We start from the raw sequence: 144,179 nt of genomic DNA on the forward strand, positions 1-144,179 counted from the left end.
TTGGGCACCTGTTAATTTTTAAGATTTTGACACATTCAGCTCAAATGTACAATCATGCGCTACAAACGCATTTAAAGCAATAAAAAGGTGATTATGGCTGTCAAACCTAAACCAAACGTTGTGCACTCAAATCTTTTGCTATATTTAGTTTATTTTGGCATCCGGATGATGATTCTAGCATGAAATTGCTTGGGCACCTGTTAATTTTTAAGATTTTGACACATTCAGCTCAAATGTACACAATTGCTGATTATGGCTGTCAAACCTAAACCAAACGTTGTGCACTCAAATCTTTTGCTATATTTAGTTTATTTTGGCATCCGGATGATGATTCTAGCATGAAATTGCTTGGGCACCTGTTAATTTTTAAGATTTTGACACATTCAGCTCAAATGTACACAATTGCTGATTATGGCTGTCAAACCTAAACCAAACGTTGTGCACTCAAATCTTTTGCTATATTTAGTTTATTTTGGCATCCGGATGATGATTCTAGCATGAAATTGCTTGGGCACCTGTTAATTTTTAAGATTTTGACACATTCAGCTCAAATGTACAATCATGCGCTAAAAACGCATTTAAAGCAATAAAAAGGTGATTATGGCTGTCAAACCTAAACCAAACGTTGTGCACTCAAATCTTTTGCTGTATTTAGTTTATTTTGGCATCCGGATGATGATTCTAGCATGAAATTGCTTGGGCACCTGTTAATTTTTAAGATTTTGACACATTCAGCTCAAATGTACACAATTGCTGATTATGGCTGTCAAATCTAAACCAAACGTTGTGCACTCAAATCTTTTGCTGTATTTAGTTTATTTTGGCATCCGGATGATGATTCTAGCATGAAATTGCTTGGGCACCTGTTAATTTTTAAGATTTTGACACATTCAGCTCAAATGTACAATCATGCGCTAAAAACGCATTTAAAGCAATAAAAAGGTGATTATGGCTGTCAAACCTAAACCAAACGTTGTGCACTCAAATCTTTTGCTGTATTTAGTTTATTTTGGCATCCGGATGATGATTCTAGCATGAAATTGCTTGGGCACCTGTTAATTTTTAAGATTTTGACACATTCAGCTCAAATGTACACAATTGCTGATTATGGCTGTCAAATCTAAACCAAACGTTGTGCACTCAAATCTTTTGCTGTATTTAGTTTATTTTGGCGTCCGGATGATGATTCTAGCATGAAATTGCTTGGGCACCTGTTAATTTTTAAGATTTTGACACATTCAGCTCAAATGTACAATCATGCGCTACAAACGCATTTAAAGCAATAAAAAGGTGATTATGGCTGTCAAACCTAAACCAAACGTTGTGCACTCAAATCTTTTGCTATATTTAGTTTATTTTGGCATCCGGATGATGATTCTAGCATGAAATTGCTTGGGCACCTGTTAATTTTTAAGATTTTGACACATTCAGCTCAAATGTACACAATTGCTGATTATGGCTGTCAAACCTAAACCAAACGTTGTGCACTCAAATCTTTTGCTGTATTTAGTTTATTTTGGCATCCGGATGATGATTCTAGCATGAAATTGCTTGGGCACCTGTTAATTTTTAAGATTTTGACACATTCAGCTCAAATGTACACAATTGCTGATTATGGCTGTCAAATCTAAACCAAACGTTGTGCACTCAAATCTTTTGCTGTATTTAGTTTATTTTGGCATCCGGATGATGATTCTAGCATGAAATTGCTTGGGCACCTGTTAATTTTTAAGATTTTGACACATTCAGCTCAAATGTACACAATTGCTGATTATGGCTGTCAAATCTAAACCAAACGTTGTGCACTCAAATCTTTTGCTGTATTTAGTTTATTTTGGCATCCGGATGATGATTCTAGCATGAAATTGCTTGGGCACCTGTTAATTTTTAAGATTTTGACACATTCAGCTCAAATGTACAATCATGCGCTACAAACGCATTTAAAGCAATAAAAAGGTGATTATGGCTGTCAAACCTAAACCAAACGTTGTGCACTCAAATCTTTTGCTATATTTAGTTTATTTTGGCATCCGGATGATGATTCTAGCATGAAATTGCTTGGGCACCTGTTAATTTTTAAGATTTTGACACATTCAGCTCAAATGTACAATCATGCGCTAAAAACGCATTTAAAGCAATAAAAAGGTGATTATGGCTGTCAAACCTAAACCAAACGTTGTGCACTCAAATCTTTTGCTGTATTTAGTTTATTTTGGCATCCGGATGATGATTCTAGCATGAAATTGCTTGGGCACCTGTTCATTTTTAAGATTTTGACACATTCAGCTCAAATGTACAATCATGCGCTAAAAACGCATTTAAAGCAATAAAAAGGTGATTATGGCTGTCAAACCTAAACCAAACGTTGTGCACTCAAATCTTTTGCTGTATTTAGTTTATTTTGGCATCCGGATGATGATTCTAGCATGAAATTACTTGGGCACCTGTTAATTTTTAAGATTTTGACACATTCAGCTCAAATGTACACAATTGCTGATTATGGCTGTCAAATCTAAACCAAACGTTGTGCACTCAAATCTTTTGCTGTATTTAGTTTATTTTGGCATCCGGATGATGATTCTAGCATGAAATTGCTTGGGCACCTGTTAATTTTTAAGATTTTGACACATTCAGCTCAAATGTACAATCATGCGCTACAAACACATTTAAAGCAATAAAAAGGTGATTATGGCTGTCAAACCTAAACCAAACGTTGTGCACTCAAATCTTTTGCTATATTTAGTTTATTTTGGCATCCGGATGATGATTCTAGCATGAAATTGCTTGGGCACCTGTTAATTTTTAAGATTTTGACACATTCAGCTCAAATGTACACAATTGCTGATTATGGCTGTCAAACCTAAACCAAACGTTGTGCACTCAAATCTTTTGCTATATTTAGTTTATTTTGGCATCCGGATGATGATTCTAGCATGAAATTGCTTGGGCACCTGTTAATTTTTAAGATTTTGACACATTCAGCTCAAATGTACACAATTGCTGATTATGGCTGTCAAACCTAAACCAAACGTTGTGCACTCAAATCTTTTGCTATATTTAGTTTATTTTGGCATCCGGATGATGATTCTAGCATGAAATTGCTTGGGCACCTGTTAATTTTTAAGATTTTGACACATTCAGCTCAAATGTACAATCATGCGCTACAAACGCATTTAAAGCAATAAAAAGGTGATTATGGCTGTCAAACCTAAACCAAACGTTGTGCACTCAAATCTTTTGCTATATTTAGTTTATTTTGGCATCCGGATGATGATTCTAGCATGAAATTGCTTGGGCACCTGTTAATTTTTAAGATTTTGACACATTCAGCTCAAATGTACACAATTGCTGATTATGGCTGTCAAACCTAAACCAAACGTTGTGCACTCAAATCTTTTGCTATATTTAGTTTATTTTGGCATCCGGATGATGATTCTAGCATGAAATTGCTTGGGCACCTGTTAATTTTTAAGATTTTGACACATTCAGCTCAAATGTACAATCATGCGCTAAAAACGCATTTAAAGCAATAAAAAGGTGATTATGGCTGTCAAACCTAAACCAAACGTTGTGCACTCAAATCCTTTGCTGTATTTAGTTTATTTTGGCATCCGGATGATGATTCTAGCATGAAATTGCTTGGGCACCTGTTAATTTTTAAGATTTTGACACATTCAGCTCAAATGTACACAATTGCTGATTATGGCTGTCAAATCTAAACCAAACGTTGTGCACTCAAATCTTTTGCTGTATTTAGTTTATTTTGGCATCCGGATGATGATTCTAGCATGAAATTGCTTGGGCACCTGTTAATTTTTAAGATTTTGACACATTCAGCTCAAATGTACAATCATGCGCTAAAAACGCATTTAAAGCAATAAAAAGGTGATTATGGCTGTCAAACCTAAACCAAACGTTGTGCACTCAAATCTTTTGCTGTATTTAGTTTATTTTGGCATCCGGATGATGATTCTAGCATGAAATTGCTTGGGCACCTGTTAATTTTTAAGATTTTGACACATTCAGCTCAAATGTACACAATTGCTGATTATGGCTGTCAAATCTAAACCAAACGTTGTGCACTCAAATCTTTTGCTGTATTTAGTTTATTTTGGCGTCCGGATGATGATTCTAGCATGAAATTGCTTGGGCACCTGTTAATTTTTAAGATTTTGACACATTCAGCTCAAATGTACAATCATGCGCTACAAACGCATTTAAAGCAATAAAAAGGTGATTATGGCTGTCAAACCTAAACCAAACGTTGTGCACTCAAATCTTTTGCTATATTTAGTTTATTTTGGCATCCGGATGATGATTCTAGCATGAAATTGCTTGGGCACCTGTTAATTTTTAAGATTTTGACACATTCAGCTCAAATGTACACAATTGCTGATTATGGCTGTCAAACCTAAACCAAACGTTGTGCACTCAAATCTTTTGCTGTATTTAGTTTATTTTGGCATCCGGATGATGATTCTAGCATGAAATTGCTTGGGCACCTGTTAATTTTTAAGATTTTGACACATTCAGCTCAAATGTACACAATTGCTGATTATGGCTGTCAAATCTAAACCAAACGTTGTGCACTCAAATCTTTTGCTGTATTTAGTTTATTTTGGCATCCGGATGATGATTCTAGCATGAAATTGCTTGGGCACCTGTTAATTTTTAAGATTTTGACACATTCAGCTCAAATGTACACAATTGCTGATTATGGCTGTCAAATCTAAACCAAACGTTGTGCACTCAAATCTTTTGCTGTATTTAGTTTATTTTGGCATCCGGATGATGATTCTAGCATGAAATTGCTTGGGCACCTGTTAATTTTTAAGATTTTGACACATTCAGCTCAAATGTACAATCATGCGCTACAAACGCATTTAAAGCAATAAAAAGGTGATTATGGCTGTCAAACCTAAACCAAACGTTGTGCACTCAAATCTTTTGCTATATTTAGTTTATTTTGGCATCCGGATGATGATTCTAGCATGAAATTGCTTGGGCACCTGTTAATTTTTAAGATTTTGACACATTCAGCTCAAATGTACAATCATGCGCTAAAAACGCATTTAAAGCAATAAAAAGGTGATTATGGCTGTCAAACCTAAACCAAACGTTGTGCACTCAAATCTTTTGCTGTATTTAGTTTATTTTGGCATCCGGATGATGATTCTAGCATGAAATTGCTTGGGCACCTGTTCATTTTTAAGATTTTGACACATTCAGCTCAAATGTACAATCATGCGCTAAAAACGCATTTAAAGCAATAAAAAGGTGATTATGGCTGTCAAACCTAAACCAAACGTTGTGCACTCAAATCTTTTGCTGTATTTAGTTTATTTTGGCATCCGGATGATGATTCTAGCATGAAATTACTTGGGCACCTGTTAATTTTTAAGATTTTGACACATTCAGCTCAAATGTACACAATTGCTGATTATGGCTGTCAAATCTAAACCAAACGTTGTGCACTCAAATCTTTTGCTGTATTTAGTTTATTTTGGCATCCGGATGATGATTCTAGCATGAAATTGCTTGGGCACCTGTTAATTTTTAAGATTTTGACACATTCAGCTCAAATGTACAATCATGCGCTACAAACGCATTTAAAGCAATAAAAAGGTGATTATGGCTGTCAAACCTAAACCAAACGTTGTGCACTCAAATCTTTTGCTATATTTAGTTTATTTTGGCATCCGGATGATGATTCTAGCATGAAATTGCTTGGGCACCTGTTAATTTTTAAGATTTTGACACATTCAGCTCAAATGTACACAATTGCTGATTATGGCTGTCAAACCTAAACCAAACGTTGTGCACTCAAATCTTTTGCTATATTTAGTTTATTTTGGCATCCGGATGATGATTCTAGCATGAAATTGCTTGGGCACCTGTTAATTTTTAAGATTTTGACACATTCAGCTCAAATGTACAATCATGCGCTAAAAACGCATTTAAAGCAATAAAAAGGTGATTATGGCTGTCAAACCTAAACCAAACGTTGTGCACTCAAATCTTTTGCTGTATTTAGTTTATTTTGGCATCCGGATGATGATTCTAGCATGAAATTGCTTGGGCACCTGTTAATTTTTAAGATTTTGACACATTCAGCTCAAATGTACACAATTGCTGATTATGGCTGTCAAATCTAAACCAAACGTTGTGCACTCAAATCTTTTGCTGTATTTAGTTTATTTTGGCATCCGGATGATGATTCTAGCATGAAATTGCTTGGGCACCTGTTAATTTTTAAGATTTTGACACATTCAGCTCAAATGTACAATCATGCGCTAAAAACGCATTTAAAGCAATAAAAAGGTGATTATGGCTGTCAAACCTAAACCAAACGTTGTGCACTCAAATCTTTTGCTGTATTTAGTTTATTTTGGCATCCGGATGATGATTCTAGCATGAAATTGCTTGGGCACCTGTTAATTTTTAAGATTTTGACACATTCAGCTCAAATGTACACAATTGCTGATTATGGCTGTCAAATCTAAACCAAACGTTGTGCACTCAAATCTTTTGCTGTATTTAGTTTATTTTGGCGTCCGGATGATGATTCTAGCATGAAATTGCTTGGGCACCTGTTAATTTTTAAGATTTTGACACATTCAGCTCAAATGTACAATCATGCGCTACAAACGCATTTAAAGCAATAAAAAGGTGATTATGGCTGTCAAACCTAAACCAAACGTTGTGCACTCAAATCTTTTGCTATATTTAGTTTATTTTGGCATCCGGATGATGATTCTAGCATGAAATTGCTTGGGCACCTGTTAATTTTTAAGATTTTGACACATTCAGCTCAAATGTACACAATTGCTGATTATGGCTGTCAAACCTAAACCAAACGTTGTGCACTCAAATCTTTTGCTGTATTTAGTTTATTTTGGCATCCGGATGATGATTCTAGCATGAAATTGCTTGGGCACCTGTTAATTTTTAAGATTTTGACACATTCAGCTCAAATGTACACAATTGCTGATTATGGCTGTCAAATCTAAACCAAACGTTGTGCACTCAAATCTTTTGCTGTATTTAGTTTATTTTGGCATCCGGATGATGATTCTAGCATGAAATTGCTTGGGCACCTGTTAATTTTTAAGATTTTGACACATTCAGCTCAAATGTACAATCATGCGCTAAAAACGCATTTAAAGCAATAAAAAGGTGATTATGGCTGTCAAACCTAAACCAAACGTTGTGCACTCAAATCTTTTGCTGTATTTAGTTTATTTTGGCATCCGGATGATGATTCTAGCATGAAATTGCTTGGGCACCTGTTATTTTTTAAGATTTTGACACATTCAGCTCAAATGTACACAATTGCTGATTATGGCTGTCAAATCTAAACCAAACGTTGTGCACTCAAATCTTTTGCTGTATTTAGTTTATTTTGGCGTCCGGATGATGATTCTAGCATGAAATTGCTTGGGCACCTGTTAATTTTTAAGATTTTGACACATTCAGCTCAAATGTACAATCATGCGCTACAAACGCATTTAAAGCAATAAAAAGGTGATTATGGCTGTCAAACCTAAACCAAACGTTGTGCACTCAAATCTTTTGCTATATTTAGTTTATTTTGGCATCCGGATGATGATTCTAGCATGAAATTGCTTGGGCACCTGTTAATTTTTAAGATTTTGACACATTCAGCTCAAATGTACACAATTGCTGATTATGGCTGTCAAACCTAAACCAAACGTTGTGCACTCAAATCTTTTGCTGTATTTAGTTTATTTTGGCATCCGGATGATGATTCTAGCATGAAATTGCTTGGGCACCTGTTAATTTTTAAGATTTTGACACATTCAGCTCAAATGTACACAATTGCTGATTATGGCTGTCAAATCTAAACCAAACGTTGTGCACTCAAATCTTTTGCTGTATTTAGTTTATTTTGGCATCCGGATGATGATTCTAGCATGAAATTGCTTGGGCACCTGTCAATTTTTAAGATTTTGACACATTCAGCTCAAATGTACAATCATGCGCTAAAAACGCATTTAAAGCAATAAAAAGGTGATTATGGCTGTCAAACCTAAACCAAACGTTGTGCACTCAAATCTTTTGCTGTATTTAGTTTATTTTGGCATCCGGATGATGATTCTAGCATGAAATTGCTTGGGCACTTGTTAATTTTTAAGATTTTGACACATTCAGCTCAAATGTACACAATTGCTGATTATGGCTGTCAAATCTAAACCAAACGTTGTGCACTCAAATCTTTTGCTGTATTTAGTTTATTTTGGCACCCGGATGATGATTCTAGCATGAAATTGCTTGGGCACCTGTTAATTTTTAAGATTTTGACACATTCAGCTCAAATGTACAATCATGCGCTAAAAACGCATTTAAAGCAATAAAAAGGTGATTATGGCTGTCAAACCTAAACCAAACGTTGTGCACTCAAATCTTTTGCTATATTTAGTTTATTTTGGCATCCGGATGATGATTCTAGCATGAAATTGCTTGGGCACCTGTTAATTTTTAAGATTTTGACACATTCAGCTCAAATGTACACAATTGCTGATTATGGCTGTCAAACCTAAACCAAACGTTGTGCACTCAAATCTTTTGCTGTATTTAGTTTATTTTGGCATCCGGATGATGATTCTAGCATGAAATTGCTTGGGCACCTGTTAATTTTTAAGATTTTGACACATTCAGCTCAAATGTACACAATTGCTGATTATGGCTGTCAAATCTAAACCAAACGTTGTGCACTCAAATCTTTTGCTGTATTTAGTTTATTTTGGCATCCGGATGATGATTCTAGCATGAAATTGCTTGGGCACCTGTTAATTTTTAAGATTTTGACACATTCAGCTCAAATGTACAATCATGCGCTAAAAACGCATTTAAAGCAATAAAAAGGTGATTATGGCTGTCAAACCTAAACCAAACGTTGTGCACTCAAATCTTTTGCTGTATTTAGTTTATTTTGGCATCCGGATGATGATTCTAGCATGAAATTGCTTGGGCACCTGTTAATTTTTAAGATTTTGACACATTCAGCTCAAATGTACACAATTGCTGATTATGGCTGTCAAATCTAAACCAAACGTTGTGCACTCAAATCTTTTGCTGTATTTAGTTTATTTTGGCATCCGGATGATGATTCTAGCATGAAATTGCTTGGGCACCTGTTAATTTTTAAGATTTTGACACATTCAGCTCAAATGTACAATCATGCGCTACAAACGCATTTAAAGCAATAAAAAGGTGATTATGGCTGTCAAACCTAAACCAAACGTTGTGCACTCAAATCTTTTGCTATATTTAGTTTATTTTGGCATCCGGATGATGATTCTAGCATGAAATTGCTTGGGCACCTGTTAATTTTTAAGATTTTGACACATTCAGCTCAAATGTACACAATTGCTGATTATGGCTGTCAAACCTAAACCAAACGTTGTGCACTCAAATCTTTTGCTATATTTAGTTTATTTTGGCATCCGGATGATGATTCTAACATGAAATTGCTTGGGCACCTGTTAATTTTTAAGATTTTGACACATTCAGCTCAAATGTACAATCATGCGCTAAAAACGCATTTAAAGCAATAAAAAGGTGATTATGGCTGTCAAACCTAAACCAAACGTTGTGCACTCAAATCTTTTGCTGTATTTAGTTTATTTTGGCATCCGGATGATGATTCTAGCATGAAATTGCTTGGGCACCTGTTAATTTTTAAGATTTTGACACATTCAGCTCAAATGTACACAATTGCTGATTATGGCTGTCAAATCTAAACCAAACGTTGTGCACTCAAATCTTTTGCTGTATTTAGTTTATTTTGGCATCCGGATGATGATTCTAGCATGAAATTGCTTGGGCACCTGTTAATTTTTAAGATTTTGACACATTCAGCTCAAATGTACAATCATGCGCTAAAAACGCATTTAAAGCAATAAAAAGGTGATTATGGCTGTCAAACCTAAACCAAACGTTGTGCACTCAAATCTTTTGCTGTATTTAGTTTATTTTGGCATCCGGATGATGATTCTAGCATGAAATTGCTTGGGCACTTGTTAATTTTTAAGATTTTGACACATTCAGCTCAAATGTACACAATTGCTGATTATGGCTGTCAAATCTAAACCAAACGTTGTGCACTCAAATCTTTTGCTGTATTTAGTTTATTTTGGCATCCGGATGATGATTCTAGCATGAAATTGCTTGGGCACCTGTTAATTTTTAAGATTTTGACACATTCAGCTCAAATGTACAATCATGCGCTACAAACGCATTTAAAGCAATAAAAAGGTGATTATGGCTGTCAAACCTAAACCAAACGTTGTGCACTCAAATCTTTTGCTATATTTAGTTTATTTTGGCATCCGGATGATGATTCTAGCATGAAATTGCTTGGGCACCTGTTAATTTTTAAGATTTTGACACATTCAGCTCAAATGTACACAATTGCTGATTATGGCTGTCAAACCTAAACCAAACGTTGTGCACTCAAATCTTTTGCTGTATTTAGTTTATTTTGGCATCCGGATGATGATTCTAGCATGAAATTGCTTGGGCACCTGTTAATTTTTAAGATTTTGACACATTCAGCTCAAATGTACACAATTGCTGATTATGGCTGTCAAATCTAAACCAAACGTTGTGCACTCAAATCTTTTGCTGTATTTAGTTTATTTTGGCATCCGGATGATGATTCTAGCATGAAATTGCTTGGGCACCTGTTAATTTTTAAGATTTTGACACATTCAGCTCAAATGTACAATCATGCGCTAAAAACGCATTTAAAGCAATAAAAAGGTGATTATGGCTGTCAAACCTAAACCAAACGTTGTGCACTCAAATCTTTTGCTGTATTTAGTTTATTTTGGCATCCGGATGATGATTCTAGCATGAAATTGCTTGGGCACCTGTTAATTTTTAAGATTTTGACACATTCAGCTCAAATGTACACAATTGCTGATTATGGCTGTCAAACCTAAACCAAACGTTGTGCACTCAAATCTTTTGCTGTATTTAGTTTATTTTGGCATCCGGATGATGATTCTAGCATGAAATTGCTTGGGCACCTGTTAATTTTTAAGATTTTGACACATTCAGCTCAAATGTACACAATTGCTGATTATGGCTGTCAAATCTAAACCAAACGTTGTGCACTCAAATCTTTTGCTGTATTTAGTTTATTTTGGCATCCGGATGATGATTCTAGCATGAAATTGCTTGGGCACCTGTTAATTTTTAAGATTTTGACACATTCAGCTCAAATGTACAATCATGCGCTACAAACGCATTTAAAGCAATAAAAAGGTGATTATGGCTGTCAAACCTAAACCAAACGTTGTGCACTCAAATCTTTTGCTATATTTAGTTTATTTTGGCATCCGGATGATGATTCTAGCATGAAATTGCTTGGGCACCTGTTAATTTTTAAGATTTTGACACATTCAGCTCAAATGTACAATCATGCGCTACAAACGCATTTAAAGCAATAAAAAGGTGATTATGGCTGTCAAACCTAAACCAAACGTTGTGCACTCAAATCTTTTGCTATATTTAGTTTATTTTGGCATCCGGATGATGATTCTAGCATGAAATTGCTTGGGCACCTGTTAATTTTTAAGATTTTGACACATTCAGCTCAAATGTACACAATTGCTGATTATGGCTGTCAAACCTAAACCAAACGTTGTGCACTCAAATCTTTTGCTGTATTTAGTTTATTTTGGCATCCGGATGATGATTCTAGCATGAAATTGCTTGGGCACCTGTTAATTTTTAAGATTTTGACACATTCAGCTCAAATGTACACAATTGCTGATTATGGCTGTCAAATCTAAACCAAACGTTGTGCACTCAAATCTTTTGCTGTATTTAGTTTATTTTGGCATCCGGATGATGATTCTAGCATGAAATTGCTTGGGCACCTGTTAATTTTTAAGATTTTGACACATTCAGCTCAATGTACAATCATGCGCTAAAAACGCATTTAAAGCAATAAAAAGGTGATTATGGCTGTCAAACCTAAACCAAACGTTGTGCACTCAAATCTTTTGCTGTATTTAGTTTATTTTGGCATCCGGATGATGATTCTAGCATGAAATTGCTTGGGCACCTGTTAATTTTTAAGATTTTGACACATTCAGCTCAAATGTACACAATTGCTGATTATGGCTGTCAAACCTAAACCAAACGTTGTGCACTCAAATCTTTTGCTGTATTTAGTTTATTTTGGCATCCGGATGATGATTCTAGCATGAAATTGCTTGGGCACCTGTTAATTTTTAAGATTTTGACACATTCAGCTCAAATGTACACAATTGCTGATTATGGCTGTCAAATCTAAACCAAACGTTGTGCACTCAAATCTTTTGCTGTATTTTGTTTATTTTGGCATCCGGATGATGATTCTAGCATGAAATTGCTTGGGCACCTGTTAATTTTTAAGATTTTGACACATTCAGCTCAATGTACAATCATGCGCTACAAACGCATTTAAAGCAATAAAAGGTGATTATGGCTGTCAAACCTAAACCAAACGTTGTGCACTCAAATCTTTTGCTATATTTAGTTTATTTTGGCATCCGGATGATGATTCTAGCATGAAATTGCTTGGGCACCTGTTAATTTTTAAGATTTTGACACATTCAGCTCAAATGTACACAATTGCTGATTATGGCTGTCAAACCTAAACCAAACGTTGTGCACTCAAATCTTTTGCTATATTTAGTTTATTTTGGCATCCGGATGATGATTCTAACATGAAATTGCTTGGGCACCTGTTAATTTTTAAGATTTTGACACATTCAGCTCAAATGTACAATCATGCGCTAAAAACGCATTTAAAGCAATAAAAAGGTGATTATGGCTGTCAAACCTAAACCAAACGTTGTGCACTCAAATCTTTTGCTGTATTTAGTTTATTTTGGCATCCGGATGATGATTCTAGCATGAAATTGCTTGGGCACTTGTTAATTTTTAAGATTTTGACACATTCAGCTCAAATGTACACAATTGCTGATTATGGCTGTCAAATCTAAACCAAACGTTGTGCACTCAAATCTTTTGCTGTATTTAGTTTATTTTGGCATCCGGATGATGATTCTAGCATGAAATTGCTTGGGCACCTGTTAATTTTTAAGATTTTGACACATTCAGCTCAAATGTACAATCATGCGCTAAAAACGCATTTAAAGCAATAAAAAGGTGATTATGGCTGTCAAACCTAAACCAAACGTTGTGCACTCAAATCTTTTGCTGTATTTAGTTTATTTTGGCATCCGGATGATGATTCTAGCATGAAATTACTTGGGCACCTGTTAATTTTTAAGATTTTGACACATTCAGCTCAAATGTACACAATTGCTGATTATGGCTGTCAAATCTAAACCAAACGTTGTGCACTCAAATCTTTTGCTGTATTTAGTTTATTTTGGCATCCGGATGATGATTCTAGCATGAAATTGCTTGGGCACCTGTTAATTTTTAAGATTTTGACACATTCAGCTCAAATGTACAATCATGCGCTACAAACGCATTTAAAGCAATAAAAAGGTGATTATGGCTGTCAAACCTAAACCAAACGTTGTGCACTCAAATCTTTTGCTATATTTAGTTTATTTTGGCATCCGGATGATGATTCTAGCATGAAATTGCTTGGGCACCTGTTAATTTTTAAGATTTTGACACATTCAGCTCAAATGTACACAATTGCTGATTATGGCTGTCAAACCTAAACCAAACGTTGTGCACTCAAATCTTTTGCTGTATTTAGTTTATTTTGGCATCCGGATGATGATTCTAGCATGAAATTGCTTGGGCACCTGTTAATTTTTAAGATTTTGACACATTCAGCTCAAATGTACACAATTGCTGATTATGGCTGTCAAATCTAAACCAAACGTTGTGCACTCAAATCTTTTGCTGTATTTAGTTTATTTTGGCATCCGGATGATGATTCTAGCATGAAATTGCTTGGGCACCTGTTAATTTTTAAGATTTTGACACATTCAGCTCAAATGTACAATCATGCGCTAAAAACGCATTTAAAGCAATAAAAAGGTGATTATGGCTGTCAAACCTAAACCAAACGTTGTGCACTCAAATCTTTTGCTGTATTTAGTTTATTTTGGCATCCGGATGATGATTCTAGCATGAAATTGCTTGGGCACCTGTTAATTTTTAAGATTTTGACACATTCAGCTCAAATGTACACAATTGCTGATTATGGCTGTCAAACCTAAACCAAACGTTGTGCACTCAAATCTTTTGCTGTATTTAGTTTATTTTGGCATCCGGATGATGATTCTAGCATGAAATTGCTTGGGCACCTGTTAATTTTTAAGATTTTGACACATTCAGCTCAAATGTACACAATTGCTGATTATGGCTGTCAAATCTAAACCAAACGTTGTGCACTCAAATCTTTTGCTGTATTTAGTTTATTTTGGCATCCGGATGATGATTCTAGCATGAAATTGCTTGGGCACCTGTTAATTTTTAAGATTTTGACACATTCAGCTCAAATGTACAATCATGCGCTACAAACGCATTTAAAGCAATAAAAAGGTGATTATGGCTGTCAAACCTAAACCAAACGTTGTGCACTCAAATCTTTTGCTATATTTAGTTTATTTTGGCATCCGGATGATGATTCTAGCATGAAATTGCTTGGGCACCTGTTAATTTTTAAGATTTTGACACATTCAGCTCAAATGTACACAATTGCTGATTATGGCTGTCAAACCTAAACCAAACGTTGTGCACTCAAATCTTTTGCTATATTTAGTTTATTTTGGCATCCGGATGATGATTCTAACATGAAATTGCTTGGGCACCTGTTAATTTTTAAGATTTTGACACATTCAGCTCAAATGTACAATCATGCGCTAAAAACGCATTTAAAGCAATAAAAAGGTGATTATGGCTGTCAAACCTAAACCAAACGTTGTGCACTCAAATCTTTTGCTGTATTTAGTTTATTTTGGCATCCGGATGATGATTCTAGCATGAAATTGCTTGGGCACTTGTTAATTTTTAAGATTTTGACACATTCAGCTCAAATGTACACAATTGCTGATTATGGCTGTCAAATCTAAACCAAACGTTGTGCACTCAAATCTTTTGCTGTATTTAGTTTATTTTGGCATCCGGATGATGATTCTAGCATGAAATTGCTTGGGCACCTGTTAATTTTTAAGATTTTGACACATTCAGCTCAAATGTACAATCATGCGCTAAAAACGCATTTAAAGCAATAAAAAGGTGATTATGGCTGTCAAACCTAAACCAAACGTTGTGCACTCAAATCTTTTGCTGTATTTAGTTTATTTTGGCATCCGGATGATGATTCTAGCATGAAATTACTTGGGCACCTGTTAATTTTTAAGATTTTGACACATTCAGCTCAAATGTACACAATTGCTGATTATGGCTGTCAAATCTAAACCAAACGTTGTGCACTCAAATCTTTTGCTGTATTTAGTTTATTTTGGCATCCGGATGATGATTCTAGCATGAAATTGCTTGGGCACCTGTTAATTTTTAAGATTTTGACACATTCAGCTCAAATGTACAATCATGCGCTACAAACGCATTTAAAGCAATAAAAAGGTGATTATGGCTGTCAAACCTAAACCAAACGTTGTGCACTCAAATCTTTTGCTATATTTAGTTTATTTTGGCATCCGGATGATGATTCTAGCATGAAATTGCTTGGGCACCTGTTAATTTTTAAGATTTTGACACATTCAGCTCAAATGTACACAATTGCTGATTATGGCTGTCAAACCTAAACCAAACGTTGTGCACTCAAATCTTTTGCTGTATTTAGTTTATTTTGGCATCCGGATGATGATTCTAGCATGAAATTGCTTGGGCACCTGTTAATTTTTAAGATTTTGACACATTCAGCTCAAATGTACACAATTGCTGATTATGGCTGTCAAATCTAAACCAAACGTTGTGCACTCAAATCTTTTGCTGTATTTAGTTTATTTTGGCATCCGGATGATGATTCTAGCATGAAATTGCTTGGGCACCTGTTAATTTTTAAGATTTTGACACATTCAGCTCAAATGTACAATCATGCGCTAAAAACGCATTTAAAGCAATAAAAAGGTGATTATGGCTGTCAAACCTAAACCAAACGTTGTGCACTCAAATCTTTTGCTGTATTTAGTTTATTTTGGCATCCGGATGATGATTCTAGCATGAAATTGCTTGGGCACCTGTTAATTTTTAAGATTTTGACACATTCAGCTCAAATGTACACAATTGCTGATTATGGCTGTCAAATCTAAACCAAACGTTGTGCACTCAAATCTTTTGCTGTATTTAGTTTATTTTGGCATCCGGATGATGATTCTAGCATGAAATTGCTTGGGCACCTGTTAATTTTTAAGATTTTGACACATTCAGCTCAAATGTACAATCATGCGCTACAAACGCATTTAAAGCAATAAAAAGGTGATTATGGCTGTCAAACCTAAACCAAACGTTGTGCACTCAAATCTTTTGCTATATTTAGTTTATTTTGGCATCCGGATGATGATTCTAGCATGAAATTGCTTGGGCACCTGTTAATTTTTAAGATTTTGACACATTCAGCTCAAATGTACACAATTGCTGATTATGGCTGTCAAACCTAAACCAAACGTTGTGCACTCAAATCTTTTGCTATATTTAGTTTATTTTGGCATCCGGATGATGATTCTAACATGAAATTGCTTGGGCACCTGTTAATTTTTAAGATTTTGACACATTCAGCTCAAATGTACAATCATGCGCTAAAAACGCATTTAAAGCAATAAAAAGGTGATTATGGCTGTCAAACCTAAACCAAACGTTGTGCACTCAAATCTTTTGCTGTATTTAGTTTATTTTGGCATCCGGATGATGATTCTAGCATGAAATTGCTTGGGCACCTGTTAATTTTTAAGATTTTGACACATTCAGCTCAAATGTACACAATTGCTGATTATGGCTGTCAAATCTAAACCAAACGTTGTGCACTCAAATCTTTTGCTGTATTTAGTTTATTTTGGCATCCGGATGATGATTCTAGCATGAAATTGCTTGGGCACCTGTTAATTTTTAAGATTTTGACACATTCAGCTCAAATGTACAATCATGCGCTAAAAACGCATTTAAAGCAATAAAAAGGTGATTATGGCTGTCAAACCTAAACCAAACGTTGTGCACTCAAATCTTTTGCTGTATTTAGTTTATTTTGGCATCCGGATGATGATTCTAGCATGAAATTGCTTGGGCACCTCTTAATTTTTAAGATTTTGGCACATTCAGCTCAAATGTACACAATTGCTGATTATGGCTGTCAAATCTAAACCAAACGTTGTGCACTCAAATCTTTTGCTGTATTTAGTTTATTTTGGCGTCCGGATGATGATTCTAGCATGAAATTGCTTGGGCACCTGTTAATTTTTAAGATTTTGACACATTCAGCTCAAATGTACAATCATGCGCTACAAACGCATTTAAAGCAATAAAAAGGTGATTATGGCTGTCAAACCTAAACCAAACGTTGTGCACTCAAATCTTTTGCTATATTTAGTTTATTTTGGCATCCGGATGATGATTCTAGCATGAAATTGCTTGGGCACCTGTTAATTTGTAAGATTTTGACACATTCAGCTCAAATGTACACAATTGCTGATTATGGCTGTCAAATCTAAACCAAACGTTGTGCACTCAAATCTTTTGCTGTATTTAGTTTATTTTGGCATCCGGATGATGATTCTAGCATGAAATTGCTTGGGCACCTGTTAATTTTTAAGATTTTGACACATTCAGCTCAAATGTACACAATTGCTGATTATGGCTGTCAAATCTAAACCAAACGTTGTGCACTCAAATCTTTTGCTGTATTTAGTTTATTTTGGCCTCCGGATGATGATTCTAGCATGAAATTGCTTGGGCACCTGTTAATTTTTAAGATTTTGACACATTCAGCTCAAATGTACAATCATGCGCTAAAAACGCATTTAAAGCAATAAAAAGGTGATTATGGCTGTCAAACCTAAACCAAACGTTGTGCACTCAAATCTTTTGCTGTATTTAGTTTATTTTGGCATCCGGATGATGATTCTAGCATGAAATTGCTTGGGCACCTGTTAATTTTTAAGATTTTGACACATTCAGCTCAAATGTACACAATTGCTGATTATGGCTGTCAAACCTAAACCAAACGTTGTGCACTCAAATCTTTTGCTGTATTTAGTTTATTTTGGCATCCGGATGATGATTCTAGCATGAAATTGCTTGGGCACCTGTTAATTTTTAAGATTTTGACACATTCAGCTCAAATGTACACAATTGCTGATTATGGCTGTCAAATCTAAACCAAACGTTGTGCACTCAAATCTTTTGCTGTATTTAGTTTATTTTGGCATCCGGATGATGATTCTAGCATGAAATTGCTTGGGCACCTGTTAATTTTTAAGATTTTGACACATTCAGCTCAAATGTACAATCATGCGCTAAAAACGCATTTAAAGCAATAAAAAGGTGATTATGGCTGTCAAACCTAAACCAAACGTTGTGCACTCAAATCTTTTGCTGTATTTAGTTTATTTTGGCATCCGGATGATGATTCTAGCATGAAATTGCTTGGGCACCTGTTAATTTTTAAGATTTTGACACATTCAGCTCAAATGTACACAATTGCTGATTATGGCTGTCAAATCTAAACCAAACGTTGTGCACTCAAATCTTTTGCTGTATTTAGTTTATTTTGGCATCCGGATGATGATTCTAGCATGAAATTGCTTGGGCACCTGTTAATTTTTAAGATTTTGACACATTCAGCTCAAATGTACAATCATGCGCTACAAACGCATTTAAAGCAATAAAAAGGTGATTATGGCTGTCAAACCTAAACCAAACGTTGTGCACTCAAATCTTTTGCTGTATTTAGTTTATTTTGGCATCCGGATGATGATTCTAGCATGAAATTGCTTGGGCACCTGTTAATTTTTAAGATTTTGACACATTCAGCTCAAATGTACACAATTGCTGATTATGGCTGTCAAACCTAAACCAAACGTTGTGCACTCAAATCTTTTGCTGTATTTAGTTTATTTTGGCATCCGGATGATGATTCTAGCATGAAATTGCTTGGGCACCTGTTAATTTTTAAGATTTTGACACATTCAGCTCAAATGTACACAATTGCTGATTATGGCTGTCAAATCTAAACCAAACGTTGTGCACTCAAATCTTTTGCTGTATTTAGTTTATTTTGGCATCCGGATGATGATTCTAGCATGAAATTGCTTGGGCACCTGTTAATTTTTAAGATTTTGACACATTCAGCTCAAATGTACAATCATGCGCTACAAACGCATTTAAAGCAATAAAAAGGTGATTATGGCTGTCAAACCTAAACCAAACGTTGTGCACTCAAATCTTTTGCTATATTTAGTTTATTTTGGCATCCGGATGATGATTCTAGCATGAAATTGCTTGGGCACCTGTTAATTTTTAAGATTTTGACACATTCAGCTCAAATGTACAATCATGCGCTACAAACGCATTTAAAGCAATAAAAAGGTGATTATGGCTGTCAAACCTAAACCAAACGTTGTGCACTCAAATCTTTTGCTATATTTAGTTTATTTTGGCATCCGGATGATGATTCTAGCATGAAATTGCTTGGGCACCTGTTAATTTTTAAGATTTTGACACATTCAGCTCAAATGTACACAATTGCTGATTATGGCTGTCAAACCTAAACCAAACGTTGTGCACTCAAATCTTTTGCTGTATTTAGTTTATTTTGGCATCCGGATGATGATTCTAGCATGAAATTGCTTGGGCACCTGTTAATTTTTAAGATTTTGACACATTCAGCTCAAATGTACACAATTGCTGATTATGGCTGTCAAATCTAAACCAAACGTTGTGCACTCAAATCTTTTGCTGTATTTAGTTTATTTTGGCATCCGGATGATGATTCTAGCATGAAATTGCTTGGGCACCTGTTAATTTTTAAGATTTTGACACATTCAGCTCAAATGTACAATCATGCGCTAAAAACGCATTTAAAGCAATAAAAAGGTGATTATGGCTGTCAAACCTAAACCAAACGTTGTGCACTCAAATCTTTTGCTGTATTTAGTTTATTTTGGCATCCGGATGATGATTCTAGCATGAAATTGCTTGGGCACCTGTTAATTTTTAAGATTTTGACACATTCAGCTCAAATGTACACAATTGCTGATTATGGCTGTCAAACCTAAACCAAACGTTGTGCACTCAAATCTTTTGCTGTATTTAGTTTATTTTGGCATCCGGATGATGATTCTAGCATGAAATTGCTTGGGCACCTGTTAATTTTTAAGATTTTGACACATTCAGCTCAAATGTACACAATTGCTGATTATGGCTGTCAAATCTAAACCAAACGTTGTGCACTCAAATCTTTTGCTGTATTTTGTTTATTTTGGCATCCGGATGATGATTCTAGCATGAAATTGCTTGGGCACCTGTTAATTTTTAAGATTTTGACACATTCAGCTCAAATGTACAATCATGCGCTACAAACGCATTTAAAGCAATAAAAAGGTGATTATGGCTGTCAAACCTAAACCAAACGTTGTGCACTCAAATCTTTTGCTATATTTAGTTTATTTTGGCATCCGGATGATGATTCTAGCATGAAATTGCTTGGGCACCTGTTAATTTTTAAGATTTTGACACATTCAGCTCAAATGTACACAATTGCTGATTATGGCTGTCAAACCTAAACCAAACGTTGTGCACTCAAATCTTTTGCTATATTTAGTTTATTTTGGCATCCGGATGATGATTCTAACATGAAATTGCTTGGGCACCTGTTAATTTTTAAGATTTTGACACATTCAGCTCAAATGTACAATCATGCGCTAAAAACGCATTTAAAGCAATAAAAAGGTGATTATGGCTGTCAAACCTAAACCAAACGTTGTGCACTCAAATCTTTTGCTGTATTTAGTTTATTTTGGCATCCGGATGATGATTCTAGCATGAAATTGCTTGGGCACTTGTTAATTTTTAAGATTTTGACACATTCAGCTCAAATGTACACAATTGCTGATTATGGCTGTCAAATCTAAACCAAACGTTGTGCACTCAAATCTTTTGCTGTATTTAGTTTATTTTGGCATCCGGATGATGATTCTAGCATGAAATTGCTTGGGCACCTGTTAATTTTTAAGATTTTGACACATTCAGCTCAAATGTACAATCATGCGCTAAAAACGCATTTAAAGCAATAAAAAGGTGATTATGGCTGTCAAACCTAAACCAAACGTTGTGCACTCAAATCTTTTGCTGTATTTAGTTTATTTTGGCATCCGGATGATGATTCTAGCATGAAATTACTTGGGCACCTGTTAATTTTTAAGATTTTGACACATTCAGCTCAAATGTACACAATTGCTGATTATGGCTGTCAAATCTAAACCAAACGTTGTGCACTCAAATCTTTTGCTGTATTTAGTTTATTTTGGCATCCGGATGATGATTCTAGCATGAAATTGCTTGGGCACCTGTTAATTTTTAAGATTTTGACACATTCAGCTCAAATGTACAATCATGCGCTACAAACGCATTTAAAGCAATAAAAAGGTGATTATGGCTGTCAAACCTAAACCAAACGTTGTGCACTCAAATCTTTTGCTATATTTAGTTTATTTTGGCATCCGGATGATGATTCTAGCATGAAATTGCTTGGGCACCTGTTAATTTTTAAGATTTTGACACATTCAGCTCAAATGTACACAATTGCTGATTATGGCTGTCAAACCTAAACCAAACGTTGTGCACTCAAATCTTTTGCTGTATTTAGTTTATTTTGGCATCCGGATGATGATTCTAGCATGAAATTGCTTGGGCACCTGTTAATTTTTAAGATTTTGACACATTCAGCTCAAATGTACACAATTGCTGATTATGGCTGTCAAATCTAAACCAAACGTTGTGCACTCAAATCTTTTGCTGTATTTAGTTTATTTTGGCATCCGGATGATGATTCTAGCATGAAATTGCTTGGGCACCTGTTAATTTTTAAGATTTTGACACATTCAGCTCAAATGTACAATCATGCGCTAAAAACGCATTTAAAGCAATAAAAAGGTGATTATGGCTGTCAAACCTAAACCAAACGTTGTGCACTCAAATCTTTTGCTGTATTTAGTTTATTTTGGCATCCGGATGATGATTCTAGCATGAAATTGCTTGGGCACCTGTTAATTTTTAAGATTTTGACACATTCAGCTCAAATGTACACAATTGCTGATTATGGCTGTCAAACCTAAACCAAACGTTGTGCACTCAAATCTTTTGCTGTATTTAGTTTATTTTGGCATCCGGATGATGATTCTAGCATGAAATTGCTTGGGCACCTGTTAATTTTTAAGATTTTGACACATTCAGCTCAAATGTACACAATTGCTGATTATGGCTGTCAAATCTAAACCAAACGTTGTGCACTCAAATCTTTTGCTGTATTTAGTTTATTTTGGCATCCGGATGATGATTCTAGCATGAAATTGCTTGGGCACCTGTTAATTTTTAAGATTTTGACACATTCAGCTCAAATGTACAATCATGCGCTACAAACGCATTTAAAGCAATAAAAAGGTGATTATGGCTGTCAAACCTAAACCAAACGTTGTGCACTCAAATCTTTTGCTATATTTAGTTTATTTTGGCATCCGGATGATGATTCTAGCATGAAATTGCTTGGGCACCTGTTAATTTTTAAGATTTTGACACATTCAGCTCAAATGTACACAATTGCTGATTATGGCTGTCAAACCTAAACCAAACGTTGTGCACTCAAATCTTTTGCTATATTTAGTTTATTTTGGCATCCGGATGATGATTCTAACATGAAATTGCTTGGGCACCTGTTAATTTTTAAGATTTTGACACATTCAGCTCAAATGTACAATCATGCGCTAAAAACGCATTTAAAGCAATAAAAAGGTGATTATGGCTGTCAAACCTAAACCAAACGTTGTGCACTCAAATCTTTTGCTGTATTTAGTTTATTTTGGCATCCGGATGATGATTCTAGCATGAAATTGCTTGGGCACTTGTTAATTTTTAAGATTTTGACACATTCAGCTCAAATGTACACAATTGCTGATTATGGCTGTCAAATCTAAACCAAACGTTGTGCACTCAAATCTTTTGCTGTATTTAGTTTATTTTGGCATCCGGATGATGATTCTAGCATGAAATTGCTTGGGCACCTGTTAATTTTTAAGATTTTGACACATTCAGCTCAAATGTACAATCATGCGCTAAAAACGCATTTAAAGCAATAAAAAGGTGATTATGGCTGTCAAACCTAAACCAAACGTTGTGCACTCAAATCTTTTGCTGTATTTAGTTTATTTTGGCATCCGGATGATGATTCTAGCATGAAATTACTTGGGCACCTGTTAATTTTTAAGATTTTGACACATTCAGCTCAAATGTACACAATTGCTGATTATGGCTGTCAAATCTAAACCAAACGTTGTGCACTCAAATCTTTTGCTGTATTTAGTTTATTTTGGCATCCGGATGATGATTCTAGCATGAAATTGCTTGGGCACCTGTTAATTTTTAAGATTTTGACACATTCAGCTCAAATGTACAATCATGCGCTACAAACGCATTTAAAGCAATAAAAAGGTGATTATGGCTGTCAAACCTAAACCAAACGTTGTGCACTCAAATCTTTTGCTATATTTAGTTTATTTTGGCATCCGGATGATGATTCTAGCATGAAATTGCTTGGGCACCTGTTAATTTTTAAGATTTTGACACATTCAGCTCAAATGTACACAATTGCTGATTATGGCTGTCAAACCTAAACCAAACGTTGTGCACTCAAATCTTTTGCTGTATTTAGTTTATTTTGGCATCCGGATGATGATTCTAGCATGAAATTGCTTGGGCACCTGTTAATTTTTAAGATTTTGACACATTCAGCTCAAATGTACACAATTGCTGATTATGGCTGTCAAATCTAAACCAAACGTTGTGCACTCAAATCTTTTGCTGTATTTAGTTTATTTTGGCATCCGGATGATGATTCTAGCATGAAATTGCTTGGGCACCTGTTAATTTTTAAGATTTTGACACATTCAGCTCAAATGTACAATCATGCGCTAAAAACGCATTTAAAGCAATAAAAAGGTGATTATGGCTGTCAAACCTAAACCAAACGTTGTGCACTCAAATCTTTTGCTGTATTTAGTTTATTTTGGCATCCGGATGATGATTCTAGCATGAAATTGCTTGGGCACCTGTTAATTTTTAAGATTTTGACACATTCAGCTCAAATGTACACAATTGCTGATTATGGCTGTCAAATCTAAACCAAACGTTGTGCACTCAAATCTTTTGCTGTATTTAGTTTATTTTGGCATCCGGATGATGATTCTAGCATGAAATTGCTTGGGCACCTGTTAATTTTTAAGATTTTGACACATTCAGCTCAAATGTACAATCATGCGCTACAAACGCATTTAAAGCAATAAAAAGGTGATTATGGCTGTCAAACCTAAACCAAACGTTGTGCACTCAAATCTTTTGCTATATTTAGTTTATTTTGGCATCCGGATGATGATTCTAGCATGAAATTGCTTGGGCACCTGTTAATTTTTAAGATTTTGACACATTCAGCTCAAATGTACACAATTGCTGATTATGGCTGTCAAACCTAAACCAAACGTTGTGCACTCAAATCTTTTGCTATATTTAGTTTATTTTGGCATCCGGATGATGATTCTAACATGAAATTGCTTGGGCACCTATTAATTTTTAAGATTTTGACACATTCAGCTCAAATGTACAATCATGCGCTAAAAACGCATTTAAAGCAATAAAAAGGTGATTATGGCTGTCAAACCTAAACCAAACGTTGTGCACTCAAATCTTTTGCTGTATTTAGTTTATTTTGGCATCCGGATGATGATTCTAGCATGAAATTGCTTGGGCACCTGTTAATTTTTAAGATTTTGACACATTCAGCTCAAATGTACACAATTGCTGATTATGGCTGTCAAATCTAAACCAAACGTTGTGCACTCAAATCTTTTGCTGTATTTAGTTTATTTTGGCATCCGGATGATGATTCTAGCATGAAATTGCTTGGGCACCTGTTAATTTTTAAGATTTTGACACATTCAGCTCAAATGTACAATCATGCGCTAAAAACGCATTTAAAGCAATAAAAAGGTGATTATGGCTGTCAAACCTAAACCAAACGTTGTGCACTCAAATCTTTTGCTGTATTTAGTTTATTTTGGCATCCGGATGATGATTCTAGCATGAAATTGCTTGGGCACCTCTTAATTTTTAAGATTTTGGCACATTCAGCTCAAATGTACACAATTGCTGATTATGGCTGTCAAATCTAAACCAAACGTTGTGCACTCAAATCTTTTGCTGTATTTAGTTTATTTTGGCGTCCGGATGATGATTCTAGCATGAAATTGCTTGGGCACCTGTTAATTTTTAAGATTTTGACACATTCAGCTCAAATGTACAATCATGCGCTACAAACGCATTTAAAGCAATAAAAAGGTGATTATGGCTGTCAAACCTAAACCAAACGTTGTGCACTCAAATCTTTTGCTATATTTAGTTTATTTTGGCATCCGGATGATGATTCTAGCATGAAATTGCTTGGGCACCTGTTAATTTGTAAGATTTTGACACATTCAGCTCAAATGTACACAATTGCTGATTATGGCTGTCAAATCTAAACCAAACGTTGTGCACTCAAATCTTTTGCTGTATTTAGTTTATTTTGGCATCCGGATGATGATTCTAGCATGAAATTGCTTGGGCACCTGTTAATTTTTAAGATTTTGACACATTCAGCTCAAATGTACACAATTGCTGATTATGGCTGTCAAATCTAAACCAAACGTTGTGCACTCAAATCTTTTGCTGTATTTAGTTTATTTTGGCCTCCGGATGATGATTCTAGCATGAAATTGCTTGGGCACCTGTTAATTTTTAAGATTTTGACACATTCAGCTCAAATGTACAATCATGCGCTAAAAACGCATTTAAAGCAATAAAAAGGTGATTATGGCTGTCAAACCTAAACCAAACGTTGTGCACTCAAATCTTTTGCTGTATTTAGTTTATTTTGGCATCCGGATGATGATTCTAGCATGAAATTGCTTGGGCACCTGTTAATTTTTAAGATTTTGACACATTCAGCTCAAATGTACACAATTGCTGATTATGGCTGTCAAACCTAAACCAAACGTTGTGCACTCAAATCTTTTGCTGTATTTAGTTTATTTTGGCATCCGGATGATGATTCTAGCATGAAATTGCTTGGGCACCTGTTAATTTTTAAGATTTTGACACATTCAGCTCAAATGTACACAATTGCTGATTATGGCTGTCAAATCTAAACCAAACGTTGTGCACTCAAATCTTTTGCTGTATTTAGTTTATTTTGGCATCCGGATGATGATTCTAGCATGAAATTGCTTGGGCACCTGTTAATTTTTAAGATTTTGACACATTCAGCTCAAATGTACAATCATGCGCTAAAAACGCATTTAAAGCAATAAAAAGGTGATTATGGCTGTCAAACCTAAACCAAACGTTGTGCACTCAAATCTTTTGCTGTATTTAGTTTATTTTGGCATCCGGATGATGATTCTAGCATGAAATTGCTTGGGCACCTGTTAATTTTTAAGATTTTGACACATTCAGCTCAAATGTACACAATTGCTGATTATGGCTGTCAAATCTAAACCAAACGTTGTGCACTCAAATCTTTTGCTGTATTTAGTTTATTTTGGCATCCGGATGATGATTCTAGCATGAAATTGCTTGGGCACCTGTTAATTTTTAAGATTTTGACACATTCAGCTCAAATGTACAATCATGCGCTACAAACGCATTTAAAGCAATAAAAAGGTGATTATGGCTGTCAAACCTAAACCAAACGTTGTGCACTCAAATCTTTTGCTGTATTTAGTTTATTTTGGCATCCGGATGATGATTCTAGCATGAAATTGCTTGGGCACCTGTTAATTTTTAAGATTTTGACACATTCAGCTCAAATGTACACAATTGCTGATTATGGCTGTCAAACCTAAACCAAACGTTGTGCACTCAAATCTTTTGCTGTATTTAGTTTATTTTGGCATCCGGATGATGATTCTAGCATGAAATTGCTTGGGCACCTGTTAATTTTTAAGATTTTGACACATTCAGCTCAAATGTACACAATTGCTGATTATGGCTGTCAAATCTAAACCAAACGTTGTGCACTCAAATCTTTTGCTGTATTTAGTTTATTTTGGCCTCCGGATGATGATTCTAGCATGAAATTGCTTGGGCACCTGTTAATTTTTAAGATTTTGACACATTCAGCTCAAATGTACAATCATGCGCTAAAAACGCATTTAAAGCAATAAAAAGGTGATTATGGCTGTCAAACCTAAACCAAACGTTGTGCACTCAAATCTTTTGCTGTATTTAGTTTATTTTGGCATCCGGATGATGATTCTAGCATGAAATTGCTTGGGCACCTGTTAATTTTTAAGATTTTGACACATTCAGCTCAAATGTACACAATTGCTGATTATGGCTGTCAAACCTAAACCAAACGTTGTGCACTCAAATCTTTTGCTGTATTTAGTTTATTTTGGCATCCGGATGATGATTCTAGCATGAAATTGCTTGGGCACCTGTTAATTTTTAAGATTTTGACACATTCAGCTCAAATGTACACAATTGCTGATTATGGCTGTCAAATCTAAACCAAACGTTGTGCACTCAAATCTTTTGCTGTATTTAGTTTATTTTGGCATCCGGATGATGATTCTAGCATGAAATTGCTTGGGCACCTGTTAATTTTTAAGATTTTGACACATTCAGCTCAAATGTACAATCATGCGCTAAAAACGCATTTAAAGCAATAAAAAGGTGATTATGGCTGTCAAACCTAAACCAAACGTTGTGCACTCAAATCTTTTGCTGTATTTAGTTTATTTTGGCATCCGGATGATGATTCTAGCATGAAATTGCTTGGGCACCTGTTAATTTTTAAGATTTTGACACATTCAGCTCAAATGTACACAATTGCTGATTATGGCTGTCAAATCTAAACCAAACGTTGTGCACTCAAATCTTTTGCTGTATTTAGTTTATTTTGGCATCCGGATGATGATTCTAGCATGAAATTGCTTGGGCACCTGTTAATTTTTAAGATTTTGACACATTCAGCTCAAATGTACAATCATGCGCTACAAACGCATTTAAAGCAATAAAAAGGTGATTATGGCTGTCAAACCTAAACCAAACGTTGTGCACTCAAATCTTTTGCTGTATTTAGTTTATTTTGGCATCCGGATGATGATTCTAGCATGAAATTGCTTGGGCACCTGTTAATTTTTAAGATTTTGACACATTCAGCTCAAATGTACACAATTGCTGATTATGGCTGTCAAACCTAAACCAAACGTTGTGCACTCAAATCTTTTGCTGTATTTAGTTTATTTTGGCATCCGGATGATGATTCTAGCATGAAATTGCTTGGGCACCTGTTAATTTTTAAGATTTTGACACATTCAGCTCAAATGTACACAATTGCTGATTATGGCTGTCAAATCTAAACCAAACGTTGTGCACTCAAATCTTTTGCTGTATTTAGTTTATTTTGGCATCCGGATGATGATTCTAGCATGAAATTGCTTGGGCACCTGTTAATTTTTAAGATTTTGACACATTCAGCTCAAATGTACAATCATGCGCTAAAAACGCATTTAAAGCAATAAAAAGGTGATTATGGCTGTCAAACCTAAACCAAACGTTGTGCACTCAAATCTTTTGCTGTATTTAGTTTATTTTGGCATCCGGATGATGATTCTAGCATGAAATTGCTTGGGCACTTGTTAATTTTTAAGATTTTGACACATTCAGCTCAAATGTACACAATTGCTGATTATGGCTGTCAAATCTAAACCAAACGTTGTGCACTCAAATCTTTTGCTGTATTTAGTTTATTTTGGCATCCGGATGATGATTCTAGCATGAAATTGCTTGGGCACTTGTTAATTTTTAAGATTTTGACACATTCAGCTCAAATGTACACAATTGCTGATTATGGCTGTCAAATCTAAACCAAACGTTGTGCACTCAAATCTTTTGCTGTATTTAGTTTATTTTGGCATCCGGATGATGATTCTAGCATGAAATTGCTTGGGCACCTGTTAATTTTTAAGATTTTGACACATTCAGCTCAAATGTACAATCATGCGCTAAAAACGCATTTAAAGCAATAAAAAGGTGATTATGGCTGTCAAACCTAAACCAAACGTTGTGCACTCAAATCTTTTGCTGTATTTAGTTTATTTTGGCATCCGGATGATGATTCTAGCATGAAATTGCTTGGGCACCTGTTAATTTTTAAGATTTTGACACATTCAGCTCAAATGTACACAATTGCTGATTATGGCTGTCAAATCTAAACCAAACGTTGTGCACTCAAATCTTTTGCTGTATTTAGTTTATTTTGGCATCCGGATGATGATTCTAGCATGAAATTGCTTGGGCACCTGTTAATTTTTAAGATTTTGACACATTCAGCTCAAATGTACAATCATGCGCTACAAACGCATTTAAAGCAATAAAAAGGTGATTATGGCTGTCAAACCTAAACCAAACGTTGTGCACTCAAATCTTTTGCTATATTTAGTTTATTTTGGCATCCGGATGATGATTCTAGCATGAAATTGCTTGGGCACCTGTTAATTTTTAAGATTTTGACACATTCAGCTCAAATGTACACAATTGCTGATTATGGCTGTCAAACCTAAACCAAACGTTGTGCACTCAAATCTTTTGCTATATTTAGTTTATTTTGGCATCCGGATGATGATTCTAACATGAAATTGCTTGGGCACCTGTTAATTTTTAAGATTTTGACACATTCAGCTCAAATGTACAATCATGCGCTAAAAACGCATTTAAAGCAATAAAAAGGTGATTATGGCTGTCAAACCTAAACCAAACGTTGTGCACTCAAATCTTTTGCTGTATTTAGTTTATTTTGGCATCCGGATGATGATTCTAGCATGAAATTGCTTGGGCACCTGTTAATTTTTAAGATTTTGACACATTCAGCTCAAATGTACACAATTGCTGATTATGGCTGTCAAATCTAAACCAAACGTTGTGCACTCAAATCTTTTGCTGTATTTAGTTTATTTTGGCATCCGGATGATGATTCTAGCATGAAATTGCTTGGGCACCTGTTAATTTTTAAGATTTTGACACATTCAGCTCAAATGTACAATCATGCGCTAAAAACGCATTTAAAGCAATAAAAAGGTGATTATGGCTGTCAAACCTAAACCAAACGTTGTGCACTCAAATCTTTTGCTGTATTTAGTTTATTTTGGCATCCGGATGATGATTCTAGCATGAAATTACTTGGGCACCTGTTAATTTTTAAGATTTTGACACATTCAGCTCAAATGTACACAATTGCTGATTATGGCTGTCAAATCTAAACCAAACGTTGTGCACTCAAATCTTTTGCTGTATTTAGTTTATTTTGGCATCCGGATGATGATTCTAGCATGAAATTGCTTGGGCACCTGTTAATTTTTAAGATTTTGACACATTCAGCTCAAATGTACAATCATGCGCTAAAAACGCATTTAAAGCAATAAAAAGGTGATTATGGCTGTCAAACCTAAACCAAACGTTGTGCACTCAAATCTTTTGCTGTATTTAGTTTATTTTGGCATCCGGATGATGATTCTAGCATGAAATTGCTTGGGCACTTGTTAATTTTTAAGATTTTGACACATTCAGCTCAAATGTACACAATTGCTGATTATGGCTGTCAAATCTAAACCAAACGTTGTGCACTCAAATCTTTTGCTGTATTTAGTTTATTTTGGCATCCGGATGATGATTCTAGCATGAAATTGCTTGGGCACCTGTTAATTTTTAAGATTTTGACACATTCAGCTCAAATGTACAATCATGCGCTAAAAACGCATTTAAAGCAATAAAAAGGTGATTATGGCTGTCAAACCTAAACCAAACGTTGTGCACTCAAATCTTTTGCTGTATTTAGTTTATTTTGGCATCCGGATGATGATTCTAGCATGAAATTACTTGGGCACCTGTTAATTTTTAAGATTTTGACACATTCAGCTCAAATGTACACAATTGCTGATTATGGCTGTCAAATCTAAACCAAACGTTGTGCACTCAAATCTTTTGCTGTATTTAGTTTATTTTGGCATCCGGATGATGATTCTAGCATGAAATTGCTTGGGCACCTGTTAATTTTTAAGATTTTGACACATTCAGCTCAAATGTACAATCATGCGCTACAAACGCATTTAAAGCAATAAAAAGGTGATTATGGCTGTCAAACCTAAACCAAACGTTGTGCACTCAAATCTTTTGCTATATTTAGTTTATTTTGGCATCCGGATGATGATTCTAGCATGAAATTACTTGGGCACCTGTTAATTTTTAAGATTTTGACACATTCAGCTCAAATGTACACAATTGCTGATTATGGCTGTCAAACCTAAACCAAACGTTGTGCACTCAAATCTTTTGCTGTATTTAGTTTATTTTGGCATCCGGATGATGATTCTAGCATGAAATTGCTTGGGCACCTGTTAATTTTTAAGATTTTGACACATTCAGCTCAAATGTACACAATTGCTGATTATGGCTGTCAAATCTAAACCAAACGTTGTGCACTCAAATCTTTTGCTGTATTTAGTTTATTTTGGCATCCGGATGATGATTCTAGCATGAAATTGCTTGGGCACCTGTTAATTTTTAAGATTTTGACACATTCAGCTCAAATGTACAATCATGCGCTAAAAACGCATTTAAAGCAATAAAAAGGTGATTATGGCTGTCAAACCTAAACCAAACGTTGTGCACTCAAATCTTTTGCTGTATTTAGTTTATTTTGGCATCCGGATGATGATTCTAGCATGAAATTGCTTGGGCACCTGTTAATTTTTAAGATTTTGACACATTCAGCTCAAATGTACACAATTGCTGATTATGGCTGTCAAATCTAAACCAAACGTTGTGCACTCAAATCTTTTGCTGTATTTAGTTTATTTTGGCATCCGGATGATGATTCTAGCATGAAATTGCTTGGGCACCTGTTAATTTTTAAGATTTTGACACATTCAGCTCAAATGTACAATCATGCGCTACAAACGCATTTAAAGCAATAAAAAGGTGATTATGGCTGTCAAACCTAAACCAAACGTTGTGCACTCAAATCTTTTGCTATATTTAGTTTATTTTGGCATCCGGATGATGATTCTAGCATGAAATTGCTTGGGCACCTGTTAATTTTTAAGATTTTGACACATTCAGCTCAAATGTACACAATTGCTGATTATGGCTGTCAAACCTAAACCAAACGTTGTGCACTCAAATCTTTTGCTATATTTAGTTTATTTTGGCATCCGGATGATGATTCTAACATGAAATTGCTTGGGCACCTGTTAATTTTTAAGATTTTGACACATTCAGCTCAAATGTACAATCATGCGCTAAAAACGCATTTAAAGCAATAAAAAGGTGATTATGGCTGTCAAACCTAAACCAAACGTTGTGCACTCAAATCTTTTGCTGTATTTAGTTTATTTTGGCATCCGGATGATGATTCTAGCATGAAATTGCTTGGGCACCTGTTAATTTTTAAGATTTTGACACATTCAGCTCAAATGTACACAATTGCTGATTATGGCTGTCAAATCTAAACCAAACGTTGTGCACTCAAATCTTTTGCTGTATTTAGTTTATTTTGGCATCCGGATGATGATTCTAGCATGAAATTGCTTGGGCACCTGTTAATTTTTAAGATTTTGACACATTCAGCTCAAATGTACAATCATGCGCTAAAAACGCATTTAAAGCAATAAAAAGGTGATTATGGCTGTCAAACCTAAACCAAACGTTGTGCACTCAAATCTTTTGCTGTATTTAGTTTATTTTGGCATCCGGATGATGATTCTAGCATGAAATTGCTTGGGCACCTGTTAATTTTTAAGATTTTGACACATTCAGCTCAAATGTACACAATTGCTGATTATGGCTGTCAAACCTAAACCAAACGTTGTGCACTCAAATCTTTTGCTGTATTTAGTTTATTTTGGCATCCGGATGATGATTCTAGCATGAAATTGCTTGGGCACCTGTTAATTTTTAAGATTTTGACACATTCAGCTCAAATGTACACAATTGCTGATTATGGCTGTCAAATCTAAACCAAACGTTGTGCACTCAAATCTTTTGCTGTATTTAGTTTATTTTGGCATCCGGATGATGATTCTAGCATGAAATTGCTTGGGCACCTGTTAATTTTTAAGATTTTGACACATTCAGCTCAAATGTACAATCATGCGCTAAAAACGCATTTAAAGCAATAAAAAGGTGATTATGGCTGTCAAACCTAAACCAAACGTTGTGCACTCAAATCTTTTGCTGTATTTAGTTTATTTTGGCATCCGGATGATGATTCTAGCATGAAATTGCTTGGGCACCTGTTAATTTTTAAGATTTTGACACATTCAGCTCAAATGTACACAATTGCTGATTATGGCTGTCAAATCTAAACCAAACGTTGTGCACTCAAATCTTTTGCTGTATTTAGTTTATTTTGGCATCCGGATGATGATTCTAGCATGAAATTGCTTGGGCACCTGTTAATTTTTAAGATTTTGACACATTCAGCTCAAATGTACAATCATGCGCTACAAACGCATTTAAAGCAATAAAAAGGTGATTATGGCTGTCAAACCTAAACCAAACGTTGTGCACTCAAATCTTTTGCTATATTTAGTTTATTTTGGCATCCGGATGATGATTCTAGCATGAAATTGCTTGGGCACCTGTTAATTTTTAAGATTTTGACACATTCAGCTCAAATGTACACAATTGCTGATTATGGCTGTCAAACCTAAACCAAACGTTGTGCACTCAAATCTTTTGCTATATTTAGTTTATTTTGGCATCCGGATGATGATTCTAACATGAAATTGCTTGGGCACCTGTTAATTTTTAAGATTTTGACACATTCAGCTCAAATGTACAATCATGCGCTAAAAACGCATTTAAAGCAATAAAAAGGTGATTATGGCTGTCAAACCTAAACCAAACGTTGTGCACTCAAATCTTTTGCTGTATTTAGTTTATTTTGGCATCCGGATGATGATTCTAGCATGAAATTGCTTGGGCACTTGTTAATTTTTAAGATTTTGACACATTCAGCTCAAATGTACACAATTGCTGATTATGGCTGTCAAATCTAAACCAAACGTTGTGCACTCAAATCTTTTGCTGTATTTAGTTTATTTTGGCATCCGGATGATGATTCTAGCATGAAATTGCTTGGGCACCTGTTAATTTTTAAGATTTTGACACATTCAGCTCAAATGTACAATCATGCGCTAAAAACGCATTTAAAGCAATAAAAAGGTGATTATGGCTGTCAAACCTAAACCAAACGTTGTGCACTCAAATCTTTTGCTGTATTTAGTTTATTTTGGCATCCGGATGATGATTCTAGCATGAAATTACTTGGGCACCTGTTAATTTTTAAGATTTTGACACATTCAGCTCAAATGTACACAATTGCTGATTATGGCTGTCAAATCTAAACCAAACGTTGTGCACTCAAATCTTTTGCTGTATTTAGTTTATTTTGGCATCCGGATGATGATTCTAGCATGAAATTGCTTGGGCACCTGTTAATTTTTAAGATTTTGACACATTCAGCTCAAATGTACAATCATGCGCTACAAACGCATTTAAAGCAATAAAAAGGTGATTATGGCTGTCAAACCTAAACCAAACGTTGTGCACTCAAATCTTTTGCTATATTTAGTTTATTTTGGCATCCGGATGATGATTCTAGCATGAAATTGCTTGGGCACCTGTTAATTTTTAAGATTTTGACACATTCAGCTCAAATGTACACAATTGCTGATTATGGCTGTCAAACCTAAACCAAACGTTGTGCACTCAAATCTTTTGCTGTATTTAGTTTATTTTGGCATCCGGATGATGATTCTAGCATGAAATTGCTTGGGCACCTGTTAATTTTTAAGATTTTGACACATTCAGCTCAAATGTACACAATTGCTGATTATGGCTGTCAAATCTAAACCAAACGTTGTGCACTCAAATCTTTTGCTGTATTTAGTTTATTTTGGCATCCGGATGATGATTCTAGCATGAAATTGCTTGGGCACCTGTTAATTTTTAAGATTTTGACACATTCAGCTCAAATGTACAATCATGCGCTAAAAACGCATTTAAAGCAATAAAAAGGTGATTATGGCTGTCAAACCTAAACCAAACGTTGTGCACTCAAATCTTTTGCTGTATTTAGTTTATTTTGGCATCCGGATGATGATTCTAGCATGAAATTGCTTGGGCACCTGTTAATTTTTAAGATTTTGACACATTCAGCTCAAATGTACACAATTGCTGATTATGGCGGTCAAATCTAAACCAAACGTTGTGCACTCAAATCTTTTGCTGTATTTAGTTTATTTTGGCATCCGGATGATGATTCTAGCATGAAATTGCTTGGGCACCTGTTAATTTTTAAGATTTTGACACATTCAGCTCAAATGTACAATCATGCGCTACAAACGCATTTAAAGCAATAAAAAGGTGATTATGGCTGTCAAACCTAAACCAAACGTTGTGCACTCAAATCTTTTGCTATATTTAGTTTATTTTGGCATCCGGATGATGATTCTAGCATGAAATTGCTTGGGCACCTGTTAATTTTTAAGATTTTGACACATTCAGCTCAAATGTACACAATTGCTGATTATGGCTGTCAAACCTAAACCAAACGTTGTGCACTCAAATCTTTTGCTATATTTAGTTTATTTTGGCATCCGGATGATGATTCTAACATGAAATTGCTTGGGCACCTGTTAATTTTTAAGATTTTGACACATTCAGCTCAAATGTACAATCATGCGCTAAAAACGCATTTAAAGCAATAAAAAGGTGATTATGGCTGTCAAACCTAAACCAAACGTTGTGCACTCAAATCTTTTGCTGTATTTAGTTTATTTTGGCATCCGGATGATGATTCTAGCATGAAATTGCTTGGGCACCTGTTAATTTTTAAGATTTTGACACATTCAGCTCAAATGTACACAATTGCTGATTATGGCTGTCAAATCTAAACCAAACGTTGTGCACTCAAATCTTTTGCTGTATTTAGTTTATTTTGGCATCCGGATGATGATTCTAGCATGAAATTGCTTGGGCACCTGTTAATTTTTAAGATTTTGACACATTCAGCTCAAATGTACAATCATGCGCTAAAAACGCATTTAAAGCAATAAAAAGGTGATTATGGCTGTCAAACCTAAACCAAACGTTGTGCACTCAAATCTTTTGCTGTATTTAGTTTATTTTGGCATCCGGATGATGATTCTAGCATGAAATTGCTTGGGCACTTGTTAATTTTTAAGATTTTGACACATTCAGCTCAAATGTACACAATTGCTGATTATGGCTGTCAAATCTAAACCAAACGTTGTGCACTCAAATCTTTTGCTGTATTTAGTTTATTTTGGCATCCGGATGATGATTCTAGCATGAAATTGCTTGGGCACCTGTTAATTTTTAAGATTTTGACACATTCAGCTCAAATGTACAATCATGCGCTAAAAACGCATTTAAAGCAATAAAAAGGTGATTATGGCTGTCAAACCTAAACCAAACGTTGTGCACTCAAATCTTTTGCTGTATTTAGTTTATTTTGGCATCCGGATGATGATTCTAGCATGAAATTACTTGGGCACCTGTTAATTTTTAAGATTTTGACACATTCAGCTCAAATGTACACAATTGCTGATTATGGCTGTCAAATCTAAACCAAACGTTGTGCACTCAAATCTTTTGCTGTATTTAGTTTATTTTGGCATCCGGATGATGATTCTAGCATGAAATTGCTTGGGCACCTGTTAATTTTTAAGATTTTGACACATTCAGCTCCAATGTACAATCATGCGCTACAAACGCATTTAAAGCAATAAAAAGGTGATTATGGCTGTCAAACCTAAACCAAACGTTGTGCACTCAAATCTTTTGCTATATTTAGTTTATTTTGGCATCCGGATGATGATTCTAGCATGAAATTGCTTGGGCACCTGTTAATTTTTAAGATTTTGACACATTCAGCTCAAATGTACACAATTGCTGATTATGGCTGTCAAACCTAAACCAAACGTTGTGCACTCAAATCTTTTGCTATATTTAGTTTATTTTGGCATCCGGATGATGATTCTAGCATGAAATTGCTTGGGCACCTGTTAATTTTTAAGATTTTGACACATTCAGCTCAAATGTACAATCATGCGCTAAAAACGCATTTAAAGCAATAAAAAGGTGATTATGGCTGTCAAACCTAAACCAAACGTTGTGCACTCAAATCTTTTGCTGTATTTAGTTTATTTTGGCATCCGGATGATGATTCTAGCATGAAATTGCTTGGGCACCTGTTAATTTTTAAGATTTTGACACATTCAGCTCAAATGTACACAATTGCTGATTATGGCTGTCAAATCTAAACCAAACGTTGTGCACTCAAATCTTTTGCTGTATTTAGTTTATTTTGGCATCCGGATGATGATTCTAGCATGAAATTGCTTGGGCACCTGTTAATTTTTAAGATTTTGACACATTCAGCTCAAATGTACAATCATGCGCTAAAAACGCATTTAAAGCAATAAAAAGGTGATTATGGCTGTCAAACCTAAACCAAACGTTGTGCACTCAAATCTTTTGCTGTATTTAGTTTATTTTGGCATCCGGATGATGATTCTAGCATGAAATTGCTTGGGCACCTGTTAATTTTTAAGATTTTGGCACATTCAGCTCAAATGTACACAATTGCTGATTATGGCTGTCAAATCTAAACCAAACGTTGTGCACTCAAATCTTTTGCTGTATTTAGTTTATTTTGGCGTCCGGATGATGATTCTAGCATGAAATTGCTTGGGCACCTGTTAATTTTTAAGATTTTGACACATTCAGCTCAAATGTACAATCATGCGCTACAAACGCATTTAAAGCAATAAAAAGGTGATTATGGCTGTCAAACCTAAACCAAACGTTGTGCACTCAAATCTTTTGCTATATTTAGTTTATTTTGGCATCCGGATGATGATTCTAGCATGAAATTGCTTGGGCACCTGTTAATTTTTAAGATTTTGACACATTCAGCTCAAATGTACACAATTGCTGATTATGGCTGTCAAACCTAAACCAAACGTTGTGCACTCAAATCTTTTGCTGTATTTAGTTTATTTTGGCATCCGGATGATGATTCTAGCATGAAATTGCTTGGGCACCTGTTAATTTTTAAGATTTTGACACATTCAGCTCAAATGTACACAATTGCTGATTATGGCTGTCAAATCTAAACCAAACGTTGTGCACTCAAATCTTTTGCTGTATTTAGTTTATTTTGGCATCCGGATGATGATTCTAGCATGAAATTGCTTGGGCACCTGTTAATTTTTAAGATTTTGACACATTCAGCTCAAATGTACAATCATGCGCTAAAAACGCATTTAAAGCAATAAAAAGGTGATTATGGCTGTCAAACCTAAACCAAACGTTGTGCACTCAAATCTTTTGCTGTATTTAGTTTATTTTGGCATCCGGATGATGATTCTAGCATGAAATTGCTTGGGCACCTGTTAATTTTTAAGATTTTGACACATTCAGCTCAAATGTACACAATTGCTGATTATGGCCTATCAAATCTAAACCAAACGTTGTGCACTCAAATCTTTTGCTGTATTTAGTTTATTTTGGCATCCGGATGATGATTCTAGCATGAAATTGCTTGGGCACCTGTTAATTTTTAAGATTTTGACACATTCAGCTCAAATGTACAATCATGCTACAAACGCATTTAAAGCAATAAAAAGGTGATTATGGCTGTCAAACCTAAACCAAACGTTGTGCACTCAAATCTTTTGCTATATTTAGTTTATTTTGGCATCCGGATGATGATTCTAGCATGAAATTGCTTGGGCACCTGTTAATTTTTAAGATTTTGACACATTCAGCTCAAATGTACACAATTGCTGATTATGGCTGTCAAACCTAAACCAAACGTTGTGCACTCAAATCTTTTGCTATATTTAGTTTATTTTGGCATCCGGATGATGATTCTAACATGAAATTGCTTGGGCACCTGTTAATTTTTAAGATTTTGACACATTCAGCTCAAATGTACAATCATGCGCTAAAAACGCATTTAAAGCAATAAAAAGGTGATTATGGCTGTCAAACCTAAACCAAACGTTGTGCACTCAAATCTTTTGCTGTATTTAGTTTATTTTGGCATCCGGATGATGATTCTAGCATGAAATTGCTTGGGCACCTGTTAATTTTTAAGATTTTGACACATTCAGCTCAAATGTACACAATTGCTGATTATGGCTGTCAAATCTAAACCAAACGTTGTGCACTCAAATCTTTTGCTGTATTTAGTTTATTTTGGCATCCGGATGATGATTCTAGCATGAAATTGCTTGGGCACCTGTTAATTTTTAAGATTTTGACACATTCAGCTCAAATGTACAATCATGCGCTAAAAACGCATTTAAAGCAATAAAAAGGTGATTATGGCTGTCAAACCTAAACCAAACGTTGTGCACTCAAATCTTTTGCTGTATTTAGTTTATTTTGGCATCCGGATGATGATTCTAGCATGAAATTGCTTGGGCACCTGTTAATTTTTAAGATTTTGACACATTCAGCTCAAATGTACAATCATGCGCTAAAAACGCATTTAAAGCAATAAAAAGGTGATTATGGCTGTCAAACCTAAACCAAACGTTGTGCACTCAAATCTTTTGCTGTATTTAGTTTATTTTGGCATCCGGATGATGATTCTAGCATGAAATTACTTGGGCACCTGTTAATTTTTAAGATTTTGACACATTCAGCTCAAATGTACACAATTGCTGATTATGGCTGTCAAATCTAAACCAAACGTTGTGCACTCAAATCTTTTGCTGTATTTAGTTTATTTTGGCATCCGGATGATGATTCTAGCATGAAATTGCTTGGGCACCTGTTAATTTTTAAGATTTTGACACATTCAGCTCAAATGTACAATCATGCGCTACAAACGCATTTAAAGCAATAAAAAGGTGATTATGGCTGTCAAACCTAAACCAAACGTTGTGCACTCAAATCTTTTGCTATATTTAGTTTATTTTGGCATCCGGATGATGATTCTAGCATGAAATTGCTTGGGCACCTGTTAATTTTTAAGATTTTGACACATTCAGCTCAAATGTACACAATTGCTGATTATGGCTGTCAAACCTAAACCAAACGTTGTGCACTCAAATCTTTTGCTGTATTTAGTTTATTTTGGCATCCGGATGATGATTCTAGCATGAAATTGCTTGGGCACCTGTTAATTTTTAAGATTTTGACACATTCAGCTCAAATGTACACAATTGCTGATTATGGCTGTCAAATCTAAACCAAACGTTGTGCACTCAAATCTTTTGCTGTATTTAGTTTATTTTGGCATCCGGATGATGATTCTAGCATGAAATTGCTTGGGCACCTGTTAATTTTTAAGATTTTGACACATTCAGCTCAAATGTACAATCATGCGCTAAAAACGCATTTAAAGCAATAAAAAGGTGATTATGGCTGTCAAACCTAAACCAAACGTTGTGCACTCAAATCTTTTGCTGTATTTAGTTTATTTTGGCATCCGGATGATGATTCTAGCATGAAATTGCTTGGGCACCTGTTAATTTTTAAGATTTTGACACATTCAGCTCAAATGTACACAATTGCTGATTATGGCTGTCAAATCTAAACCAAACGTTGTGCACTCAAATCTTTTGCTGTATTTAGTTTATTTTGGCATCCGGATGATGATTCTAGCATGAAATTGCTTGGGCACCTGTTAATTTTTAAGATTTTGACACATTCAGCTCAAATGTACAATCATGCGCTACAAACGCATTTAAAGCAATAAAAAGGTGATTATGGCTGTCAAACCTAAACCAAACGTTGTGCACTCAAATCTTTTGCTGTATTTAGTTTATTTTGGCATCCGGATGATGATTCTAGCATGAAATTGCTTGGGCACTTGTTAATTTTTAAGATTTTGACACATTCAGCTCAAATGTACACAATTGCTGATTATGGCTGTCAAATCTAAACCAAACGTTGTGCACTCAAATCTTTTGCTGTATTTAGTTTATTTTGGCATCCGGATGATGATTCTAGCATGAAATTGCTTGGGCACCTGTTAATTTTTAAGATTTTGACACATTCAGCTCAAATGTACAATCATGCGCTACAAACGCATTTAAAGCAATAAAAAGGTGATTATGGCTGTCAAACCTAAACCAAACGTTGTGCACTCAAATCTTTTGCTATATTTAGTTTATTTTGGCATCCGGATGATGATTCTAGCATGAAATTGCTTGGGCACCTGTTAATTTTTAAGATTTTGACACATTCAGCTCAAATGTACACAATTGCTGATTATGGCTGTCAAATCTAAACCAAACGTTGTGCACTCAAATCTTTTGCTGTATTTAGTTTATTTTGGCATCCGGATGATGATTCTAGCATGAAATTGCTTGGGCACCTGTTAATTTTTAAGATTTTGACACATTCAGCTCAAATGTACAATCATGCGCTACAAACGCATTTAAAGCAATAAAAAGGTGATTATGGCTGTCAAACCTAAACCAAACGTTGTGCACTCAAATCTTTTGCTATATTTAGTTTATTTTGGCATCCGGATGATGATTCTAGCATGAAATTGCTTGGGCACCTGTTAATTTTTAAGATTTTGACACATTCAGCTCAAATGTACAATCATGCGCTAAAAACGCATTTAAAGCAATAAAAAGGTGATTATGGCTGTCAAACCTAAACCAAACGTTGTGCACTCAAATCTTTTGCTGTATTTAGTTTATTTTGGCATCCGGATGATGATTCTAGCATGAAATTGCTTGGGCACCTGTTAATTTTTAAGATTTTGACACATTCAGCTCAAATGTACACAATTGCTGATTATGGCTGTCAAACCTAAACCAAACGTTGTGCACTCAAATCTTTTGCTGTATTTAGTTTATTTTGGCATCCGGATGATGATTCTAGCATGAAATTGCTTGGGCACCTGTTAATTTTTAAGATTTTGACACATTCAGCTCAAATGTACACAATTGCTGATTATGGCTGTCAAATCTAAACCAAACGTTGTGCACTCAAATCTTTTGCTATATTTAGTTTATTTTGGCATCCGGATGATGATTCTAGCATGAAATTGCTTGGGCACCTGTTAATTTTTAAGATTTTGACACATTCAGCTCAAATGTACAATCATGCGCTAAAAACGCATTTAAAGCAATAAAAAGGTGATTATGGCTGTCAAACCTAAACCAAACGTTGTGCACTCAAATCTTTTGCTGTATTTAGTTTATTTTGGCATCCGGATGATGATTCTAGCATGAAATTGCTTGGGCACCTGTTAATTTTTAAGATTTTGACACATTCAGCTCAAATGTACACAATTGCTGATTATGGCTGTCAAATCTAAACCAAACGTTGTGCACTCAAATCTTTTGCTGTATTTAGTTTATTTTGGCATCCGGATGATGATTCTAGCATGAAATTGCTTGGGCACCTGTTAATTTTTAAGATTTTGACACATTCAGCTCAAATGTACAATCATGCGCTACAAACGCATTTAAAGCAATAAAAAGGTGATTATGGCTGTCAAACCTAAACCAAACGTTGTGCACTCAAATCTTTTGCTATATTTAGTTTATTTTGGCATCCGGATGATGATTCTAGCATGAAATTGCTTGGGCACTTGTTAATTTTTAAGATTTTGACACATTCAGCTCAAATGTACACAATTGCTGATTATGGCTGTCAAATCTAAACCAAACGTTGTGCACTCAAATCTTTTGCTGTATTTAGTTTATTTTGGCATCCGGATGATGATTCTAGCATGAAATTGCTTGGGCACCTGTTAATTTTTAAGATTTTGACACATTCAGCTCAAATGTACAATCATGCGCTACAAACGCATTTAAAGCAATAAAAAGGTGATTATGGCTGTCAAACCTAAACCAAACGTTGTGCACTCAAATCTTTTGCTATATTTAGTTTATTTTGGCATCCGGATGATGATTCTAGCATGAAATTGCTTGGGCACCTGTTAATTTTTAAGATTTTGACACATTCAGCTCAAATGTACACAATTGCTGATTATGGCTGTCAAACCTAAACCAAACGTTGTGCACTCAAATCTTTTGCTGTATTTAGTTTATTTTGGCATCCGGATGATGATTCTAGCATGAAATTGCTTGGGCACCTGTTAATTTTTAAGATTTTGACACATTCAGCTCAAATGTACACAATTGCTGATTATGGCTGTCAAATCTAAACCAAACGTTGTGCACTCAAATCTTTTGCTGTATTTAGTTTATTTTGGCATCCGGATGATGATTCTAGCATGAAATTGCTTGGGCACCTGTTAATTTTTAAGATTTTGACACATTCAGCTCAAATGTACAATCATGCGCTAAAAACGCATTTAAAGCAATAAAAAGGTGATTATGGCTGTCAAACCTAAACCAAACGTTGTGCACTCAAATCTTTTGCTGTATTTAGTTTATTTTGGCATCCGGATGATGATTCTAGCATGAAATTGCTTGGGCACCTGTTAATTTTTAAGATTTTGACACATTCAGCTCAAATGTACACAATTGCTGATTATGGCTGTCAAATCTAAACCAAACGTTGTGCACTCAAATCTTTTGCTGTATTTAGTTTATTTTGGCATCCGGATGATGATTCTAGCATGAAATTGCTTGGGCACCTGTTAATTTTTAAGATTTTGACACATTCAGCTCAAATGTACAATCATGCGCTACAAACGCATTTAAAGCAATAAAAAGGTGATTATGGCTGTCAAACCTAAACCAAACGTTGTGCACTCAAATCTTTTGCTATATTTAGTTTATTTTGGCATCCGGATGATGATTCTAGCATGAAATTGCTTGGGCACCTGTTAATTTTTAAGATTTTGACACATTCAGCTCAAATGTACACAATTGCTGATTATGGCTGTCAAACCTAAACCAAACGTTGTGCACTCAAATCTTTTGCTATATTTAGTTTATTTTGGCATCCGGATGATGATTCTAACATGAAATTGCTTGGGCACCTGTTAATTTTTAAGATTTTGACACATTCAGCTCAAATGTACAATCATGCGCTAAAAACGCATTTAAAGCAATAAAAAGGTGATTATGGCTGTCAAACCTAAACCAAACGTTGTGCACTCAAATCTTTTGCTGTATTTAGTTTATTTTGGCATCCGGATGATGATTCTAGCATGAAATTGCTTGGGCACCTGTTAATTTTTAAGATTTTGACACATTCAGCTCAAATGTACACAATTGCTGATTATGGCTGTCAAATCTAAACCAAACGTTGTGCACTCAAATCTTTTGCTGTATTTAGTTTATTTTGGCATCCGGATGATGATTCTAGCATGAAATTGCTTGGGCACCTGTTAATTTTTAAGATTTTGACACATTCAGCTCAAATGTACAATCATGCGCTAAAAACGCATTTAAAGCAATAAAAAGGTGATTATGGCTGTCAAACCTAAACCAAACGTTGTGCACTCAAATCTTTTGCTGTATTTAGTTTATTTTGGCATCCGGATGATGATTCTAGCATGAAATTGCTTGGGCACTTGTTAATTTTTAAGATTTTGACACATTCAGCTCAAATGTACACAATTGCTGATTATGGCTGTCAAATCTAAACCAAACGTTGTGCACTCAAATCTTTTGCTGTATTTAGTTTATTTTGGCATCCGGATGATGATTCTAGCATGAAATTGCTTGGGCACCCTGTTAATTTTTAAGATTTTGACACATTCAGCTCAAATGTACAATCATGCGCTAAAAACGCATTTAAAGCAATAAAAAGGTGATTATGGCTGTCAAACCTAAACCAAACGTTGTGCACTCAAATCTTTTGCTGTATTTAGTTTATTTTGGCATCCGGATGATGATTCTAGCATGAAATTACTTGGGCACCTGTTAATTTTTAAGATTTTGACACATTCAGCTCAAATGTACACAATTGCTGATTATGGCTTCAAATCTAAACCAAACGTTGTGCACTCAAATCTTTTGCTGTATTTAGTTTATTTTGGCATCCGGATGATGATTCTAGCATGAAATTGCTTGGGCACCTGTTAATTTTTAAGATTTTGACACATTCAGCTCAAATGTACAATCATGCGCTACAAACGCATTTAAAGCAATAAAAAGGTGATTATGGCTGTCAAACCTAAACCAAACGTTGTGCACTCAAATCTTTTGCTATATTTAGTTTATTTTGGCATCCGGATGATGATTCTAGCATGAAATTGCTTGGGCACCTGTTAATTTTTAAGATTTTGACACATTCAGCTCAAATGTACACAATTGCTGATTATGGCTGTCAAACCTAAACCAAACGATGTGCACTCAAATCTTTTGCTGTATTTAGTTTATTTTGGCATCCGGATGATGATTCTAGCATGAAATTGCTTGGGCACCTGTTAATTTTTAAGATTTTGACACATTCAGCTCAAATGTACACAATTGCTGATTATGGCTGTCAAATCTAAACCAAACGTTGTGCACTCAAATCTTTTGCTGTATTTAGTTTATTTTGGCATCCGGATGATGATTCTAGCATGAAATTGCTTGGGCACCTGTTAATTTTTAAGATTTTGACACATTCAGCTCAAATGTACAATCATGCGCTAAAAACGCATTTAAAGCAATAAAAAGGTGATTATGGCTGTCAAACCTAAACCAAACGTTGTGCACTCAAATCTTTTGCTGTATTTAGTTTATTTTGGCATCCGGATGATGATTCTAGCATGAAATTGCTTGGGCACCTGTTAATTTTTAAGATTTTGACACATTCAGCTCAAATGTACACAATTGCTGATTATGGCTGTCAAATCTAAACCAAACGTTGTGCACTCAAATCTTTTGCTGTATTTAGTTTATTTTGGCATCCGGATGATGATTCTAGCATGAAATTGCTTGGGCACCTGTTAATTTTTAAGATTTTGACACATTCAGCTCAAATGTACAATCATGCGCTACAAACGCATTTAAAGCAATAAAAAGGTGATTATGGCTGTCAAACCTAAACCAAACGTTGTGCACTCAAATCTTTTGCTGTATTTAGTTTATTTTGGCATCCGGATGATGATTCTAGCATGAAATTGCTTGGGCACCTTGTTAATTTTTAAGATTTTGACACATTCAGCTCAAATGTACACAATTGCTGATTATGGCTGTCAAATCTAAACCAAACGTTGTGCACTCAAATCTTTTGCTGTATTTAGTTTATTTTGGCATCCGGATGATGATTCTAGCATGAAATTGCTTGGGCACCTGTTAATTTTTAAGATTTTGACACATTCAGCTCAAATGTACAATCATGCGCTACAAACGCATTTAAAGCAATAAAAAGGTGATTATGGCTGTCAAACCTAAACCAAACGTTGTGCACTCAAATCTTTTGCTATATTTAGTTTATTTTGGCATCCGGATGATGATTCTAGCATGAAATTGCTTGGGCACCTGTTAATTTTTAAGATTTTGACACATTCAGCTCAAATGTACACAATTGCTGATTATGGCTGTCAAACCTAAACCAAACGTTGTGCACTCAAATCTTTTGCTGTATTTAGTTTATTTTGGCATCCGGATGATGATTCTAGCATGAAATTGCTTGGGCACCTGTTAATTTTTAAGATTTTGACACATTCAGCTCAAATGTACACAATTGCTGATTATGGCTGTCAAATCTAAACCAAACGTTGTGCACTCAAATCTTTTGCTGTATTTAGTTTATTTTGGCATCCGGATGATGATTCTAGCATGAAATTGCTTGGGCACCTGTTAATTTTTAAGATTTTGACACATTCAGCTCAAATGTACAATCATGCGCTAAAAACGCATTTAAAGCAATAAAAAGGTGATTATGGCTGTCAAACCTAAACCAAACGTTGTGCACTCAAATCTTTTGCTGTATTTAGTTTATTTTGGCATCCGGATGATGATTCTAGCATGAAATTGCTTGGGCACCTGTTAATTTTTAAGATTTTGACACATTCAGCTCAAATGTACACAATTGCTGATTATGGCTGTCAAACCTAAACCAAACGTTGTGCACTCAAATCTTTTGCTGTATTTAGTTTATTTTGGCATCCGGATGATGATTCTAGCATGAAATTGCTTGGGCACCTGTTAATTTTTAAGATTTTGACACATTCAGCTCAAATGTACACAATTGCTGATTATGGCTGTCAAATCTAAACCAAACGTTGTGCACTCAAATCTTTTGCTGTATTTAGTTTATTTTGGCATCCGGATGATGATTCTAGCATGAAATTGCTTGGGCACCTGTTAATTTTTAAGATTTTGACACATTCAGCTCAAATGTACAATCATGCGCTAAAAACGCATTTAAAGCAATAAAAAGGTGATTATGGCTGTCAAACCTAAACCAAACGTTGTGCACTCAAATCTTTTGCTGTATTTAGTTTATTTTGGCATCCGGATGATGATTCTAGCATGAAATTGCTTGGGCACCTGTTAATTTTTAAGATTTTGACACATTCAGCTCAAATGTACACAATTGCTGATTATGGCTGTCAAATCTAAACCAAACGTTGTGCACTCAAATCTTTTGCTGTATTTAGTTTATTTTGGCATCCGGATGATGATTCTAGCATGAAATTTCTTGGGCACCTGTTAATTTTTAAGATTTTGACACATTCAGCTCAAATGTACAATCATGCGCTACAAACGCATTTAAAGCAATAAAAAGGTGATTATGGCTGTCAAACCTAAACCAAACGTTGTGCACTCAAATCTTTTGCTATATTTAGTTTATTTTGGCATCCGGATGATGATTCTAGCATGAAATTGCTTGGGCACCTGTTAATTTTTAAGATTTTGACACATTCAGCTCAAATGTACACAATTGCTGATTATGGCTGTCAAACCTAAACCAAACGTTGTGCACTCAAATCTTTTGCTATATTTAGTTTATTTTGGCATCCGGATGATGATTCTAACATGAAATTGCTTGGGCACCTGTTAATTTTTAAGATTTTGACACATTCAGCTCAAATGTACAATCATGCGCTAAAAACGCATTTAAAGCAATAAAAAGGTGATTATGGCTGTCAAACCTAAACCAAACGTTGTGCACTCAAATCTTTTGCTGTATTTAGTTTATTTTGGCATCCGGATGATGATTCTAGCATGAAATTGCTTGGGCACCTGTTAATTTTTAAGATTTTGACACATTCAGCTCAAATGTACACAATTGCTGATTATGGCTGTCAAATCTAAACCAAACGTTGTGCACTCAAATCTTTTGCTGTATTTAGTTTATTTTGGCATCCGGATGATGATTCTAGCATGAAATTGCTTGGGCACCTGTTAATTTTTAAGATTTTGACACATTCAGCTCAAATGTACAATCATGCGCTAAAAACGCATTTAAAGCAATAAAAAGGTGATTATGGCTGTCAAACCTAAACCAAACGTTGTGCACTCAAATCTTTTGCTGTATTTAGTTTATTTTGGCATCCGGATGATGATTCTAGCATGAAATTGCTTGGGCACTTGTTAATTTTTAAGATTTTGACACATTCAGCTCAAATGTACACAATTGCTGATTATGGCTGTCAAATCTAAACCAAACGTTGTGCACTCAAATCTTTTGCTGTATTTAGTTTATTTTGCATCCGGATGATGATTCTAGCATGAAATTGCTTGGGCACCTGTTAATTTTTAAGATTTTGACACATTCAGCTCAAATGTACAATCATGCGCTAAAAACGCATTTAAAGCAATAAAAAGGTGATTATGGCTGTCAAACCTAAACCAAACGTTGTGCACTCAAATCTTTTGCTGTATTTAGTTTATTTTGGCATCCGGATGATGATTCTAGCATGAAATTACTTGGGCACCTGTTAATTTTTAAGATTTTGACACATTCAGCTCAAATGTACACAATTGCTGATTATGGCTGTCAAATCTAAACCAAACGTTGTGCACTCAAATCTTTTGCTGTATTTAGTTTATTTTGGCATCCGGATGATGATTCTAGCATGAAATTGCTTGGGCACCTGTTAATTTTTAAGATTTTGACACATTCAGCTCAAATGTACAATCATGCGCTACAAACGCATTTAAAGCAATAAAAAGGTGATTATGGCTGTCAAACCTAAACCAAACGTTGTGCACTCAAATCTTTTGCTATATTTAGTTTATTTTGGCATCCGGATGATGATTCTAGCATGAAATTGCTTGGGCACCTGTTAATTTTTAAGATTTTGACACATTCAGCTCAAATGTACACAATTGCTGATTATGGCTGTCAAACCTAAACCAAACGTTGTGCACTCAAATCTTTTGCTGTATTTAGTTTATTTTGGCATCCGGATGATGATTCTAGCATGAAATTGCTTGGGCACCTGTTAATTTTTAAGATTTTGACACATTCAGCTCAAATGTACACAATTGCTGATTATGGCTGTCAAATCTAAACCAAACGTTGTGCACTCAAATCTTTTGCTGTATTTAGTTTATTTTGGCATCCGGATGATGATTCTAGCATGAAATTGCTTGGGCACCTGTTAATTTTTAAGATTTTGACACATTCAGCTCAAATGTACAATCATGCGCTAAAAACGCATTTAAAGCAATAAAAAGGTGATTATGGCTGTCAAACCTAAACCAAACGTTGTGCACTCAAATCTTTTGCTGTATTTAGTTTATTTTGGCATCCGGATGATGATTCTAGCATGAAATTGCTTGGGCACCTGTTAATTTTTAAGATTTTGACACATTCAGCTCAAATGTACACAATTGCTGATTATGGCTGTCAAATCTAAACCAAACGTTGTGCACTCAAATCTTTTGCTGTATTTAGTTTATTTTGGCATCCGGATGATGATTCTAGCATGAAATTGCTTGGGCACCTGTTAATTTTTAAGATTTTGACACATTCAGCTCAAATGTACAATCATGCGCTACAAACGCATTTAAAGCAATAAAAAGGTGATTATGGCTGTCAAACCTAAACCAAACGTTGTGCACTCAAATCTTTTGCTGTATTTAGTTTATTTTGGCATCCGGATGATGATTCTAGCATGAAATTGCTTGGGCACTTGTTAATTTTTAAGATTTTGACACATTCAGCTCAAATGTACACAATTGCTGATTATGGCTGTCAAATCTAAACCAAACGTTGTGCACTCAAATCTTTTGCTGTATTTAGTTTATTTTGGCATCCGGATGATGATTCTAGCATGAAATTGCTTGGGCACCTGTTAATTTTTAAGATTTTGACACATTCAGCTCAAATGTACAATCATGCGCTACAAACGCATTTAAAGCAATAAAAAGGTGATTATGGCTGTCAAACCTAAACCAAACGTTGTGCACTCAAATCTTTTGCTATATTTAGTTTATTTTGGCATCCGGATGATGATTCTAGCATGAAATTGCTTGGGCACCTGTTAATTTTTAAGATTTTGACACATTCAGCTCAAATGTACACAATTGCTGATTATGGCTGTCAAACCTAAACCAAACGTTGTGCACTCAAATCTTTTGCTGTATTTAGTTTATTTTGGCATCCGGATGATGATTCTAGCATGAAATTGCTTGGGCACCTGTTAATTTTTAAGATTTTGACACATTCAGCTCAAATGTACACAATTGCTGATTATGGCTGTCAAATCTAAACCAAACGTTGTGCACTCAAATCTTTTGCTGTATTTAGTTTATTTTGGCATCCGGATGATGATTCTAGCATGAAATTGCTTGGGCACCTGTTAATTTTTAAGATTTTGACACATTCAGCTCAAATGTACAATCATGCGCTAAAAACCCATTTAAAGCAATAAAAAGGTGATTATGGCTGTCAAACCTAAACCAAACGTTGTGCACTCAAATCTTTTGCTGTATTTAGTTTATTTTGGCATCCGGATGATGATTCTAGCATGAAATTGCTTGGGCACCTGTTAATTTTTAAGATTTTGACACATTCAGCTCAAATGTACACAATTGCTGATTATGGCTGTCAAACCTAAACCAAACGTTGTGCACTCAAATCTTTTGCTGTATTTAGTTTATTTTGGCATCCGGATGATGATTCTAGCATGAAATTGCTTGGGCACCTGTTAATTTTTAAGATTTTGACACATTCAGCTCAAATGTACACAATTGCTGATTATGGCTGTCAAATCTAAACCAAACGTTGTGCACTCAAATCTTTTGCTGTATTTAGTTTATTTTGGCATCCGGATGATGATTCTAGCATGAAATTGCTTGGGCACCTGTTAATTTTTAAGATTTTGACACATTCAGCTCAAATGTACAATCATGCGCTAAAAACGCATTTAAAGCAATAAAAAGGTGATTATGGCTGTCAAACCTAAACCAAACGTTGTGCACTCAAATCTTTTGCTGTATTTAGTTTATTTTGGCATCCGGATGATGATTCTAGCATGAAATTGCTTGGGCACCTGTTAATTTTTAAGATTTTGACACATTCAGCTCAAATGTACACAATTGCTGATTATGGCTGTCAAATCTAAACCAAACGTTGTGCACTCAAATCTTTTGCTGTATTTAGTTTATTTTGGCATCCGGATGATGATTCTAGCATGAAATTGCTTGGGCACCTGTTAATTTTTAAGATTTTGACACATTCAGCTCAAATGTACAATCATGCGCTAAAAACGCATTTAAAGCAATAAAAAGGTGATTATGGCTGTCAAACCTAAACCAAACGTTGTGCACTCAAATCTTTTGCTATATTTAGTTTATTTTGGCATCCGGATGATGATTCTAGCATGAAATTGCTTGGGCACCTGTTAATTTTTAAGATTTTGACACATTCAGCTCAAATGTACACAATTGCTGATTATGGCTGTCAAACCTAAACCAAACGTTGTGCACTCAAATCTTTTGCTATATTTAGTTTATTTTGGCATCCGGATGATGATTCTAACATGAAATTGCTTGGGCACCTGTTAATTTTTAAGATTTTGACACATTCAGCTCAAATGTACAATCATGCGCTAAAAACGCATTTAAAGCAATAAAAAGGTGATTATGGCTGTCAAACCTAAACCAAACGTTGTGCACTCAAATCTTTTGCTGTATTTAGTTTATTTTGGCATCCGGATGATGATTCTAGCATGAAATTGCTTGGGCACCTGTTAATTTTTAAGATTTTGACACATTCAGCTCAAATGTACACAATTGCTGATTATGGCTGTCAAATCTAAACCAAACGTTGTGCACTCAAATCTTTTGCTGTATTTAGTTTATTTTGGCATCCGGATGATGATTCTAGCATGAAATTGCTTGGGCACCTGTTAATTTTTAAGATTTTGACACATTCAGCTCAAATGTACAATCATGCGCTAAAAACGCATTTAAAGCAATAAAAAGGTGATTATGGCTGTCAAACCTAAACCAAACGTTGTGCACTCAAATCTTTTGCTGTATTTAGTTTATTTTGGCATCCGGATGATGATTCTAGCATGAAATTGCTTGGGCACTTGTTAATTTTTAAGATTTTGACACATTCAGCTCAAATGTACACAATTGCTGATTATGGCTGTCAAATCTAAACCAAACGTTGTGCACTCAAATCTTTTGCTGTATTTAGTTTATTTTGGCATCCGGATGATGATTCTAGCATGAAATTGCTTGGGCACCTGTTAATTTTTAAGATTTTGACACATTCAGCTCAAATGTACAATCATGCGCTAAAAACGCATTTAAAGCAATAAAAAGGTGATTATGGCTGTCAAACCTAAACCAAACGTTGTGCACTCAAATCTTTTGCTGTATTTAGTTTATTTTGGCATCCGGATGATGATTCTAGCATGAAATTACTTGGGCACCTGTTAATTTTTAAGATTTTGACACATTCAGCTCAAATGTACACAATTGCTGATTATGGCTGTCAAATCTAAACCAAACGTTGTGCACTCAAATCTTTTGCTGTATTTAGTTTATTTTGGCATCCGGATGATGATTCTAGCATGAAATTGCTTGGGCACCTGTTAATTTTTAAGATTTTGACACATTCAGCTCAAATGTACAATCATGCGCTACAAACGCATTTAAAGCAATAAAAAGGTGATTATGGCTGTCAAACCTAAACCAAACGTTGTGCACTCAAATCTTTTGCTATATTTAGTTTATTTTGGCATCCGGATGATGATTCTAGCATGAAATTGCTTGGGCACCTGTTAATTTTTAAGATTTTGACACATTCAGCTCAAATGTACACAATTGCTGATTATGGCTGTCAAACCTAAACCAAACGTTGTGCACTCAAATCTTTTGCTGTATTTAGTTTATTTTGGCATCCGGATGATGATTCTAGCATGAAATTGCTTGGGCACCTGTTAATTTTTAAGATTTTGACACATTCAGCTCAAATGTACACAATTGCTGATTATGGCTGTCAAATCTAAACCAAACGTTGTGCACTCAAATCTTTTGCTGTATTTAGTTTATTTTGGCATCCGGATGATGATTCTAGCATGAAATTGCTTGGGCACCTGTTAATTTTTAAGATTTTGACACATTCAGCTCAAATGTACAATCATGCGCTAAAAACGCATTTAAAGCAATAAAAAGGTGATTATGGCTGTCAAACCTAAACCAAACGTTGTGCACTCAAATCTTTTGCTGTATTTAGTTTATTTTGGCATCCGGATGATGATTCTAGCATGAAATTGCTTGGGCACCTGTTAATTTTTAAGATTTTGACACATTCAGCTCAAATGTACACAATTGCTGATTATGGCTGTCAAATCTAAACCAAACGTTGTGCACTCAAATCTTTTGCTGTATTTAGTTTATTTTGGCATCCGGATGATGATTCTAGCATGAAATTGCTTGGGCACCTGTTAATTTTTAAGATTTTGACACATTCAGCTCAAATGTACAATCATGCGCTAAAAACGCATTTAAAGCAATAAAAAGGTGATTATGGCTGTCAAACCTAAACCAAACGTTGTGCACTCAAATCTTTTGCTGTATTTAGTTTATTTTGGCATCCGGATGATGATTCTAGCATGAAATTGCTTGGGCACCTGTTAATTTTTAAGATTTTGACACATTCAGCTCAAATGTACACAATTGCTGATTATGGCTGTCAAATCTAAACCAAACGTTGTGCACTCAAATCTTTTGCTGTATTTAGTTTATTTTGGCATCCGGATGATGATTCTAGCATGAAATTGCTTGGGCACCTGTTAATTTTTAAGATTTTGACACATTCAGCTCAAATGTACAATCATGCGCTACAAACGCATTTAAAGCAATAAAAAGGTGATTATGGCTGTCAAACCTAAACCAAACGTTGTGCACTCAAATCTTTTGCTATATTTAGTTTATTTTGGCATCCGGATGATGATTCTAGCATGAAATTGCTTGGGCACCTGTTAATTTTTAAGATTTTGACACATTCAGCTCAAATGTACACAATTGCTGATTATGGCTGTCAAACCTAAACCAAACGTTGTGCACTCAAATCTTTTGCTATATTTAGTTTATTTTGGCATCCGGATGATGATTCTAACATGAAATTGCTTGGGCACCTGTTAATTTTTAAGATTTTGACACATTCAGCTCAAATGTACAATCATGCGCTAAAAACGCATTTAAAGCAATAAAAAGGTGATTATGGCTGTCAAACCTAAACCAAACGTTGTGCACTCAAATCTTTTGCTGTATTTAGTTTATTTTGGCATCCGGATGATGATTCTAGCATGAAATTGCTTGGGCACCTGTTAATTTTTAAGATTTTGACACATTCAGCTCAAATGTACACAATTGCTGATTATGGCTGTCAAATCTAAACCAAACGTTGTGCACTCAAATCTTTTGCTGTATTTAGTTTATTTTGGCATCCGGATGATGATTCTAGCATGAAATTGCTTGGGCACCTGTTAATTTTTAAGATTTTGACACATTCAGCTCAAATGTACAATCATGCGCTAAAAACGCATTTAAAGCAATAAAAAGGTGATTATGGCTGTCAAACCTAAACCAAACGTTGTGCACTCAAATCTTTTGCTGTATTTAGTTTATTTTGGCATCCGGATGATGATTCTAGCATGAAATTGCTTGGGCACTTGTTAATTTTTAAGATTTTGACACATTCAGCTCAAATGTACACAATTGCTGATTATGGCTGTCAAATCTAAACCAAACGTTGTGCACTCAAATCTTTTGCTGTATTTAGTTTATTTTGGCATCCGGATGATGATTCTAGCATGAAATTGCTTGGGCACCTGTTAATTTTTAAGATTTTGACACATTCAGCTCAAATGTACAATCATGCGCTAAAAACGCATTTAAAGCAATAAAAAGGTGATTATGGCTGTCAAACCTAAACCAAACGTTGTGCACTCAAATCTTTTGCTGTATTTAGTTTATTTTGGCATCCGGATGATGATTCTAGCATGAAATTACTTGGGCACCTGTTAATTTTTAAGATTTTGACACATTCAGCTCAAATGTACACAATTGCTGATTATGGCTGTCAAATCTAAACCAAACGTTGTGCACTCAAATCTTTTGCTGTATTTAGTTTATTTTGGCATCCGGATGATGATTCTAGCATGAAATTGCTTGGGCACCTGTTAATTTTTAAGATTTTGACACATTCAGCTCAAATGTACAATCATGCGCTACAAACGCATTTAAAGCAATAAAAAGGTGATTATGGCTGTCAAACCTAAACCAAACGTTGTGCACTCAAATCTTTTGCTATATTTAGTTTATTTTGGCATCCGGATGATGATTCTAGCATGAAATTGCTTGGGCACCTGTTAATTTTTAAGATTTTGACACATTCAGCTCAAATGTACACAATTGCTGATTATGGCTGTCAAACCTAAACCAAACGTTGTGCACTCAAATCTTTTGCTGTATTTAGTTTATTTTGGCATCCGGATGATGATTCTAGCATGAAATTGCTTGGGCACCTGTTAATTTTTAAGATTTTGACACATTCAGCTCAAATGTACACAATTGCTGATTATGGCTGTCAAATCTAAACCAAACGTTGTGCACTCAAATCTTTTGCTGTATTTAGTTTATTTTGGCATCCGGATGATGATTCTAGCATGAAATTGCTTGGGCACCTGTTAATTTTTAAGATTTTGACACATTCAGCTCAAATGTACAATCATGCGCTAAAAACGCATTTAAAGCAATAAAAAGGTGATTATGGCTGTCAAACCTAAACCAAACGTTGTGCACTCAAATCTTTTGCTGTATTTAGTTTATTTTGGCATCCGGATGATGATTCTAGCATGAAATTGCTTGGGCACCTGTTAATTTTTAAGATTTTGACACATTCAGCTCAAATGTACACAATTGCTGATTATGGCTGTCAAATCTAAACCAAACGTTGTGCACTCAAATCTTTTGCTGTATTTAGTTTATTTTGGCATCCGGATGATGATTCTAGCATGAAATTGCTTGGGCACCTGTTAATTTTTAAGATTTTGACACATTCAGCTCAAATGTACAATCATGCGCTACAAACGCATTTAAAGCAATAAAAAGGTGATTATGGCTGTCAAACCTAAACCAAACGTTGTGCACTCAAATCTTTTGCTGTATTTAGTTTATTTTGGCATCCGGATGATGATTCTAGCATGAAATTGCTTGGGCACTTGTTAATTTTTAAGATTTTGACACATTCAGCTCAAATGTACACAATTGCTGATTATGGCTGTCAAATCTAAACCAAACGTTGTGCACTCAAATCTTTTGCTGTATTTAGTTTATTTTGGCATCCGGATGATGATTCTAGCATGAAATTGCTTGGGCACCTGTTAATTTTTAAGATTTTGACACATTCAGCTCAAATGTACAATCATGCGCTACAAACGCATTTAAAGCAATAAAAAGGTGATTATGGCTGTCAAACCTAAACCAAACGTTGTGCACTCAAATCTTTTGCTATATTTAGTTTATTTTGGCATCCGGATGATGATTCTAGCATGAAATTGCTTGGGCACCTGTTAATTTTTAAGATTTTGACACATTCAGCTCAAATGTACACAATTGCTGATTATGGCTGTCAAACCTAAACCAAACGTTGTGCACTCAAATCTTTTGCTGTATTTAGTTTATTTTGGCATCCGGATGATGATTCTAGCATGAAATTGCTTGGGCACCTGTTAATTTTTAAGATTTTGACACATTCAGCTCAAATGTGCACAATTGCTGATTATGGCTGTCAAATCTAAACCAAACGTTGTGCACTCAAATCTTTTGCTGTATTTAGTTTATTTTGGCATCCGGATGATGATTCTAGCATGAAATTGCTTGGGCACCTGTTAATTTTTAAGATTTTGACACATTCAGCTCAAATGTACAATCATGCGCTAAAAACGCATTTAAAGCAATAAAAAGGTGATTATGGCTGTCAAACCTAAACCAAACGTTGTGCACTCAAATCTTTTGCTGTATTTAGTTTATTTTGGCATCCGGATGATGATTCTAGCATGAAATTGCTTGGGCACCTGTTAATTTTTAAGATTTTGACACATTCAGCTCAAATGTACACAATTGCTTATTATGGCTGTCAAACCTAAACCAAACGTTGTGCACTCAAATCTTTTGCTGTATTTAGTTTATTTTGGCATCCGGATGATGATTCTAGCATGAAATTGCTTGGGCACCTGTTAATTTTTAAGATTTTGACACATTCAGCTCAAATGTACACAATTGCTGATTATGGCTGTCAAATCTAAACCAAACGTTGTGCACTCAAATCTTTTGCTGTATTTAGTTTATTTTGGCATCCGGATGATGATTCTAGCATGAAATTGCTTGGGCACCTGTTAATTTTTAAGATTTTGACACATTCAGCTCAAATGTACAATCATGCGCTAAAAACGCATTTAAAGCAATAAAAAGGTGATTATGGCTGTCAAACCTAAACCAAACGTTGTGCGCTCAAATCTTTTGCTGTATTTAGTTTATTTTGGCATCCGGATGATGATTCTAGCATGAAATTGCTTGGGCACCTGTTAATTTTTAAGATTTTGACACATTCAGCTCAAATGTACACAATTGCTGATTATGGCTGTCAAATCTAAACCAAACGTTGTGCACTCAAATCTTTTGCTGTATTTAGTTTATTTTGGCATCCGGATGATGATTCTAGCATGAAATTTCTTGGGCACCTGTTAATTTTTAAGATTTTGACACATTCAGCTCAAATGTACAATCATGCGCTACAAACGCATTTAAAGCAATAAAAAGGTGATTATGGCTGTCAAACCTAAACCAAACGTTGTGCACTCAAATCTTTTGCTATATTTAGTTTATTTTGGCATCCGGATGATGATTCTAGCATGAAATTGCTTGGGCACCTGTTAATTTTTAAGATTTTGACACATTCAGCTCAAATGTACACAATTGCTGATTATGGCTGTCAAACCTAAACCAAACGTTGTGCACTCAAATCTTTTGCTATATTTAGTTTATTTTGGCATCCGGATGATGATTCTAACATGAAATTGCTTGGGCACCTGTTAATTTTTAAGATTTTGACACATTCAGCTCAAATGTACAATCATGCGCTAAAAACGCATTTAAAGCAATAAAAAGGTGATTATGGCTGTCAAACCTAAACCAAACGTTGTGCACTCAAATCTTTTGCTGTATTTAGTTTATTTTGGCATCCGGATGATGATTCTAGCATGAAATTGCTTGGGCACCTGTTAATTTTTAAGATTTTGACACATTCAGCTCAAATGTACACAATTGCTGATTATGGCTGTCAAATCTAAACCAAACGTTGTGCACTCAAATCTTTTGCTGTATTTAGTTTATTTTGGCATCCGGATGATGATTCTAGCATGAAATTGCTTGGGCACCTGTTAATTTTTAAGATTTTGACACATTCAGCTCAAATGTACAATCATGCGCTAAAAACGCATTTAAAGCAATAAAAAGGTGATTATGGCTGTCAAACCTAAACCAAACGTTGTGCACTCAAATCTTTTGCTGTATTTAGTTTATTTTGGCATCCGGATGATGATTCTAGCATGAAATTGCTTGGGCACTTGTTAATTTTTAAGATTTTGACACATTCAGCTCAAATGTACACAATTGCTGATTATGGCTGTCAAATCTAAACCAAACGTTGTGCACTCAAATCTTTTGCTGTATTTAGTTTATTTTGGCATCCGGATGATGATTCTAGCATGAAATTGCTTGGGCACCTGTTAATTTTTAAGATTTTGACACATTCAGCTCAAATGTACAATCATGCGCTAAAAACGCATTTAAAGCAATAAAAAGGTGATTATGGCTGTCAAACCTAAACCAAACGTTGTGCACTCAAATCTTTTGCTGTATTTAGTTTATTTTGGCATCCGGATGATGATTCTAGCATGAAATTACTTGGGCACCTGTTAATTTTTAAGATTTTGACACATTCAGCTCAAATGTACACAATTGCTGATTATGGCTGTCAAATCTAAACCAAACGTTGTGCACTCAAATCTTTTGCTGTATTTAGTTTATTTTGGCATCCGGATGATGATTCTAGCATGAAATTGCTTGGGCACCTGTTAATTTTTAAGATTTTGACACATTCAGCTCAAATGTACAATCATGCGCTACAAACGCATTTAAAGCAATAAAAAGGTGATTATGGCTGTCAAACCTAAACCAAACGTTGTGCACTCAAATCTTTTGCTATATTTAGTTTATTTTGGCATCCGGATGATGATTCTAGCATGAAATTGCTTGGGCACCTGTTAATTTTTAAGATTTTGACACATTCAGCTCAAATGTACACAATTGCTGATTATGGCTGTCAAACCTAAACCAAACGTTGTGCACTCAAATCTTTTGCTGTATTTAGTTTATTTTGGCATCCGGATGATGATTCTAGCATGAAATTGCTTGGGCACCTGTTAATTTTTAAGATTTTGACACATTCAGCTCAAATGTACACAATTGCTGATTATGGCTGTCAAATCTAAACCAAACGTTGTGCACTCAAATCTTTTGCTGTATTTAGTTTATTTTGGCATCCGGATGATGATTCTAGCATGAAATTGCTTGGGCACCTGTTAATTTTTAAGATTTTGACACATTCAGCTCAAATGTACAATCATGCGCTAAAAACGCATTTAAAGCAATAAAAAGGTGATTATGGCTGTCAAACCTAAACCAAACGTTGTGCACTCAAATCTTTTGCTGTATTTAGTTTATTTTGGCATCCGGATGATGATTCTAGCATGAAATTGCTTGGGCACCTGTTAATTTTTAAGATTTTGACACATTCAGCTCAAATGTACACAATTGCTGATTATGGCTGTCAAATCTAAACCAAACGTTGTGCACTCAAATCTTTTGCTGTATTTAGTTTATTTTGGCATCCGGATGATGATTCTAGCATGAAATTGCTTGGGCACCTGTTAATTTTTAAGATTTTGACACATTCAGCTCAAATGTACAATCATGCGCTACAAACGCATTTAAAGCAATAAAAAGGTGATTATGGCTGTCAAACCTAAACCAAACGTTGTGCACTCAAATCTTTTGCTGTATTTAGTTTATTTTGGCATCCGGATGATGATTCTAGCATGAAATTGCTTGGGCACTTGTTAATTTTTAAGATTTTGACACATTCAGCTCAAATGTACACAATTGCTGATTATGGCTGTCAAATCTAAACCAAACGTTGTGCACTCAAATCTTTTGCTGTATTTAGTTTATTTTGGCATCCGGATGATGATTCTAGCATGAAATTGCTTGGGCACCTGTTAATTTTTAAGATTTTGACACATTCAGCTCAAATGTACAATCATGCGCTACAAACGCATTTAAAGCAATAAAAAGGTGATTATGGCTGTCAAACCTAAACCAAACGTTGTGCACTCAAATCTTTTGCTATATTTAGTTTATTTTGGCATCCGGATGATGATTCTAGCATGAAATTGCTTGGGCACCTGTTAATTTTTAAGATTTTGACACATTCAGCTCAAATGTACACAATTGCTGATTATGGCTGTCAAACCTAAACCAAACGTTGTGCACTCAAATCTTTTGCTGTATTTAGTTTATTTTGGCATCCGGATGATGATTCTAGCATGAAATTGCTTGGGCACCTGTTAATTTTTAAGATTTTGACACATTCAGCTCAAATGTACACAATTGCTGATTATGGCTGTCAAATCTAAACCAAACGTTGTGCACTCAAATCTTTTGCTGTATTTAGTTTATTTTGGCATCCGGATGATGATTCTAGCATGAAATTGCTTGGGCACCTGTTAATTTTTAAGATTTTGACACATTCAGCTCAAATGTACAATCATGCGCTAAAAACGCATTTAAAGCAATAAAAAGGTGATTATGGCTGTCAAACCTAAACCAAACGTTGTGCACTCAAATCTTTTGCTGTATTTAGTTTATTTTGGCATCCGGATGATGATTCTAGCATGAAATTGCTTGGGCACCTGTTAATTTTTAAGATTTTGACACATTCAGCTCAAATGTACACAATTGCTGATTATGGCTGTCAAACCTAAACCAAACGTTGTGCACTCAAATCTTTTGCTGTATTTAGTTTATTTTGGCATCCGGATGATGATTCTAGCATGAAATTGCTTGGGCACCTGTTAATTTTTAAGATTTTGACACATTCAGCTCAAATGTACACAATTGCTGATTATGGCTGTCAAATCTAAACCAAACGTTGTGCACTCAAATCTTTTGCTGTATTTAGTTTATTTTGGCATCCGGATGATGATTCTAGCATGAAATTGCTTGGGCACCTGTTAATTTTTAAGATTTTGACACATTCAGCTCAAATGTACAATCATGCGCTAAAAACGCATTTAAAGCAATAAAAAGGTGATTATGGCTGTCAAACCTAAACCAAACGTTGTGCACTCAAATCTTTTGCTGTATTTAGTTTATTTTGGCATCCGGATGATGATTCTAGCATGAAATTGCTTGGGCACCTGTTAATTTTTAAGATTTTGACACATTCAGCTCAAATGTACACAATTGCTGATTATGGCTGTCAAATCTAAACCAAACGTTGTGCACTCAAATCTTTTGCTGTATTTAGTTTATTTTGGCATCCGGATGATGATTCTAGCATGAAATTTCTTGGGCACCTGTTAATTTTTAAGATTTTGACACATTCAGCTCAAATGTACAATCATGCGCTACAAACGCATTTAAAGCAATAAAAAGGTGATTATGGCTGTCAAACCTAAACCAAACGTTGTGCACTCAAATCTTTTGCTATATTTAGTTTATTTTGGCATCCGGATGATGATTCTAGCATGAAATTGCTTGGGCACCTGTTAATTTTTAAGATTTTGACACATTCAGCTCAAATGTACACAATTGCTGATTATGGCTGTCAAACCTAAACCAAACGTTGTGCACTCAAATCTTTTGCTATATTTAGTTTATTTTGGCATCCGGATGATGATTCTAACATGAAATTGCTTGGGCACCTGTTAATTTTTAAGATTTTGACACATTCAGCTCAAATGTACAATCATGCGCTAAAAACGCATTTAAAGCAATAAAAAGGTGATTATGGCTGTCAAACCTAAACCAAACGTTGTGCACTCAAATCTTTTGCTGTATTTAGTTTATTTTGGCATCCGGATGATGATTCTAGCATGAAATTGCTTGGGCACCTGTTAATTTTTAAGATTTTGACACATTCAGCTCAAATGTACACAATTGCTGATTATGGCTGTCAAATCTAAACCAAACGTTGTGCACTCAAATCTTTTGCTGTATTTAGTTTATTTTGGCATCCGGATGATGATTCTAGCATGAAATTGCTTGGGCACCTGTTAATTTTTAAGATTTTGACACATTCAGCTCAAATGTACAATCATGCGCTAAAAACGCATTTAAAGCAATAAAAAGGTGATTATGGCTGTCAAACCTAAACCAAACGTTGTGCACTCAAATCTTTTGCTGTATTTAGTTTATTTTGGCATCCGGATGATGATTCTAGCATGAAATTGCTTGGGCACTTGTTAATTTTTAAGATTTTGACACATTCAGCTCAAATGTACACAATTGCTGATTATGGCTGTCAAATCTAAACCAAACGTTGTGCACTCAAATCTTTTGCTGTATTTAGTTTATTTTGGCATCCGGATGATGATTCTAGCATGAAATTGCTTGGGCACCTGTTAATTTTTAAGATTTTGACACATTCAGCTCAAATGTACAATCATGCGCTAAAAACGCATTTAAAGCAATAAAAAGGTGATTATGGCTGTCAAACCTAAACCAAACGTTGTGCACTCAAATCTTTTGCTGTATTTAGTTTATTTTGGCATCCGGATGATGATTCTAGCATGAAATAACTTGGGCACCTGTTAATTTTTAAGATTTTGACACATTCAGCTCAAATGTACACAATTGCTGATTATGGCTGTCAAATCTAAACCAAACGTTGTGCACTCAAATCTTTTGCTGTATTTAGTTTATTTTGGCATCCGGATGATGATTCTAGCATGAAATTGCTTGGGCACCTGTTAATTTTTAAGATTTTGACACATTCAGCTCAAATGTACAATCATGCGCTACAAACGCATTTAAAGCAATAAAAAGGTGATTATGGCTGTCAAACCTAAACCAAACGTTGTGCACTCAAATCTTTTGCTATATTTAGTTTATTTTGGCATCCGGATGATGATTCTAGCATGAAATTGCTTGGGCACCTGTTAATTTTTAAGATTTTGACACATTCAGCTCAAATGTACACAATTGCTGATTATGGCTGTCAAACCTAAACCAAACGTTGTGCACTCAAATCTTTTGCTGTATTTAGTTTATTTTGGCATCCGGATGATGATTCTAGCATGAAATTGCTTGGGCACCTGTTAATTTTTAAGATTTTGACACATTCAGCTCAAATGTACACAATTGCTGATTATGGCTGTCAAATCTAAACCAAACGTTGTGCACTCAAATCTTTTGCTGTATTTAGTTTATTTTGGCATCCGGATGATGATTCTAGCATGAAATTGCTTGGGCACCTGTTAATTTTTAAGATTTTGACACATTCAGCTCAAATGTACAATCATGCGCTAAAAACGCATTTAAAGCAATAAAAAGGTGATTATGGCTGTCAAACCTAAACCAAACGTTGTGCACTCAAATCTTTTGCTGTATTTAGTTTATTTTGGCATCCGGATGATGATTCTAGCATGAAATTGCTTGGGCACCTGTTAATTTTTAAGATTTTGACACATTCAGCTCAAATGTACACAATTGCTGATTATGGCTGTCAAATCTAAACCAAACGTTGTGCACTCAAATCTTTTGCTGTATTTAGTTTATTTTGGCATCCGGATGATGATTCTAGCATGAAATTGCTTGGGCACCTGTTAATTTTTAAGATTTTGACACATTCAGCTCAAATGTACAATCATGCGCTAAAAACGCATTTAAAGCAATAAAAAGGTGATTATGGCTGTCAAACCTAAACCAAACGTTGTGCACTCAAATCTTTTGCTGTATTTAGTTTATTTTGGCATCCGGATGATGATTCTAGCATGAAATTGCTTGGGCACTTGTTAATTTTTAAGATTTTGACACATTCAGCTCAAATGTACACAATTGCTGATTATGGCTGTCAAATCTAAACCAAACGTTGTGCACTCAAATCTTTTGCTGTATTTAGTTTATTTTGGCATCCGGATGATGATTCTAGCATGAAATTGCTTGGGCACCTGTTAATTTTTAAGATTTTGACACATTCAGCTCAAATGTACAATCATGCGCTAAAAACGCATTTAAAGCAATAAAAAGGTGATTATGGCTGTCAAACCTAAACCAAACGTTGTGCACTCAAATCTTTTGCTGTATTTAGTTTATTTTGGCATCCGGATGATGATTCTAGCATGTAATTACTTGGGCACCTGTTAATTTTTAAGATTTTGACACATTCAGCTCAAATGTACACAATTGCTGATTATGGCTGTCAAATCTAAACCAAACGTTGTGCACTCAAATCTTTTGCTGTATTTAGTTTATTTTGGCATCCGGATGATGATTCTAGCATGAAATTGCTTGGGCACCTGTTAATTTTTAAGATTTTGACACATTCAGCTCAAATGTACAATCATGCGCTACAAACGCATTTAAAGCAATAAAAAGGTGATTATGGCTGTCAAACCTAAACCAAACGTTGTGCACTCAAATCTTTTGCTGTATTTAGTTTATTTTGGCATCCGGATGATGATTCTAGCATGAAATTGCTTGGGCACTTGTTAATTTTTAAGATTTTGACACATTCAGCTCAAATGTACACAATTGCTGATTATGGCTGTCAAATCTAAACCAAACGTTGTGCACTCAAATCTTTTGCTGTATTTAGTTTATTTTGGCATCCGGATGATGATTCTAGCATGAAATTGCTTGGGCACCTGTTAATTTTTAAGATTTTGACACATTCAGCTCAAATGTACAATCATGCGCTAAAAACGCATTTAAAGCAATAAAAAGGTGATTATGGCTGTCAAACCTAAACCAAACGTTGTGCACTCAAATCTTTTGCTGTATTTAGTTTATTTTGGCATCCGGATGATGATTCTAGCATGAAATAACTTGGGCACCTGTTAATTTTTAAGATTTTGACACATTCAGCTCAAATGTACACAATTGCTGATTATGGCTGTCAAATCTAAACCAAACGTTGTGCACTCAAATCTTTTGCTGTATTTAGTTTATTTTGGCATCCGGATGATGATTCTAGCATGAAATTGCTTGGGCACCTGTTAATTTTTAAGATTTTGACACATTCAGCTCAAATGTACAATCATGCGCTACAAACGCATTTAAAGCAATAAAAAGGTGATTATGGCTGTCAAACCTAAACCAAACGTTGTGCACTCAAATCTTTTGCTATATTTAGTTTATTTTGGCATCCGGATGATGATTCTAGCATGAAATTGCTTGGGCACCTGTTAATTTTTAAGATTTTGACACATTCAGCTCAAATGTACACAATTGCTGATTATGGCTGTCAAACCTAAACCAAACGTTGTGCACTCAAATCTTTTGCTGTATTTAGTTTATTTTGGCATCCGGATGATGATTCTAGCATGAAATTGCTTGGGCACCTGTTAATTTTTAAGATTTTGACACATTCAGCTCAAATGTACACAATTGCTGATTATGGCTGTCAAATCTAAACCAAACGTTGTGCACTCAAATCTTTTGCTGTATTTAGTTTATTTTGGCATCCGGATGATGATTCTAGCATGAAATTGCTTGGGCACCTGTTAATTTTTAAGATTTTGACACATTCAGCTCAAATGTACAATCATGCGCTAAAAACGCATTTAAAGCAATAAAAAGGTGATTATGGCTGTCAAACCTAAACCAAACGTTGTGCACTCAAATCTTTTGCTGTATTTAGTTTATTTTGGCATCCGGATGATGATTCTAGCATGAAATTGCTTGGGCACCTGTTAATTTTTAAGATTTTGACACATTCAGCTCAAATGTACACAATTGCTGATTATGGCTGTCAAATCTAAACCAAACGTTGTGCACTCAAATCTTTTGCTGTATTTAGTTTATTTTGGCATCCGGATGATGATTCTAGCATGAAATTGCTTGGGCACCTGTTAATTTTTAAGATTTTGACACATTCAGCTCAAATGTACAATCATGCGCTACAAACGCATTTAAAGCAATAAAAAGGTGATTATGGCTGTCAAACCTAAACCAAACGTTGTGCACTCAAATCTTTTGCTATATTTAGTTTATTTTGGCATCCGGATGATGATTCTAGCATGAAATTGCTTGGGCACCTGTTAATTTTTAAGATTTTGACACATTCAGCTCAAATGTACACAATTGCTGATTATGGCTGTCAAACCTAAACCAAACGTTGTGCACTCAAATCTTTTGCTATATTTAGTTTATTTTGGCATCCGGATGATGATTCTAACATGAAATTGCTTGGGCACCTGTTAATTTTTAAGATTTTGACACATTCAGCTCAAATGTACAATCATGCGCTAAAAACGCATTTAAAGCAATAAAAAGGTGATTATGGCTGTCAAACCTAAACCAAACGTTGTGCACTCAAATCTTTTGCTGTATTTAGTTTATTTTGGCATCCGGATGATGATTCTAGCATGAAATTGCTTGGGCACCTGTTAATTTTTAAGATTTTGACACATTCAGCTCAAATGTACACAATTGCTGATTATGGCTGTCAAATCTAAACCAAACGTTGTGCACTCAAATCTTTTGCTGTATTTAGTTTATTTTGGCATCCGGATGATGATTCTAGCATGAAATTGCTTGGGCACCTGTTAATTTTTAAGATTTTGACACATTCAGCTCAAATGTACAATCATGCGCTAAAAACGCATTTAAAGCAATAAAAAGGTGATTATGGCTGTCAAACCTAAACCAAACGTTGTGCACTCAAATCTTTTGCTGTATTTAGTTTATTTTGGCATCCGGATGATGATTCTAGCATGAAATTGCTTGGGCACTTGTTAATTTTTAAGATTTTGACACATTCAGCTCAAATGTACACAATTGCTGATTATGGCTGTCAAATCTAAACCAAACGTTGTGCACTCAAATCTTTTGCTGTATTTAGTTTATTTTGGCATCCGGATGATGATTCTAGCATGAAATTGCTTGGGCACCTGTTAATTTTTAAGATTTTGACACATTCAGCTCAAATGTACAATCATGCGCTAAAAACGCATTTAAAGCAATAAAAAGGTGATTATGGCTGTCAAACCTAAACCAAACGTTGTGCACTCAAATCTTTTGCTGTATTTAGTTTATTTTGGCATCCGGATGATGATTCTAGCATGAAATTACTTGGGCACCTGTTAATTTTTAAGATTTTGACACATTCAGCTCAAATGTACACAATTGCTGATTATGGCTGTCAAATCTAAACCAAACGTTGTGCACTCAAATCTTTTGCTGTATTTAGTTTATTTTGGCATCCGGATGATGATTCTAGCATGAAATTGCTTGGGCACCTGTTAATTTTTAAGATTTTGACACATTCAGCTCAAATGTACAATCATGCGCTACAAACGCATTTAAAGCAATAAAAAGGTGATTATGGCTGTCAAACCTAAACCAAACGTTGTGCACTCAAATCTTTTGCTATATTTAGTTTATTTTGGCATCCGGATGATGATTCTAGCATGAAATTGCTTGGGCACCTGTTAATTTTTAAGATTTTGACACATTCAGCTCAAATGTACACAATTGCTGATTATGGCTGTCAAACCTAAACCAAACGTTGTGCACTCAAATCTTTTGCTATATTTAGTTTATTTTGGCATCCGGATGATGATTCTAGCATGAAATTGCTTGGGCACCTGTTAATTTTTAAGATTTTGACACATTCAGCTCAAATGTACAATCATGCGCTAAAAACGCATTTAAAGCAATAAAAAGGTGATTATGGCTGTCAAACCTAAACCAAACGTTGTGCACTCAAATCTTTTGCTGTATTTAGTTTATTTTGGCATCCGGATGATGATTCTAGCATGAAATTGCTTGGGCACCTGTTAATTTTTAAGATTTTGACACATTCAGCTCAAATGTACACAATTGCTGATTATGGCTGTCAAATCTAAACCAAACGTTGTGCACTCAAATCTTTTGCTGTATTTAGTTTATTTTGGCATCCGGATGATGATTCTAGCATGAAATTGCTTGGGCACCTGTTAATTTTTAAGATTTTGACACATTCAGCTCAAATGTACAATCATGCGCTAAAAACGCATTTAAAGCAATAAAAAGGTGATTATGGCTGTCAAACCTAAACCAAACGTTGTGCACTCAAATCTTTTGCTGTATTTAGTTTATTTTGGCATCCGGATGATGATTCTAGCATGAAATTGCTTGGGCACCTGTTAATTTTTAAGATTTTGACACATTCAGCTCAAATGTACACAATTGCTGATTATGGCTGTCAAATCTAAACCAAACGTTGTGCACTCAAATCTTTTGCTGTATTTAGTTTATTTTGGCGTCCGGATGATGATTCTAGCATGAAATTGCTTGGGCACCTGTTAATTTTTAAGATTTTGACACATTCAGCTCAAATGTACAATCATGCGCTACAAACGCATTTAAAGCAATAAAAAGGTGATTATGGCTGTCAAACCTAAACCAAACGTTGTGCACTCAAATCTTTTGCTATATTTAGTTTATTTTGGCATCCGGATGATGATTCTAGCATGAAATTGCTTGGGCACCTGTTAATTTTTAAGATTTTGACACATTCAGCTCAAATGTACACAATTGCTGATTATGGCTGTCAAACCTAAACCAAACGTTGTGCACTCAAATCTTTTGCTGTATTTAGTTTATTTTGGCATCCGGATGATGATTCTAGCATGAAATTGCTTGGGCACCTGTTAATTTTTAAGATTTTGACACATTCAGCTCAAATGTACACAATTGCTGATTATGGCTGTCAAATCTAAACCAAACGTTGTGCACTCAAATCTTTTGCTGTATTTAGTTTATTTTGGCATCCGGATGATGATTCTAGCATGAAATTGCTTGGGCACCTGTTAATTTTTAAGATTTTGACACATTCAGCTCAAATGTACACAATTGCTGATTATGGCTGTCAAATCTAAACCAAACGTTGTGCACTCAAATCTTTTGCTGTATTTAGTTTATTTTGGCATCCGGATGATGATTCTAGCATGAAATTGCTTGGGCACCTGTTAATTTTTAAGATTTTGACACATTCAGCTCAAATGTACAATCATGCGCTACAAACGCATTTAAAGCAATAAAAAGGTGATTATGGCTGTCAAACCTAAACCAAACGTTGTGCACTCAAATCTTTTGCTATATTTAGTTTATTTTGGCATCCGGATGATGATTCTAGCATGAAATTGCTTGGGCACCTGTTAATTTTTAAGATTTTGACACATTCAGCTCAAATGTACAATCATGCGCTAAAAACGCATTTAAAGCAATAAAAAGGTGATTATGGCTGTCAAACCTAAACCAAACGTTGTGCACTCAAATCTTTTGCTGTATTTAGTTTATTTTGGCATCCGGATGATGATTCTAGCATGAAATTGCTTGGGCACCTGTTAATTTTTAAGATTTTGACACATTCAGCTCAAATGTACACAATTGCTGATTATGGCTGTCAAATCTAAACCAAACGTTGTGCACTCAAATCTTTTGCTGTATTTAGTTTATTTTGGCATCCGGATGATGATTCTAGCATGAAATTGCTTGGGCACCTGTTAATTTTTAAGATTTTGACACATTCAGCTCAAATGTACAATCATGCGCTAAAAACGCATTTAAAGCAATAAAAAGGTGATTATGGCTGTCAAACCTAAACCAAACGTTGTGCACTCAAATCTTTTGCTGTATTTAGTTTATTTTGGCATCCGGATGATGATTCTAGCATGAAATTGCTTGGGCACCTGTTAATTTTTAAGATTTTGACACATTCAGCTCAAATGTACACAATTGCTGATTATGGCTGTCAAATCTAAACCAAACGTTGTGCACTCAAATCTTTTGCTGTATTTAGTTTATTTTGGCATCCGGATGATGATTCTAGCATGAAATTGCTTGGGCACCTGTTAATTTTTAAGATTTTGACACATTCAGCTCAAATGTACAATCATGCGCTAAAAACGCATTTAAAGCAATAAAAAGGTGATTATGGCTGTCAAACCTAAACCAAACGTTGTGCACTCAAATCTTTTGCTGTATTTAGTTTATTTTGGCATCCGGATGATGATTCTAGCATGAAATTGCTTGGGCACCTGTTAATTTTTAAGATTTTGACACATTCAGCTCAAATGTACACAATTGCTGATTATGGCTGTCAAATCTAAACCAAACGTTGTGCACTCAAATCTTTTGCTGTATTTAGTTTATTTTGGCATCCGGATGATGATTCTAGCATGAAATTGCTTGGGCACCTGTTAATTTTTAAGATTTTGACACATTCAGCTCAAATGTACAATCATGCGCTACAAACGCATTTAAAGCAATAAAAAGGTGATTATGGCTGTCAAACCTAAACCAAACGTTGTGCACTCAAATCTTTTGCTATATTTAGTTTATTTTGGCATCCGGATGATGATTCTAGCATGAAATTGCTTGGGCACCTGTTAATTTTTAAGATTTTGACACATTCAGCTCAAATGTACACAATTGCTGATTATGGCTGTCAAACCTAAACCAAACGTTGTGCACTCAAATCTTTTGCTATATTTAGTTTATTTTGGCATCCGGATGATGATTCTAACATGAAATTGCTTGGGCACCTGTTAATTTTTAAGATTTTGACACATTCAGCTCAAATGTACAATCATGCGCTAAAAACGCATTTAAAGCAATAAAAAGGTGATTATGGCTGTCAAACCTAAACCAAACGTTGTGCACTCAAATCTTTTGCTGTATTTAGTTTATTTTGGCATCCGGATGATGATTCTAGCATGAAATTGCTTGGGCACCTGTTAATTTTTAAGATTTTGACACATTCAGCTCAAATGTACACAATTGCTGATTATGGCTGTCAAATCTAAACCAAACGTTGTGCACTCAAATCTTTTGCTGTATTTAGTTTATTTTGGCATCCGGATGATGATTCTAGCATGAAATTGCTTGGGCACCTGTTAATTTTTAAGATTTTGACACATTCAGCTCAAATGTACAATCATGCGCTAAAAACGCATTTAAAGCAATAAAAAGGTGATTATGGCTGTCAAACCTAAACCAAACGTTGTGCACTCAAATCTTTTGCTGTATTTAGTTTATTTTGGCATCCGGATGATGATTCTAGCATGAAATTGCTTGGGCACTTGTTAATTTTTAAGATTTTGACACATTCAGCTCAAATGTACACAATTGCTGATTATGGCTGTCAAATCTAAACCAAACGTTGTGCACTCAAATCTTTTGCTGTATTTAGTTTATTTTGGCATCCGGATGATGATTCTAGCATGAAATTGCTTGGGCACCTGTTAATTTTTAAGATTTTGACACATTCAGCTCAAATGTACAATCATGCGCTAAAAACGCATTTAAAGCAATAAAAAGGTGATTATGGCTGTCAAACCTAAACCAAACGTTGTGCACTCAAATCTTTTGCTGTATTTAGTTTATTTTGGCATCCGGATGATGATTCTAGCATGAAATTACTTGGGCACCTGTTAATTTTTAAGATTTTGACACATTCAGCTCAAATGTACACAATTGCTGATTATGGCTGTCAAATCTAAACCAAACGTTGTGCACTCAAATCTTTTGCTGTATTTAGTTTATTTTGGCATCCGGATGATGATTCTAGCATGAAATTGCTTGGGCACCTGTTAATTTTTAAGATTTTGACACATTCAGCTCAAATGTACAATCATGCGCTACAAACGCATTTAAAGCAATAAAAAGGTGATTATGGCTGTCAAACCTAAACCAAACGTTGTGCACTCAAATCTTTTGCTGTATTTAGTTTATTTTGGCATCCGGATGATGATTCTAGCATGAAATTGCTTGGGCACTTGTTAATTTTTAAGATTTTGACACATTCAGCTCAAATGTACACAATTGCTGATTATGGCTGTCAAATCTAAACCAAACGTTGTGCACTCAAATCTTTTGCTGTATTTAGTTTATTTTGGCATCCGGATGATGATTCTAGCATGAAATTGCTTGGGCACCTGTTAATTTTTAAGATTTTGACACATTCAGCTCAAATGTACAATCATGCGCTAAAAACGCATTTAAAGCAATAAAAAGGTGATTATGGCTGTCAAACCTAAACCAAACGTTGTGCACTCAAATCTTTTGCTGTATTTAGTTTATTTTGGCATCCGGATGATGATTCTAGCATGAAATTGCTTGGGCACCTGTTAATTTTTAAGATTTTGACACATTCAGCTCAAATGTACACAATTGCTGATTATGGCTGTCAAATCTAAACCAAACGTTGTGCACTCAAATCTTTTGCTGTATTTAGTTTATTTTGGCATCCGGATGATGATTCTAGCATGAAATTGCTTGGGCACCTGTTAATTTTTAAGATTTTGACACATTCAGCTCAAATGTACAATCATGCGCTACAAACGCATTTAAAGCAATAAAAAGGTGATTATGGCTGTCAAACCTAAACCAAACGTTGTGCACTCAAATCTTTTGCTATATTTAGTTTATTTTGGCATCCGGATGATGATTCTAGCATGAAATTGCTTGGGCACCTGTTAATTTTTAAGATTTTGACACATTCAGCTCAAATGTACACAATTGCTGATTATGGCTGTCAAACCTAAACCAAACGTTGTGCACTCAAATCTTTTGCTATATTTAGTTTATTTTGGCATCCGGATGATGATTCTAACATGAAATTGCTTGGGCACCTGTTAATTTTTAAGATTTTGACACATTCAGCTCAAATGTACAATCATGCGCTAAAAACGCATTTAAAGCAATAAAAAGGTGATTATGGCTGTCAAACCTAAACCAAACGTTGTGCACTCAAATCTTTTGCTGTATTTAGTTTATTTTGGCATCCGGATGATGATTCTAGCATGAAATTGCTTGGGCACCTGTTAATTTTTAAGATTTTGACACATTCAGCTCAAATGTACACAATTGCTGATTATGGCTGTCAAATCTAAACCAAACGTTGTGCACTCAAATCTTTTGCTGTATTTAGTTTATTTTGGCATCCGGATGATGATTCTAGCATGAAATTGCTTGGGCACCTGTTAATTTTTAAGATTTTGACACATTCAGCTCAAATGTACAATCATGCGCTAAAAACGCATTTAAAGCAATAAAAAGGTGATTATGGCTGTCAAACCTAAACCAAACGTTGTGCACTCAAATCTTTTGCTGTATTTAGTTTATTTTGGCATCCGGATGATGATTCTAGCATGAAATTGCTTGGGCACTTGTTAATTTTTAAGATTTTGACACATTCAGCTCAAATGTACACAATTGCTGATTATGGCTGTCAAATCTAAACCAAACGTTGTGCACTCAAATCTTTTGCTGTATTTAGTTTATTTTGGCATCCGGATGATGATTCTAGCATGAAATTGCTTGGGCACCTGTTAATTTTTAAGATTTTGACACATTCAGCTCAAATGTACAATCATGCGCTAAAAACGCATTTAAAGCAATAAAAAGGTGATTATGGCTGTCAAACCTAAACCAAACGTTGTGCACTCAAATCTTTTGCTGTATTTAGTTTATTTTGGCATCCGGATGATGATTCTAGCATGAAATTACTTGGGCACCTGTTAATTTTTAAGATTTTGACACATTCAGCTCAAATGTACACAATTGCTGATTATGGCTGTCAAATCTAAACCAAACGTTGTGCACTCAAATCTTTTGCTGTATTTAGTTTATTTTGGCATCCGGATGATGATTCTAGCATGAAATTGCTTGGGCACCTGTTAATTTTTAAGATTTTGACACATTCAGCTCAAATGTACAATCATGCGCTACAAACGCATTTAAAGCAATAAAAAGGTGATTATGGCTGTCAAACCTAAACCAAACGTTGTGCACTCAAATCTTTTGCTGTATTTAGTTTATTTTGGCATCCGGATGATGATTCTAGCATGAAATTGCTTGGGCACTTGTTAATTTTTAAGATTTTGACACATTCAGCTCAAATGTACACAATTGCTGATTATGGCTGTCAAATCTAAACCAAACGTTGTGCACTCAAATCTTTTGCTGTATTTAGTTTATTTTGGCATCCGGATGATGATTCTAGCATGAAATTGCTTGGGCACCTGTTAATTTTTAAGATTTTGACACATTCAGCTCAAATGTACAATCATGCGCTAAAAACGCATTTAAAGCAATAAAAAGGTGATTATGGCTGTCAAACCTAAACCAAACGTTGTGCACTCAAATCTTTTGCTGTATTTAGTTTATTTTGGCATCCGGATGATGATTCTAGCATGAAATTGCTTGGGCACCTGTTAATTTTTAAGATTTTGACACATTCAGCTCAAATGTACACAATTGCTGATTATGGCTGTCAAATCTAAACCAAACGTTGTGCACTCAAATCTTTTGCTGTATTTAGTTTATTTTGGCATCCGGATGATGATTCTAGCATGAAATTGCTTGGGCACCTGTTAATTTTTAAGATTTTGACACATTCAGCTCAAATGTACAATCATGCGCTAAAAACGCATTTAAAGCAATAAAAAGGTGATTATGGCTGTCAAACCTAAACCAAACGTTGTGCACTCAAATCTTTTGCTGTATTTAGTTTATTTTGGCATCCGGATGATGATTCTAGCATGAAATTGCTTGGGCACTTGTTAATTTTTAAGATTTTGACACATTCAGCTCAAATGTACACAATTGCTGATTATGGCTGTCAAATCTAAACCAAACGTTGTGCACTCAAATCTTTTGCTGTATTTAGTTTATTTTGGCATCCGGATGATGATTCTAGCATGAAATTGCTTGGGCACCTGTTAATTTTTAAGATTTTGACACATTCAGCTCAAATGTACAATCATGCGCTAAAAACGCATTTAAAGCAATAAAAAGGTGATTATGGCTGTCAAACCTAAACCAAACGTTGTGCACTCAAATCTTTTGCTGTATTTAGTTTATTTTGGCATCCGGATGATGATTCTAGCATGAAATTACTTGGGCACCTGTTAATTTTTAAGATTTTGACACATTCAGCTCAAATGTACACAATTGCTGATTATGGCTGTCAAATCTAAACCAAACGTTGTGCACTCAAATCTTTTGCTGTATTTAGTTTATTTTGGCATCCGGATGATGATTCTAGCATGAAATTGCTTGGGCACCTGTTAATTTTTAAGATTTTGACACATTCAGCTCAAATGTACAATCATGCGCTACAAACGCATTTAAAGCAATAAAAAGGTGATTATGGCTGTCAAACCTAAACCAAACGTTGTGCACTCAAATCTTTTGCTGTATTTAGTTTATTTTGGCATCCGGATGATGATTCTAGCATGAAATTGCTTGGGCACTTGTTAATTTTTAAGATTTTGACACATTCAGCTCAAATGTACACAATTGCTGATTATGGCTGTCAAATCTAAACCAAACGTTGCGCACTCAAATCTTTTGCTGTATTTAGTTTATTTTGGCATCCGGATGATGATTCTAGCATGAAATTGCTTGGGCACCTGTTAATTTTTAAGATTTTGACACATTCAGCTCAAATGTACAATCATGCGCTAAAAACGCATTTAAAGCAATAAAAAGGTGATTATGGCTGTCAAACCTAAACCAAACGTTGTGCACTCAAATCTTTTGCTGTATTTAGTTTATTTTGGCATCCGGATGATGATTCTAGCATGAAATTGCTTGGGCACCTGTTAATTTTTAAGATTTTGACACATTCAGCTCAAATGTACACAATTGCTGATTATGGCTGTCAAATCTAAACCAAACGTTGTGCACTCAAATCTTTTGCTGTATTTAGTTTATTTTGGCATCCGGATGATGATTCTAGCATGAAATTGCTTGGGCACCTGTTAATTTTTAAGATTTTGACACATTCAGCTCAAATGTACAATCATGCGCTACAAACGCATTTAAAGCAATAAAAAGGTGATTATGGCTGTCAAACCTAAACCAAACGTTGTGCACTCAAATCTTTTGCTATATTTAGTTTATTTTGGCATCCGGATGATGATTCTAGCATGAAATTGCTTGGGCACCTGTTAATTTTTAAGATTTTGACACATTCAGCTCAAATGTACACAATTGCTGATTATGGCTGTCAAACCTAAACCAAACGTTGTGCACTCAAATCTTTTGCTGTATTTAGTTTATTTTGGCATCCGGATGATGATTCTAGCATGAAATTGCTTGGGCACCTGTTAATTTTTAAGATTTTGACACATTCAGCTCAAATGTACACAATTGCTGATTATGGCTGTCAAACCTAAACCAAACGTTGTGCACTCAAATCTTTTGCTATATTTAGTTTATTTTGGCATCCGGATGATGATTCTAACATGAAATTGCTTGGGCACCTGTTAATTTTTAAGATTTTGACACATTCAGCTCAAATGTACAATCATGCGCTAAAAACGCATTTAAAGCAATAAAAAGGTGATTATGGCTGTCAAACCTAAACCAAACGTTGTGCACTCAAATCTTTTGCTGTATTTAGTTTATTTTGGCATCCGGATGATGATTCTAGCATGAAATTGCTTGGGCACCTGTTAATTTTTAAGATTTTGACACATTCAGCTCAAATGTACACAATTGCTGATTATGGCTGTCAAATCTAAACCAAACGTTGTGCACTCAAATCTTTTGCTGTATTTAGTTTATTTTGGCATCCGGATGATGATTCTAGCATGAAATTGCTTGGGCACCTGTTAATTTTTAAGATTTTGACACATTCAGCTCAAATGTACAATCATGCGCTAAAAACGCATTTAAAGCAATAAAAAGGTGATTATGGCTGTCAAACCTAAACCAAACGTTGTGCACTCAAATCTTTTGCTGTATTTAGTTTATTTTGGCATCCGGATGATGATTCTAGCATGAAATTGCTTGGGCACTTGTTAATTTTTAAGATTTTGACACATTCAGCTCAAATGTACACAATTGCTGATTATGGCTGTCAAATCTAAACCAAACGTTGTGCACTCAAATCTTTTGCTGTATTTAGTTTATTTTGGCATCCGGATGATGATTCTAGCATGAAATTGCTTGGGCACCTGTTAATTTTTAAGATTTTGACACATTCAGCTCAAATGTACAATCATGCGCTAAAAACGCATTTAAAGCAATAAAAAGGTGATTATGGCTGTCAAACCTAAACCAAACGTTGTGCACTCAAATCTTTTGCTGTATTTAGTTTATTTTGGCATCCGGATGATGATTCTAGCATGAAATTACTTGGGCACCTGTTAATTTTTAAGATTTTGACACATTCAGCTCAAATGTACACAATTGCTGATTATGGCTGTCAAATCTAAACCAAACGTTGTGCACTCAAATCTTTTGCTGTATTTAGTTTATTTTGGCATCCGGATGATGATTCTAGCATGAAATTGCTTGGGCACCTGTTAATTTTTAAGATTTTGACACATTCAGCTCAAATGTACAATCATGCGCTACAAACGCATTTAAAGCAATAAAAAGGTGATTATGGCTGTCAAACCTAAACCAAACGTTGTGCACTCAAATCTTTTGCTGTATTTAGTTTATTTTGGCATCCGGATGATGATTCTAGCATGAAATTGCTTGGGCACTTGTTAATTTTTAAGATTTTGACACATTCAGCTCAAATGTACACAATTGCTGATTATGGCTGTCAAATCTAAACCAAACGTTGTGCACTCAAATCTTTTGCTGTATTTAGTTTATTTTGGCATCCGGATGATGATTCTAGCATGAAATTGCTTGGGCACCTGTTAATTTTTAAGATTTTGACACATTCAGCTCAAATGTACAATCATGCGCTAAAAACGCATTTAAAGCAATAAAAAGGTGATTATGGCTGTCAAACCTAAACCAAACGTTGTGCACTCAAATCTTTTGCTGTATTTAGTTTATTTTGGCATCCGGATGATGATTCTAACATGAAATTGCTTGGGCACCTGTTAATTTTTAAGATTTTGACACATTCAGCTCAAATGTACAATCATGCGCTAAAAACGCATTTAAAGCAATAAAAAGGTGATTATGGCTGTCAAACCTAAACCAAACGTTGTGCACTCAAATCTTTTGCTGTATTTAGTTTATTTTGGCATCCGGATGATGATTCTAGCATGAAATTGCTTGGGCACCTGTTAATTTTTAAGATTTTGACACATTCAGCTCAAATGTACAATCATGCGCTAAAAACGCATTTAAAGCAATAAAAAGGTGATTATGGCTGTCAAACCTAAACCAAACGTTGTGCACTCAAATCTTTTGCTGTATTTAGTTTATTTTGGCATCCGGATGATGATTCTAGCATGAAATTGCTTGGGCACCTGTTAATTTTTAAGATTTTGACACATTCAGCTCAAATGTACACAATTGCTGATTATGGCTGTCAAATCTAAACCAAACGTTGTGCACTCAAATCTTTTGCTGTATTTAGTTTATTTTGGCATCCGGATGATGATTCTAGCATGAAATTGCTTGGGCACCTGTTAATTTTTAAGATTTTGACACATTCAGCTCAAATGTACAATCATGCGCTAAAAACGCATTTAAAGCAATAAAAAGGTGATTATGGCTGTCAAACCTAAACCAAACGTTGTGCACTCAAATCTTTTGCTGTATTTAGTTTATTTTGGCATCCGGATGATGATTCTAGCATGAAATTGCTTGGGCACTTGTTAATTTTTAAGATTTTGACACATTCAGCTCAAATGTACACAATTGCTGATTATGGCTGTCAAATCTAAACCAAACGTTGTGCACTCAAATCTTTTGCTGTATTTAGTTTATTTTGGCATCCGGATGATGATTCTAGCATGAAATTGCTTGGGCACCTGTTAATTTTTAAGATTTTGACACATTCAGCTCAAATGTACAATCATGCGCTAAAAACGCATTTAAAGCAATAAAAAGGTGATTATGGCTGTCAAACCTAAACCAAACGTTGTGCACTCAAATCTTTTGCTGTATTTAGTTTATTTTGGCATCCGGATGATGATTCTAGCATGAAATTACTTGGGCACCTGTTAATTTTTAAGATTTTGACACATTCAGCTCAAATGTACACAATTGCTGATTATGGCTGTCAAATCTAAACCAAACGTTGTGCACTCAAATCTTTTGCTGTATTTAGTTTATTTTGGCATCCGGATGATGATTCTAGCATGAAATTGCTTGGGCACCTGTTAATTTTTAAGATTTTGACACATTCAGCTCAAATGTACAATCATGCGCTACAAACGCATTTAAAGCAATAAAAAGGTGATTATGGCTGTCAAACCTAAACCAAACGTTGTGCACTCAAATCTTTTGCTGTATTTAGTTTATTTTGGCATCCGGATGATGATTCTAGCATGAAATTGCTTGGGCACTTGTTAATTTTTAAGATTTTGACACATTCAGCTCAAATGTACACAATTGCTGATTATGGCTGTCAAATCTAAACCAAACGTTGTGCACTCAAATCTTTTGCTGTATTTAGTTTATTTTGGCATCCGGATGATGATTCTAGCATGAAATTGCTTGGGCACCTGTTAATTTTTAAGATTTTGACACATTCAGCTCAAATGTACAATCATGCGCTAAAAACGCATTTAAAGCAATAAAAAGGTGATTATGGCTGTCAAACCTAAACCAAACGTTGTGCACTCAAATCTTTTGCTGTATTTAGTTTATTTTGGCATCCGGATGATGATTCTAGCATGAAATTGCTTGGGCACCTGTTAATTTTTAAGATTTTGACACATTCAGCTCAAATGTACACAATTGCTGATTATGGCTGTCAAATCTAAACCAAACGTTGTGCACTCAAATCTTTTGCTGTATTTAGTTTATTTTGGCATCCGGATGATGATTCTAGCATGAAATTGCTTGGGCACCTGTTAATTTTTAAGATTTTGACACATTCAGCTCAAATGTACAATCATGCGCTACAAACGCATTTAAAGCAATAAAAAGGTGATTATGGCTGTCAAACCTAAACCAAACGTTGTGCACTCAAATCTTTTGCTATATTTAGTTTATTTTGGCATCCGGATGATGATTCTAGCATGAAATTGCTTGGGCACCTGTTAATTTTTAAGATTTTGACACATTCAGCTCAAATGTACACAATTGCTGATTATGGCTGTCAAACCTAAACCAAACGTTGTGCACTCAAATCTTTTGCTATATTTAGTTTATTTTGGCATCCGGATGATGATTCTAACATGAAATTGCTTGGGCACCTGTTAATTTTTAAGATTTTGACACATTCAGCTCAAATGTACAATCATGCGCTAAAAACGCATTTAAAGCAATAAAAAGGTGATTATGGCTGTCAAACCTAAACCAAACGTTGTGCACTCAAATCTTTTGCTGTATTTAGTTTATTTTGGCATCCGGATGATGATTCTAGCATGAAATTGCTTGGGCACCTGTTAATTTTTAAGATTTTGACACATTCAGCTCAAATGTACACAATTGCTGATTATGGCTGTCAAATCTAAACCAAACGTTGTGCACTCAAATCTTTTGCTGTATTTAGTTTATTTTGGCATCCGGATGATGGTTCTAGCATGAAATTGCTTGGGCACCTGTTAATTTTTAAGATTTTGACACATTCAGCTCAAATGTACAATCATGCGCTAAAAACGCATTTAAAGCAATAAAAAGGTGATTATGGCTGTCAAACCTAAACCAAACGTTGTGCACTCAAATCTTTTGCTGTATTTAGTTTATTTTGGCATCCGGATGATGATTCTAGCATGAAATTGCTTGGGCACTTGTTAATTTTTAAGATTTTGACACATTCAGCTCAAATGTACACAATTGCTGATTATGGCTGTCAAATCTAAACCAAACGTTGTGCACTCAAATCTTTTGCTGTATTTAGTTTATTTTGGCATCCGGATGATGATTCTAGCATGAAATTGCTTGGGCACCTGTTAATTTTTAAGATTTTGACACATTCAGCTCAAATGTACAATCATGCGCTAAAAACGCATTTAAAGCAATAAAAAGGTGATTATGGCTGTCAAACCTAAACCAAACGTTGTGCACTCAAATCTTTTGCTGTATTTAGTTTATTTTGGCATCCGGATGATGATTCTAGCATGAAATTACTTGGGCACCTGTTAATTTTTAAGATTTTGACACATTCAGCTCAAATGTACACAATTGCTGATTATGGCTGTCAAATCTAAACCAAACGTTGTGCACTCAAATCTTTTGCTGTATTTAGTTTATTTTGGCATCCGGATGATGATTCTAGCATGAAATTGCTTGGGCACCTGTTAATTTTTAAGATTTTGACACATTCAGCTCAAATGTACAATCATGCGCTACAAACGCATTTAAAGCAATAAAAAGGTGATTATGGCTGTCAAACCTAAACCAAACGTTGTGCACTCAAATCTTTTGCTGTATTTAGTTTATTTTGGCATCCGGATGATGATTCTAGCATGAAATTGCTTGGGCACTTGTTAATTTTTAAGATTTTGACACATTCAGCTCAAATGTACACAATTGCTGATTATGGCTGTCAAATCTAAACCAAACGTTGTGCACTCAAATCTTTTGCTGTATTTAGTTTATTTTGGCATCCGGATGATGATTCTAGCATGAAATTGCTTGGGCACCTGTTAATTTTTAAGATTTTGACACATTCAGCTCAAATGTACAATCATGCGCTAAAAACGCATTTAAAGCAATAAAAAGGTGATTATGGCTGTCAAACCTAAACCAAACGTTGTGCACTCAAATCTTTTGCTGTATTTAGTTTATTTTGGCATCCGGATGATGATTCTAGCATGAAATAACTTGGGCACCTGTTAATTTTTAAGATTTTGACACATTCAGCTCAAATGTACACAATTGCTGATTATGGCTTGACAGCCAAACGTTGTGCACTCAAATCTTTTGCTGTATTTAGTTTATTTTGGCATCCGGATGATGATTCTAGCATGAAATTGCTTGGGCACCTGTTAATTTTTAAGATTTTGACACATTCAGCTCAAATGTACAATCATGCGCTACAAACGCATTTAAAGCAATAAAAAGGTGATTATGGCTGTCAAACCTAAACCAAACGTTGTGCACTCAAATCTTTTGCTATATTTAGTTTATTTTGGCATCCGGATGATGATTCTAGCATGAAATTGCTTGGGCACCTGTTAATTTTTAAGATTTTGACAGATTCAGCTCAAATGTACACAATTGCTGATTATGGCTGTCAAACCTAAACCAAACGTTGTGCACTCAAATCTTTTGCTGTATTTAGTTTATTTTGGCATCCGGATGATGATTCTAGCATGAAATTGCTTGGGCACCTGTTAATTTTTAAGATTTTGACACATTCAGCTCAAATGTACACAATTGCTGATTATGGCTGTCAAATCTAAACCAAACGTTGTGCACTCAAATCTTTTGCTGTATTTAGTTTATTTTGGCATCCGGATGATGATTCTAGCATGAAATTGCTTGGGCACCTGTTAATTTTTAAGATTTTGACACATTCAGCTCAAATGTACAATCATGCGCTAAAAACGCATTTAAAGCAATAAAAAGGTGATTATGGCTGTCAAACCTAAACCAAACGTTGTGCACTCAAATCTTTTGCTGTATTTAGTTTATTTTGGCATCCGGATGATGATTCTAGCATGAAATTGCTTGGGCACCTGTTAATTTTTAAGATTTTGACACATTCAGCTCAAATGTACACAATTGCTGATTATGGCTGTCAAATCTAAACCAAACGTTGTGCACTCAAATCTTTTGCTGTATTTAGTTTATTTTGGCATCCGGATGATGATTCTAGCATGAAATTGCTTGGGCACCTGTTAATTTTTAAGATTTTGACACATTCAGCTCAAATGTACAATCATGCGCTACAAACGCATTTAAAGCAATAAAAAGGTGATTATGGCTGTCAAACCTAAACCAAACGTTGTGCACTCAAATCTTTTGCTATATTTAGTTTATTTTGGCATCCGGATGATGATTCTAGCATGAAATTGCTTGGGCACCTGTTAATTTTTAAGATTTTGACACATTCAGCTCAAATGTACACAATTGCTGATTATGGCTGTCAAACCTAAACCAAACGTTGTGCACTCAAATCTTTTGCTATATTTAGTTTATTTTGGCATCCGGATGATGATTCTAACATGAAATTGCTTGGGCACCTGTTAATTTTTAAGATTTTGACACATTCAGCTCAAATGTACAATCATGCGCTAAAAACGCATTTAAAGCAATAAAAAGGTGATTATGGCTGTCAAACCTAAACCAAACGTTGTGCACTCAAATCTTTTGCTGTATTTAGTTTATTTTGGCATCCGGATGATGATTCTAGCATGAAATTGCTTGGGCACCTGTTAATTTTTAAGATTTTGACACATTCAGCTCAAATGTACACAATTGCTGATTATGGCTGTCAAATCTAAACCAAACGTTGTGCACTCAAATCTTTTGCTGTATTTAGTTTATTTTGGCATCCGGATGATGATTCTAGCATGAAATTGCTTGGGCACCTGTTAATTTTTAAGATTTTGACACATTCAGCTCAAATGTACAATCATGCGCTAAAAACGCATTTAAAGCAATAAAAAGGTGATTATGGCTGTCAAACCTAAACCAAACGTTGTGCACTCAAATCTTTTGCTGTATTTAGTTTATTTTGGCATCCGGATGATGATTCTAGCATGAAATTGCTTGGGCACTTGTTAATTTTTAAGATTTTGACACATTCAGCTCAAATGTACACAATTGCTGATTATGGCTGTCAAATCTAAACCAAACGTTGTGCACTCAAATCTTTTGCTGTATTTAGTTTATTTTGGCATCCGGATGATGATTCTAGCATGAAATTGCTTGGGCACCTGTTAATTTTTAAGATTTTGACACATTCAGCTCAAATGTACAATCATGCGCTAAAAACGCATTTAAAGCAATAAAAAGGTGATTATGGCTGTCAAACCTAAACCAAACGTTGTGCACTCAAATCTTTTGCTGTATTTAGTTTATTTTGGCATCCGGATGATGATTCTAGCATGAAATTACTTGGGCACCTGTTAATTTTTAAGATTTTGACACATTCAGCTCAAATGTACACAATTGCTGATTATGGCTGTCAAATCTAAACCAAACGTTGTGCACTCAAATCTTTTGCTGTATTTAGTTTATTTTGGCATCCGGATGATGATTCTAGCATGAAATTGCTTGGGCACCTGTTAATTTTTAAGATTTTGACACATTCAGCTCAAATGTACAATCATGCGCTACAAACGCATTTAAAGCAATAAAAAGGTGATTATGGCTGTCAAACCTAAACCAAACGTTGTGCACTCAAATCTTTTGCTATATTTAGTTTATTTTGGCATCCGGATGATGATTCTAGCATGAAATTGCTTGGGCACCTGTTAATTTTTAAGATTTTGACACATTCAGCTCAAATGTACACAATTGCTGATTATGGCTGTCAAACCTAAACCAAACGTTGTGCACTCAAATCTTTTGCTATATTTAGTTTATTTTGGCATCCGGATGATGATTCTAGCATGAAATTGCTTGGGCACCTGTTAATTTTTAAGATTTTGACACATTCAGCTCAAATGTACAATCATGCGCTAAAAACGCATTTAAAGCAATAAAAAGGTGATTATGGCTGTCAAACCTAAACCAAACGTTGTGCACTCAAATCTTTTGCTGTATTTAGTTTATTTTGGCATCCGGATGATGATTCTAGCATGAAATTGCTTGGGCACCTGTTAATTTTTAAGATTTTGACACATTCAGCTCAAATGTACACAATTGCTGATTATGGCTGTCAAATCTAAACCAAACGTTGTGCACTCAAATCTTTTGCTGTATTTAGTTTATTTTGGCATCCGGATGATGATTCTAGCATGAAATTGCTTGGGCACCTGTTAATTTTTAAGATTTTGACACATTCAGCTCAAATGTACAATCATGCGCTAAAAACGCATTTAAAGCAATAAAAAGGTGATTATGGCTGTCAAACCTAAACCAAACGTTGTGCACTCAAATCTTTTGCTGTATTTTGTTTATTTTGGCATCCGGATGATGATTCTAGCATGAAATTGCTTGGGCACCTGTTAATTTTTAAGATTTTGACACATTCAGCTCAAATGTACACAATTGCTGATTATGGCTGTCAAATCTAAACCAAACGTTGTGCACTCAAATCTTTTGCTGTATTTAGTTTATTTTGGCGTCCGGATGATGATTCTAGCATGAAATTGCTTGGGCACCTGTTAATTTTTAAGATTTTGACACATTCAGCTCAAATGTACAATCATGCGCTACAAACGCATTTAAAGCAATAAAAAGGTGATTATGGCTGTCAAACCTAAACCAAACGTTGTGCACTCAAATCTTTTGCTATATTTAGTTTATTTTGGCATCCGGATGATGATTCTAGCATGAAATTGCTTGGGCACCTGTTAATTTTTAAGATTTTGACACATTCAGCTCAAATGTACACAATTGCTGATTATGGCTGTCAAACCTAAACCAAACGTTGTGCACTCAAATCTTTTGCTGTATTTAGTTTATTTTGGCATCCGGATGATGATTCTAGCATGAAATTGCTTGGGCACCTGTTAATTTTTAAGATTTTGACACATTCAGCTCAAATGTACACAATTGCTGATTATGGCTGTCAAATCTAAACCAAACGTTGTGCACTCAAATCTTTTGCTGTATTTAGTTTATTTTGGCATCCGGATGATGATTCTAGCATGAAATTGCTTGGGCACCTGTTAATTTTTAAGATTTTGACACATTCAGCTCAAATGTACACAATTGCTGATTATGGCTGTCAAATCTAAACCAAACGTTGTGCACTCAAATCTTTTGCTGTATTTAGTTTATTTTGGCATCCGGATGATGATTCTAGCATGAAATTGCTTGGGCACCTGTTAATTTTTAAGATTTTGACACATTCAGCTCAAATGTACAATCATGCGCTACAAACGCATTTAAAGCAATAAAAAGGTGATTATGGCTGTCAAACCTAAACCAAACGTTGTGCACTCAAATCTTTTGCTATATTTAGTTTATTTTGGCATCCGGATGATGATTCTAGCATGAAATTGCTTGGGCACCTGTTAATTTTTAAGATTTTGACACATTCAGCTCAAATGTACAATCATGCGCTAAAAACGCATTTAAAGCAATAAAAAGGTGATTATGGCTGTCAAACCTAAACCAAACGTTGTGCACTCAAATCTTTTGCTGTATTTAGTTTATTTTGGCATCCGGATGATGATTCTAGCATGAAATTGCTTGGGCACCTGTTAATTTTTAAGATTTTGACACATTCAGCTCAAATGTACACAATTGCTGATTATGGCTGTCAAATCTAAACCAAACGTTGTGCACTCAAATCTTTTGCTGTATTTAGTTTATTTTGGCATCCGGATGATGATTCTAGCATGAAATTGCTTGGGCACCTGTTAATTTTTAAGATTTTGACACATTCAGCTCAAATGTACAATCATGCGCTAAAAACGCATTTAAAGCAATAAAAAGGTGATTATGGCTGTCAAACCTAAACCAAACGTTGTGCACTCAAATCTTTTGCTGTATTTAGTTTATTTTGGCATCCGGATGATGATTCTAGCATGAAATTGCTTGGGCACTTGTTAATTTTTAAGATTTTGACACATTCAGCTCAAATGTACACAATTGCTGATTATGGCTGTCAAATCTAAACCAAACGTTGTGCACTCAAATCTTTTGCTGTATTTAGTTTATTTTGGCATCCGGATGATGATTCTAGCATGAAATTGCTTGGGCACCTGTTAATTTTTAAGATTTTGACACATTCAGCTCAAATGTACAATCATGCGCTAAAAACGCATTTAAAGCAATAAAAAGGTGATTATGGCTGTCAAACCTAAACCAAACGTTGTGCACTCAAATCTTTTGCTATATTTAGTTTATTTTGGCATCCGGATGATGATTCTAGCATGAAATTGCTTGGGCACCTGTTAATTTTTAAGATTTTGACACATTCAGCTCAAATGTACACAATTGCTGATTATGGCTGTCAAACCTAAACCAAACGTTGTGCACTCAAATCTTTTGCTGTATTTAGTTTATTTTGGCATCCGGATGATGATTCTAGCATGAAATTGCTTGGGCACCTGTTAATTTTTAAGATTTTGACACATTCAGCTCAAATGTACACAATTGCTGATTATGGCTGTCAAATCTAAACCAAACGTTGTGCACTCAAATCTTTTGCTGTATTTAGTTTATTTTGGCATCCGGATGATGATTCTAGCATGAAATTGCTTGGGCACCTGTTAATTTTTAAGATTTTGACACATTCAGCTCAAATGTACAATCATGCGCTAAAAACGCATTTAAAGCAATAAAAAGATGATCATGGCTGTCAAACCTAAACCAAACTTTGTGCACTCAAATCTTTTGCTGTATTTAGTTTATTTTGGCATCCGGATGATGATTCTAGCATGAAATTGCTTGGGCACCTGTTAATTTTTAAGATTTTGACACATTCAGCTCAAATGTACAATCATGCGCTAAAAACGCATTTAAAGCAATAAAAAGGTGATTATGGCTGTCAAACCTAAACCAAACGTTGTGCACTCAAATCTTTTGCTGTATTTAGTTTATTTTGGCATCCGGATGATGATTCTAGCATGAAATTGCTTGGGCACCTGTTAATTTTTAAGATTTTGACACATTCAGCTCAAATGTACACAATTGCTGATTATGGCTGTCAAATCTAAACCAAACGTTGTGCACTCAAATCTTTTGCTGTATTTAGTTTATTTTGGCATCCGGATGATGATTCTAGCATGAAATTTCTTGGGCACCTGTTAATTTTTAAGATTTTGACACATTCAGCTCAAATGTACAATCATGCGCTACAAACGCATTTAAAGCAATAAAAAGGTGATTATGGCTGTCAAACCTAAACCAAACGTTGTGCACTCAAATCTTTTGCTATATTTAGTTTATTTTGGCATCCGGATGATGATTCTAGCATGAAATTGCTTGGGCACCTGTTAATTTTTAAGATTTTGACACATTCAGCTCAAATGTACACAATTGCTGATTATGGCTGTCAAACCTAAACCAAACGTTGTGCACTCAAATCTTTTGCTATATTTAGTTTATTTTGGCATCCGGATGATGATTCTAACATGAAATTGCTTGGGCACCTGTTAATTTTTAAGATTTTGACACATTCAGCTCAAATGTACAATCATGCGCTAAAAACGCATTTAAAGCAATAAAAAGGTGATTATGGCTGTCAAACCTAAACCAAACGTTGTGCACTCAAATCTTTTGCTGTATTTAGTTTATTTTGGCATCCGGATGATGATTCTAGCATGAAATTGCTTGGGCACCTGTTAATTTTTAAGATTTTGACACATTCAGCTCAAATGTACACAATTGCTGATTATGGCTGTCAAATCTAAACCAAACGTTGTGCACTCAAATCTTTTGCTGTATTTAGTTTATTTTGGCATCCGGATGATGATTCTAGCATGAAATTGCTTGGGCACCTGTTAATTTTTAAGATTTTGACACATTCAGCTCAAATGTACAATCATGCGCTAAAAACGCATTTAAAGCAATAAAAAGGTGATTATGGCTGTCAAACCTAAACCAAACGTTGTGCACTCAAATCTTTTGCTGTATTTAGTTTATTTTGGCATCCGGATGATGATTCTAGCATGAAATTGCTTGGGCACTTGTTAATTTTTAAGATTTTGACACATTCAGCTCAAATGTACACAATTGCTGATTATGGCTGTCAAATCTAAACCAAACGTTGTGCACTCAAATCTTTTGCTGTATTTAGTTTATTTTGGCATCCGGATGATGATTCTAGCATGAAATTGCTTGGGCACCTGTTAATTTTTAAGATTTTGACACATTCAGCTCAAATGTACACAATTGCTGATTATGGCTGTCAAATCTAAACCAAACGTTGTGCACTCAAATCTTTTGCTGTATTTAGTTTATTTTGGCGTCCGGATGATGATTCTAGCATGAAATTGCTTGGGCACCTGTTAATTTTTAAGATTTTGACACATTCAGCTCAAATGTACAATCATGCGCTACAAACGCATTTAAAGCAATAAAAAGGTGATTATGGCTGTCAAACCTAAACCAAACGTTGTGCACTCAAATCTTTTGCTATATTTAGTTTATTTTGGCATCCGGATGATGATTCTAGCATGAAATTGCTTGGGCACCTGTTAATTTTTAAGATTTTGACACATTCAGCTCAAATGTACACAATTGCTGATTATGGCTGTCAAACCTAAACCAAACGTTGTGCACTCAAATCTTTTGCTGTATTTAGTTTATTTTGGCATCCGGATGATGATTCTAGCATGAAATTGCTTGGGCACCTGTTAATTTTTAAGATTTTGACACATTCAGCTCAAATGTACACAATTGCTGATTATGGCTGTCAAATCTAAACCAAACGTTGTGCACTCAAATCTTTTGCTGTATTTAGTTTATTTTGGCATCCGGATGATGATTCTAGCATGAAATTGCTTGGGCACCTGTTAATTTTTAAGATTTTGACACATTCAGCTCAAATGTACACAATTGCTGATTATGGCTGTCAAATCTAAACCAAACGTTGTGCACTCAAATCTTTTGCTGTATTTAGTTTATTTTGGCATCCGGATGATGATTCTAGCATGAAATTGCTTGGGCACCTGTTAATTTTTAAGATTTTGACACATTCAGCTCAAATGTACAATCATGCGCTACAAACGCATTTAAAGCAATAAAAAGGTGATTATGGCTGTCAAACCTAAACCAAACGTTGTGCACTCAAATCTTTTGCTATATTTAGTTTATTTTGGCATCCGGATGATGATTCTAGCATGAAATTGCTTGGGCACCTGTTAATTTTTAAGATTTTGACACATTCAGCTCAAATGTACAATCATGCGCTAAAAACGCATTTAAAGCAATAAAAAGGTGATTATGGCTGTCAAACCTAAATCAAACGTTGTGCACTCAAATCTTTTGCTGTATTTAGTTTATTTTGGCATCCGGATGATGATTCTAGCATGAAATTGCTTGGGCACCTGTTAATTTTTAAGATTTTGACACATTCAGCTCAAATGTACACAATTGCTGATTATGGCTGTCAAATCTAAACCAAACGTTGTGCACTCAAATCTTTTGCTGTATTTAGTTTATTTTGGCATCCGGATGATGATTCTAGCATGAAATTGCTTGGGCACCTGTTAATTTTTAAGATTTTGACACATTCAGCTCAAATGTACAATCATGCGCTAAAAACGCATTTAAAGCAATAAAAAGGTGATTATGGCTGTCAAACCTAAACCAAACGTTGTGCACTCAAATCTTTTGCTGTATTTAGTTTATTTTGGCATCCGGATGATGATTCTAGCATGAAATTGCTTGGGCACTTGTTAATTTTTAAGATTTTGACACATTCAGCTCAAATGTACACAATTGCTGATTATGGCTGTCAAATCTAAACCAAACGTTGTGCACTCAAATCTTTTGCTGTATTTAGTTTATTTTGGCATCCGGATGATGATTCTAGCATGAAATTGCTTGGGCACCTGTTAATTTTTAAGATTTTGACACATTCAGCTCAAATGTACAATCATGCGCTAAAAACGCATTTAAAGCAATAAAAAGGTGATTATGGCTGTCAAACCTAAACCAAACGTTGTGCACTCAAATCTTTTGCTATATTTAGTTTATTTTGGCATCCGGATGATGATTCTAGCATGAAATTGCTTGGGCACCTGTTAATTTTTAAGATTTTGACACATTCAGCTCAAATGTACACAATTGCTGATTATGGCTGTCAAACCTAAACCAAACGTTGTGCACTCAAATCTTTTGCTGTATTTAGTTTATTTTGGCATCCGGATGATGATTCTAGCATGAAATTGCTTGGGCACCTGTTAATTTTTAAGATTTTGACACATTCAGCTCAAATGTACACAATTGCTGATTATGGCTGTCAAATCTAAACCAAACGTTGTGCACTCAAATCTTTTGCTGTATTTAGTTTATTTTGGCATCCGGATGATGATTCTAGCATGAAATTGCTTGGGCACCTGTTAATTTTTAAGATTTTGACACATTCAGCTCAAATGTACAATCATGCGCTAAAAACGCATTTAAAGCAATAAAAAGATGATCATGGCTGTCAAACCTAAACCAAACTTTGTGCACTCAAATCTTTTGCTGTATTTAGTTTATTTTGGCATCCGGATGATGATTCTAGCATGAAATTGCTTGGGCACCTGTTAATTTTTAAGATTTTGACACATTCAGCTCAAATGTACAATCATGCGCTAAAAACGCATTTAAAGCAATAAAAAGGTGATTATGGCTGTCAAACCTAAACCAAACGTTGTGCACTCAAATCTTTTGCTGTATTTAGTTTATTTTGGCATCCGGATGATGATTCTAGCATGAAATTGCTTGGGCACCTGTTAATTTTTAAGATTTTGACACATTCAGCTCAAATGTACACAATTGCTGATTATGGCTGTCAAATCTAAACCAAACGTTGTGCACTCAAATCTTTTGCTGTATTTAGTTTATTTTGGCATCCGGATGATGATTCTAGCATGAAATTTCTTGGGCACCTGTTAATTTTTAAGATTTTGACACATTCAGCTCAAATGTACAATCATGCGCTACAAACGCATTTAAAGCAATAAAAAGGTGATTATGGCTGTCAAACCTAAACCAAACGTTGTGCACTCAAATCTTTTGCTATATTTAGTTTATTTTGGCATCCGGATGATGATTCTAGCATGAAATTGCTTGGGCACCTGTTAATTTTTAAGATTTTGACACATTCAGCTCAAATGTACACAATTGCTGATTATGGCTGTCAAACCTAAACCAAACGTTGTGCACTCAAATCTTTTGCTATATTTAGTTTATTTTGGCATCCGGATGATGATTCTAACATGAAATTGCTTGGGCACCTGTTAATTTTTAAGATTTTGACACATTCAGCTCAAATGTACAATCATGCGCTAAAAACGCATTTAAAGCAATAAAAAGGTGATTATGGCTGTCAAACCTAAACCAAACGTTGTGCACTCAAATCTTTTGCTGTATTTAGTTTATTTTGGCATCCGGATGATGATTCTAGCATGAAATTGCTTGGGCACCTGTTAATTTTTAAGATTTTGACACATTCAGCTCAAATGTACACAATTGCTGATTATGGCTGTCAAATCTAAACCAAACGTTGTGCACTCAAATCTTTTGCTGTATTTAGTTTATTTTGGCATCCGGATGATGATTCTAGCATGAAATTGCTTGGGCACCTGTTAATTTTTAAGATTTTGACACATTCAGCTCAAATGTACAATCATGCGCTAAAAACGCATTTAAAGCAATAAAAAGGTGATTATGGCTGTCAAACCTAAACCAAACGTTGTGCACTCAAATCTTTTGCTGTATTTAGTTTATTTTGGCATCCGGATGATGATTCTAGCATGAAATTGCTTGGGCACTTGTTAATTTTTAAGATTTTGACACATTCAGCTCAAATGTACACAATTGCTGATTATGGCTGTCAAATCTAAACCAAACGTTGTGCACTCAAATCTTTTGCTGTATTTAGTTTATTTTGGCATCCGGATGATGATTCTAGCATGAAATTGCTTGGGCACCTGTTAATTTTTAAGATTTTGACACATTCAGCTCAAATGTACAATCATGCGCTAAAAACGCATTTAAAGCAATAAAAAGGTGATTATGGCTGTCAAACCTAAACCAAACGTTGTGCACTCAAATCTTTTGCTGTATTTAGTTTATTTTGGCATCCGGATGATGATTCTAGCATGAAATAACTTGGGCACCTGTTAATTTTTAAGATTTTGACACATTCAGCTCAAATGTACACAATTGCTGATTATGGCTGTCAAATCTAAACCAAACGTTGTGCACTCAAATCTTTTGCTGTATTTAGTTTATTTTGGCATCCGGATGATGATTCTAGCATGAAATTGCTTGGGCACCTGTTAATTTTTAAGATTTTGACACATTCAGCTCAAATGTACAATCATGCGCTAAAAACGCATTTAAAGCAATAAAAAGGTGATTATGGCTGTCAAACCTAAACCAAACGTTGTGCACTCAAATCTTTTGCTGTATTTAGTTTATTTTGGCATCCGGATGATGATTCTAGCATGAAATTGCTTGGGCACCTGTTAATTTTTAAGATTTTGACACATTCAGCTCAAATGTACACAATTGCTGATTATGGCTGTCAAATCTAAACCAAACGTTGTGCACTCAAATCTTTTGCTGTATTTAGTTTATTTTGGCATCCGGATGATGATTCTAGCATGAAATTGCTTGGGCACCTGTTAATTTTTAAGATTTTGACACATTCAGCTCAAATGTACAATCATGCGCTACAAACGCATTTAAAGCAATAAAAAGGTGATTATGGCTGTCAAACCTAAACCAAACGTTGTGCACTCAAATCTTTTGCTATATTTAGTTTATTTTGGCATCCGGATGATGATTCTAGCATGAAATTGCTTGGGCACCTGTTAATTTTTAAGATTTTGACACATTCAGCTCAAATGTACACAATTGCTGATTATGGCTGTCAAACCTAAACCAAACGTTGTGCACTCAAATCTTTTGCTATATTTAGTTTATTTTGGCATCCGGATGATGATTCTAACATGAAATTGCTTGGGCACCTGTTAATTTTTAAGATTTTGACACATTCAGCTCAAATGTACAATCATGCGCTAAAAACGCATTTAAAGCAATAAAAAGGTGATTATGGCTGTCAAACCTAAACCAAACGTTGTGCACTCAAATCTTTTGCTGTATTTAGTTTATTTTGGCATCCGGATGATGATTCTAGCATGAAATTGCTTGGGCACCTGTTAATTTTTAAGATTTTGACACATTCAGCTCAAATGTACACAATTGCTGATTATGGCTGTCAAATCTAAACCAAACGTTGTGCACTCAAATCTTTTGCTGTATTTAGTTTATTTTGGCATCCGGATGATGATTCTAGCATGAAATTGCTTGGGCACCTGTTAATTTTTAAGATTTTGACACATTCAGCTCAAATGTACAATCATGCGCTAAAAACGCATTTAAAGCAATAAAAAGGTGATTATGGCTGTCAAACCTAAACCAAACGTTGTGCACTCAAATCTTTTGCTGTATTTAGTTTATTTTGGCATCCGGATGATGATTCTAGCATGAAATTGCTTGGGCACTTGTTAATTTTTAAGATTTTGACACATTCAGCTCAAATGTACACAATTGCTGATTATGGCTGTCAAATCTAAACCAAACGTTGTGCACTCAAATCTTTTGCTGTATTTAGTTTATTTTGGCATCCGGATGATGATTCTAGCATGAAATTGCTTGGGCACCTGTTAATTTTTAAGATTTTGACACATTCAGCTCAAATGTACAATCATGCGCTAAAAACGCATTTAAAGCAATAAAAAGGTGATTATGGCTGTCAAACCTAAACCAAACGTTGTGCACTCAAATCTTTTGCTGTATTTAGTTTATTTTGGCATCCGGATGATGATTCTAGCATGAAATTACTTGGGCACCTGTTAATTTTTAAGATTTTGACACATTCAGCTCAAATGTACACAATTGCTGATTATGGCTGTCAAATCTAAACCAAACGTTGTGCACTCAAATCTTTTGCTGTATTTAGTTTATTTTGGCATCCGGATGATGATTCTAGCATGAAATTGCTTGGGCACCTGTTAATTTTTAAGATTTTGACACATTCAGCTCAAATGTACAATCATGCGCTAAAAACGCATTTAAAGCAATAAAAAGGTGATTATGGCTGTCAAACCTAAACCAAACGTTGTGCACTCAAATCTTTTGCTATATTTAGTTTATTTTGGCATCCGGATGATGATTCTAGCATGAAATTGCTTGGGCACCTGTTAATTTTTAAGATTTTGACACATTCAGCTCAAATGTACACAATTGCTGATTATGGCTGTCAAACCTAAACCAAACGTTGTGCACTCAAATCTTTTGCTATATTTAGTTTATTTTGGCATCCGGATGATGATTCTAACATGAAATTGCTTGGGCACCTGTTAATTTTTAAGATTTTGACACATTCAGCTCAAATGTACAATCATGCGCTAAAAACGCATTTAAAGCAATAAAAAGGTGATTATGGCTGTCAAACCTAAACCAAACGTTGTGCACTCAAATCTTTTGCTGTATTTAGTTTATTTTGGCATCCGGATGATGATTCTAGCATGAAATTGCTTGGGCACCTGTTAATTTTTAAGATTTTGACACATTCAGCTCAAATGTACACAATTGCTGATTATGGCTGTCAAATCTAAACCAAACGTTGTGCACTCAAATCTTTTGCTGTATTTAGTTTATTTTGGCATCCGGATGATGATTCTAGCATGAAATTGCTTGGGCACCTGTTAATTTTTAAGATTTTGACACATTCAGCTCAAATGTACAATCATGCGCTAAAAACGCATTTAAAGCAATAAAAAGGTGATTATGGCTGTCAAACCTAAACCAAACGTTGTGCACTCAAATCTTTTGCTGTATTTAGTTTATTTTGGCATCCGGATGATGATTCTAGCATGAAATTGCTTGGGCACTTGTTAATTTTTAAGATTTTGACACATTCAGCTCAAATGTACACAATTGCTGATTATGGCTGTCAAATCTAAACCAAACGTTGTGCACTCAAATCTTTTGCTGTATTTAGTTTATTTTGGCATCCGGATGATGATTCTAGCATGAAATTGCTTGGGCACCTGTTAATTTTTAAGATTTTGACACATTCAGCTCAAATGTACAATCATGCGCTAAAAACGCATTTAAAGCAATAAAAAGGTGATTATGGCTGTCAAACCTAAACCAAACGTTGTGCACTCAAATCTTTTGCTGTATTTAGTTTATTTTGGCATCCGGATGATGATTCTAGCATGAAATTACTTGGGCACCTGTTAATTTTTAAGATTTTGACACATTCAGCTCAAATGTACACAATTGCTGATTATGGCTGTCAAATCTAAACCAAACGTTGTGCACTCAAATCTTTTGCTGTATTTAGTTTATTTTGGCATCCGGATGATGATTCTAGCATGAAATTGCTTGGGCACCTGTTAATTTTTAAGATTTTGACACATTCAGCTCAAATGTACAATCATGCGCTACAAACGCATTTAAAGCAATAAAAAGGTGATTATGGCTGTCAAACCTAAACCAAACGTTGTGCACTCAAATCTTTTGCTGTATTTAGTTTATTTTGGCATCCGGATGATGATTCTAGCATGAAATTGCTTGGGCACTTGTTAATTTTTAAGATTTTGACACATTCAGCTCAAATGTACACAATTGCTGATTATGGCTGTCAAATCTAAACCAAACGTTGTGCACTCAAATCTTTTGCTGTATTTAGTTTATTTTGGCATCCGGATGATGATTCTAGCATGAAATTGCTTGGGCACCTGTTAATTTTTAAGATTTTGACACATTCAGCTCAAATGTACAATCATGCGCTAAAAACGCATTTAAAGCAATAAAAAGGTGATTATGGCTGTCAAACCTAAACCAAACGTTGTGCACTCAAATCTTTTGCTGTATTTAGTTTATTTTGGCATCCGGATGATGATTCTAGCATGAAATTACTTGGGCACCTGTTAATTTTTAAGATTTTGACACATTCAGCTCAAATGTACACAATTGCTGATTATGGCTGTCAAATCTAAACCAAACGTTGTGCACTCAAATCTTTTGCTGTATTTAGTTTATTTTGGCATCCGGATGATGATTCTAGCATGAAATTGCTTGGGCACCTGTTAATTTTTAAGATTTTGACACATTCAGCTCAAATGTACAATCATGCGCTACAAACGCATTTAAAGCAATAAAAAGGTGATTATGGCTGTCAAACCTAAACCAAACGTTGTGCACTCAAATCTTTTGCTATATTTAGTTTATTTTGGCATCCGGATGATGATTCTAGCATGAAATTGCTTGGGCACCTGTTAATTTTTAAGATTTTGACACATTCAGCTCAAATGTACACAATTGCTGATTATGGCTGTCAAACCTAAACCAAACGTTGTGCACTCAAATCTTTTGCTATATTTAGTTTATTTTGGCATCCGGATGATGATTCTAGCATGAAATTGCTTGGGCACCTGTTAATTTTTAAGATTTTGACACATTCAGCTCAAATGTACAATCATGCGCTAAAAACGCATTTAAAGCAATAAAAAGGTGATTATGGCTGTCAAACCTAAACCAAACGTTGTGCACTCAAATCTTTTGCTGTATTTAGTTTATTTTGGCATCCGGATGATGATTCTAGCATGAAATTGCTTGGGCACCTGTTAATTTTTAAGATTTTGACACATTCAGCTCAAATGTACACAATTGCTGATTATGGCTGTCAAATCTAAACCAAACGTTGTGCACTCAAATCTTTTGCTGTATTTAGTTTATTTTGGCATCCGGATGATGATTCTAGCATGAAATTGCTTGGGCACCTGTTAATTTTTAAGATTTTGACACATTCAGCTCAAATGTACAATCATGCGCTAAAAACGCATTTAAAGCAATAAAAAGGTGATTATGGCTGTCAAACCTAAACCAAACGTTGTGCACTCAAATCTTTTGCTGTATTTTGTTTATTTTGGCATCCGGATGATGATTCTAGCATGAAATTGCTTGGGCACCTGTTAATTTTTAAGATTTTGACACATTCAGCTCAAATGTACACAATTGCTGATTATGGCTGTCAAATCTAAACCAAACGTTGTGCACTCAAATCTTTTGCTGTATTTAGTTTATTTTGGCGTCCGGATGATGATTCTAGCATGAAATTGCTTGGGCACCTGTTAATTTTTAAGATTTTGACACATTCAGCTCAAATGTACAATCATGCGCTAAAAACGCATTTAAAGCAATAAAAAGATGATCATGGCTGTCAAACCTAAACCAAACTTTGTGCACTCAAATCTTTTGCTGTATTTAGTTTATTTTGGCATCCGGATGATGATTCTAGCATGAAATTGCTTGGGCACCTGTTAATTTTTAAGATTTTGACACATTCAGCTCAAATGTACAATCATGCGCTAAAAACGCATTTAAAGCAATAAAAAGGTGATTATGGCTGTCAAACCTAAACCAAACGTTGTGCACTCAAATCTTTTGCTGTATTTAGTTTATTTTGGCATCCGGATGATGATTCTAGCATGAAATTGCTTGGGCACCTGTTAATTTTTAAGATTTTGACACATTCAGCTCAAATGTACACAATTGCTGATTATGGCTGTCAAATCTAAACCAAACGTTGTGCACTCAAATCTTTTGCTGTATTTAGTTTATTTTGGCATCCGGATGATGATTCTAGCATGAAATTTCTTGGGCACCTGTTAATTTTTAAGATTTTGACACATTCAGCTCAAATGTACAATCATGCGCTACAAACGCATTTAAAGCAATAAAAAGGTGATTATGGCTGTCAAACCTAAACCAAACGTTGTGCACTCAAATCTTTTGCTATATTTAGTTTATTTTGGCATCCGGATGATGATTCTAGCATGAAATTGCTTGGGCACCTGTTAATTTTTAAGATTTTGACACATTCAGCTCAAATGTACACAATTGCTGATTATGGCTGTCAAACCTAAACCAAACGTTGTGCACTCAAATCTTTTGCTATATTTAGTTTATTTTGGCATCCGGATGATGATTCTAACATGAAATTGCTTGGGCACCTGTTAATTTTTAAGATTTTGACACATTCAGCTCAAATGTACAATCATGCGCTAAAAACGCATTTAAAGCAATAAAAAGGTGATTATGGCTGTCAAACCTAAACCAAACGTTGTGCACTCAAATCTTTTGCTGTATTTAGTTTATTTTGGCATCCGGATGATGATTCTAGCATGAAATTGCTTGGGCACCTGTTAATTTTTAAGATTTTGACACATTCAGCTCAAATGTACACAATTGCTGATTATGGCTGTCAAATCTAAACCAAACGTTGTGCACTCAAATCTTTTGCTGTATTTAGTTTATTTTGGCATCCGGATGATGATTCTAGCATGAAATTGCTTGGGCACCTGTTAATTTTTAAGATTTTGACACATTCAGCTCAAATGTACAATCATGCGCTAAAAACGCATTTAAAGCAATAAAAAGGTGATTATGGCTGTCAAACCTAAACCAAACGTTGTGCACTCAAATCTTTTGCTGTATTTAGTTTATTTTGGCATCCGGATGATGATTCTAGCATGAAATTGCTTGGGCACTTGTTAATTTTTAAGATTTTGACACATTCAGCTCAAATGTACACAATTGCTGATTATGGCTGTCAAATCTAAACCAAACGTTGTGCACTCAAATCTTTTGCTGTATTTAGTTTATTTTGGCATCCGGATGATGATTCTAGCATGAAATTGCTTGGGCACCTGTTAATTTTTAAGATTTTGACACATTCAGCTCAAATGTACAATCATGCGCTAAAAACGCATTTAAAGCAATAAAAAGGTGATTATGGCTGTCAAACCTAAACCAAACGTTGTGCACTCAAATCTTTTGCTGTATTTAGTTTATTTTGGCATCCGGATGATGATTCTAGCATGAAATAACTTGGGCACCTGTTAATTTTTAAGATTTTGACACATTCAGCTCAAATGTACACAATTGCTGATTATGGCTGTCAAATCTAAACCAAACGTTGTGCACTCAAATCTTTTGCTGTATTTAGTTTATTTTGGCATCCGGATGATGATTCTAGCATGAAATTGCTTGGGCACCTGTTAATTTTTAAGATTTTGACACATTCAGCTCAAATGTACAATCATGCGCTACAAACGCATTTAAAGCAATAAAAAGGTGATTATGGCTGTCAAACCTAAACCAAACGTTGTGCACTCAAATCTTTTGCTATATTTAGTTTATTTTGGCATCCGGATGATGATTCTAGCATGAAATTGCTTGGGCACCTGTTAATTTTTAAGATTTTGACACATTCAGCTCAAATGTACACAATTGCTGATTATGGCTGTCAAACCTAAACCAAACGTTGTGCACTCAAATCTTTTGCTGTATTTAGTTTATTTTGGCATCCGGATGATGATTCTAGCATGAAATTGCTTGGGCACCTGTTAATTTTTAAGATTTTGACACATTCAGCTCAAATGTACAATCATGCGCTAAAAACGCATTTAAAGCAATAAAAAGGTGATTATGGCTGTCAAACCTAAACCAAACGTTGTGCACTCAAATCTTTTGCTGTATTTAGTTTATTTTGGCATCCGGATGATGATTCTAGCATGAAATTGCTTGGGCACCTGTTAATTTTTAAGATTTTGACACATTCAGCTCAAATGTACACAATTGCTGATTATGGCTGTCAAATCTAAACCAAACGTTGTGCACTCAAATCTTTTGCTGTATTTAGTTTATTTTGGCATCCGGATGATGATTCTAGCATGAAATTGCTTGGGCACCTGTTAATTTTTAAGATTTTGACACATTCAGCTCAAATGTACAATCATGCGCTACAAACGCATTTAAAGCAATAAAAAGGTGATTATGGCTGTCAAACCTAAACCAAACGTTGTGCACTCAAATCTTTTGCTATATTTAGTTTATTTTGGCATCCGGATGATGATTCTAGCATGAAATTGCTTGGGCACCTGTTAATTTTTAAGATTTTGACACATTCAGCTCAAATGTACACAATTGCTGATTATGGCTGTCAAACCTAAACCAAACGTTGTGCACTCAAATCTTTTGCTATATTTAGTTTATTTTGGCATCCGGATGATGATTCTAACATGAAATTGCTTGGGCACCTGTTAATTTTTAAGATTTTGACACATTCAGCTCAAATGTACAATCATGCGCTAAAAACGCATTTAAAGCAATAAAAAGGTGATTATGGCTGTCAAACCTAAACCAAACGTTGTGCACTCAAATCTTTTGCTGTATTTAGTTTATTTTGGCATCCGGATGATGATTCTAGCATGAAATTGCTTGGGCACCTGTTAATTTTTAAGATTTTGACACATTCAGCTCAAATGTACACAATTGCTGATTATGGCTGTCAAATCTAAACCAAACGTTGTGCACTCAAATCTTTTGCTGTATTTAGTTTATTTTGGCATCCGGATGATGATTCTAGCATGAAATTGCTTGGGCACCTGTTAATTTTTAAGATTTTGACACATTCAGCTCAAATGTACAATCATGCGCTAAAAACGCATTTAAAGCAATAAAAAGGTGATTATGGCTGTCAAACCTAAACCAAACGTTGTGCACTCAAATCTTTTGCTGTATTTAGTTTATTTTGGCATCCGGATGATGATTCTAGCATGAAATTGCTTGGGCACTTGTTAATTTTTAAGATTTTGACACATTCAGCTCAAATGTACACAATTGCTGATTATGGCTGTCAAATCTAAACCAAACGTTGTGCACTCAAATCTTTTGCTGTATTTAGTTTATTTTGGCATCCGGATGATGATTCTAGCATGAAATTGCTTGGGCACCTGTTAATTTTTAAGATTTTGACACATTCAGCTCAAATGTACAATCATGCGCTAAAAACGCATTTAAAGCAATAAAAAGGTGATTATGGCTGTCAAACCTAAACCAAACGTTGTGCACTCAAATCTTTTGCTGTATTTAGTTTATTTTGGCATCCGGATGATGATTCTAGCATGAAATTACTTGGGCACCTGTTAATTTTTAAGATTTTGACACATTCAGCTCAAATGTACACAATTGCTGATTATGGCTGTCAAATCTAAACCAAACGTTGTGCACTCAAATCTTTTGCTGTATTTAGTTTATTTTGGCATCCGGATGATGATTCTAGCATGAAATTGCTTGGGCACCTGTTAATTTTTAAGATTTTGACACATTCAGCTCAAATGTACAATCATGCGCTAAAAACGCATTTAAAGCAATAAAAAGGTGATTATGGCTGTCAAACCTAAACCAAACGTTGTGCACTCAAATCTTTTGCTATATTTAGTTTATTTTGGCATCCGGATGATGATTCTAGCATGAAATTGCTTGGGCACCTGTTAATTTTTAAGATTTTGACACATTCAGCTCAAATGTACACAATTGCTGATTATGGCTGTCAAACCTAAACCAAACGTTGTGCACTCAAATCTTTTGCTATATTTAGTTTATTTTGGCATCCGGATGATGATTCTAACATGAAATTGCTTGGGCACCTGTTAATTTTTAAGATTTTGACACATTCAGCTCAAATGTACAATCATGCGCTAAAAACGCATTTAAAGCAATAAAAAGGTGATTATGGCTGTCAAACCTAAACCAAACGTTGTGCACTCAAATCTTTTGCTGTATTTAGTTTATTTTGGCATCCGGATGATGATTCTAGCATGAAATTGCTTGGGCACCTGTTAATTTTTAAGATTTTGACACATTCAGCTCAAATGTACACAATTGCTGATTATGGCTGTCAAATCTAAACCAAACGTTGTGCACTCAAATCTTTTGCTGTATTTAGTTTATTTTGGCATCCGGATGATGATTCTAGCATGAAATTGCTTGGGCACCTGTTAATTTTTAAGATTTTGACACATTCAGCTCAAATGTACAATCATGCGCTAAAAACGCATTTAAAGCAATAAAAAGGTGATTATGGCTGTCAAACCTAAACCAAACGTTGTGCACTCAAATCTTTTGCTGTATTTAGTTTATTTTGGCATCCGGATGATGATTCTAGCATGAAATTGCTTGGGCACTTGTTAATTTTTAAGATTTTGACACATTCAGCTCAAATGTACACAATTGCTGATTATGGCTGTCAAATCTAAACCAAACGTTGTGCACTCAAATCTTTTGCTGTATTTAGTTTATTTTGGCATCCGGATGATGATTCTAGCATGAAATTGCTTGGGCACCTGTTAATTTTTAAGATTTTGACACATTCAGCTCAAATGTACAATCATGCGCTAAAAACGCATTTAAAGCAATAAAAAGGTGATTATGGCTGTCAAACCTAAACCAAACGTTGTGCACTCAAATCTTTTGCTGTATTTAGTTTATTTTGGCATCCGGATGATGATTCTAGCATGAAATTACTTGGGCACCTGTTAATTTTTAAGATTTTGACACATTCAGCTCAAATGTACACAATTGCTGATTATGGCTGTCAAATCTAAACCAAACGTTGTGCACTCAAATCTTTTGCTGTATTTAGTTTATTTTGGCATCCGGATGATGATTCTAGCATGAAATTGCTTGGGCACCTGTTAATTTTTAAGATTTTGACACATTCAGCTCAAATGTACAATCATGCGCTACAAACGCATTTAAAGCAATAAAAAGGTGATTATGGCTGTCAAACCTAAACCAAACGTTGTGCACTCAAATCTTTTGCTGTATTTAGTTTATTTTGGCATCCGGATGATGATTCTAGCATGAAATTGCTTGGGCACTTGTTAATTTTTAAGATTTTGACACATTCAGCTCAAATGTACACAATTGCTGATTATGGCTGTCAAATCTAAACCAAACGTTGTGCACTCAAATCTTTTGCTGTATTTAGTTTATTTTGGCATCCGGATGATGATTCTAGCATGAAATTGCTTGGGCACCTGTTAATTTTTAAGATTTTGACACATTCAGCTCAAATGTACAATCATGCGCTAAAAACGCATTTAAAGCAATAAAAAGGTGATTATGGCTGTCAAACCTAAACCAAACGTTGTGCACTCAAATCTTTTGCTGTATTTAGTTTATTTTGGCATCCGGATGATGATTCTAGCATGAAATAACTTGGGCACCTGTTAATTTTTAAGATTTTGACACATTCAGCTCAAATGTACACAATTGCTGATTATGGCTGTCAAATCTAAACCAAACGTTGTGCACTCAAATCTTTTGCTGTATTTAGTTTATTTTGGCATCCGGATGATGATTCTAGCATGAAATTGCTTGGGCACCTGTTAATTTTTAAGATTTTGACACATTCAGCTCAAATGTACAATCATGCGCTACAAACGCATTTAAAGCAATAAAAAGGTGATTATGGCTGTCAAACCTAAACCAAACGTTGTGCACTCAAATCTTTTGCTATATTTAGTTTATTTTGGCATCCGGATGATGATTCTAGCATGAAATTGCTTGGGCACCTGTTAATTTTTAAGATTTTGACACATTCAGCTCAAATGTACACAATTGCTGATTATGGCTGTCAAACCTAAACCAAACGTTGTGCACTCAAATCTTTTGCTGTATTTAGTTTATTTTGGCATCCGGATGATGATTCTAGCATGAAATTGCTTGGGCACCTGTTAATTTTTAAGATTTTGACACATTCAGCTCAAATGTACACAATTGCTGATTATGGCTGTCAAATCTAAACCAAACGTTGTGCACTCAAATCTTTTGCTGTATTTAGTTTATTTTGGCATCCGGATGATGATTCTAGCATGAAATTGCTTGGGCACCTGTTAATTTTTAAGATTTTGACACATTCAGCTCAAATGTACAATCATGCGCTAAAAACGCATTTAAAGCAATAAAAAGGTGATTATGGCTGTCAAACCTAAACCAAACGTTGTGCACTCAAATCTTTTGCTGTATTTAGTTTATTTTGGCATCCGGATGATGATTCTAGCATGAAATTGCTTGGGCACTTGTTAATTTTTAAGATTTTGACACATTCAGCTCAAATGTACACAATTGCTGATTATGGCTGTCAAATCTAAACCAAACGTTGTGCACTCAAATCTTTTGCTGTATTTAGTTTATTTTGGCATCCGGATGATGATTCTAGCATGAAATTGCTTGGGCACCTGTTAATTTTTAAGATTTTGACACATTCAGCTCAAATGTACAATCATGCGCTAAAAACGCATTTAAAGCAATAAAAAGGTGATTATGGCTGTCAAACCTAAACCAAACGTTGTGCACTCAAATCTTTTGCTGTATTTAGTTTATTTTGGCATCCGGATGATGATTCTAGCATGAAATTACTTGGGCACCTGTTAATTTTTAAGATTTTGACACATTCAGCTCAAATGTACACAATTGCTGATTATGGCTGTCAAATCTAAACCAAACGTTGTGCACTCAAATCTTTTGCTGTATTTAGTTTATTTTGGCATCCGGATGATGATTCTAGCATGAAATTGCTTGGGCACCTGTTAATTTTTAAGATTTTGACACATTCAGCTCAAATGTACAATCATGCGCTACAAACGCATTTAAAGCAATAAAAAGGTGATTATGGCTGTCAAACCTAAACCAAACGTTGTGCACTCAAATCTTTTGCTGTATTTAGTTTATTTTGGCATCCGGATGATGATTCTAGCATGAAATTGCTTGGGCACTTGTTAATTTTTAAGATTTTGACACATTCAGCTCAAATGTACACAATTGCTGATTATGGCTGTCAAATCTAAACCAAACGTTGTGCACTCAAATCTTTTGCTGTATTTAGTTTATTTTGGCATCCGGATGATGATTCTAGCATGAAATTGCTTGGGCACCTGTTAATTTTTAAGATTTTGACACATTCAGCTCAAATGTACAATCATGCGCTAAAAACGCATTTAAAGCAATAAAAAGGTGATTATGGCTGTCAAACCTAAACCAAACGTTGTGCACTCAAATCTTTTGCTGTATTTAGTTTATTTTGGCATCCGGATGATGATTCTAGCATGAAATAACTTGGGCACCTGTTAATTTTTAAGATTTTGACACATTCAGCTCAAATGTACACAATTGCTGATTATGGCTGTCAAATCTAAACCAAACGTTGTGCACTCAAATCTTTTGCTGTATTTAGTTTATTTTGGCATCCGGATGATGATTCTAGCATGAAATTGCTTGGGCACCTGTTAATTTTTAAGATTTTGACACATTCAGCTCAAATGTACAATCATGCGCTACAAACGCATTTAAAGCAATAAAAAGGTGATTATGGCTGTCAAACCTAAACCAAACGTTGTGCACTCAAATCTTTTGCTATATTTAGTTTATTTTGGCATCCGGATGATGATTCTAGCATGAAATTGCTTGGGCACCTGTTAATTTTTAAGATTTTGACACATTCAGCTCAAATGTACACAATTGCTGATTATGGCTGTCAAACCTAAACCAAACGTTGTGCACTCAAATCTTTTGCTGTATTTAGTTTATTTTGGCATCCGGATGATGATTCTAGCATGAAATTGCTTGGGCACCTGTTAATTTTTAAGATTTTGACACATTCAGCTCAAATGTACACAATTGCTGATTATGGCTGTCAAATCTAAACCAAACGTTGTGCACTCAAATCTTTTGCTGTATTTAGTTTATTTTGGCATCCGGATGATGATTCTAGCATGAAATTGCTTGGGCACCTGTTAATTTTTAAGATTTTGACACATTCAGCTCAAATGTACAATCATGCGCTAAAAACGCATTTAAAGCAATAAAAAGGTGATTATGGCTGTCAAACCTAAACCAAACGTTGTGCACTCAAATCTTTTGCTGTATTTAGTTTATTTTGGCATCCGGATGATGATTCTAGCATGAAATTGCTTGGGCACCTGTTAATTTTTAAGATTTTGACACATTCAGCTCAAATGTACACAATTGCTGATTATGGCTGTCAAATCTAAACCAAACGTTGTGCACTCAAATCTTTTGCTGTATTTAGTTTATTTTGGCATCCGGATGATGATTCTAGCATGAAATTGCTTGGGCACCTGTTAATTTTTAAGATTTTGACACATTCAGCTCAAATGTACAATCATGCGCTACAAACGCATTTAAAGCAATAAAAAGGTGATTATGGCTGTCAAACCTAAACCAAACGTTGTGCACTCAAATCTTTTGCTATATTTAGTTTATTTTGGCATCCGGATGATGATTCTAGCATGAAATTGCTTGGGCACCTGTTAATTTTTAAGATTTTGACACATTCAGCTCAAATGTACACAATTGCTGATTATGGCTGTCAAACCTAAACCAAACGTTGTGCACTCAAATCTTTTGCTATATTTAGTTTATTTTGGCATCCGGATGATGATTCTAACATGAAATTGCTTGGGCACCTGTTAATTTTTAAGATTTTGACACATTCAGCTCAAATGTACAATCATGCGCTAAAAACGCATTTAAAGCAATAAAAAGGTGATTATGGCTGTCAAACCTAAACCAAACGTTGTGCACTCAAATCTTTTGCTGTATTTAGTTTATTTTGGCATCCGGATGATGATTCTAGCATGAAATTGCTTGGGCACCTGTTAATTTTTAAGATTTTGACACATTCAGCTCAAATGTACACAATTGCTGATTATGGCTGTCAAATCTAAACCAAACGTTGTGCACTCAAATCTTTTGCTGTATTTAGTTTATTTTGGCATCCGGATGATGATTCTAGCATGAAATTGCTTGGGCACCTGTTAATTTTTAAGATTTTGACACATTCAGCTCAAATGTACAATCATGCGCTAAAAACGCATTTAAAGCAATAAAAAGGTGATTATGGCTGTCAAACCTAAACCAAACGTTGTGCACTCAAATCTTTTGCTGTATTTAGTTTATTTTGGCATCCGGATGATGATTCTAGCATGAAATTGCTTGGGCACTTGTTAATTTTTAAGATTTTGACACATTCAGCTCAAATGTACACAATTGCTGATTATGGCTGTCAAATCTAAACCAAACGTTGTGCACTCAAATCTTTTGCTGTATTTAGTTTATTTTGGCATCCGGATGATGATTCTAGCATGAAATTGCTTGGGCACCTGTTAATTTTTAAGATTTTGACACATTCAGCTCAAATGTACAATCATGCGCTAAAAACGCATTTAAAGCAATAAAAAGGTGATTATGGCTGTCAAACCTAAACCAAACGTTGTGCACTCAAATCTTTTGCTGTATTTAGTTTATTTTGGCATCCGGATGATGATTCTAGCATGAAATTGCTTGGGCACCTGTTAATTTTTAAGATTTTGACACATTCAGCTCAAATGTACACAATTGCTGATTATGGCTGTCAAATCTAAACCAAACGTTGTGCACTCAAATCTTTTGCTGTATTTAGTTTATTTTGGCATCCGGATGATGATTCTAGCATGAAATTGCTTGGGCACCTGTTAATTTTTAAGATTTTGACACATTCAGCTCAAATGTACAATCATGCGCTACAAACGCATTTAAAGCAATAAAAAGGTGATTATGGCTGTCAAACCTAAACCAAACGTTGTGCACTCAAATCTTTTGCTATATTTAGTTTATTTTGGCATCCGGATGATGATTCTAGCATGAAATTGCTTGGGCACCTGTTAATTTTTAAGATTTTGACACATTCAGCTCAAATGTACACAATTGCTGATTATGGCTGTCAAACCTAAACCAAACGTTGTGCACTCAAATCTTTTGCTATATTTAGTTTATTTTGGCATCCGGATGATGATTCTAACATGAAATTGCTTGGGCACCTGTTAATTTTTAAGATTTTGACACATTCAGCTCAAATGTACAATCATGCGCTAAAAACGCATTTAAAGCAATAAAAAGGTGATTATGGCTGTCAAACCTAAACCAAACGTTGTGCACTCAAATCTTTTGCTGTATTTAGTTTATTTTGGCATCCGGATGATGATTCTAGCATGAAATTGCTTGGGCACCTGTTAATTTTTAAGATTTTGACACATTCAGCTCAAATGTACACAATTGCTGATTATGGCTGTCAAATCTAAACCAAACGTTGTGCACTCAAATCTTTTGCTGTATTTAGTTTATTTTGGCATCCGGATGATGATTCTAGCATGAAATTGCTTGGGCACCTGTTAATTTTTAAGATTTTGACACATTCAGCTCAAATGTACAATCATGCGCTAAAAACGCATTTAAAGCAATAAAAAGGTGATTATGGCTGTCAAACCTAAACCAAACGTTGTGCACTCAAATCTTTTGCTGTATTTAGTTTATTTTGGCATCCGGATGATGATTCTAGCATGAAATTGCTTGGGCACTTGTTAATTTTTAAGATTTTGACACATTCAGCTCAAATGTACACAATTGCTGATTATGGCTGTCAAATCTAAACCAAACGTTGTGCACTCAAATCTTTTGCTGTATTTAGTTTATTTTGGCATCCGGATGATGATTCTAGCATGAAATTGCTTGGGCACCTGTTAATTTTTAAGATTTTGACACATTCAGCTCAAATGTACAATCATGCGCTAAAAACGCATTTAAAGCAATAAAAAGGTGATTATGGCTGTCAAACCTAAACCAAACGTTGTGCACTCAAATCTTTTGCTGTATTTAGTTTATTTTGGCATCCGGATGATGATTCTAGCATGAAATTACTTGGGCACCTGTTAATTTTTAAGATTTTGACACATTCAGCTCAAATGTACACAATTGCTGATTATGGCTGTCAAATCTAAACCAAACGTTGTGCACTCAAATCTTTTGCTGTATTTAGTTTATTTTGGCATCCGGATGATGATTCTAGCATGAAATTGCTTGGGCACCTGTTAATTTTTAAGATTTTGACACATTCAGCTCAAATGTACAATCATGCGCTACAAACGCATTTAAAGCAATAAAAAGGTGATTATGGCTGTCAAACCTAAACCAAACGTTGTGCACTCAAATCTTTTGCTGTATTTAGTTTATTTTGGCATCCGGATGATGATTCTAGCATGAAATTGCTTGGGCACTTGTTAATTTTTAAGATTTTGACACATTCAGCTCAAATGTACACAATTGCTGATTATGGCTGTCAAATCTAAACCAAACGTTGTGCACTCAAATCTTTTGCTGTATTTAGTTTATTTTGGCATCCGGATGATGATTCTAGCATGAAATTGCTTGGGCACCTGTTAATTTTTAAGATTTTGACACATTCAGCTCAAATGTACAATCATGCGCTAAAAACGCATTTAAAGCAATAAAAAGGTGATTATGGCTGTCAAACCTAAACCAAACGTTGTGCACTCAAATCTTTTGCTGTATTTAGTTTATTTTGGCATCCGGATGATGATTCTAGCATGAAATAACTTGGGCACCTGTTAATTTTTAAGATTTTGACACATTCAGCTCAAATGTACACAATTGCTGATTATGGCTGTCAAATCTAAACCAAACGTTGTGCACTCAAATCTTTTGCTGTATTTAGTTTATTTTGGCATCCGGATGATGATTCTAGCATGAAATTGCTTGGGCACCTGTTAATTTTTAAGATTTTGACACATTCAGCTCAAATGTACAATCATGCGCTACAAACGCATTTAAAGCAATAAAAAGGTGATTATGGCTGTCAAACCTAAACCAAACGTTGTGCACTCAAATCTTTTGCTATATTTAGTTTATTTTGGCATCCGGATGATGATTCTAGCATGAAATTGCTTGGGCACCTGTTAATTTTTAAGATTTTGACACATTCAGCTCAAATGTACACAATTGCTGATTATGGCTGTCAAACCTAAACCAAACGTTGTGCACTCAAATCTTTTGCTGTATTTAGTTTATTTTGGCATCCGGATGATGATTCTAGCATGAAATTGCTTGGGCACCTGTTAATTTTTAAGATTTTGACACATTCAGCTCAAATGTACACAATTGCTGATTATGGCTGTCAAATCTAAACCAAACGTTGTGCACTCAAATCTTTTGCTGTATTTAGTTTATTTTGGCATCCGGATGATGATTCTAGCATGAAATTGCTTGGGCACCTGTTAATTTTTAAGATTTTGACACATTCAGCTCAAATGTACAATCATGCGCTAAAAACGCATTTAAAGCAATAAAAAGGTGATTATGGCTGTCAAACCTAAACCAAACGTTGTGCACTCAAATCTTTTGCTGTATTTAGTTTATTTTGGCATCCGGATGATGATTCTAGCATGAAATTGCTTGGGCACCTGTTAATTTTTAAGATTTTGACACATTCAGCTCAAATGTACACAATTGCTGATTATGGCTGTCAAATCTAAACCAAACGTTGTGCACTCAAATCTTTTGCTGTATTTAGTTTATTTTGGCATCCGGATGATGATTCTAGCATGAAATTGCTTGGGCACCTGTTAATTTTTAAGATTTTGACACATTCAGCTCAAATGTACAATCATGCGCTACAAACGCATTTAAAGCAATAAAAAGGTGATTATGGCTGTCAAACCTAAACCAAACGTTGTGCACTCAAATCTTTTGCTATATTTAGTTTATTTTGGCATCCGGATGATGATTCTAGCATGAAATTGCTTGGGCACCTGTTAATTTTTAAGATTTTGACACATTCAGCTCAAATGTACACAATTGCTGATTATGGCTGTCAAACCTAAACCAAACGTTGTGCACTCAAATCTTTTGCTATATTTAGTTTATTTTGGCATCCGGATGATGATTCTAACATGAAATTGCTTGGGCACCTGTTAATTTTTAAGATTTTGACACATTCAGCTCAAATGTACAATCATGCGCTAAAAACGCATTTAAAGCAATAAAAAGGTGATTATGGCTGTCAAACCTAAACCAAACGTTGTGCACTCAAATCTTTTGCTGTATTTAGTTTATTTTGGCATCCGGATGATGATTCTAGCATGAAATTGCTTGGGCACCTGTTAATTTTTAAGATTTTGACACATTCAGCTCAAATGTACACAATTGCTGATTATGGCTGTCAAATCTAAACCAAACGTTGTGCACTCAAATCTTTTGCTGTATTTAGTTTATTTTGGCATCCGGATGATGATTCTAGCATGAAATTGCTTGGGCACCTGTTAATTTTTAAGATTTTGACACATTCAGCTCAAATGTACAATCATGCGCTAAAAACGCATTTAAAGCAATAAAAAGGTGATTATGGCTGTCAAACCTAAACCAAACGTTGTGCACTCAAATCTTTTGCTGTATTTAGTTTATTTTGGCATCCGGATGATGATTCTAGCATGAAATTGCTTGGGCACTTGTTAATTTTTAAGATTTTGACACATTCAGCTCAAATGTACACAATTGCTGATTATGGCTGTCAAATCTAAACCAAACGTTGTGCACTCAAATCTTTTGCTGTATTTAGTTTATTTTGGCATCCGGATGATGATTCTAGCATGAAATTGCTTGGGCACCTGTTAATTTTTAAGATTTTGACACATTCAGCTCAAATGTACAATCATGCGCTAAAAACGCATTTAAAGCAATAAAAAGGTGATTATGGCTGTCAAACCTAAACCAAACGTTGTGCACTCAAATCTTTTGCTGTATTTAGTTTATTTTGGCATCCGGATGATGATTCTAGCATGAAATTACTTGGGCACCTGTTAATTTTTAAGATTTTGACACATTCAGCTCAAATGTACACAATTGCTGATTATGGCTGTCAAATCTAAACCAAACGTTGTGCACTCAAATCTTTTGCTGTATTTAGTTTATTTTGGCATCCGGATGATGATTCTAGCATGAAATTGCTTGGGCACCTGTTAATTTTTAAGATTTTGACACATTCAGCTCAAATGTACAATCATGCGCTACAAACGCATTTAAAGCAATAAAAAGGTGATTATGGCTGTCAAACCTAAACCAAACGTTGTGCACTCAAATCTTTTGCTATATTTAGTTTATTTTGGCATCCGGATGATGATTCTAGCATGAAATTGCTTGGGCACCTGTTAATTTTTAAGATTTTGACACATTCAGCTCAAATGTACACAATTGCTGATTATGGCTGTCAAACCTAAACCAAACGTTGTGCACTCAAATCTTTTGCTATATTTAGTTTATTTTGGCATCCGGATGATGATTCTAGCATGAAATTGCTTGGGCACCTGTTAATTTTTAAGATTTTGACACATTCAGCTCAAATGTACAATCATGCGCTAAAAACGCATTTAAAGCAATAAAAAGGTGATTATGGCTGTCAAACCTAAACCAAACGTTGTGCACTCAAATCTTTTGCTGTATTTAGTTTATTTTGGCATCCGGATGATGATTCTAGCATGAAATTGCTTGGGCACCTGTTAATTTTTAAGATTTTGACACATTCAGCTCAAATGTACACAATTGCTGATTATGGCTGTCAAATCTAAACCAAACGTTGTGCACTCAAATCTTTTGCTGTATTTAGTTTATTTTGGCATCCGGATGATGATTCTAGCATGAAATTGCTTGGGCACCTGTTAATTTTTAAGATTTTGACACATTCAGCTCAAATGTACAATCATGCGCTAAAAACGCATTTAAAGCAATAAAAAGGTGATTATGGCTGTCAAACCTAAACCAAACGTTGTGCACTCAAATCTTTTGCTGTATTTAGTTTATTTTGGCATCCGGATGATGATTCTAGCATGAAATTGCTTGGGCACCTGTTAATTTTTAAGATTTTGACACATTCAGCTCAAATGTACACAATTGCTGATTATGGCTGTCAAATCTAAACCAAACGTTGTGCACTCAAATCTTTTGCTGTATTTAGTTTATTTTGGCGTCCGGATGATGATTCTAGCATGAAATTGCTTGGGCACCTGTTAATTTTTAAGATTTTGACACATTCAGCTCAAATGTACAATCATGCGCTACAAACGCATTTAAAGCAATAAAAAGGTGATTATGGCTGTCAAACCTAAACCAAACGTTGTGCACTCAAATCTTTTGCTGTATTTAGTTTATTTTGGCATCCGGATGATGATTCTAGCATGAAATTGCTTGGGCACCTGTTAATTTTTAAGATTTTGACACATTCAGCTCAAATGTACACAATTGCTGATTATGGCTGTCAAATCTAAACCAAACGTTGTGCACTCAAATCTTTTGCTGTATTTAGTTTATTTTGGCATCCGGATGATGATTCTAGCATGAAATTGCTTGGGCACCTGTTAATTTTTAAGATTTTGACACATTCAGCTCAAATGTACACAATTGCTGATTATGGCTGTCAAATCTAAACCAAACGTTGTGCACTCAAATCTTTTGCTGTATTTAGTTTATTTTGGCATCCGGATGATGATTCTAGCATGAAATTGCTTGGGCACCTGTTAATTTTTAAGATTTTGACACATTCAGCTCAAATGTACAATCATGCGCTACAAACGCATTTAAAGCAATAAAAAGGTGATTATGGCTGTCAAACCTAAACCAAACGTTGTGCACTCAAATCTTTTGCTATATTTAGTTTATTTTGGCATCCGGATGATGATTCTAGCATGAAATTGCTTGGGCACCTGTTAATTTTTAAGATTTTGACACATTCAGCTCAAATGTACAATCATGCGCTAAAAACGCATTTAAAGCAATAAAAAGGTGATTATGGCTGTCAAACCTAAACCAAACGTTGTGCACTCAAATCTTTTGCTGTATTTAGTTTATTTTGGCATCCGGATGATGATTCTAGCATGAAATTGCTTGGGCACCTGTTAATTTTTAAGATTTTGACACATTCAGCTCAAATGTACACAATTGCTGATTATGGCTGTCAAATCTAAACCAAACGTTGTGCACTCAAATCTTTTGCTGTATTTAGTTTATTTTGGCATCCGGATGATGATTCTAGCATGAAATTGCTTGGGCACCTGTTAATTTTTAAGATTTTGACACATTCAGCTCAAATGTACAATCATGCGCTAAAAACGCATTTAAAGCAATAAAAAGGTGATTATGGCTGTCAAACCTAAACCAAACGTTGTGCACTCAAATCTTTTGCTGTATTTAGTTTATTTTGGCATCCGGATGATGATTCTAGCATGAAATTGCTTGGGCACTTGTTAATTTTTAAGATTTTGACACATTCAGCTCAAATGTACACAATTGCTGATTATGGCTGTCAAATCTAAACCAAACGTTGTGCACTCAAATCTTTTGCTGTATTTAGTTTATTTTGGCATCCGGATGATGATTCTAGCATGAAATTGCTTGGGCACCTGTTAATTTTTAAGATTTTGACACATTCAGCTCAAATGTACAATCATGCGCTAAAAACGCATTTAAAGCAATAAAAAGGTGATTATGGCTGTCAAACCTAAACCAAACGTTGTGCACTCAAATCTTTTGCTATATTTAGTTTATTTTGGCATCCGGATGATGATTCTAGCATGAAATTGCTTGGGCACCTGTTAATTTTTAAGATTTTGACACATTCAGCTCAAATGTACACAATTGCTGATTATGGCTGTCAAACCTAAACCAAACGTTGTGCACTCAAATCTTTTGCTGTATTTAGTTTATTTTGGCATCCGGATGATGATTCTAGCATGAAATTGCTTGGGCACCTGTTAATTTTTAAGATTTTGACACATTCAGCTCAAATGTACACAATTGCTGATTATGGCTGTCAAATCTAAACCAAACGTTGTGCACTCAAATCTTTTGCTGTATTTAGTTTATTTTGGCATCCGGATGATGATTCTAGCATGAAATTGCTTGGGCACCTGTTAATTTTTAAGATTTTGACACATTCAGCTCAAATGTACAATCATGCGCTAAAAACGCATTTAAAGCAATAAAAAGGTGATTATGGCTGTCAAACCTAAACCAAACGTTGTGCACTCAAATCTTTTGCTGTATTTAGTTTATTTTGGCATCCGGATGATGATTCTAGCATGAAATTGCTTGGGCACCTGTTAATTTTTAAGATTTTGACACATTCAGCTCAAATGTACACAATTGCTGATTATGGCTGTCAAATCTAAACCAAACGTTGTGCACTCAAATCTTTTGCTGTATTTAGTTTATTTTGGCATCCGGATGATGATTCTAGCATGAAATTGCTTGGGCACCTGTTAATTTTTAAGATTTTGACACATTCAGCTCAAATGTACAATCATGCGCTACAAACGCATTTAAAGCAATAAAAAGGTGATTATGGCTGTCAAACCTAAACCAAACGTTGTGCACTCAAATCTTTTGCTATATTTAGTTTATTTTGGCATCCGGATGATGATTCTAGCATGAAATTGCTTGGGCACCTGTTAATTTTTAAGATTTTGACACATTCAGCTCAAATGTACACAATTGCTGATTATGGCTGTCAAACCTAAACCAAACGTTGTGCACTCAAATCTTTTGCTATATTTAGTTTATTTTGGCATCCGGATGATGATTCTAACATGAAATTGCTTGGGCACCTGTTAATTTTTAAGATTTTGACACATTCAGCTCAAATGTACAATCATGCGCTAAAAACGCATTTAAAGCAATAAAAAGGTGATTATGGCTGTCAAACCTAAACCAAACGTTGTGCACTCAAATCTTTTGCTGTATTTAGTTTATTTTGGCATCCGGATGATGATTCTAGCATGAAATTGCTTGGGCACCTGTTAATTTTTAAGATTTTGACACATTCAGCTCAAATGTACACAATTGCTGATTATGGCTGTCAAATCTAAACCAAACGTTGTGCACTCAAATCTTTTGCTGTATTTAGTTTATTTTGGCATCCGGATGATGATTCTAGCATGAAATTGCTTGGGCACCTGTTAATTTTTAAGATTTTGACACATTCAGCTCAAATGTACAATCATGCGCTAAAAACGCATTTAAAGCAATAAAAAGGTGATTATGGCTGTCAAACCTAAACCAAACGTTGTGCACTCAAATCTTTTGCTGTATTTAGTTTATTTTGGCATCCGGATGATGATTCTAGCATGAAATTGCTTGGGCACTTGTTAATTTTTAAGATTTTGACACATTCAGCTCAAATGTACACAATTGCTGATTATGGCTGTCAAATCTAAACCAAACGTTGTGCACTCAAATCTTTTGCTGTATTTAGTTTATTTTGGCATCCGGATGATGATTCTAGCATGAAATTGCTTGGGCACCTGTTAATTTTTAAGATTTTGACACATTCAGCTCAAATGTACAATCATGCGCTAAAAACGCATTTAAAGCAATAAAAAGGTGATTATGGCTGTCAAACCTAAACCAAACGTTGTGCACTCAAATCTTTTGCTGTATTTAGTTTATTTTGGCATCCGGATGATGATTCTAGCATGAAATTACTTGGGCACCTGTTAATTTTTAAGATTTTGACACATTCAGCTCAAATGTACACAATTGCTGATTATGGCTGTCAAATCTAAACCAAACGTTGTGCACTCAAATCTTTTGCTGTATTTAGTTTATTTTGGCATCCGGATGATGATTCTAGCATGAAATTGCTTGGGCACCTGTTAATTTTTAAGATTTTGACACATTCAGCTCAAATGTACAATCATGCGCTACAAACGCATTTAAAGCAATAAAAAGGTGATTATGGCTGTCAAACCTAAACCAAACGTTGTGCACTCAAATCTTTTGCTATATTTAGTTTATTTTGGCATCCGGATGATGATTCTAGCATGAAATTGCTTGGGCACCTGTTAATTTTTAAGATTTTGACACATTCAGCTCAAATGTACACAATTGCTGATTATGGCTGTCAAACCTAAACCAAACGTTGTGCACTCAAATCTTTTGCTATATTTAGTTTATTTTGGCATCCGGATGATGATTCTAGCATGAAATTGCTTGGGCACCTGTTAATTTTTAAGATTTTGACACATTCAGCTCAAATGTACACAATTGCTGATTATGGCTGTCAAACCTAAACCAAACGTTGTGCACTCAAATCTTTTGCTATATTTAGTTTATTTTGGCATCCGGATGATGATTCTAGCATGAAATTGCTTGGGCACCTGTTAATTTTTAAGATTTTGACACATTCAGCTCAAATGTACAATCATGCGCTACAAACGCATTTAAAGCAATAAAAAGGTGATTATGGCTGTCAAACCTAAACCAAACGTTGTGCACTCAAATCTTTTGCTATATTTAGTTTATTTTGGCATCCGGATGATGATTCTAGCATGAAATTGCTTGGGCACCTGTTAATTTTTAAGATTTTGACACATTCAGCTCAAATGTACACAATTGCTGATTATGGCTGTCAAACCTAAACCAAACGTTGTGCACTCAAATCTTTTGCTATATTTAGTTTATTTTGGCATCCGGATGATGATTCTAGCATGAAATTGCTTGGGCACCTGTTAATTTTTAAGATTTTGACACATTCAGCTCAAATGTACAATCATGCGCTAAAAACGCATTTAAAGCAATAAAAAGGTGATTATGGCTGTCAAACCTAAACCAAACGTTGTGCACTCAAATCTTTTGCTGTATTTAGTTTATTTTGGCATCCGGATGATGATTCTAGCATGAAATTGCTTGGGCACCTGTTAATTTTTAAGATTTTGACACATTCAGCTCAAATGTACACAATTGCTGATTATGGCTGTCAAATCTAAACCAAACGTTGTGCACTCAAATCTTTTGCTGTATTTAGTTTATTTTGGCATCCGGATGATGATTCTAGCATGAAATTGCTTGGGCACCTGTTAATTTTTAAGATTTTGACACATTCAGCTCAAATGTACAATCATGCGCTAAAAACGCATTTAAAGCAATAAAAAGGTGATTATGGCTGTCAAACCTAAACCAAACGTTGTGCACTCAAATCTTTTGCTGTATTTAGTTTATTTTGGCATCCGGATGATGATTCTAGCATGAAATTGCTTGGGCACCTGTTAATTTTTAAGATTTTGACACATTCAGCTCAAATGTACACAATTGCTGATTATGGCTGTCAAACCTAAACCAAACGTTGTGCACTCAAATCTTTTGCTGTATTTAGTTTATTTTGGCATCCGGATGATGATTCTAGCATGAAATTGCTTGGGCACCTGTTAATTTTTAAGATTTTGACACATTCAGCTCAAATGTACACAATTGCTGATTATGGCTGTCAAATCTAAACCAAACGTTGTGCACTCAAATCTTTTGCTGTATTTAGTTTATTTTGGCATCCGGATGATGATTCTAGCATGAAATTGCTTGGGCACCTGTTAATTTTTAAGATTTTGACACATTCAGCTCAAATGTACACAATTGCTGATTATGGCTGTCAAATCTAAACCAAACGTTGTGCACTCAAATCTTTTGCTGTATTTAGTTTATTTTGGCATCCGGATGATGATTCTAGCATGAAATTGCTTGGGCACCTGTTAATTTTTAAGATTTTGACACATTCAGCTCAAATGTACAATCATGCGCTACAAACGCATTTAAAGCAATAAAAAGGTGATTATGGCTGTCAAACCTAAACCAAACGTTGTGCACTCAAATCTTTTGCTATATTTAGTTTATTTTGGCATCCGGATGATGATTCTAGCATGAAATTGCTTGGGCACCTGTTAATTTTTAAGATTTTGACACATTCAGCTCAAATGTACAATCATGCGCTAAAAACGCATTTAAAGCAATAAAAAGGTGATTATGGCTGTCAAACCTAAACCAAACGTTGTGCACTCAAATCTTTTGCTGTATTTAGTTTATTTTGGCATCCGGATGATGATTCTAGCATGAAATTGCTTGGGCACCTGTTAATTTTTAAGATTTTGACACATTCAGCTCAAATGTACACAATTGCTGATTATGGCTGTCAAATCTAAACCAAACGTTGTGCACTCAAATCTTTTGCTGTATTTAGTTTATTTTGGCATCCGGATGATGATTCTAGCATGAAATTGCTTGGGCACCTGTTAATTTTTAAGATTTTGACACATTCAGCTCAAATGTACAATCATGCGCTAAAAACGCATTTAAAGCAATAAAAAGGTGATTATGGCTGTCAAACCTAAACCAAACGTTGTGCACTCAAATCTTTTGCTGTATTTAGTTTATTTTGGCATCCGGATGATGATTCTAGCATGAAATTGCTTGGGCACTTGTTAATTTTTAAGATTTTGACACATTCAGCTCAAATGTACACAATTGCTGATTATGGCTGTCAAATCTAAACCAAACGTTGTGCACTCAAATCTTTTGCTGTATTTAGTTTATTTTGGCATCCGGATGATGATTCTAGCATGAAATTGCTTGGGCACCTGTTAATTTTTAAGATTTTGACACATTCAGCTCAAATGTACAATCATGCGCTAAAAACGCATTTAAAGCAATAAAAAGGTGATTATGGCTGTCAAACCTAAACCAAACGTTGTGCACTCAAATCTTTTGCTATATTTAGTTTATTTTGGCATCCGGATGATGATTCTAGCATGAAATTGCTTGGGCACCTGTTAATTTTTAAGATTTTGACACATTCAGCTCAAATGTACACAATTGCTGATTATGGCTGTCAAACCTAAACCAAACGTTGTGCACTCAAATCTTTTGCTGTATTTAGTTTATTTTGGCATCCGGATGATGATTCTAGCATGAAATTGCTTGGGCACCTGTTAATTTTTAAGATTTTGACACATTCAGCTCAAATGTACACAATTGCTGATTATGGCTGTCAAATCTAAACCAAACGTTGTGCACTCAAATCTTTTGCTGTATTTAGTTTATTTTGGCATCCGGATGATGATTCTAGCATGAAATTGCTTGGGCACCTGTTAATTTTTAAGATTTTGACACATTCAGCTCAAATGTACAATCATGCGCTAAAAACGCATTTAAAGCAATAAAAAGGTGATTATGGCTGTCAAACCTAAACCAAACGTTGTGCACTCAAATCTTTTGCTGTATTTAGTTTATTTTGGCATCCGGATGATGATTCTAGCATGAAATTGCTTGGGCACCTGTTAATTTTTAAGATTTTGACACATTCAGCTCAAATGTACACAATTGCTGATTATGGCTGTCAAATCTAAACCAAACGTTGTGCACTCAAATCTTTTGCTGTATTTAGTTTATTTTGGCATCCGGATGATGATTCTAGCATGAAATTGCTTGGGCACCTGTTAATTTTTAAGATTTTGACACATTCAGCTCAAATGTACAATCATGCGCTACAAACGCATTTAAAGCAATAAAAAGGTGATTATGGCTGTCAAACCTAAACCAAACGTTGTGCACTCAAATCTTTTGCTATATTTAGTTTATTTTGGCATCCGGATGATGATTCTAGCATGAAATTGCTTGGGCACCTGTTAATTTTTAAGATTTTGACACATTCAGCTCAAATGTACACAATTGCTGATTATGGCTGTCAAACCTAAACCAAACGTTGTGCACTCAAATCTTTTGCTATATTTAGTTTATTTTGGCATCCGGATGATGATTCTAACATGAAATTGCTTGGGCACCTGTTAATTTTTAAGATTTTGACACATTCAGCTCAAATGTACAATCATGCGCTAAAAACGCATTTAAAGCAATAAAAAGGTGATTATGGCTGTCAAACCTAAACCAAACGTTGTGCACTCAAATCTTTTGCTGTATTTAGTTTATTTTGGCATCCGGATGATGATTCTAGCATGAAATTGCTTGGGCACCTGTTAATTTTTAAGATTTTGACACATTCAGCTCAAATGTACACAATTGCTGATTATGGCTGTCAAATCTAAACCAAACGTTGTGCACTCAAATCTTTTGCTGTATTTAGTTTATTTTGGCATCCGGATGATGATTCTAGCATGAAATTGCTTGGGCACCTGTTAATTTTTAAGATTTTGACACATTCAGCTCAAATGTACAATCATGCGCTAAAAACGCATTTAAAGCAATAAAAAGGTGATTATGGCTGTCAAACCTAAACCAAACGTTGTGCACTCAAATCTTTTGCTGTATTTAGTTTATTTTGGCATCCGGATGATGATTCTAGCATGAAATTGCTTGGGCACTTGTTAATTTTTAAGATTTTGACACATTCAGCTCAAATGTACACAATTGCTGATTATGGCTGTCAAATCTAAACCAAACGTTGTGCACTCAAATCTTTTGCTGTATTTAGTTTATTTTGGCATCCGGATGATGATTCTAGCATGAAATTGCTTGGGCACCTGTTAATTTTTAAGATTTTGACACATTCAGCTCAAATGTACAATCATGCGCTAAAAACGCATTTAAAGCAATAAAAAGGTGATTATGGCTGTCAAACCTAAACCAAACGTTGTGCACTCAAATCTTTTGCTGTATTTAGTTTATTTTGGCATCCGGATGATGATTCTAGCATGAAATTACTTGGGCACCTGTTAATTTTTAAGATTTTGACACATTCAGCTCAAATGTACACAATTGCTGATTATGGCTGTCAAATCTAAACCAAACGTTGTGCACTCAAATCTTTTGCTGTATTTAGTTTATTTTGGCATCCGGATGATGATTCTAGCATGAAATTGCTTGGGCACCTGTTAATTTTTAAGATTTTGACACATTCAGCTCAAATGTACAATCATGCGCTACAAACGCATTTAAAGCAATAAAAAGGTGATTATGGCTGTCAAACCTAAACCAAACGTTGTGCACTCAAATCTTTTGCTATATTTAGTTTATTTTGGCATCCGGATGATGATTCTAGCATGAAATTGCTTGGGCACCTGTTAATTTTTAAGATTTTGACACATTCAGCTCAAATGTACACAATTGCTGATTATGGCTGTCAAACCTAAACCAAACGTTGTGCACTCAAATCTTTTGCTATATTTAGTTTATTTTGGCATCCGGATGATGATTCTAGCATGAAATTGCTTGGGCACCTGTTAATTTTTAAGATTTTGACACATTCAGCTCAAATGTACACAATTGCTGATTATGGCTGTCAAACCTAAACCAAACGTTGTGCACTCAAATCTTTTGCTATATTTAGTTTATTTTGGCATCCGGATGATGATTCTAGCATGAAATTGCTTGGGCACCTGTTAATTTTTAAGATTTTGACACATTCAGCTCAAATGTACAATCATGCGCTAAAAACGCATTTAAAGCAATAAAAAGGTGATTATGGCTGTCAAACCTAAACCAAACGTTGTGCACTCAAATCTTTTGCTGTATTTAGTTTATTTTGGCATCCGGATGATGATTCTAGCATGAAATTGCTTGGGCACCTGTTAATTTTTAAGATTTTGACACATTCAGCTCAAATGTACACAATTGCTGATTATGGCTGTCAAATCTAAACCAAACGTTGTGCACTCAAATCTTTTGCTGTATTTAGTTTATTTTGGCATCCGGATGATGATTCTAGCATGAAATTGCTTGGGCACCTGTTAATTTTTAAGATTTTGACACATTCAGCTCAAATGTACAATCATGCGCTAAAAACGCATTTAAAGCAATAAAAAGGTGATTATGGCTGTCAAACCTAAACCAAACGTTGTGCACTCAAATCTTTTGCTGTATTTAGTTTATTTTGGCATCCGGATGATGATTCTAGCATGAAATTGCTTGGGCACCTGTTAATTTTTAAGATTTTGACACATTCAGCTCAAATGTACACAATTGCTGATTATGGCTGTCAAATCTAAACCAAACGTTGTGCACTCAAATCTTTTGCTGTATTTAGTTTATTTTGGCGTCCGGATGATGATTCTAGCATGAAATTGCTTGGGCACCTGTTAATTTTTAAGATTTTGACACATTCAGCTCAAATGTACAATCATGCGCTACAAACGCATTTAAAGCAATAAAAAGGTGATTATGGCTGTCAAACCTAAACCAAACGTTGTGCACTCAAATCTTTTGCTATATTTAGTTTATTTTGGCATCCGGATGATGATTCTAGCATGAAATTGCTTGGGCACCTGTTAATTTTTAAGATTTTGACACATTCAGCTCAAATGTACACAATTGCTGATTATGGCTGTCAAACCTAAACCAAACGTTGTGCACTCAAATCTTTTGCTGTATTTAGTTTATTTTGGCATCCGGATGATGATTCTAGCATGAAATTGCTTGGGCACCTGTTAATTTTTAAGATTTTGACACATTCAGCTCAAATGTACACAATTGCTGATTATGGCTGTCAAATCTAAACCAAACGTTGTGCACTCAAATCTTTTGCTGTATTTAGTTTATTTTGGCATCCGGATGATGATTCTAGCATGAAATTGCTTGGGCACCTGTTAATTTTTAAGATTTTGACACATTCAGCTCAAATGTACACAATTGCTGATTATGGCTGTCAAATCTAAACCAAACGTTGTGCACTCAAATCTTTTGCTGTATTTAGTTTATTTTGGCATCCGGATGATGATTCTAGCATGAAATTGCTTGGGCACCTGTTAATTTTTAAGATTTTGACACATTCAGCTCAAATGTACAATCATGCGCTACAAACGCATTTAAAGCAATAAAAAGGTGATTATGGCTGTCAAACCTAAACCAAACGTTGTGCACTCAAATCTTTTGCTATATTTAGTTTATTTTGGCATCCGGATGATGATTCTAGCATGAAATTGCTTGGGCACCTGTTAATTTTTAAGATTTTGACACATTCAGCTCAAATGTACAATCATGCGCTAAAAACGCATTTAAAGCAATAAAAAGGTGATTATGGCTGTCAAACCTAAACCAAACGTTGTGCACTCAAATCTTTTGCTGTATTTAGTTTATTTTGGCATCCGGATGATGATTCTAGCATGAAATTGCTTGGGCACCTGTTCATTTTTAAGATTTTGACACATTCAGCTCAAATGTACAATCATGCGCTAAAAACGCATTTAAAGCAATAAAAAGGTGATTATGGCTGTCAAACCTAAACCAAACGTTGTGCACTCAAATCTTTTGCTGTATTTAGTTTATTTTGGCATCCGGATGATGATTCTAGCATGAAATTACTTGGGCACCTGTTAATTTTTAAGATTTTGACACATTCAGCTCAAATGTACACAATTGCTGATTATGGCTGTCAAATCTAAACCAAACGTTGTGCACTCAAATCTTTTGCTGTATTTAGTTTATTTTGGCATCCGGATGATGATTCTAGCATGAAATTGCTTGGGCACCTGTTAATTTTTAAGATTTTGACACATTCAGCTCAAATGTACAATCATGCGCTACAAACACATTTAAAGCAATAAAAAGGTGATTATGGCTGTCAAACCTAAACCAAACGTTGTGCACTCAAATCTTTTGCTATATTTAGTTTATTTTGGCATCCGGATGATGATTCTAGCATGAAATTGCTTGGGCACCTGTTAATTTTTAAGATTTTGACACATTCAGCTCAAATGTACACAATTGCTGATTATGGCTGTCAAACCTAAACCAAACGTTGTGCACTCAAATCTTTTGCTATATTTAGTTTATTTTGGCATCCGGATGATGATTCTAGCATGAAATTGCTTGGGCACCTGTTAATTTTTAAGATTTTGACACATTCAGCTCAAATGTACACAATTGCTGATTATGGCTGTCAAACCTAAACCAAACGTTGTGCACTCAAATCTTTTGCTATATTTAGTTTATTTTGGCATCCGGATGATGATTCTAGCATGAAATTGCTTGGGCACCTGTTAATTTTTAAGATTTTGACACATTCAGCTCAAATGTACAATCATGCGCTACAAACGCATTTAAAGCAATAAAAAGGTGATTATGGCTGTCAAACCTAAACCAAACGTTGTGCACTCAAATCTTTTGCTATATTTAGTTTATTTTGGCATCCGGATGATGATTCTAGCATGAAATTGCTTGGGCACCTGTTAATTTTTAAGATTTTGACACATTCAGCTCAAATGTACACAATTGCTGATTATGGCTGTCAAACCTAAACCAAACGTTGTGCACTCAAATCTTTTGCTATATTTAGTTTATTTTGGCATCCGGATGATGATTCTAGCATGAAATTGCTTGGGCACCTGTTAATTTTTAAGATTTTGACACATTCAGCTCAAATGTACAATCATGCGCTAAAAACGCATTTAAAGCAATAAAAAGGTGATTATGGCTGTCAAACCTAAACCAAACGTTGTGCACTCAAATCCTTTGCTGTATTTAGTTTATTTTGGCATCCGGATGATGATTCTAGCATGAAATTGCTTGGGCACCTGTTAATTTTTAAGATTTTGACACATTCAGCTCAAATGTACACAATTGCTGATTATGGCTGTCAAATCTAAACCAAACGTTGTGCACTCAAATCTTTTGCTGTATTTAGTTTATTTTGGCATCCGGATGATGATTCTAGCATGAAATTGCTTGGGCACCTGTTAATTTTTAAGATTTTGACACATTCAGCTCAAATGTACAATCATGCGCTAAAAACGCATTTAAAGCAATAAAAAGGTGATTATGGCTGTCAAACCTAAACCAAACGTTGTGCACTCAAATCTTTTGCTGTATTTAGTTTATTTTGGCATCCGGATGATGATTCTAGCATGAAATTGCTTGGGCACCTGTTAATTTTTAAGATTTTGACACATTCAGCTCAAATGTACACAATTGCTGATTATGGCTGTCAAATCTAAACCAAACGTTGTGCACTCAAATCTTTTGCTGTATTTAGTTTATTTTGGCGTCCGGATGATGATTCTAGCATGAAATTGCTTGGGCACCTGTTAATTTTTAAGATTTTGACACATTCAGCTCAAATGTACAATCATGCGCTACAAACGCATTTAAAGCAATAAAAAGGTGATTATGGCTGTCAAACCTAAACCAAACGTTGTGCACTCAAATCTTTTGCTATATTTAGTTTATTTTGGCATCCGGATGATGATTCTAGCATGAAATTGCTTGGGCACCTGTTAATTTTTAAGATTTTGACACATTCAGCTCAAATGTACACAATTGCTGATTATGGCTGTCAAACCTAAACCAAACGTTGTGCACTCAAATCTTTTGCTGTATTTAGTTTATTTTGGCATCCGGATGATGATTCTAGCATGAAATTGCTTGGGCACCTGTTAATTTTTAAGATTTTGACACATTCAGCTCAAATGTACACAATTGCTGATTATGGCTGTCAAATCTAAACCAAACGTTGTGCACTCAAATCTTTTGCTGTATTTAGTTTATTTTGGCATCCGGATGATGATTCTAGCATGAAATTGCTTGGGCACCTGTTAATTTTTAAGATTTTGACACATTCAGCTCAAATGTACAATCATGCGCTAAAAACGCATTTAAAGCAATAAAAAGGTGATTATGGCTGTCAAACCTAAACCAAACGTTGTGCACTCAAATCTTTTGCTGTATTTAGTTTATTTTGGCATCCGGATGATGATTCTAGCATGAAATTGCTTGGGCACCTGTTAATTTTTAAGATTTTGACACATTCAGCTCAAATGTACACAATTGCTGATTATGGCTGTCAAATCTAAACCAAACGTTGTGCACTCAAATCTTTTGCTGTATTTAGTTTATTTTGGCATCCGGATGATGATTCTAGCATGAAATTGCTTGGGCACCTGTTAATTTTTAAGATTTTGACACATTCAGCTCAAATGTACAATCATGCGCTACAAACGCATTTAAAGCAATAAAAAGGTGATTATGGCTGTCAAACCTAAACCAAACGTTGTGCACTCAAATCTTTTGCTATATTTAGTTTATTTTGGCATCCGGATGATGATTCTAGCATGAAATTGCTTGGGCACCTGTTAATTTTTAAGATTTTGACACATTCAGCTCAAATGTACACAATTGCTGATTATGGCTGTCAAACCTAAACCAAACGTTGTGCACTCAAATCTTTTGCTATATTTAGTTTATTTTGGCATCCGGATGATGATTCTAACATGAAATTGCTTGGGCACCTGTTAATTTTTAAGATTTTGACACATTCAGCTCAAATGTACAATCATGCGCTAAAAACGCATTTAAAGCAATAAAAAGGTGATTATGGCTGTCAAACCTAAACCAAACGTTGTGCACTCAAATCTTTTGCTGTATTTAGTTTATTTTGGCATCCGGATGATGATTCTAGCATGAAATTGCTTGGGCACCTGTTAATTTTTAAGATTTTGACACATTCAGCTCAAATGTACACAATTGCTGATTATGGCTGTCAAATCTAAACCAAACGTTGTGCACTCAAATCTTTTGCTGTATTTAGTTTATTTTGGCATCCGGATGATGATTCTAGCATGAAATTGCTTGGGCACCTGTTAATTTTTAAGATTTTGACACATTCAGCTCAAATGTACAATCATGCGCTAAAAACGCATTTAAAGCAATAAAAAGGTGATTATGGCTGTCAAACCTAAACCAAACGTTGTGCACTCAAATCTTTTGCTGTATTTAGTTTATTTTGGCATCCGGATGATGATTCTAGCATGAAATTGCTTGGGCACTTGTTAATTTTTAAGATTTTGACACATTCAGCTCAAATGTACACAATTGCTGATTATGGCTGTCAAATCTAAACCAAACGTTGTGCACTCAAATCTTTTGCTGTATTTAGTTTATTTTGGCATCCGGATGATGATTCTAGCATGAAATTGCTTGGGCACCTGTTAATTTTTAAGATTTTGACACATTCAGCTCAAATGTACAATCATGCGCTAAAAACGCATTTAAAGCAATAAAAAGGTGATTATGGCTGTCAAACCTAAACCAAACGTTGTGCACTCAAATCTTTTGCTGTATTTAGTTTATTTTGGCATCCGGATGATGATTCTAGCATGAAATTACTTGGGCACCTGTTAATTTTTAAGATTTTGACACATTCAGCTCAAATGTACACAATTGCTGATTATGGCTGTCAAATCTAAACCAAACGTTGTGCACTCAAATCTTTTGCTGTATTTAGTTTATTTTGGCATCCGGATGATGATTCTAGCATGAAATTGCTTGGGCACCTGTTAATTTTTAAGATTTTGACACATTCAGCTCAAATGTACAATCATGCGCTACAAACGCATTTAAAGCAATAAAAAGGTGATTATGGCTGTCAAACCTAAACCAAACGTTGTGCACTCAAATCTTTTGCTATATTTAGTTTATTTTGGCATCCGGATGATGATTCTAGCATGAAATTGCTTGGGCACCTGTTAATTTTTAAGATTTTGACACATTCAGCTCAAATGTACACAATTGCTGATTATGGCTGTCAAACCTAAACCAAACGTTGTGCACTCAAATCTTTTGCTATATTTAGTTTATTTTGGCATCCGGATGATGATTCTAGCATGAAATTGCTTGGGCACCTGTTAATTTTTAAGATTTTGACACATTCAGCTCAAATGTACACAATTGCTGATTATGGCTGTCAAACCTAAACCAAACGTTGTGCACTCAAATCTTTTGCTATATTTAGTTTATTTTGGCATCCGGATGATGATTCTAGCATGAAATTGCTTGGGCACCTGTTAATTTTTAAGATTTTGACACATTCAGCTCAAATGTACAATCATGCGCTAAAAACGCATTTAAAGCAATAAAAAGGTGATTATGGCTGTCAAACCTAAACCAAACGTTGTGCACTCAAATCTTTTGCTGTATTTAGTTTATTTTGGCATCCGGATGATGATTCTAGCATGAAATTGCTTGGGCACCTGTTAATTTTTAAGATTTTGACACATTCAGCTCAAATGTACACAATTGCTGATTATGGCTGTCAAATCTAAACCAAACGTTGTGCACTCAAATCTTTTGCTGTATTTAGTTTATTTTGGCATCCGGATGATGATTCTAGCATGAAATTGCTTGGGCACCTGTTAATTTTTAAGATTTTGACACATTCAGCTCAAATGTACAATCATGCGCTAAAAACGCATTTAAAGCAATAAAAAGGTGATTATGGCTGTCAAACCTAAACCAAACGTTGTGCACTCAAATCTTTTGCTGTATTTAGTTTATTTTGGCATCCGGATGATGATTCTAGCATGAAATTGCTTGGGCACCTGTTAATTTTTAAGATTTTGACACATTCAGCTCAAATGTACACAATTGCTGATTATGGCTGTCAAATCTAAACCAAACGTTGTGCACTCAAATCTTTTGCTGTATTTAGTTTATTTTGGCGTCCGGATGATGATTCTAGCATGAAATTGCTTGGGCACCTGTTAATTTTTAAGATTTTGACACATTCAGCTCAAATGTACAATCATGCGCTACAAACGCATTTAAAGCAATAAAAAGGTGATTATGGCTGTCAAACCTAAACCAAACGTTGTGCACTCAAATCTTTTGCTATATTTAGTTTATTTTGGCATCCGGATGATGATTCTAGCATGAAATTGCTTGGGCACCTGTTAATTTTTAAGATTTTGACACATTCAGCTCAAATGTACACAATTGCTGATTATGGCTGTCAAACCTAAACCAAACGTTGTGCACTCAAATCTTTTGCTGTATTTAGTTTATTTTGGCATCCGGATGATGATTCTAGCATGAAATTGCTTGGGCACCTGTTAATTTTTAAGATTTTGACACATTCAGCTCAAATGTACACAATTGCTGATTATGGCTGTCAAATCTAAACCAAACGTTGTGCACTCAAATCTTTTGCTGTATTTAGTTTATTTTGGCATCCGGATGATGATTCTAGCATGAAATTGCTTGGGCACCTGTTAATTTTTAAGATTTTGACACATTCAGCTCAAATGTACACAATTGCTGATTATGGCTGTCAAATCTAAACCAAACGTTGTGCACTCAAATCTTTTGCTGTATTTAGTTTATTTTGGCATCCGGATGATGATTCTAGCATGAAATTGCTTGGGCACCTGTTAATTTTTAAGATTTTGACACATTCAGCTCAAATGTACAATCATGCGCTACAAACGCATTTAAAGCAATAAAAAGGTGATTATGGCTGTCAAACCTAAACCAAACGTTGTGCACTCAAATCTTTTGCTATATTTAGTTTATTTTGGCATCCGGATGATGATTCTAGCATGAAATTGCTTGGGCACCTGTTAATTTTTAAGATTTTGACACATTCAGCTCAAATGTACAATCATGCGCTAAAAACGCATTTAAAGCAATAAAAAGGTGATTATGGCTGTCAAACCTAAACCAAACGTTGTGCACTCAAATCTTTTGCTGTATTTAGTTTATTTTGGCATCCGGATGATGATTCTAGCATGAAATTGCTTGGGCACCTGTTCATTTTTAAGATTTTGACACATTCAGCTCAAATGTACAATCATGCGCTAAAAACGCATTTAAAGCAATAAAAAGGTGATTATGGCTGTCAAACCTAAACCAAACGTTGTGCACTCAAATCTTTTGCTGTATTTAGTTTATTTTGGCATCCGGATGATGATTCTAGCATGAAATTACTTGGGCACCTGTTAATTTTTAAGATTTTGACACATTCAGCTCAAATGTACACAATTGCTGATTATGGCTGTCAAATCTAAACCAAACGTTGTGCACTCAAATCTTTTGCTGTATTTAGTTTATTTTGGCATCCGGATGATGATTCTAGCATGAAATTGCTTGGGCACCTGTTAATTTTTAAGATTTTGACACATTCAGCTCAAATGTACAATCATGCGCTACAAACACATTTAAAGCAATAAAAAGGTGATTATGGCTGTCAAACCTAAACCAAACGTTGTGCACTCAAATCTTTTGCTATATTTAGTTTATTTTGGCATCCGGATGATGATTCTAGCATGAAATTGCTTGGGCACCTGTTAATTTTTAAGATTTTGACACATTCAGCTCAAATGTACACAATTGCTGATTATGGCTGTCAAACCTAAACCAAACGTTGTGCACTCAAATCTTTTGCTATATTTAGTTTATTTTGGCATCCGGATGATGATTCTAGCATGAAATTGCTTGGGCACCTGTTAATTTTTAAGATTTTGACACATTCAGCTCAAATGTACACAATTGCTGATTATGGCTGTCAAACCTAAACCAAACGTTGTGCACTCAAATCTTTTGCTATATTTAGTTTATTTTGGCATCCGGATGATGATTCTAGCATGAAATTGCTTGGGCACCTGTTAATTTTTAAGATTTTGACACATTCAGCTCAAATGTACAATCATGCGCTACAAACGCATTTAAAGCAATAAAAAGGTGATTATGGCTGTCAAACCTAAACCAAACGTTGTGCACTCAAATCTTTTGCTATATTTAGTTTATTTTGGCATCCGGATGATGATTCTAGCATGAAATTGCTTGGGCACCTGTTAATTTTTAAGATTTTGACACATTCAGCTCAAATGTACACAATTGCTGATTATGGCTGTCAAACCTAAACCAAACGTTGTGCACTCAAATCTTTTGCTATATTTAGTTTATTTTGGCATCCGGATGATGATTCTAGCATGAAATTGCTTGGGCACCTGTTAATTTTTAAGATTTTGACACATTCAGCTCAAATGTACAATCATGCGCTAAAAACGCATTTAAAGCAATAAAAAGGTGATTATGGCTGTCAAACCTAAACCAAACGTTGTGCACTCAAATCCTTTGCTGTATTTAGTTTATTTTGGCATCCGGATGATGATTCTAGCATGAAATTGCTTGGGCACCTGTTAATTTTTAAGATTTTGACACATTCAGCTCAAATGTACACAATTGCTGATTATGGCTGTCAAATCTAAACCAAACGTTGTGCACTCAAATCTTTTGCTGTATTTAGTTTATTTTGGCATCCGGATGATGATTCTAGCATGAAATTGCTTGGGCACCTGTTAATTTTTAAGATTTTGACACATTCAGCTCAAATGTACAATCATGCGCTAAAAACGCATTTAAAGCAATAAAAAGGTGATTATGGCTGTCAAACCTAAACCAAACGTTGTGCACTCAAATCTTTTGCTGTATTTAGTTTATTTTGGCATCCGGATGATGATTCTAGCATGAAATTGCTTGGGCACCTGTTAATTTTTAAGATTTTGACACATTCAGCTCAAATGTACACAATTGCTGATTATGGCTGTCAAATCTAAACCAAACGTTGTGCACTCAAATCTTTTGCTGTATTTAGTTTATTTTGGCGTCCGGATGATGATTCTAGCATGAAATTGCTTGGGCACCTGTTAATTTTTAAGATTTTGACACATTCAGCTCAAATGTACAATCATGCGCTACAAACGCATTTAAAGCAATAAAAAGGTGATTATGGCTGTCAAACCTAAACCAAACGTTGTGCACTCAAATCTTTTGCTATATTTAGTTTATTTTGGCATCCGGATGATGATTCTAGCATGAAATTGCTTGGGCACCTGTTAATTTTTAAGATTTTGACACATTCAGCTCAAATGTACACAATTGCTGATTATGGCTGTCAAACCTAAACCAAACGTTGTGCACTCAAATCTTTTGCTGTATTTAGTTTATTTTGGCATCCGGATGATGATTCTAGCATGAAATTGCTTGGGCACCTGTTAATTTTTAAGATTTTGACACATTCAGCTCAAATGTACACAATTGCTGATTATGGCTGTCAAATCTAAACCAAACGTTGTGCACTCAAATCTTTTGCTGTATTTAGTTTATTTTGGCATCCGGATGATGATTCTAGCATGAAATTGCTTGGGCACCTGTTAATTTTTAAGATTTTGACACATTCAGCTCAAATGTACACAATTGCTGATTATGGCTGTCAAATCTAAACCAAACGTTGTGCACTCAAATCTTTTGCTGTATTTAGTTTATTTTGGCATCCGGATGATGATTCTAGCATGAAATTGCTTGGGCACCTGTTAATTTTTAAGATTTTGACACATTCAGCTCAAATGTACAATCATGCGCTACAAACGCATTTAAAGCAATAAAAAGGTGATTATGGCTGTCAAACCTAAACCAAACGTTGTGCACTCAAATCTTTTGCTATATTTAGTTTATTTTGGCATCCGGATGATGATTCTAGCATGAAATTGCTTGGGCACCTGTTAATTTTTAAGATTTTGACACATTCAGCTCAAATGTACAATCATGCGCTAAAAACGCATTTAAAGCAATAAAAAGGTGATTATGGCTGTCAAACCTAAACCAAACGTTGTGCACTCAAATCTTTTGCTGTATTTAGTTTATTTTGGCATCCGGATGATGATTCTAGCATGAAATTGCTTGGGCACCTGTTCATTTTTAAGATTTTGACACATTCAGCTCAAATGTACAATCATGCGCTAAAAACGCATTTAAAGCAATAAAAAGGTGATTATGGCTGTCAAACCTAAACCAAACGTTGTGCACTCAAATCTTTTGCTGTATTTAGTTTATTTTGGCATCCGGATGATGATTCTAGCATGAAATTACTTGGGCACCTGTTAATTTTTAAGATTTTGACACATTCAGCTCAAATGTACACAATTGCTGATTATGGCTGTCAAATCTAAACCAAACGTTGTGCACTCAAATCTTTTGCTGTATTTAGTTTATTTTGGCATCCGGATGATGATTCTAGCATGAAATTGCTTGGGCACCTGTTAATTTTTAAGATTTTGACACATTCAGCTCAAATGTACAATCATGCGCTACAAACGCATTTAAAGCAATAAAAAGGTGATTATGGCTGTCAAACCTAAACCAAACGTTGTGCACTCAAATCTTTTGCTATATTTAGTTTATTTTGGCATCCGGATGATGATTCTAGCATGAAATTGCTTGGGCACCTGTTAATTTTTAAGATTTTGACACATTCAGCTCAAATGTACACAATTGCTGATTATGGCTGTCAAACCTAAACCAAACGTTGTGCACTCAAATCTTTTGCTATATTTAGTTTATTTTGGCATCCGGATGATGATTCTAGCATGAAATTGCTTGGGCACCTGTTAATTTTTAAGATTTTGACACATTCAGCTCAAATGTACAATCATGCGCTAAAAACGCATTTAAAGCAATAAAAAGGTGATTATGGCTGTCAAACCTAAACCAAACGTTGTGCACTCAAATCTTTTGCTGTATTTAGTTTATTTTGGCATCCGGATGATGATTCTAGCATGAAATTGCTTGGGCACCTGTTAATTTTTAAGATTTTGACACATTCAGCTCAAATGTACACAATTGCTGATTATGGCTGTCAAATCTAAACCAAACGTTGTGCACTCAAATCTTTTGCTGTATTTAGTTTATTTTGGCATCCGGATGATGATTCTAGCATGAAATTGCTTGGGCACCTGTTAATTTTTAAGATTTTGACACATTCAGCTCAAATGTACAATCATGCGCTAAAAACGCATTTAAAGCAATAAAAAGGTGATTATGGCTGTCAAACCTAAACCAAACGTTGTGCACTCAAATCTTTTGCTGTATTTAGTTTATTTTGGCATCCGGATGATGATTCTAGCATGAAATTGCTTGGGCACCTGTTAATTTTTAAGATTTTGACACATTCAGCTCAAATGTACACAATTGCTGATTATGGCTGTCAAATCTAAACCAAACGTTGTGCACTCAAATCTTTTGCTGTATTTAGTTTATTTTGGCGTCCGGATGATGATTCTAGCATGAAATTGCTTGGGCACCTGTTAATTTTTAAGATTTTGACACATTCAGCTCAAATGTACAATCATGCGCTACAAACGCATTTAAAGCAATAAAAAGGTGATTATGGCTGTCAAACCTAAACCAAACGTTGTGCACTCAAATCTTTTGCTATATTTAGTTTATTTTGGCATCCGGATGATGATTCTAGCATGAAATTGCTTGGGCACCTGTTAATTTTTAAGATTTTGACACATTCAGCTCAAATGTACACAATTGCTGATTATGGCTGTCAAACCTAAACCAAACGTTGTGCACTCAAATCTTTTGCTGTATTTAGTTTATTTTGGCATCCGGATGATGATTCTAGCATGAAATTGCTTGGGCACCTGTTAATTTTTAAGATTTTGACACATTCAGCTCAAATGTACACAATTGCTGATTATGGCTGTCAAATCTAAACCAAACGTTGTGCACTCAAATCTTTTGCTGTATTTAGTTTATTTTGGCATCCGGATGATGATTCTAGCATGAAATTGCTTGGGCACCTGTTAATTTTTAAGATTTTGACACATTCAGCTCAAATGTACAATCATGCGCTAAAAACGCATTTAAAGCAATAAAAAGGTGATTATGGCTGTCAAACCTAAACCAAACGTTGTGCACTCAAATCTTTTGCTGTATTTAGTTTATTTTGGCATCCGGATGATGATTCTAGCATGAAATTGCTTGGGCACCTGTTATTTTTTAAGATTTTGACACATTCAGCTCAAATGTACACAATTGCTGATTATGGCTGTCAAATCTAAACCAAACGTTGTGCACTCAAATCTTTTGCTGTATTTAGTTTATTTTGGCGTCCGGATGATGATTCTAGCATGAAATTGCTTGGGCACCTGTTAATTTTTAAGATTTTGACACATTCAGCTCAAATGTACAATCATGCGCTACAAACGCATTTAAAGCAATAAAAAGGTGATTATGGCTGTCAAACCTAAACCAAACGTTGTGCACTCAAATCTTTTGCTATATTTAGTTTATTTTGGCATCCGGATGATGATTCTAGCATGAAATTGCTTGGGCACCTGTTAATTTTTAAGATTTTGACACATTCAGCTCAAATGTACACAATTGCTGATTATGGCTGTCAAACCTAAACCAAACGTTGTGCACTCAAATCTTTTGCTGTATTTAGTTTATTTTGGCATCCGGATGATGATTCTAGCATGAAATTGCTTGGGCACCTGTTAATTTTTAAGATTTTGACACATTCAGCTCAAATGTACACAATTGCTGATTATGGCTGTCAAATCTAAACCAAACGTTGTGCACTCAAATCTTTTGCTGTATTTAGTTTATTTTGGCATCCGGATGATGATTCTAGCATGAAATTGCTTGGGCACCTGTCAATTTTTAAGATTTTGACACATTCAGCTCAAATGTACAATCATGCGCTAAAAACGCATTTAAAGCAATAAAAAGGTGATTATGGCTGTCAAACCTAAACCAAACGTTGTGCACTCAAATCTTTTGCTGTATTTAGTTTATTTTGGCATCCGGATGATGATTCTAGCATGAAATTGCTTGGGCACTTGTTAATTTTTAAGATTTTGACACATTCAGCTCAAATGTACACAATTGCTGATTATGGCTGTCAAATCTAAACCAAACGTTGTGCACTCAAATCTTTTGCTGTATTTAGTTTATTTTGGCACCCGGATGATGATTCTAGCATGAAATTGCTTGGGCACCTGTTAATTTTTAAGATTTTGACACATTCAGCTCAAATGTACAATCATGCGCTAAAAACGCATTTAAAGCAATAAAAAGGTGATTATGGCTGTCAAACCTAAACCAAACGTTGTGCACTCAAATCTTTTGCTATATTTAGTTTATTTTGGCATCCGGATGATGATTCTAGCATGAAATTGCTTGGGCACCTGTTAATTTTTAAGATTTTGACACATTCAGCTCAAATGTACACAATTGCTGATTATGGCTGTCAAACCTAAACCAAACGTTGTGCACTCAAATCTTTTGCTGTATTTAGTTTATTTTGGCATCCGGATGATGATTCTAGCATGAAATTGCTTGGGCACCTGTTAATTTTTAAGATTTTGACACATTCAGCTCAAATGTACACAATTGCTGATTATGGCTGTCAAATCTAAACCAAACGTTGTGCACTCAAATCTTTTGCTGTATTTAGTTTATTTTGGCATCCGGATGATGATTCTAGCATGAAATTGCTTGGGCACCTGTTAATTTTTAAGATTTTGACACATTCAGCTCAAATGTACAATCATGCGCTAAAAACGCATTTAAAGCAATAAAAAGGTGATTATGGCTGTCAAACCTAAACCAAACGTTGTGCACTCAAATCTTTTGCTGTATTTAGTTTATTTTGGCATCCGGATGATGATTCTAGCATGAAATTGCTTGGGCACCTGTTAATTTTTAAGATTTTGACACATTCAGCTCAAATGTACACAATTGCTGATTATGGCTGTCAAATCTAAACCAAACGTTGTGCACTCAAATCTTTTGCTGTATTTAGTTTATTTTGGCATCCGGATGATGATTCTAGCATGAAATTGCTTGGGCACCTGTTAATTTTTAAGATTTTGACACATTCAGCTCAAATGTACAATCATGCGCTACAAACGCATTTAAAGCAATAAAAAGGTGATTATGGCTGTCAAACCTAAACCAAACGTTGTGCACTCAAATCTTTTGCTATATTTAGTTTATTTTGGCATCCGGATGATGATTCTAGCATGAAATTGCTTGGGCACCTGTTAATTTTTAAGATTTTGACACATTCAGCTCAAATGTACACAATTGCTGATTATGGCTGTCAAACCTAAACCAAACGTTGTGCACTCAAATCTTTTGCTATATTTAGTTTATTTTGGCATCCGGATGATGATTCTAACATGAAATTGCTTGGGCACCTGTTAATTTTTAAGATTTTGACACATTCAGCTCAAATGTACAATCATGCGCTAAAAACGCATTTAAAGCAATAAAAAGGTGATTATGGCTGTCAAACCTAAACCAAACGTTGTGCACTCAAATCTTTTGCTGTATTTAGTTTATTTTGGCATCCGGATGATGATTCTAGCATGAAATTGCTTGGGCACCTGTTAATTTTTAAGATTTTGACACATTCAGCTCAAATGTACACAATTGCTGATTATGGCTGTCAAATCTAAACCAAACGTTGTGCACTCAAATCTTTTGCTGTATTTAGTTTATTTTGGCATCCGGATGATGATTCTAGCATGAAATTGCTTGGGCACCTGTTAATTTTTAAGATTTTGACACATTCAGCTCAAATGTACAATCATGCGCTAAAAACGCATTTAAAGCAATAAAAAGGTGATTATGGCTGTCAAACCTAAACCAAACGTTGTGCACTCAAATCTTTTGCTGTATTTAGTTTATTTTGGCATCCGGATGATGATTCTAGCATGAAATTGCTTGGGCACTTGTTAATTTTTAAGATTTTGACACATTCAGCTCAAATGTACACAATTGCTGATTATGGCTGTCAAATCTAAACCAAACGTTGTGCACTCAAATCTTTTGCTGTATTTAGTTTATTTTGGCATCCGGATGATGATTCTAGCATGAAATTGCTTGGGCACCTGTTAATTTTTAAGATTTTGACACATTCAGCTCAAATGTACAATCATGCGCTAAAAACGCATTTAAAGCAATAAAAAGGTGATTATGGCTGTCAAACCTAAACCAAACGTTGTGCACTCAAATCTTTTGCTGTATTTAGTTTATTTTGGCATCCGGATGATGATTCTAGCATGAAATTACTTGGGCACCTGTTAATTTTTAAGATTTTGACACATTCAGCTCAAATGTACACAATTGCTGATTATGGCTGTCAAATCTAAACCAAACGTTGTGCACTCAAATCTTTTGCTGTATTTAGTTTATTTTGGCATCCGGATGATGATTCTAGCATGAAATTGCTTGGGCACCTGTTAATTTTTAAGATTTTGACACATTCAGCTCAAATGTACAATCATGCGCTACAAACGCATTTAAAGCAATAAAAAGGTGATTATGGCTGTCAAACCTAAACCAAACGTTGTGCACTCATATCTTTTGCTATATTTAGTTTATTTTGGCATCCGGATGATGATTCTAGCATGAAATTGCTTGGGCACCTGTTAATTTTTAAGATTTTGACACATTCAGCTCAAATGTACACAATTGCTGATTATGGCTGTCAAACCTAAACCAAACGTTGTGCACTCAAATCTTTTGCTATATTTAGTTTATTTTGGCATCCGGATGATGATTCTAGCATGAAATTGCTTGGGCACCTGTTAATTTTTAAGATTTTGACACATTCAGCTCAAATGTACAATCATGCGCTAAAAACGCATTTAAAGCAATAAAAAGGTGATTATGGCTGTCAAACCTAAACCAAACGTTGTGCACTCAAATCTTTTGCTGTATTTAGTTTATTTTGGCATCCGGATGATGATTCTAGCATGAAATTGCTTGGGCACCTGTTAATTTTTAAGATTTTGACACATTCAGCTCAAATGTACACAATTGCTGATTATGGCTGTCAAATCTAAACCAAACGTTGTGCACTCAAATCTTTTGCTGTATTTAGTTTATTTTGGCATCCGGATGATGATTCTAGCATGAAATTGCTTGGGCACCTGTTAATTTTTAAGATTTTGACACATTCAGCTCAAATGTACAATCATGCGCTAAAAACGCATTTAAAGCAATAAAAAGGTGATTATGGCTGTCAAACCTAAACCAAACGTTGTGCACTCAAATCTTTTGCTGTATTTAGTTTATTTTGGCATCCGGATGATGATTCTAGCATGAAATTGCTTGGGCACCTGTTATTTTTTAAGATTTTGACACATTCAGCTCAAATGTACACAATTGCTGATTATGGCTGTCAAATCTAAACCAAACGTTGTGCACTCAAATCTTTTGCTGTATTTAGTTTATTTTGGCGTCCGGATGATGATTCTAGCATGAAATTGCTTGGGCACCTGTTAATTTTTAAGATTTTGACACATTCAGCTCAAATGTACAATCATGCGCTACAAACGCATTTAAAGCAATAAAAAGGTGATTATGGCTGTCAAACCTAAACCAAACGTTGTGCACTCAAATCTTTTGCTATATTTAGTTTATTTTGGCATCCGGATGATGATTCTAGCATGAAATTGCTTGGGCACCTGTTAATTTTTAAGATTTTGACACATTCAGCTCAAATGTACACAATTGCTGATTATGGCTGTCAAACCTAAACCAAACGTTGTGCACTCAAATCTTTTGCTGTATTTAGTTTATTTTGGCATCCGGATGATGATTCTAGCATGAAATTGCTTGGGCACCTGTTAATTTTTAAGATTTTGACACATTCAGCTCAAATGTACACAATTGCTGATTATGGCTGTCAAATCTAAACCAAACGTTGTGCACTCAAATCTTTTGCTGTATTTAGTTTATTTTGGCATCCGGATGATGATTCTAGCATGAAATTGCTTGGGCACCTGTTAATTTTTAAGATTTTGACACATTCAGCTCAAATGTACACAATTGCTGATTATGGCTGTCAAATCTAAACCAAACGTTGTGCACTCAAATCTTTTGCTGTATTTAGTTTATTTTGGCATCCGGATGATGATTCTAGCATGAAATTGCTTGGGCACCTGTTAATTTTTAAGATTTTGACACATTCAGCTCAAATGTACAATCATGCGCTACAAACGCATTTAAAGCAATAAAAAGGTGATTATGGCTGTCAAACCTAAACCAAACGTTGTGCACTCAAATCTTTTGCTATATTTAGTTTATTTTGGCATCCGGATGATGATTCTAGCATGAAATTGCTTGGGCACCTGTTAATTTTTAAGATTTTGACACATTCAGCTCAAATGTACAATCATGCGCTAAAAACGCATTTAAAGCAATAAAAAGGTGATTATGGCTGTCAAACCTAAACCAAACGTTGTGCACTCAAATCTTTTGCTGTATTTAGTTTATTTTGGCATCCGGATGATGATTCTAGCATGAAATTGCTTGGGCACCTGTTAATTTTTAAGATTTTGACACATTCAGCTCAAATGTACACAATTGCTGATTATGGCTGTCAAATCTAAACCAAACGTTGTGCACTCAAATCTTTTGCTGTATTTAGTTTATTTTGGCATCCGGATGATGATTCTAGCATGAAATTGCTTGGGCACCTGTTAATTTTTAAGATTTTGACACATTCAGCTCAAATGTACAATCATGCGCTAAAAACGCATTTAAAGCAATAAAAAGGTGATTATGGCTGTCAAACCTAAACCAAACGTTGTGCACTCAAATCTTTTGCTGTATTTAGTTTATTTTGGCATCCGGATGATGATTCTAGCATGAAATTGCTTGGGCACTTGTTAATTTTTAAGATTTTGACACATTCAGCTCAAATGTACACAATTGCTGATTATGGCTGTCAAATCTAAACCAAACGTTGTGCACTCAAATCTTTTGCTGTATTTAGTTTATTTTGGCATCCGGATGATGATTCTAGCATGAAATTGCTTGGGCACCTGTTAATTTTTAAGATTTTGACACATTCAGCTCAAATGTACAATCATGCGCTAAAAACGCATTTAAAGCAATAAAAAGGTGATTATGGCTGTCAAACCTAAACCAAACGTTGTGCACTCAAATCTTTTGCTGTATTTAGTTTATTTTGGCATCCGGATGATGATTCTAGCATGAAATTGCTTGGGCACCTGTTAATTTTTAAGATTTTGACACATTCAGCTCAAATGTACACAATTGCTGATTATGGCTGTCAAATCTAAACCAAACGTTGTGCACTCAAATCTTTTGCTGTATTTAGTTTATTTTGGCATCCGGATGATGATTCTAGCATGAAATTGCTTGGGCACCTGTTAATTTTTAAGATTTTGACACATTCAGCTCAAATGTACAATCATGCGCTAAAAACGCATTTAAAGCAATAAAAAGGTGATTATGGCTGTCAAACCTAAACCAAACGTTGTGCACTCAAATCTTTTGCTGTATTTAGTTTATTTTGGCATCCGGATGATGATTCTAGCATGAAATTGCTTGGGCACCTGTTATTTTTTAAGATTTTGACACATTCAGCTCAAATGTACACAATTGCTGATTATGGCTGTCAAATCTAAACCAAACGTTGTGCACTCAAATCTTTTGCTGTATTTAGTTTATTTTGGCGTCCGGATGATGATTCTAGCATGAAATTGCTTGGGCACCTGTTAATTTTTAAGATTTTGACACATTCAGCTCAAATGTACAATCATGCGCTACAAACGCATTTAAAGCAATAAAAAGGTGATTATGGCTGTCAAACCTAAACCAAACGTTGTGCACTCAAATCTTTTGCTATATTTAGTTTATTTTGGCATCCGGATGATGATTCTAGCATGAAATTGCTTGGGCACCTGTTAATTTTTAAGATTTTGACACATTCAGCTCAAATGTACACAATTGCTGATTATGGCTGTCAAACCTAAACCAAACGTTGTGCACTCAAATCTTTTGCTGTATTTAGTTTATTTTGGCATCCGGATGATGATTCTAGCATGAAATTGCTTGGGCACCTGTTAATTTTTAAGATTTTGACACATTCAGCTCAAATGTACACAATTGCTGATTATGGCTGTCAAATCTAAACCAAACGTTGTGCACTCAAATCTTTTGCTGTATTTAGTTTATTTTGGCATCCGGATGATGATTCTAGCATGAAATTGCTTGGGCACCTGTTAATTTTTAAGATTTTGACACATTCAGCTCAAATGTACACAATTGCTGATTATGGCTGTCAAATCTAAACCAAACGTTGTGCACTCAAATCTTTTGCTGTATTTAGTTTATTTTGGCATCCGGATGATGATTCTAGCATGAAATTGCTTGGGCACCTGTTAATTTTTAAGATTTTGACACATTCAGCTCAAATGTACAATCATGCGCTACAAACGCATTTAAAGCAATAAAAAGGTGATTATGGCTGTCAAACCTAAACCAAACGTTGTGCACTCAAATCTTTTGCTATATTTAGTTTATTTTGGCATCCGGATGATGATTCTAGCATGAAATTGCTTGGGCACCTGTTAATTTTTAAGATTTTGACAC

This window comes from Festucalex cinctus, chromosome 4 (assembly GCF_051991245.1).
Source record: "Festucalex cinctus isolate MCC-2025b chromosome 4, RoL_Fcin_1.0, whole genome shotgun sequence".
NCBI classification, from domain to species: Eukaryota; Metazoa; Chordata; class Actinopteri; order Syngnathiformes; family Syngnathidae; genus Festucalex; species Festucalex cinctus.